Raw genomic sequence first — 128,457 nt, forward strand, 5'->3', positions numbered from 1 at the left:
CTCTGATGGCCTAGAGTGAAAGAAAGTAGTCTCCCAAAGGAAAACAAGTGAAAAGATGAATGCTGGTCAGGGTGAAAGCTGTCCAGTTACAGTCATAGATTATATTGCTTTAGGGCCTGGAATTCCTTCCTAGACCTAGACTGGTAATCATTGCAGAGTTGCAAAGTGACCATGTTTATGTGATACATGGTTACTGGCGTATAATCTGTGGAGAGTGTAGCAAGAAGATGCTGGTGGTACAAGAGAAATTCTTGCAACCAAACAATATAACTTCTAGAAGTTCAAGGTGATGTCACTGGAGGTAAAAAGGTGAGTCCTCATTTAAAGTGCATTACCCGTCTGGACCTCATCCTGGACAGCAGAAACACCAACCAGGTGTTTTTCCTTTGAGAAACTGGGTTATTCCTCAAAGCTGCCTTTCCTAAACATGCCCCAGCCTGATGTTTACATTTGTCTGAGAATAGTGTGTATGTGTGTTTTCACATGCTTATTACAGTAAACTAATTTTTATATAAATTAGGTTTCATAGTGCTCATTTTTGAACCACTGCAAATTGGTGTTTTGTTTTGTTTTGTTTTGAGATGGAGTATCGCTCCATTGCTCAGGCTGGAGTGCAGTGGTGCGATCTTGGCTCACTGCAACCTACGCCTCCTGGGTTCAAGCAACTCTCCTGCCTCAGCCTCTTGAGTAGCTAGAACTACAGGTGCCCGCCACCACGCCTGGCTAATTTTTGTATTTTTAGTAGAGACGGAGTTTCACCATGTTGGCCAGGCTGGTCTCGAACTCCTGACCTCGTGATACACTCGCCTCGGCCTCCAAAAGTGCTGGGATGACAGGCGTGAGCCACCGCACCTGGTCCTACAAATTGGTTTTTGAAATTAATGAACATAAACCCTAATCCTTTTATCACTAGGATCAAAGCTTTCATCCATTTCAACACCTATCTAATTTTGAAACTTTATTGCTAAATATAGATGTTGTTTTAACATATTTTATTTCAAAGAACACTTTTAACATTAGCTCTATCTGGAGACGGTATTGGTCATAAAAAATTGGCTCTAGGCCAGGCGTGGTGGTTCACGCCTGTAATCCCAGCACTTTGGGAGGCCGAGGTGGGTGGATCACAAGGTCAGGAGATTGAGATCATCATGGCTAACACAGTGAAACTCCATCTCTACTAAAAATATAAAAAATTAGCCGGGCATGGTGGCAGGCACCTGTAGTCCCAGCTGCTCAGGAGGCTGAGGCAGGAGAATGGCTGAACTGCCCAGGAGGCAGACCTTGCAGTGAGCGGAGATGGTGCCACTGCACTCCAGCCGGGGTGACAGAGCAAGACTCCATCTAAAATAAATAAATAAAATAAAATTTGCTCTAAATAGTAATATCTGGAGTGACACTTTAAAGATTGTGTTGTGGAAAAACATTTTTGAATTTTTGAATTCAGTGATGATTGCCTCAACATAGCAAACTGATTATGTTCACCTATTTCTCTACCTGTTCCAAATCCCATTAAACGTCTGCTGGGGAGGGGAGGGAAGTACATGAGGGAGAAATACACAGGGTACATTTCAATGCTATTTGTGATACAGCGTTTCTCAAGCTAGATATTGAGCACTGGGTATTCATTTTATTAGAGTCCATATTATTATGTGCATGACAAAATTCTGTTATCCTTTGTAAGATTAAATCTATAATTCTAGTAAACAAAAAGAGTACTACTGATGTGGAGAAGTGTCCAAAATATGGAAAACAAATACGATTAGATTGTTAGAGAAACAAGAAAACCCATATCCCAAATCAGGGCAGGAGAAAACTCCAAATACGTAAGAACAATTCCAGAGATATTTTAATCTTAGGACAAATACAGAGAGTAAGAGAAGGCTGGGCATGGTGGCATGTGTCAGCAGTAACAGCTACTCAAGAGGCTGACGTAGGAGGATTGCTTGAGCCTAGGAGTTTGAGGCTGCAGTGTGCTACAGCTGCACCTGTGAATAGCCCCTATATTTCAGCCTGGGCAACATAGTGAGATCTTGTCTTAAAAAAAAAAAAAAAAAGAGTAGAAGGAGATCATGGGTTAGCCATTAAAAGATTGAAACCTACAGCTGTGCCCTACTTCCTGTCTTGTTATTGAGGCTGAGCAGGAAAAGGGGTTAAAGTGTAAAGGTTGGAAAGGAAACACTAGAACCTGAAATAATTTCATATCCCCTAAGGGCATCAAAGTAAGAAGAAAATTTTAACGGAGCGGTGGGTTGTGTCACTGAACTCTGATTAAAGCCAAGAGCTTGGACCTCATTAGAAAGAATGGTGACAGGGCAGGGCCCTAGGGAACTAAGCACATCTCCCTCCTGTTTCCCTCTCACCGCCCCCCTCCACAACAACGAGAGACAAAACACCAAATTAGAACTTGCATTGGCCAGGCGTGGTGGCTCATGCCTGTAATCCTAGCACTTTGGGAGGCCGAGGTGGGTGGATCACCTGACATCAGGAGTTCGAGACCAGCCTGGCCAACATGGTGAAACCCCATCTCTACTAAAAATACAAAAACTAGCTGGGTGTGGTGGTGCGCACCTGTAATCCCTGCTACTTGGGAGGCTGAGACAGGAGGATTGCTTCAACCCAGGAAGCAGAGGTGGCAGGGAGCTGAGATTGTGCCACTGCACTCCAGCCTGGGTAACAGAGTGAGACCCTGTGTCCAAAAAAAAAAGACAAAAAACTTTTGCTTAATAGATGGATTGAACAGCAGAATGGACACTGCGTGCAGAGGCTCACCCATGTAATCCCAGCACTTTGGGAGACCGAGGCTGGTGGATGGCTTGAGCCCAGGAGTTCAAGACCAGCCTGGGCAACATGGTAAAACCCCATCCTTACTAAAAATACAAAAATTAGCTGGGCAGGGCAGTGCATGCCTGTAGTCCCAGCTACTCGGGAGGCTGAGGCACAAGAATTGCTTAAACCCAGGAGGTGGAAGTTGCAGTGAGCCAAGATCACACCACTGTACTCCAGCCTGGGTGACAGAGAGAGACTCTGTCTGAAAAAAAAAAAAAAAAAAAAAGAAAGAAAAAGAAAAAGAAAAAAGACTGAAAATCTGAGTTGGAAAGAAGCTGAGGGAATTTTCCCAGAATGTAGCATAACTGAGCAAGCACTGGGATGGCTGGGGAAAGAGGCTAACCGATGTCCACAGTGTAGGCTACGCTGTCCATCTAAATACTAAGAGCCTTACCTACAGAAGACGGCTTTTGATAAGAAAGCTTTTGATAAGCTTTCACACAGGAAACAAATATCCTTGCATTTGGGGCCTATTCTGAGTTTGTCCACATACTTCCCCAAAGCGTCTACTTTCCAAGTTTCTTTTTTCTTTCTTCTTTAAAATTTATTTTTATTTCTTTTTGAGATGGGGTCTTGCTCTTTTGCTTAGGCTGGAGTGCACTGGCATGATCCTAGTTCACTGCAGCCTAGAACTCCTGGGCTCAAATGGTCTTCTCACCTCAGCCTCCAGAGTAGCTGGGACTACAAGCTTGCACCACCACGCCTGGCTAATTTTTTTATTTTTATTTTTAGAGAGAGGGAATCTCACTATGTTGCCCATGCTGGCCTTGGACTCCTAGCCTCAAGCAATCCTCCTGCCTTGGCCTCCCAAAGTGTCGAGATTGTGGGCCTAAGCCACTGTTCCTGGCCTAGGTTTCTTATCTTGTAGTTGTCAAATCTCTGACCCTCTGGTCAAACCATTAACTGTCATCTCCACCCATGTCTTCATGTAAGTTGAACCACCAGAAATATTGCTCTGATTTCTCCCTGAGATAATTTCTCCTCCCCACTGGAGGTTAGGTGTGCTCAGCAGCATGTGCTGCCATCAAGTGGAAGTGGCGTATACAAGACTGGATTCAGACTGGTCTTAAGGACATGAGTCAATTTTATGAGCTACTCCCAGCTTCTCAGGAGGCTGATGCAGGAGGATTGCTTGAGCCCAGAAGTTCGAGGCTGCAGTGAGCTAAGATCACACCACTGTACTCCAACCTGGGCAATAGAGTGAGATACCGTCTCTTAAATTTTTTCTTTTTAATTATCATCTCATATAATTTATGAGGGTCAGAAATCCAAGAGTAGCTTTACTGGGTAAACTCAGAATCTCCCATGAGCTTGCAATCAACGTGACAGCTGAGAATGCAACCTCTGAAGACTTGACTTGGGTTGGAGGATTCACTTCAAACTCATTCACATGGCTGCTGGCAAGAGGATTCTGCAGTTCCTCATCATGTAAGTCTTCCATAGGACTGTTTAAGACACGATTTCCCCTAAAGTGGATCTGACAGGTTGGGGGAGGGAAAAGCAGAGGGAGAGAGAGAAAGAGTATGTGTGTGTGCCCAAGCACACATGCAAGATGGAAGCTGCACGCTTTTATATCCTCATCTTAGAAGTGACATGCCATTGCTTCTTCCATAACAAATTAACTCTGGTACAATATGGTGTGGGGGTTAGGGGAGCTACAAAACGGTATGCAGCAGGGATCATTGAGGACCATCTTGGAGGCAGGCTACTACACAATCCTTTTGTTATTCTTCACTTTTGCCAAAATGATTTATCACGGCAGCCACTAAGGCTGCCATAGCCTTACCTTCAGAAAGCATTTCATTCTTAGCAATAACAAGGGACAATCTAAAACTAGAATTCTGTTGCAGAGAATAGGCTACTTACTAAAGCTGGTTTACAAAAATTAATTGGATTAAAGAATTACTGAACTGGCCAAAAGGCAGACCATAGACTTGAGCTTCCAGGAACCATTTCCCTGCAGGACCAGCTCTCCAAGGAGGTCCTGCATGATCAGGTCTGGTGCTTGATGAATTTATAGGCCACTTCTGTAGCTACTGGCTCTGGAACTAGACAACCTCTGCTAACAAGACAAAGTTGCTGGTCAAAACAGGAAGCTGCTGCTACCACACAACCACTGACTACAGCAGGAAGCCAATACTATACTCCACATCAGTAAAATGGGTCTCTCTCTCTCTCTCTCTCTCTGTTCACTGAATTTACCTCCAAGTAAGTTTCATACAAAGCCATATAAACAGTTTTATGTAGGCTGGGCGCGGTGGCTCATGCCTGTAATCCCAGCACTTTGGGAGGCTGAGGCAGGTGGATCACTTGAGGCCAGGAGTTGGAGACCAGCCTGGCCCACAGGGTGAAACCCCATCTCTACTAAAAACACAAAAAATTAGCCAGGTGTGGTGGCACATGCTTGTAATCCTGGCAGAGGGGGATATACAAATAAGATATACAAATTATAAAATTACATAATTCAGTATTTCAATTGTTAACTCTTTAGTGCTTCTATAATTATTCAAATTAATTTTCCCGATTTATTTTTTCCCTACTGTGTGTTTTTGTTTGTCTGTTGTTTAGAGACAAAGTGAGCCAAGATTGCACCATTGCACTCCAGCCTGGGTGACAAGAGAGAAACCCTGTCTCAAAAAATAGTAATAATTAAAAAAACAAAAAGTTTTATGTAAATCATATTCAGAACACTGGCTACAAAGGAGCTGGAAAATGAGGTTTTTAGCTTTCTACTCTCCAAAGTTTAGGAAGACACGCTATAAGTAAGTTAGACTAAATACTGAGTAACAGGAGCCGCAGTCCCTGGTCAAACCAGTATTCAAAGCCTGGGGGCAAAATACAAACTTTTGTATAAACAAGGTCTCAAAGTACCATTCTTGAGACCATTTCTGAAAGAACTGCCTAACGATACAGTACTGTAGTAAGATGACAATGAATCTAAGAAAGGAGGGTAAGGATTCAAGAAAACAGTAGGGGCCCAGCAAGATGACTCTCGCCTGTGATCCCACCACTTTGGGAGGCAGAGGCAGGAGGAGCACTTGAGCCCAGGAGTTAGAGGCTGTAGTGAGCTATGATCGTACCACTGCACTCCAGTGTGTGTGACAGAACAAGAGCTTGTCTCTAAAAAACAAACAAACAAAAACACACAGTAGGGAAAAAATAAATCAGGAAAATTAATTTGAATAATTATAGAAGCACTAAAGAGTTAGCAGTTGAAATACTGAATTGTGTAATTTTATAATTTGTATGTCTTATTAACACAAAATATTTTTCAAATTGTGTTCACTCACATTTTCAATATATATATTTAAATATATATTTATTCAATTTTTTTTTTTTTTTTTTGAGATGGAGTTTCGCTCTTGCTGCCCAGGCTAGAGTGCAATGGCATGAACTTGGCTCACTGCAACCTCTGCCTCCTGGGTTCAAGTGATTCTCTTGCCTCAGCCTCCTGAGTAACTGAGATCACAGGCACGCGCCACCACGCCCGGCTAATTTTTGTATTTTTAGTAGAGACAGGTTTTCACCATGTTGGTCTGGCTGGTCTCGAACTCCCAACCTCAGGTGATCTGCCCACCTCAGCTTCCCAGAGTGCTGGGATTACAGGTGTGAGCCACGGCACCCGGCCTTCGATTTTTTGTGAACAGTTGAATTGCTAATTATGCCCCTTTTATTCTGAAGTATAAGCCCTAAACTAACCTAAAATAGTTTCTAGTGACAATCTTTTTTTTTTTTTTTTTTTTGAGACTGAGTCTTGCTCTGTTGCCCAGAGTGGAGTGCAGTAATGCAATCTCCGCTCACTGGAACCTCTGCCTCCCGGGTTCAAGCAATTCTGCCTGCCTGCCTCAGCCTCCCCAGTAGCTGGGATTACAGGTGCCTGCCACCATGCCTGGCTAATTTTTTTGTATTTTTAGAAGAGTCAGGGTTTCACCATGTTAGCCAGGCTGGTCTCGAATTCCTGACCTCAAGTGATCCACCCGCCTTGGCCTCCCAAAGTGCTGCCGTTACAGGTGTGAGCCACTGTGCCCGGCAAATTTTTAATTTTGTGTGTGTGTGTGTGTGTGTGTGTGCAACAGGGTCACATTCTGTCATCCAGGCTAGAGTGCAATGGCTTGATCACTCCTCACAGCAAGTGATCCTCCCACCTTAGCCTTCTGGGTAGCTGGGATTACAGGTGTCCACCACCACGCCTGGCTAATTTTTTGTAGAGATGGGTTTTTGCCATGTTGCCCAGGCTGGTCTCCAACTCCTGGGCTCGAGCAATCTGCCTGCCTCAGACTCCCAAAGTGCTGGTATTACAGGCATGAGCCACCAAGTGTGGCCCCCTAGTGACAATCTTACAATAAAGCACACAACAAATAAAACAAACAAATACGCCAGGCGCAGTGGCTCAAGCCTGTAATCCCAGTACTTTGGGAGGCTGAGGCGGGCGGATCACGAGGTCAGGAGATTGAGACCATCCTGGCTAACACGGCAAAACCCCGTCTCTACTAAAAAATACAAAAAACTAGCTGGGCGAGGTGGCGGGCACCTGTCGTCCCAGCTACTCAGGAGGCTGAGGCAGGAGAATGGCATAAACCCGGGAGGCGGAGCTTGCAGTGAGCTGAGATCCGGCCACTGCACTCCAGCCTGGGCGACAGAGCGAGACTCCGTCTCAAAAAAGAAAAAAAAAAAAAAAAAGGAATAACTTTATCAAAATATCTTTATCAATTTTAGCGTTTTATTTTTTTGTTGCTAATTTAATGGTTAGTATTTAGCATCCTTGAGCCATCTTTAAAGCACCTAGTTTTACTCTCAACTTGGACTTTAAGAATTAGGAAAATGGTGAAACCCTGTCTTTACTAAAAATACAAAAATTAGGCAGGTGTGGTGGCTCATGCCTGTAGTACCAGCTACTCAGGACGCTGAGGTGGGAGAATCGCTTGAACCTGAGAGGCAGAGGTTGCAGTCAGCCGAGATCACACAACTGCACTCCAGCCTCGGTGACAGACAGAGATCCTGCCTCAGAAAAAGAAAAACAGAATTAGGAAAGTGTCTCATATATCCATCGATACTTTCGAAGTCTCATATTCTTTCTGAAAAAAGATCAGTGGTTTCATATTTTTAGCCTAAGGGAAAATGCTAATAGAAACTTCAGTCAGTAAACAGTTGTGTAATTAGAAGTCTTTGCCAGGTGCAGTTGCTCACGCCTGTAATCCCAGCACTCTGGGAGGCCGAGGCGGGCAGATCACCTGAGGTCAGGAGTTTGAGACCATCCTGGCCAACACGGTGAAACTCCATCTCTACTAAAAATACAAAAATTAGGCGGGTGTGGTGGCTCACGCCTGTAGTACCAGCTATTCAGGAGGCTGAGCGGGCGAATCGCTTGAAATCACAAAAATTAGCCAGGTGTGGTGGTGGTTACCTGTCATCCCAGCTACTCGGGAGGCTGAGACTGGAGAATCACTTGAATTCGGGAGGTGGAGGTTGCAGTGAGCCAAGATCGCGCCACTGCACTCCAGCCTGGGCGACAGAGCGAGACTTCATCTCAAAAAAAAAAAAAAAGTCTTTGTATACAAGTTAATTAACATAATTTATATGCCTCACAACTCCAACATGATGGTTAAATTTCATAGTTTCAAGCTCCATCTCAGTAAATTAATTTAGGTATGGAAAGGCGTCATTGTGTAACAAGCACTCCAGGTAATTCTGGTGCACGTAGCCACTTTGAGAAACACTGGCCTAAGGCTGGGCACGGTAGCTCATGCCTGTAATCCCAGCACTTTGGGAGGCTGAGGCGGGAGGATCACCTGAGGTCAGGAGTTAGAGACCAGCCTGACCAACTTGGAGAAACCCCGTCTCTACTGAAAATACAAAATTAGCCAGGCGTGGTGACGCATGCCTGTAATCCCAGCTACTTGAGAGTCTGAAGCAGAAGAATCTCTTGAACCCAGGAGGCAGGAGGTTGCGGTGAGCCAAGATCGTGCCATTGCACTCCAGCCTGGGCAATAAGAGCGAAACTCCGTCTCAAAGAAAAACAAAAAAACAAACATAAAAAGAGAAACACAGGCCTAGAGGGTGAAAGGATAGCACTTATTAAAATAGCCTAACCTGTGACAGGCAATGTGTGTGTGTGTGTGTGTGTGTGTATACACACATTTATATAATATAAATTATATATATTATATATTATATATAATATAAATTATATATATTATATATTATATATATAAAATTTAATCCTACCTGCAACAATTGTATACTAGCTCCATTTTGCAAATGAGAAAACCTAGGTTCAAAAGAATGAGTAAACTGTTCAAGGTCACATTAGGTAGTGGACTTGTGAGTCAAATACAGGTGGGTCTAATTTTGAAGTTTATGCTTTACCACACCTTCAATTTAGATGTTCACAAGTACCTCACCCTAAACATATCAAAGTTAAATTTACTCTCAACTCCTAATCTTTCCAACCCAATCTGCCATTCTTATATACATACATATATATAACTTTCATGTATGCATATGCATGCACCCCCCTGAAAGACGGAAATATGTATAAAATGTTTTTGGCAACCCAGTCCCTTTGAACGTCCTCGTCCCTCTGCCAGAGATGTTGTCACAAATTTTAACTCCCATTCAGATTTCACGACCGAGTTTAAATACTGCTTCTCCCTGAAGCCTTTCAGATACCATAATAAATTAGTTGTATAGAGTTCTGTTTTCATACCTCTATACGTTTACTACATTGTTAATGTCATGCTCATGTTCCTTGTATTAGAGTTACTTTTCCAAGGGTGGGACGGACATCCACTTTACGTCTCCTACATCATACCTGGCACAGATGAAAAGTTGAATGATTATACCCATGAATGAATGATTAGGTAGCATCATTGCTTATAGGGTTGCTAAGCATCAGAGATAAGGCTTCAACCCCAACTTTTTTGGTTTTTGTGCTCCAAAAATCTTTTTAGCATGCAAGGAATTAGCAAATAGAAGCACTTCCAATCTACTTGTAGAGTGTACAGGAAGGAAAGATTTCCAGGAAAAAGATATGAATAACACACTTCAGTCTTGAATTCTTTATGTATAAAAGTTACATAAGAAGAAAAACGTTTTGTCTCAAAAAAAATTTTTTTTGGAGTTAGAAAATCTTTTATTAGCTTGGGCTACATAGTGAAACCCTGTCTCTAAAAAAAAAAAACTAGCTGGGCTTGGTGGCATGTGCCTGTAGTCTCAGCTACTCAGGAGGCTGAGGTGGGAGAATCGCTTGAACCCAGGAGGTTGAGGCTGTGGTGAGCCATGATCACACCACTGCACTTCAGCCTGGGTGGCAGAGTTAGACCCTGTCTCCAGAAACAAACAAACCAACCAACCAAACTTTTATTTATGTGGATAGTACCTGTCAACAAAAAATTATTCAATGAAACTTGTTAAAAGATGATTTTATTCAGGACCATCAAAATAGGTATAGGGACCACTGCTATGGGATCCTGCGGTCAGGGAGAGATACTAGCCTCAAATCTGAGTACTGCATGGCCAAGTAGTCGGAATTTATAGCCAAGAAGCAGGTCAGGGGTCAATGAATGGAAAATTACTGAGAGAAAAACCTCAAGGGTAAGGGAGATTCTGGCAGAACTGACCTAACGAGATACTAGCTGAAGACTGGCCAGGATGATGACACATAACCTCTGGGGGATAATGAAGGATGAGGAATCTGATTGGATATTGAGTATGATCAGATATTGACGGTGGGGGCTAAACTGACACAGCAGGGTTCTTTTCTAAAATAGGATTTTACGAGGAAAAGCACAGATGGGACTAGAGGAAGATTCAGGAACCTGACTAAAGTTTGGTCAAGCAAACAATCTTTGTCATCTCGTAGAGACTGAATAATCTAAGAAGTTTAAACAGTCTTAAGTGTTATGAATCAGACCGTTAATGGTCATGAAAATTTACTGAATACTCTATCAGGAGGAAAGTTTTCCAGTAACTGAAGCTGTATTTATTTATACAGAGAAAAAAGTGCTTTACACATAAATCCCCCCAAAATGCTTAGCCTAACATTGAATGATGATACCCTTGGGAACTTAATTCTTTTTAAGCCTAATAACTGTGCTTTATGAAGCTGTCACTAGGTGGCATGACAATGCTCAGTTAGAAATTTCTCTTTAGAAATTAATGCCTCAGAACCTCCAAAAACTGTTGAGTAGATGTCAATGTTTCTTTGTAAACAAGTTTCATTGTTTACAAGTTTCATGGAGTAAAGGTATGCATGTGTTGATAAAAATAAGCTCCATTAGCGAATGTGGTAGGAAATATTCAATTTAAATAATAACAAAATAAGACATTTAAAGTATGCTTAACAACTCTGACTTCTGGTAATTCTATTTCTAAACTATATTTTATCCTAATCTAGAATACTCATGCGATGGTATTTTACCTTTTAACCCAAACAGGTCAAATCATAAATCCAGGTCTATGATTCCAGAGCCCATGTTCTTTTTATTTATTTATTTTTATTCTCATATTTTATTTTTTAAAGTTCTTTATTTCCATAGGTTTTTGGGGAACAGGTGGTATTTGGTTACATTAATAAGCTTTTTACTGGTGATTTGTGAGATCTTTGTGTACCCATCCCCCCAGCAGTATACACTGAACCCAATTTGTAGCCTTTTATCCCTTACCCCCTTCCCACCCTTTCACCCCGAAGTCCCCAAACTCCACTGTGTCATTCTTCCCCCCCTCAAGATGGATTCTTGCTCTGTCACCCAGGCTGGAATGCAGTGGCATGATTTTGGCTCACTGCAGCCTCCGTCTCCTGGGTTCAGGCAATTCTCCTATCTCAGCCTCCCAAGTAGCCGGGATTACAGGTGCCCGCCACCGCGCCCGGCTTATTTTTGTATTTTTAGTAGAGACAGGTTTCACCATGTTGGCCAGGCTGGTCTTGAACTCCTGACCTTAGGTGATCCACCGGCCTCAGCGTCCCAGAGTGTTGGGATTACAGGCGTGAGACACTATGCCCGGCCCACTGTATCAAAGGCCTTTGCATTCTCATAGCTTAGCTCCCACTTCTAAGGGAGAACATACAATGTTTGGTTTTCCATTCCTCAGTTACTTCACATAGAATAATAGTCTCCAATCCCACCCAGGTTGCTGCAAATGCCATTAATTCATTCCTTTTTATGGCTGCATAGTATTCCATTGTGTATATATATACCACATTTTCTTTATCCACTTGTTGATTGATGGGCATTTGGGCTGGTTTCATATTTTTGCAATTGTGAATTGTGGTGCTTTAAACATGTGTGTGCAAGTATCTTTTTCGTATAATGACTTCTTTTCCTCTGGGTAGATACCCAGTAGTGGGATTGCTGAATCAAATGATAGTTCTACTTTTAGTTCTTTAAGGAATCTCCACACCATTTTCCATAGTGGCTGTACCAGTTTACATTCCCACCAGCAATGCAGAAATATTCCTTGTTCACCACATCCATGCCAACATCTATTATTTTTTGATTTTTAAATTATGGCCATTCTATGGGAGTAAGGTGGTATCGCACTGTGGTTTTGATTTGCATTTCACTAATCACTAGTGATGTTGAGCATTTTTTCATATGTTTGTTGGTTATTTGTATATCTTCTTTTGAGGACTGTCTATCCATGTCCTTAGCCCACTTTTTGATGGGATTGTTTTTTTCTTACTGATTTGGGTTCCTTGTAGATTCTGGATATTAGTCCTTTGTTGGATATACAAAGCTTTTCTTCCACTTTGTGGGTTCTCTGTTTACTGTGCATACTGTTCCTTTTGCTGTGCAAAAGCACTTCCGTTTAAGTCCCACCTGTTTATCTTTGTTTCTGTTGTATTTGCTTTTGGGTTCTTGGTCATGAAATCTTTGCCTAAGCCAATGTCTAGAAGAGTTTTCCCCGTGTTATCTTCTAGGATTTTCATAGTTTCAGTTCTTAGATGTAAGTCCTTGATCCATCTTGAGCTGATTTTTGTATAAGGTGAGAGATGAGGATCCAGTTTCATTCATTCATATTTTTGCAATTGTGAATTGTGGTGCTATAAACATGTTTGTGCAAGTATCTTTTTTGTATAATGACTTCCTTTCCTCTGGGTAGATACCCAGTAGTGGGATTGCTGAATCAAATGATAGTTCTACTTATAGTTCTTTAAGGAATCTCCACACCGTTTTCCATAGTGGCTGTACTAGTTCACATTCCCACCACCAATGTAGAAGTGTTCCTTGTTCACCACATCCATGCCAACATCTATTATTTTTTGATTTTTTAATTATGGCCATTCTGTGGGAGTAAGGTGGCTATATGTGGGTTCCCAATTATTCCAGCACCATTTGTTGAAGAGGGTGTCCTTTCCCCACTTTGTTTTTGTTTGCTTTGTCGAAGATCAGTTGGCTATACATGTTTGGGTTTATTTCCGGGTTCTCTATTCTGTTCCATTGGTCTATGTGCCTATTTTTATACTAGTGCCATGCTGTTTTGGTGACTATGGCCTTATAGTATAGTTTAAAATCAGGTAATGTGATGGCTCCAGATTTGTTCTTTCTGCTTAGTCTTGCCTTGGCTATGCAGGCTCTTTTTTGTTTCCATATGAATTTAGGATTTTCTTTTTTTTTTTTTTTTTTGAAATGGAGTCTCGCTCTGTCACCAGCCAGGCTGGAGTGCAGTGGCATGATTTTGGCTCACCACAACCTCCACCTCCCGAGTTCAAGCGATTCTCCTGCCTCAGCCTCCTGAGTAGCTGGGACTACAGGCATGTGCCACCACACCCAGCTAATTTTTGTATTTTTAGTAGAGATGGGTTTTCACCATGTTGGCCAGGCTGGACTCGAACTGCTGACCTCAGGTGATCCACCTGCCCTTGGCCTCCCAAAGTGCTGGGATTACAGGTGTGAGCCACTGTGCCTGGCCTAGGATTTTTTTTTTTCTAGTTCTGTAAAGAATGATGGTAGTATTTTGATGGAAACTGCATTGAATTGTAGACTGCAGAGCCCATATTCTTGTTACCACACATTCTCCTTCACAAACCCACTATTTACAGATGGAGAGATGACTGTTACCCATCAAAGAGTTGGAAGGTACCTTTGGTATTATCTGGTGGATTCTTAAAAATTTTTTTTAAAATTTATTTCATTTTTTATTTCTTTGTTTCAATCTTAAACTATTAAAGGAATATCTCAATCTTAAAAATATAAATCTGTGCATATGTATTTTTATTTTAGAGATTTTTAAAAAACTGAGGCTCAGTGCAAAGATGTAAGGTTATAATTTTCTGAACAGCAGATGCAAGGACATAGTAATAACCTTAAAGCATTTGTCAAAGTATCCACCATTCATAGTGATGACTAGCAAATCCCTACCTGATTCACACCGAACATTAAAATGGCAATTTTCCGAATAAGGAGACTCTTCTATTGAAGAGGGCTTGGTGGCATGTTTCCAGTATTTTCCTGGTGTCTCTTCAGGTACCCTCTCAGGTCTTCTACTGGAAGTATATTAACTTCCTCCCCAACTTTAAAAAAGCCATATGCAGATTAGGGCAGTTTTATCTTCTAGTGTCATATAATTGGGTTGCTATTTTTTTTTTTTTTTTTTTTGACAGAGTCTTGCTCTGTCACTCAGGCTGGAGTGCAATTGCACCATCTCGGCAACCTCTGCCTCCTGGGTTCAAGCAATTCTCCTGCCCCAGCCTCCCAAGTAGATGGGATTACAGGCATGCACCACCACTCCCAGCTAATTTTTTTGTATTTTTAGTAGAGACAGGGTTTCACCATGTTGGCCAGGCTAGTCTCGAACTCCTGATCTCAGGTGATCCACCTGCCTTGGCCTCCCAAAGTGCTGGGATTACAGGTGTGAGCCACCACGCCCAGCCTTTCTTTCTTTCTTTCTTTTTTTTTTTTTTTTAAGTAGGAAGAACTTAGAAGTCATCCAGCTTAGTGCCTTTTTTTTTTTTTTTTTTTTGCCCAGGCTGGCATGCAGTGGCATAATCTCAGCTCACAGCAACCTCTGCTCCTGGGCTCAAGTGATCCTCCCACCTCAGCCTCCTGAGCAGCTGAGACTATAGGTACCCACCATTTTGCCTGGCTAATTTTTGCATTTTTAGTAGAGATGGGGTTTCGCCATGTCGTGCAGACTGGTCTTGGAACTCCTTGGCTCAAGCAATCTACCCACTTCAGCCTGCCAAAGTGCTGGGATTATAGGCATGAGCCACCACATCCAGCCAATGCTCTTATGTTAATATAACATTGGGATATTTAATAGTTTATCCACAAGGTAAAAGCAAAATTTGGGAAATATATAAATATACATCAAGAAGGACTTTTAGATTCTTGAACCCAGTGGTTCTTACTGTGCTTGCACCACAGTCCTCGTGAAAATTTGCTGATAGCCATGGATTGTCTTCCTAGAAACATGCCATAAGCACAGATACACAAAAAACTGCCTATAGTTTCATAAAGTGTCTTGTACTTTGGCCCTTTGAAACCTTTTCACAGACTCTTAGTTGAGAATTTTTGTTTGTTTGTTTTGAGACAGAGTCTCTCCCTGTTGCTGAGGCTGGAGTGCAGTGGCGTGATCTCAGTTCACTGCAACCTCCACCTCCTGGGTTCAAGCGATTCTCCTGCCTCAGCCTCTCAAGTAGCTGGGATTACAGGCACCCACCACCACACATGGCTAATTTTTGTATTTTTGGTAGGGATGGGGTTTCACCATGTTGGACAGGCTGCTCTCGAACTCCTGACCTCAAGTTATCCACCTGTCTTGGCCTCCCAAAGTGCTAGGATTACAGGTGTGAGCCACCACACCTGGCCAATAATTTTTTTTTCTTTCTTTTTTTTTTTTTTTTTTGAGACAGTGTTTTGCTCTGTTGCCCAGGCTGGAGTGCAGTGGTACACTCATGGCTCATTGAAACCTCAAACTCTGGCTCACGTGATCCTCCCACTTCAGTCTCCTGAGTAGTCAGAACTACAAGGTACACCACAGTCTGCCCAGCAATTAAAATTTTTATATCTTTTGTAAAGACAGGGTCAAACTACATTACCCAGGCTGGCCTTGAACTCCCGGTCTCAAGCAATCCTCCTGCATTGGCATCCCAATGTGCTGGAATTATAGTTGTGAGCCACCAGGCCAAGCCTTAGCTGAGAATTTTTTTCCCCCTGAGACAGGGTCTTGCTATGTTGCCCAGGCTGGCCTCTAACTCCTGTGGTCAGCCAGACACAGTGGCTCACAACTGTAATTCCAGCACTTTGGGAGGCAGAGGCAGGAGGATCACTTGAGGCCAGGAGTTTGAGACCAGCCTGGGCAATATAGTGAGACCCCATCTCTACAAAAACAAACATACAAACAAACTAAACATCCTGGGCTCAAGGGATCCTCCCGCTTCAGCCTCTCAAATAGTTGGGACTATAGGTACATGCCACCATGTCTGGCTTCTTAGTTGAGAACTTAGAAACTAAGTGTTCTAATTCAAGATGACTGATACAAGTTTTATACAAAAAGATAAAACTGATGACATCTGTCTAATATAGTTTATTTTTTTTCAAGAACTTAATTAATCATGCTTCTCTTTCCCTGTGATCAATGATATAAATTAAGATGACCACAAAATACTTTTTCCCTTCTTCTTTTTTTTTTTGAGACAGGGTCTTGCTTTATTGCCCAGGCTGTAGTACAGTGGCGCAATCATAGCTCACTGCAGCCTAAAACTCCTGGGCTCAAGAGACCCTCCCACCTCAGCCTCCTGAGTGGCTGGGACTATAGGTGTGAGCTGCCACACCTGGCTAAATATTTTTTGTAATTTTTGTAGAGATAGGGGCAGGGTTTCACTATTACTCAGGCTGGTCTTGAACTCCTGGCCTTAAGCAATCCCCCCTCCTTGGCCTCTCAAAGTTCTGGGACTACAGGCATGGGCCACTATGCTTGGCCCAAAATAATTTTTCTGTGTAAAACTTTCCATAGGTATTGAATCCCTGCTACATTAGGGAATGATGCCATAGAGTGAATTAACCAATTTAAAACAGAGACAGAGAGGAGCAGGCAAGAAAAAAGTGAAAGAGGTGGAAAGAGAGAGAGAAAAAGGAAAGAAAAGGAAGGAGCAGAGAAAGAATGAGAAGGAAAGAAGACAACCATAAAATATGGACTGAAGAAGAATTAGAGACAGAAATCACAGTTTTGATGTTTACGAATTTTTAATTTGTGGCCTTTCAAATCTACTTCATGTGGCCGGGTGTGGTGGCTCACGCCTGTAATCCCAGCACCTTTGGAGGCTGAGGCGGGCAGATCACCTGAGGTCAGGAGTTCAAGACCAGCCTGGCCAACATGGTGAAACCCCATCTCTACTAAAACTACAAAAATTAGCCAGGCCTAGTGCCAGGCGCCTGTAATCCCAGCTACTCGGGAGGCTGAGACAGGGAGAATTGCTTGAACCCGGGAGGCAGAGGTTGCAGTGAGCTGAGAAGATGGTGCCACTGCATTCCAGCCTGGGACAGAGCAAGACTCCACCTCAAAAAAAAAAAAAAATACTACTTCATGCATCTTTCCCTATTTCAAAGATTCACAGTCATTTAAGTTACAGCAGCTTAAGGGGGTTGCTTGAAAATAATCATATACTAAGGAAAGTGCATGCTTTCTTCAGGGAGCTTGTGTATGAAAAGTTCCTTTCCTGTGGGAAAAAAAGGAAATTAACTGTACTAGTTCCCTAATAATAGCAGCACATTTATTAAGTGATTTTAGCAGCATAATAGTTAAGTGAATCAGCAAACATGAAGGCTAACTCGTATTCCTTCTTGAAGTTAAAAACTTCCTTAACATATTTTAAGCATGATTAAATTAAAATTAATATTTTATAAAAATAAAATAATGGCCATGTACAGTGACTCATGCCTATAATCCCAGCACTTTAAGAGGCCAAGGCAGGAGGATGACTTGATGCCAGGAGTTTGAGACCAGCTTGGGCAACATAGTGGGACCCCTGTCTCTACAAAATAAAAATAAAAAATAAAACACTTAAAATCTTTTGAGATTATGCTTTCTTTGAAGTGTAAGTATGGCAATTTGAGAAAACCACCAGAGAAATGTTCATATTTACAAATTGTAGTTTCTTGTACCAGAAATGTTAATTCAAAGCTTCTGGATGCTGTTTTTGAAATTCCTTAATTAATTTCTTTTTTCGTTTCAGAGAGATGCTGGGGTTACTATTAATCTCAAGAGCCAACTGATGTAGATATTGAATTGTCCTTCCCTTTCGCTTTTCAAACTCCTTGTACATCAAGGGTTGGCAAAATGTAAAGCCTGAAAAAAAAAAAAAAGAAAAAGTACCACTGGAAAACCAAGTTAAAAAACCAACTAAACTGTACTTACCCAAACTGGTCTTATGGTACATTACCTATACCTAGGCTTTCTTCGTTCCAGTTTCTTTCAAAAGTGCTTTTACTTTAGCAAAACATACATGATGTTATTTTACACACATTATTTGATCTCCAAAATAACTAGAAGCAAGAGAAGCAAGAAACTAGTATCCCAGTTTCAAGAGAAATACATAAAAAATTTAAGTGACATGGCCAATAAGTTAGAGACATGTTCATAAGATGATGAACATGTTCATAAGATGATGACATGGCCCTTCATAAGATGATACCTATCAATCTCTCTAGTTTCAATTTCTGCTATCTCCCTGGCAGCAGTTTCTTTTTATTTATTTATTTTTATTTTTAAATTTTTTGGTTTTCTGAGACAGAATCTCACTCTGTCACCCAGGCTGGAGTGCAGTGGCATGATCAACGCTCACTGCAGCAGCCTTGACCTACTGAGCTCAAGCAATTCTCCCACATCTGCCTCCCAAGCAGCTAGGACCACAGGCATATGCCACCATGCCTGGCTTTTTTTTTTTTTTTGTCATTTTTGTTTCATTTTGTTTTGCCTTATGCCTGACTGCTGTTTCTAGTGCTTACCTATTTTTGCTCACACTGTTCTAATTCTTTAAGCTCCTATTCGTCAAGACTCCTGTTATGCATTATCTCTTCTACGAACTTTGATTCCCTCAGACTAGGTGGTCAGGTAATCCTCCTCCAAGCTTCCATAATCTCCTCTGGCTTGAACATATCCCTGTCAGATTTTTATGATTCATTGATATGGCTGTCTCTCATTCATCAACTCTTTCACTGAATTTAGTCAACAAATGTTTACTGAACATCTACTATGTGCTAGTTATTTTGAATGTTAGAATGTGAGCTTATTGCAAGCAGTGGCATTATCTTACACATCTTTGTGTTTTGTGGTGCTTATACAAGTTCTGGCACAACTGTAGATATTCAAAAAATGTTAAGTGAATAACTGAATGAATAGATAGACAAATCCTGGCTGTCAGAAGCATTTTAAATCAATACTCATGAATTTCAAGTACTCAGGCCAGGCATGGTGGCTCACACCTGTAATCCCAGCACTTTGGAAGGCCGAGGTGGGCGGATCACTTGAAGTTGAGAGTTCGAGACCAGTCTGGCCAACATGAGGAAACCCTGTCTCTACCTAAAAATACAAAAATTAGCTGGGCGTGGTGGCACTTACCTGTATTCTCACTACTTGGGAGGCTGAGTCAGGAGAATTACCTGAACCCGGGAGGCAGAGGTTACAGTGAGCAGAGATGCACTATTGCATTCCAGCCTGCGTGACAGAGCGAGACTCTGTCTCATAAAAAAGAAAACAAAAGAAAATAAATTTCAAGCCATCTACGGAGAAAAAAGCATACAATACAAAGCATGGAGGCAATTTAAAAATGTAAAGTTGTTTACTGATATACTCTGACAGTTTTACTGAGTAAGAGATAAGCTTCAAGAAGAGATAAAATAGGCAAGTTATTTAGGGAAAAATATTATCAGAAAACTCTTCACTTTCCAAGTACTTGTAGTACATGGCATTGTGCAAAACACTTATATAATCCCCCCTTAGTGTATTCGTTTTTGTTTTTGTTTTTGTTTTTGAGACAGAGTCTTGCTCTGTCGCCTAGGCTGGAGTGCAGTGGCATGATCTTGGCTCACTGCAACCTCTGCCTCCCGGGTTCAAGTGATTCTTCTGCCTCAGCCTCCCAAGAAGTATGGACTACAGGTATGTACCACCACACCTGGCTACTTTTTGTATTTTTAGTAGAGACGGGGTTTTACCATGTTGGCCAGACTGGTCTCGAAGTCCTAACCTCAGGTGATCTGCCCGCCTCAGTCTCACAAAGTGCTGGGATTACAGGCGGGAGCTGCTGCGCCCAGCCTAGCATACATTGTTGAATAGAAATAAAGAGTAAAATGTTGACAATTCTTCTATTTTCCTCAAAAGTCAAAAGTAATGAAAAGTTGAATGTGAAAAGATAATGCAGTAATGGCAGCCAATTAATGTTTGTTTTGAAATTAGCCAGAGAAGATTAAATTAATCCAAAAGATTCTAAGTACTAGTTTCAGAATACTTCATTAGTATCGATGTTTACTTACATCAAATAGGATGCATGTGGCAACATACTTGTTGCCATATACTCTGTATTCAAAGAAGGGAATGAGATAAAATGGCATCTATTAGCTAAGAAATTCCAAGTAATTCAAGCAAGTACACTTATGCCCTCCTCTGTAAATGTTCTTTCCAACAATTAATAATGCCTTTGAATCATTTTTTCCCCCGCCACAACCCTTGAAACTTTTTTTTAAAGAAAAAGAGTCACCTATCTTTCTAGTTCACCAAGTTACATAACCTCTCTAAGCTTCAGTTACCTCCCCTATAAAATCAAATAATAGTAATAATATTAATATGCCTACATAGTAGATTATTGTGAAGATTAAATAATTGCATAAGTATATGTTAATCTTCAAACAGTTTCTGACACATAGTAGGGCTCAGTATATGTGTCAGCTAATGTCATATTAATTCAGATATATTAATCATAATTACAACTAGCATTATATATTAATAAACATTTAATATCCCATTAATAGCATAAATATTAAATATTTAACTGCACAATGAAATAGCTATTATCATTCCCATTTGGTAGTTGAGGAAACTGAGGCAAAAAGGTGCCCAGACAATTTGGTGTGGGCACTCACAGATATATCTATTAAGCTATTTTGTTTCCTGCATGACAATCTTAATAAACTTGGATTAATAATATGTTATAGTTTTAAACAGTTATAAGTTAAAGAATCAGACCAATTAGGGCCAGGCGCGGTGGCTCACGCCCATAATCCCAGCACTTTGGGAGGCCGAGGCAGGTGGATCACAAAGTCAGCAGTTCAAGAGCAGCCTGACCAACATGGTGAAACCCCGTCTCTACTAAAAATACAAAAAAAGTAGCTTGGCGTGGTGGCGGGAGCCTGTAATCCCAGCTACTTGGGAGGCTGAGGCAGGAGAATCGCTTGAAACCGGAATGTGGAGGTTGCAGTGAGCCGAGATTGCGCCACTGCACTCCAGCCTGGGCAACCAGAGCAAAACTCCGTCTCAAAAAATAATAATAATAAGACCAATAGCCTAAAGACACTGAATGAAATCATGGACTCTATTCAACTGGGAGTCAGGCTACTCCTCTATAAAATTTGATCCTTCCCCTAGAAAAGAAGGGAGCAAGGGAGAGAGGATGAAAAACAAGAAAAAGAATCTGAGAGAGTCAGAAAAAGACACAACAGAGAGCACAGGAGCAAAGAAGCAGGCACGTGGGTGATAATTGAAGGGGAGGTGAGAACTTGGAGCAGCCATGAGAGACAGAAAGTTCTTGCCTTCTTAGTAGAAAAGGTAAATAAAGGGCTTCAAAAAAGGACTAGAGAAGAACTTGCCCAGGAGATACTAAAAAATAACCTTACTATAACCACTTTTTACAACATTTTACATACATTTATTACATACTCATCTTTGATGCCTTCCCAACTCATTTGGCCACAACAGTCACTTAACGATAAAGGAGGAACAAGCTGGAATCCATACCTGATATGGCATGTGCATCTTCTCCATGTAGAAGCTTCTTAAGTTTCTTACTAACCGGATCCAATAAAAGTAACTGGTGTCTACACAAAACAGGTCTTTTCAAATATGTAATATAATTTTTTCTAGCCAGAATTTCAACATAGAAAGAAAAACATCTCCATATTTTTGACCAATGAGTAGAGGGAGAGGATCGTAGATGAGTGGAAAGGGTGGGTGGTAGAAGGCCTCTGAATTATAAATTCTTGAAATTTTTTTAGCACTCTTAAAATCTTATTTTCTGCTTTCATGTATGTATTATATTTAAAATTAGGTTAGGCCGGGCACGGTGGCTCAAGCCTGTAATCCCAGCACTTTGGGAGGCCGAGACGGGCAGATCACGAGGTCAGGAGATCGAGACCATCCTGGCTAACACAGTGAAACCCCGTCTCTACTAAAAAATACAAAAAAATAGCCGGGCGAGGTGGCGGGCGCCTGTAGTCCCAGCTACTCAGGAGGCTGAGGCAGGAGAATGGTGCAAACCCAGGAGGCGGAGCTTGCAGTGAGCTGAGATCCAGCCACTGCACTCCAGCCTGGGCGACAGCGCGAGACTCCGTCTCAAAAAAATAAAAATAAAATAAAAATAAAATAAAATAAAATTAGGTTAACCCATCATTAGTGAAATGTTCTCCTATAACAATAAAAATTATTTGTACTTTAATTACAGCATTTATTTAAATAACATTACACAGTACTTATGTAAATAGTAGCTCTAAAATACATTAAAATTTTTATCTTAAAATAGGCAAATAGGCCAGCCATGGTGGCTCACACCTGTAATCCCAGTACTTTGGGAGGCTGAAGTGGGAGGATCACTTGAGTCCAGAAGTTCAAGACCCGTCTGGGCAACACAGCGAGATCCTGTCTCTAATAACAACAACAACAAAAAAATCCCCAAACAAAATAGGTATCTATTTCTTTTCTAATTTGGTTATAGCAAAGGTAATCCCAGACTACTACACATATCTGGAGAAATAATCCATTGACTAATACTGTTACAGAGGGCATGCCCTAGCCCTACAATCCCGAAGCTCAGGTCTAGATAGCTCCTTCATCCTGGCTCACAGGATACCTTTTCATTAGCTTCCACTCGTCCTGTCACTTTCCAGCCATGATGCTGTCCCCATTAATTCATTCTGTCATTCAATAAAAATTGAGTGAGTGATTGTTATGTGCCAGGTACTGTTACAGGTGATGAATGAATAGATCAAGTTTCTGAATTTATGGGAAGTTACATTCTCATAGGAAAGACAATTTAACAACAACAACAACAACAACAAAATAGGCAAATACATAATACATATAATTTCAGGTAGTGGTAAGTGCCACTATGAAAACAAAGTAGAGAAAGAGGCTAGAGTGAAAGCAGCGGTCAAAGGTAAACAGAACAGGGAAAACTCTGTAACAGGAACAAGCGTGGCACGTTCCAGAGCCCCTATCATAAATATCCCCACCTCAGCCTCCCTGAAATACATCAGCCTCTAATCTCTAGAAACCAACCATCAGGGCCCTTCTCCCCACTTCCTGATTCTCATACCCCCACTTCCTCCAGCCCATGTCAAGTTGCTTTTCTCCATATGTGGCCTGGTACAAAACTTGAACCAGTATGTTTCTGTTTTTTTAGATGGAGTCTCGTGCTGTCGCTCAGGCTGGAGTGCAGTGGCGCGATCTTGGCTCTCTGCAGCCTCCGCCTCCCGGGTTCAAGCGATTCTCCTGCCTCTGCCTCCCAAGTAGCTGGGATTACAGGTGCCTACTGCTACGCCTGGCTAATTTTTTTGTATTTTTAGTAGAGACTGGGTTTCACCATGTTGGCCAGGCTGGTCTCGAACTCCTGACTTCCAGTGATCTACCCGCCTTGGCCTCCCAAAATGCTGGGATTACAGGCATGAGCCACTGCACCTGACCTGAACTAGTATGTTTCCTTATGACACTGCTAGTTTGAACATGAAGGGGGTGGTAGAAAGATGAAAAAAATCCTTCCTAATATCTGTACCATGTGTAGGAAAGAGGCAGATTCATTTATGCAGAGGAGGGGGTAGAGTGAGAAAGAAGAAAGCAGAGAGAGGCTGAGTAGTACAGAAGAGGAGAGAGGAGAGGAAGTGTTCTTTCTAAATTGCTAGTTGAAATCTGGGACCCATTTTAGCAGGTAAACTACATATGAGAAAAAGTACATATGAGAATTTTACTTTGGTGACTGTAGTATTAAACATTTACATAACCTGGGCCCTTACTACCATCTGTTATTTATTTATTTGGATGAAAAACTAGGTGTAGAGTACCTAACAATTGACTTACAAATGACCTTTTAAAATAGGTTTCATTCAAAATTCGGGGGAATGAAACATTTTTAAATGTTTAATGTTAATGAGGACTGCCTCTATTGTATATACTTAGTGCCACCTTTTTCTTGTAAATAATGGAAAAAAAAGTTCAGTTAAGGTCACAGAACTGTTACAAAATTTGGATCAATATGTTGCATTATGACATGAGACAAAAATTTTTTTAAAAATAAAATGGGGTCTTGCAATGTTGCCCAGGCTAGTTGAAAACTCCTGGGCTCAAGTCATTCCACCCCAGCCTCCAGAGTAGCTGGGGTTAAAGGCATGTATCACTGTGCCCAGTTAGACACATTTTTAAGCAAGGAAACAGAAGAAAGAGAATTCTTTATAGAGGCTTTGGAGAAATAACACCATTAAAAGTATTCATACTATTATCTGGTACTAAAATACAATAGTGAGGCTAAAAAAAACTCTTTCAAAAATGCTTCAAAATATATTAAGACCATGTTTTACTAATGCTACTGCTACTCCTAAGTGTTTTGCTTTGTTTTGAGACAGGGTTTCACTCTGTCACCCACGCTGGAGTGCAATGGCGTGATCACAGCTCACTGCAGCCTCAACCTCAGGGGCTCAACTGACCCTCCCACCTCAACCTCCCTAGTAGTTGGGACCACAGGTGTGTGCCACCACGCCTTGCTGTTTTTTTTTTTTTGAGACAGAGTCTTGTTCTGTTGCCCAGGCTGGAGTGCAGTGATGTAGTCTTGGCTTACTGCAACCTCTGCCTCCCAGGTTCAAGCGATTCTCCTGCTTCAGTCTCCTGAGTAGCTGGGATTACAGGCATGTGCCACCACACCTGGCTAATTTTTGTATTTTTAGTGGAGATGGGGTTCTGCCATGTTGGCCAGGGTGGTCTCGAACTCCTGACCTCAGGTGATCCACCCACCTGGGCCTCCCAAAATGCTGGGATTACAGGCATGAGCCACTGTGCTCGGTCTGTTATTTTTCTGTATAGATGGGGTTTTGCTATGTTGCCCAGGCTGGTCTTGAACTCCTAGGCTCTAGTGATCCACCTGCCTCGGCCTCCCAAAGTGCTGAGACTACAAGCATGAGCCACTGTGCCCAGCCAACAAAATGGTTTTAAGTCTCCTTCCTTCTCTTTTATGGGTGAGGGGAGTCAGCATTTCTTTAAACTTTGCTCATTATAGGTACTTAGTAAATTATTTACTAAGTGAATGATTTTCTTTTTTGCTTGACACAAGTAGCTTAGTAATAAAAGTGCCCAGGCAAAATGCCAGAGATACCTTGAAGAGCTCAGAGTGGTACTCCAGTAGAAACCAGACCAGTTGTTCTGCCCACACTTTTAATAATGATTTGGTCTCCAAAACTGATTTGGCAAGAGTTTTCAGGACCACTGTTTTATTATCATACTGTAAACAGAAACATTAACATTAGCATAAATGGTTTTTAAAGGAAAAAAAAAGCAAAAAAAATGGTAAAACTTATTGCAAAATTTTTCACCTGTTTTTGCAACTTGTAGGCATTGGGCTCTGACGCCATGCCATAAAAGTTAGTAGCCGTCATAATTCTTCTCTAATGTTCGGCAACAGCAATCTTAGATATAGTTGTATTGCTTCAAGTGCTTCTGCCCTTTTCTCATTTTCTGTTATATGGGTTACAAAGAAAACAAAGCATAGGATGAAAAATAGAGAGTATAGTAAGTATTTATTTAGTCGTCAATTAAAATGCTACAATATTGTATTGGTTTGCAGGTTCTTTTCTACAATTAAAACTTTTTATTATGGAATATTTCAAACACAGGAAATTATCTATATAATTCTATGTAATATGCGATGTAGCTATATCCAGCATTATTGAACATTATTTTGTTTTTAACATGAAATTATATGGCCACTTACATAGCTGAAAAATGACATGTCATTCACTTTTTATTTTGCTGAAAGTTTATCAAATTAATAACTCAGAAGTTAGTATTTCTAGGTACCTCAGTTCTTAAATCCTTATACTATATCATATGCTTTTTTCTTTCTTTTTTTTTTTTTTTTTTTTTGAGACGGAGTCTCGCTCTGTCACCCAGGCTGGAGTGCAGTGGCACGATCTCGGCTCACTACAAGCTCTGCCTCCCGGGTTCATGCCATTCTCCTGCCTCAGCCTCCAGAGTAGCTGCGACTACAGGCACCCGCCGCTACACCTGGCTAATTTTGGGTATTTTTAGTAGAGACGGGTTTCACCATGTTGGCCAGGCTGATCTCGAACTCCTGACCTCAGGTGACTCACCCTGCGTCGGCCTCCCAAAATGCTGGGATTACAGGTGTGAGTCACCGCGCCCGGCTATATCATGTTTCTTAGAATGTCCCTGCGATGCTCTGTGATGTATTCCTTAGATTTATGCACTATACTATATTAGTTACATTTGGTAATAGAATTTACAAGGTAGGCAATAGTAGTGAAGTAAAACAAGACTTCCTGAAGTACCTTGACATCATAGAAGAAAAATATTAAAATATAATACTCATAGAGTATACACAATTTTCTATTTCAACTTGTATATTTTAAAGTATTTTATTACACTAAAAATTAAAGTATAAACATCCTGTCTTACCTAAAAGTTCAATAATTCCTGAATGAATATCAAATACTCATCAGTTAATAGGCAATCTCTCTCTTGAGCATAGTATTTTGCTATGACATCAAAGAGTATCTTCTGACTGTTCAATCTTGTCTCTTCATTTCTGTTTTGCAGTAACTGCTAATTATAACTACTAACTGGTCAGGGAAATACTCCAAGCATTCAATTGCTGCATTAAGCTAGTTATTGATCCTAGAGGGAAAATGCAAACCAAAATAAAGCAACGGTTAACATTTCCATTTAACTAAAGCACTATTTGATAAAACATGATAAAAACTAGCTTATTAAAGCTAGATAAATCTAAAGAAGAAATTATTTTTTGGGAGAAGCATTTCAATACATTTCGCTGGATGAGTGAAGGACTGTATGAGAGGGAATGGCTGTATTCCTTACTGAATACCACCACACCTTTACGGACCTTTATTTTCAAGAAGTTAAAATAATTTTTAATGAACGCTTTATTATTTATTTCTAATTTTGTTAGTAGTTACCCTCCCTTTTCCTGCTCCGATGAGATGCATATGGTTCTATTATTATTTGAAAATAAGATACCAAATATTTCCCTAAACTAGATGTACTGTTTACCCCACCATACATTGTTTCCACAGTAAGATAAGAAATTTAGGGTCCTGTCACCCCTGCCCTCCAGTGACTCCTTTAGAAGGCCTTTATTTCTCCCTTTTCCATATCTGCTGCCCTCCCAATCCCCAGGTTTTGCCAAGATAGGTTAGTATTTATTGTAATTTCCCTTAAGGGTATGTCCCTTTTTTTTGACATTTTTTTTTTTTTTTGGTGCAGGGTCTTACTCTGTTGCCAAGGCTGGAGTACAGTGGCATGATCTCGGCTCACTGCAACCTCTACCTCCTGGGCTCAAGCAATCGTCTCACTTCAGCCTCCAGAGTACCTGGGACTATAGGCGTGCACCATCACGCCCGACTAATTTTTGTATTTTTTATAGAGATGGGGTTTTGCTGCAGTTGCTCAGGCTGGTCTCAAACTTCTGGACTCAAGTGATCCATCTGCCTTGGGCTTCCAAAGTGCTAGGATTATAGGTGTGGGCAACTGTGCCTGGCCTGAATTCTTTATAATCCTCAAATATCTTTCTTTCCTTCCTCCCTCCCTCCCTCTCTCCTTTTGTTCCTTTCTTTCTCCCTCCCTCCTTCCCTCTCTTTCTTCTTTTTTAAATATGACACAGGGTCTCGCTATGTCACCCAGCTAGAGCGCAGTGACAAAGTCATAGCTCGCTCTAACTTCCAACTCCTGGGCTCATGTGATCCTCATGTTCACCTCAGCTTCTTGGGCAGCTGAGACTACAGACATGTGCTGTCATGCCTAGCTAATTAAAATTTTTTTTTTTTTTTTAGAGAGACAGGGTCTCGCTATGTTGTCTTCCTTGAATTCCTGGCCTCAAGCAATCTTCTCACCTTAGCCTCCCAAGTTGCTGGGATTACAGGCCCTTTGGCCCTTCTTTCCTTCTTTCTCTTTTTTTTCTCCTGACAGATGAATAGTACATCTTGCCTAATATGTGTGATTGTCTTCTAGATCCTAGTATTGCAGATGAAAAGACTAATGAAAGTTTGATTGCTTTTCTCTTACAGATAACCTGCCCCTTCTGCCTGGAAGCTTTTTAAGGCACACTGGCTCCTGTGGGTTCCCTGCAGAGGCACCTGCAGAAATCCTGTTTCTTTTCTGGTGTCCCTGTACTACCCCTGACTCAAGGGCAGGAAGACTCAGCCCTTTGTTTGGGTCTTTCTTGGCCTATTGCGAATAAGAGAAATCTGCCATGTACAAACAGGACCACAGTTGACTAAGAGGGTCCAGAGGTCTCTGATCACTAATCTCTTCACAAGATACGACGTTTTCTGGTCCTCAGCTTTGGTGTCTAATCTTCTTTTCTTGTTTGGCTCACATAGGAGGAAGCACTGTATCAGTTCTCCCTGCTGGAATCCCAATAGTACTCAAGGTCTAATGCCTATAGTTTCCATCAGCTGCTTTATTCAGAAGTGAGAAATAGCTTGGAGTTGGGAGTAAACGGGAAAGGAGGCTCATTCAGGGTTCCCTTAATCTCTTATCTACAAATTAGGCTGATGTTATGATAGGGCTTATCTCGTCAGATTATAATTTTTTCTCTCATGTATGTCTCCCCTTCTAGACTATGGATTCTTCTAGGGCAGGGATAAATAAGCTGGTAGAAACTGGGATGGCTATATTATTTAGGATAATAAAATGGAAATGACAGAATTTTGGATGGTGCAGGGAGAAGACGACTGACATATAAATGAATTCATATGAACCAAACCACTCTGATTTCCAGTGATCTTGTAGGTCATGACTGATGGCTTTGTTAGATCAAATGGGGATTCATAATGATAATTTATAAAAGAGAGATGGTATCAGCTTATAACATGAATATTTTCTCACATTTTAAAATAGCAAGGGCAAATATGTGAAAAAAACTGTTTATAAATTATTTGACAATAACAACGGTCACTTATTCAGTAGACATAAACTTGGAATAAGTTCTCTGTCTAGGCAAGTATTAGCGGTAACAAGATCTTTCTCTTTGTTTAATAGAAGATTTTGTGTTTTAACTGGAGGCTCCAAAATATTGTCCAAGAATGGAAGGTGGATCGATCAAAGAAGACATAATAATGTTTGTTCTTTCCAAACATCTTGTATAACTTGAAAAGGAAAGTAATGCAGTGATCAAGATTGGCAAATAAAACATACACATTCAACCAATATTATAAAATAATTCTATTTCTAAATAATACAAAAGCAAAACTAGTTCAGTAGTAATATAATGGGTTAATTTAATGATTAGATAATTTACACTTGTTGTATTACAATTTTTCAAGATTGATCTTAAACATCAGTTATGAGCCATATTAATTTTTTGTTATGCTGATCATAAAGACACATTCCAAATATAAAAAACTACTAGTCATGCTTATAACTTATACATCTGAAAGAATATAAGATTACTATTTATCTTTCTATTTATAGTAACACAGATAATTGTAGTTCGTTGTTTTTAAACTAAAATACAGTATTAGGCCAATTTTATCTTGGATTTCCAGTCATTCCTGTTAAGTTCCTGTTAAGTTTTTCATCACCCTAACCATCATCATAATTAATACTTTGTTTTTCCTTTATTTTTATTTATTTACTTATTTTTTGAGACAGAGTGTCACTCTGCCCAGGTTGGAATGCAGTGGTGCAGTCTCGGCTCACTGCAACCTCTACCTCCCCTGCCGAAGCGATTCTCCTGCCTCAGCCTCCAGAGTAGCTGGGACTACAGGTGTGCACCACCACACCAGACTAATTTTTGTATTTTTAGTAGAGATGGGGTTTCACCATGCTGGCCAGGCTGGTCTCAAACTTCTGACCTCAAGTGATCCACCTGCCTTGGCCTCCCAAAGCGCTGGGATTACAGGTGTGAGCCACCGCACCCGGCCTGTTTTTATTTATTTATTTATTTTTGAGATGGAGTTTTGCTCTTATTGCTCAGGCTGGAGTGCAATGGCACACCACAGCCTCCGCCTCCTGGGTTCAGGTGATTTCTCCTGCCTCAGCCTACTGAGGAGCTGGGATTACAGGCATGCGCCACCACGCATGGCTAATTTTATGTTTTTAGTAAAGACAGGGTTCCTCCATGTTGGTCAGGCTGGTCTTGAACTCCCGACCTCAGGTGATCTGCCTGCTTTGGCCTCCCAAAGTGCTGAGATTACAGGTGTGAGCCACTGTGCCCGACCTATTTTTTATTTTTTAAGGCTAGTCAAGTGAAGCAGTGGAAGTGGAGAAGGAACAAAGAAATCTGTAACTGGTTGTAATCAATTAGTTGTAAATACCATTGCACTTGGACCAGCCTGGTTTTCCTTTAATCTAACAAAATTACAAAAGCAATGTTATAGTAAGTTTCCTGCAGAGCTCCCAAGCCAGTGGCCTGTGGACTAAATTTGGCCCACAGCCACGATTTGCTTTGTTATAAAGTACTCTGAAGAAAATTAATGTATAAAAATGGGAGATTTCATGTGAAATTCTAAAATGTATAGATAGATAGATAGATAGATAGATAGATAGATAGATAGATAGATAAATAGATAGGGTCTTGCTCTGTCATCCAGGCTGGAGTGCCATAATATGATCATAGCTCACTGCAATCTCAAACTCCTGTTCTAAGTGCCAGGGATATAAAGGCAAACAAAACAAGCAACCATAAAACAAAAACAGGATGCCACAAGAAAGGAAATTCTGAGAAGTTAAAAGTGCTTTTAGGAAAAAGTAAAAAAGGAAGAAAAAAATGAAAAGTGCTTTTAGGTATCAGTAAGAAAACTGGAGGATACATTTGAAGATACTTCCTAGTAGGTAAAACAAAAAAATCCCCAAAATATGAACAATAAGAGAGAAAAATATATACAAATTACTGCCTGGGCGAAAGAGTGAAACTGTGTCTCAATGGCCAGCCGAGGTGGCTCACGCCTGTAATACCAGCACTTTGGGAGGCTGAGGCAGGTGGATCACTTGAGGTCAGGAGTTCGAGACCAGCCTGGCCAACATGGTGAAACCCCGTGTCTACTAAAAATACAAAAATTAGCCGGATGTGGTGGTGGGCACCTGTAGTCCCAGCTACTCTGGAGGTTGAGGCAGGAGAATCACTTGGAGGTTGGAGTGAGCCAAGATCACACCACTGCACTCCAGCCTGGGCAATGTTGAGCGAGACTCCGTCTCAAAAAAAAAAAAAAAAAAAGAGAGTTATCTTTTAGTTCCTCTTCTCAATTCCACACCCTTTCTTTGGGCACCCTGTATTTCCTTTATCATGCCAATGTTAACTATTGTTGATAAATCATACTCCTCCAGCGTGAAAGTCATGACTAGTCTTGCTTCTGGTCATGGTTTGACCAAATGGAGTAAAGGGCCATTAATGAATTTTGTATATATCTCTCCTAACTGCCCTGGCTACGGTGCTCTTTTTTCTGCCATTAGTGGCATTTTAAGGAGAGAAACACTAGTAGATGAAGTACATAGTAAAGGGGAGTGGTGCAATAGGTAGTCTAGCTAGTTTGTTGTGAGAAAGGGAAAGAGTAGGAAGATGTTTGGGAGGAGTTTATACAATGGACAAAGGATACACTCATAAGAAGATGGTCCTGCAGTACAAATCCTAAGGACTGTGGTGAGTCCGTATGTTTTCTCTCGTAGTACAGACTATAGCACCTCCAGTTAATCTGGTCATGGTCATTGTAAAAAATGAATTAAGTGTTACTAGATGTATACTGCCTCACCTGTCTTACCTGATGTAATTGCTCTGTAGAAGAAAACTCCTACAGGGAAGAGGAGGGAGTCAACACACTAATACACTACTTAAATCACATTTAAAACGTCAGTTCTTGGAAACAGTAAAAGTATTAGCGATTGCCTAAGGTTAGAGAGAAGAGAGGAATGAGTAGATGAAGCACAGAGAATTTTTAGGGCAGTGAAACTATTCTGTATGATACTATAATGACAGATATATGTCATCAAAAATTTATACAAACCCATAGAATGTACAATACCAAGACTGAGCCTTAATGTAAACTATGGGCTTTGCGTGATAATGATGTATCAATGTAGATTCATTGATTATAACAAAAGCACCACTTCGGTGCAGGATGTTGATAATGGGGAAGGTTGTGTGTGAGTGGAAGCAAGGGGTATGTGGGAACTGTACTTTCTGCTCTATTTTGCTGTGACCTTGAAACTGCTCATAAGAACCTGTTAAAAAGAAGTTAGTTCTTCCTTACCAAGTTCTGAAAACAATAATGAAAACAAATTACCTTCTTTTGAAAGCCAGAGAAAAGGTTTCTGAACTGTGATATTTGGACATAAAGCTGGATTCCCATTTATTGTATGAATAAGTTCCTCAATTCTTTCCTCACCAATCTCTTGTGCTAGAGGATTTGAAATCATTTCATATTCTGGTCTGTTAAAAAATAATATGTGGCTCTTTTCATTATACACAGAACCAAAATTTCAAATATACATTTAAATTAATGTATTAAAATTTATTCATACATTCTCTATTTCCAAAAAGGATTTCAGGCAGCTTATAATAAAATATGCAAATAATTAATTTAATAGACTATCACCAAAAGAGGACAAATTAGAATTCTAAATCAAGAAGAAAAGCATATATGCTAATTCTAAGGTTAACATAGTTGTTATGATGGAAGAGAAAGTTTTTGATCTGAGTTTCCAGAAAACCTTGGCTTTTAATACATTGGCTAAGTCATTTTTCAAAATTAGAAAGCATATCCATTCCTTAGAAGACATAGTTTTTCCTGGTATAAATTCTGAAAAATGTATATGATAATGTCTTCAACAACTAAGCAAAACAGAAAACAAAAATGTATTTGCTCTAAGGAAAACAAAATGTTGTAAAGGAAAAGGAATAACATATATTTTTGGTTACAGCAACAGATGCTGCTATATTGGGAACAGTAAAAACTACCGAGATATAATTCACATCCCATACAATTCACTTTTTTTTTGAGACAGATTCTCACTGTGTCACCCTGGCTGGAGTACAGTGGCACAATCTTGGCTAACTGCAACCTCCACCTCCCCAGCTCAAGCAAGTCTTGTGCTTCACTCAGCCACTTGAATAGCTAGCATTACAGGCACCTGCCACCATACCCCGCTAATTTTTGCATTTTTAGTAGAAATTTTCTACTTTGCATTTTTAGTAGAAATTTTTAGAAGAAATTTTCTACTAAAAATGCAAAAATTGGCCAGGCTGGTTTCGAACTCCTGTCCATCTCGCCTCAGCGTGGGCCACCCTGCCTGGCCAAAAGTCACCCTTTTAAAGTGTATAACTCAATGTTTTCTAGTACATTCACAAAGTTGTGCAGTCATCACTATTATCTAATTCTAGTCTATTGCATCATTCCAGTTTTAGAGGAGATGCATAAGTGTATTAATTTTTACATGGATTTTTTTTTTAATTGGCTTCTGAAAAAAAGTACACATTCGAGTTTAGCACAATAAAGATAGTTCTTCTAGGGTCTAAATAAAATATATTACAGTATCTTAGCTAACACTAACTTCAAGGTTTCTTTTGGTTTTATTTCATCATTGAACTCATTCTCAGCATCCTTTTGTCTTTTGCAACAATTGTAAGATGATTTATTGCCTAGAAACGTGTAGAGACTTGTTGGAATCTTCAAATTCCAATTCCTTTTCTTTTTTGAAAAGCTTCTTCATTCCTACTGGTTCAAATACTTTGTGATTCATTAGAACTTGGCAAAGACGAACTCCTTTAAGACGAGAGATGTCATTGCTACTTAGGCATGTATTTTGCATACGACGACTTAAGACCACATTGACAGCATCAGAACCAGTAAAACAGTCTTCGTATGTTCGTAAACGATGCCTCCTTCTTTTTATTTTCACTTGGGCCTGAAGAGAGTGAATAATACCATCCCATAGCTGAGTAGCTTGAAAAGGACCAGAGCGTCCTGAAAAAAATTAAATATACATTTCTAACAAATCTAGATTATACAAAAATATGCAAACTTTTCAGTTTTGACAACCTTATGCCTGTTGAAGGCATATCTGCTGCTAACATCCTTCTTATGTGTCATTTCACATCTTACATAAACTATAGTATATTTACTCAGTTGCACCATGTGGGTTTGCCAATAAAAACAGAGCAAATCTAGGAACTTGCTTTACTGATGTGAAATATATTATTACCTGAATTTATATACCCTTATTACATGGTTAACTACTAGCTATACTTAATCTTCAAGAATGTTATTTTAGGGCACATTTAAAAGTAATGCAAATACATTCGAGTATTGATTATTACAGAGTTGTGGCTTCACCAAACTCTCTGCCTTTTCTTTTTGCCCTTTTGAACAATGGTAAGCTCTTCATTAGGGAGATCAAGGCAAGGAACTAAATAATCAATTTTTTTTAATTGTTTAAAGCAGCTGTTTAAAAAGTTTGCTGAGGCCAGGCACAGTGGCTCATACCTGTAATCCCAGCACTTTGGGAGGCCAAGGCAGGCAGATCACCTGAGGTCAGGAGTTCGAGACCAGCCTGGCCAACATGGTGAGACTCCGCCTCTCCTAAAAATACAAAAATTAGCTGAGTGTGGTGGCGTGCGCCTGTAATCCCACTTACTCGGGAAGCTGAGGCAGGAGAATCTCTTGAACCCAGGAGGTGGAGGTTGCGGTGAGCTGAAATTGCACCACTGCACTCCAGCCTTGGTGATAGAGCAAGACTCTGTCTCAAAAAAAAAAAAAAAAAGTTTGCTGAAAAACGAAACAGAGGGTCACATACCCACTTGAGTCGAATACTTGAATATAACCCAATTATCTAAATTATGAAATGAAACTACCAAACATTGCAGAGATACTGGGCTCTAGAAAGTGCTTCCACTGTTGCTCCCAATTAAGGGGTTTAGATAAAGATGTGCCTTATCTTACATGAACATATTGGGCAATGAAAAAAAAACGGTCCTTATCACATGCTGAACTTACTCTCCAAATAAAAGAAATCCCACTTCTCTGGGCAAAAAGAAAAAAAAAAATTGCTGAGAAATAATGAAAACCTAAAAACAATAAAAATGTCCATTACTGGCCAGGTTCAGTGGTGGCTCATGCCTGTAATCCCAGCACTTTGGGAGGCTGAAGCAGAAGGATCGCATGAGCTCAGGATTTCAAGACCAGCTTGGGCAACACAGGGAGACGCTATAAAAAATACAAAAAATTAGTGGGGCATGGTGGCATGCTCCTATAGTCCCAGCTGCTCAGGAGGCTGAGGTGGGAGGATCACTTGAGCCGGGGAGGTCAAGGCTGCAGTGAGCTGTGACCTCCACACTGCACTGCAGTCTGGGCAACAGAGTGAGACCTTGTCTCAATTAGAAACAAAAACAGTTGGCCAGGCTCGGTGGCTCACGCCTGTAATTCCAGCACTTTGGGAGGCTGAGACAGGTGGAGGTCAGGAGTTCAAGACCACGCTGGCCATCATGGTGAAATCCTATCTCTACTAAAAATACAACACAAAAAAATTTAGCTGGGCATGGTGTCGTGCACCTGTAATCCCAGCTACTTGGGAAGCTGAGGCAGGAGAATTGCTTGAACCCGGGAGGTGGAGGTTGCAGTGAGCCGAGATCACATCATTGCACTTCAGTCTGGGCAATGGAAAAAAAGAAAAACCAACAGTCTATTATCTGAAAAAAACAGTTAAATTATGATATACCCTTACTATAGAATAGTAGCCAGCCATTAGAAAGAATGAAGTAGAGCTATGTTTATAGTGTGCAAGGATCTCATTAAAAAGGGAAAAATAAAAACCCAAAACAAAATTTTTTTTAAAATGAGCTGAGCAGAACAACTTGTATATTATTATCCTACTTAGGTAAAAATGAATTCCCAACCTACATAAAAATGTATGTAAATAAATAGAAAGAACTGGAAGAATAAACTTCAAACGAGTAACCTTGGGGAAGAAGGATTGTAATGGTGGCTGATGAAAGAGGATGTTCATTTTTTAATATATGTTTTTCATTTGAGCCCAGTCAAGTTAACATCATTTTTTATTCTATGTTTCTGACTTGTTATAATGGGCACATATAAATTCATTTTTTAACTAACTGGAGACAGTAAAAACTACTGAGATATAGTTCACATGCCATAAAATTCACCCTTTTAAAGTGTACAATTCAGTGTTTTCTAGTACATTCACGAAGTTGTACAGCCATCACTATTGTCTAATTTCAGACCATTGCATCATTCCACAAAGAAACCTATAGTTCGTAGTCATTCTTCATTCTTCCCCACCCCAGTAAAATTTTAATTAAAACATTTAAAGAATGATAAGGGAATAACTTAGAACATCTAGAATGTTTTTCTAGATTTGCAGGGGCAAGTGGGTAGAATCCAAGAATTTAAGCTCTCTTCTCCGACTACGTATAACCGCAAAAGGTATGCCCAACTACACGTATGTTTACGATAAAATGACAAATAAAAATCCATCACCCTCAAATTCCTTCTGTAACAGAAGTCACCCGTCTAATCACTCCAGAAATCTTATCCCCAGACATTGTGGGCAGAGCGGAGACTGAGGAGGGGAAGCCAGAAAGTGATGGGCGGAGTAGGGCAGGAGGGTACTCGAAGGGGTTGGCGGAAGACAGCGGTGGAGCCTAGCTGTTTTCCATGGACAATCTACCTCTCTAACCTTCATTAAACAAGTAGGCTAGATTAAAGAAATCACTCCTCTAGCTCAAGGAACTTGCCCTCTAGTACTTTAACCTCTTGTTGCTCTAAGTGTAGCCTAGAGACCAGCAGCATTGGTGCCATCTGGACATGTATTAGAAACGCAGATTATCAGACCCTACTCCTCAATCAGAATCTGCATTTTCACAAGATCCTAGGGATTCGTATGTATATTAAAGTTTGGGAAAAAATGCTTTCCTGCATGCTCCAAGGGCACTTCACCAGAGTAACCCCTAAAAAGCCTCAGTCCTGGGTCCCCCAGTCCAGTGCCTGGGAGACCACGAAGGGGGCGGGCTAGGAAATGGGCGGGGCCCTGGACCGATGAGGAGCAGAGTCCCAGCCGTCCGCTCCCCTCAGCTCCCCACTCCACCTTCACTACACTTTTGGCTAGGATATACAGGGCTGCATGTCCTCCTTTTCCGGCAGAAGCCACCTCTACGGTTCATGGAACTTGGCCCGTTCAGCCCTGGGCCCGGAAGCTCGTTCTGACTGCCAAGTCTACGGAACCGCGGAGTCAAAAGAACCGCCATAAGCTCGCATGCTGGTTCCTCCTCCGGCACCATAGCCCCGCCCCCAACTGACACCAGGGGGCGGAGAGAAGTCCTGGCCCCGCCTCTTCCGAACCAGCAGGAAGTGACGTCATGCCCTCGGCCAGCAGGTCTTTCAGTCTTTTTCCCCCTCCCTTACTCTTCGTCCCCAGTCCCTCCCCTCCTCACCCCCTTCCCTCCTCCAGCTCCGACGTTTGCGACCGCGGGGGCGGCGGAGGATATGGAGTAAAGCCGGAGTCAGCGGCCAGACACCAAGGCAAAGCAGGAAAAGCCAGGCGGCGTTTGTTAGGGGGGCGGGGGGAAAGAGCCCCAGCACCGCCCCTCCTGGAAGGAGAAGGAAGAGGTAAGTGACCGGCCGCCGGCACCGAGCAACCTCCCTCACCGGCCGCGCTCTCGCCTGGGCTCCCGGGGCCGGCGAGGAGGGAATGGAGGACTCGCGCCCGGGGTAGGCCTCCCAGGGCCGCCTGGGCTGGTGAATGTTGCCTGGTGACTGGCCTGCCGGCGGCCGGCCAGGCGATCGGCGGTCGGCGGCCGCTCATAGCAGGGCTGGGCGAGCAGCGAGCTCCGGGGAGCTGATCCGAGAGGGCCGAGTCCTCGGAAGAGGCCTTGAGGCGACAGGAGACCGGGGATCGGAGTCAGCTGCCGGAGGGAGAGCCCCCCATGCCGGCTGGGGAGCTCGGGTTTCGGTGGTGGAGAACGTGGTACCTTTCGGGGACATTGGACACTACTCTAGGACCGAGTGAGAGAGCTCCCCTCAGTTCTGAGATCTGGAATCCGGTAGCTTGGGTCACCAGCCGGGGCCCTGCCGCCCGCAGTCCTTCTCTGACAGTAGCTTTAGTTCTGGAATGGAAGGTTATTGTGTGTGAGGTGGGTGGGGCAGGTGTTTTGTTAAGACAAAAACCCCACCGGTTACTCCTGCAGTCTTGTTTTTCTAAGCGGAAGAGAACGGATGGAGGAAGATTTAGACCGATAAAGCTTGCAAAAACTTCTTGGACTCTGACTGAGCACATACCTGTGATCCGTAATTAAGGAGACCATATTATCAAATCCACCCTCTAAAGCACTCGAGGAGGCTCCAGACAAGCCGCTTAAAAGCGCTATATGCCTGTAGTGACTTCATTGGAAGGTGTCAACTGTGTTTTAGTACGTCAAACTCAGGAATTACTTGTGATGACACTTTTTAAAAACATTGGATTCTGTGAGTGAGTTTTCTAAGTAGCATGTCTCCGTTCTGAAAAATAAATAGTTTAGCAAAAGTGCTCCAAATCAGCCTGTCACTGTAAAACCCCGTCATGTTCTGGTTGATGGCTTGAAAGTCAGATGCTTGAAGATTCCTTTTGGACTTTGCAGGTTTGTTGTTGTTGTTTGGTTTGCTGTCTTATTCTTTAGCACAAATATTTTTAAAATATTTAAAAATGAAGTCAGCTGAGTATATAAATTACTTCTTGAGGCAACATTAAACTGTAATCTTAAAGAATGCTTTTGGGGGATTGTGTAAAGGAAGGGAACCTAATGGAAGGTGAGGTCCTTCATTCTTTTTAGGTTTACATTACTCACATGCAGAAACCTATTTGGTCTCTAAGATTCATAAATACCCAATAAAATATATACAGGCACATTGTACTTCTGTACTATGGAATACTTCCTGTACAGATCAACCCTGTTACTGGGAATAACTACTCATACTCACATGTTTGAAATTCATGATATACCTCCCTTCCCTCACCCCAAGAAGAAAAATAGCTCCTCTTACTGTGTTTAACTCCGTGGGTAGCATCACTATCCATTCTTTTCTATAGAAGTTGAAGTTTGACAGTTCCTCTCTCATGCCTCATACTCAGTCTCTCATGAAGTCCTGTTGATTTTGCCTCTTGAATATCTCTTGACTCTTGTCTACTCTTCGTCTGTAACAGTAGTCCTCCTGTTCCAAGCCACTGCCATCTCTCATCTTGACCACTTCCATAGCCTCCTGATTATGGTCTGCTTGCATCTACTGTGGTCTCCTGTAGTTTTCCACACCAGACTTAGTGACTTTTTCAAAATGTAGACCTAATAACATTGTCTTTGTGTTTAAAATCTTTCAGTGGCTTCTCACTATTTTTAAGTAAATCGAACACATTAACATGCCTTACAAGCCCTGCATAGTCGGTCCCCTTTCCAATCTCATCTCCTCTATGCTTTCTGACATTCCCTTTCTCCCCTAGTCACTCTGTCTTTTCTGTTCTCCTGCTTCAAGTATGTGGCTTTGGTTATGCTACTTCCTCTGCTTGGAAATGCCCTTCCTTTCTTTTTTTAGCCAATTATGCCTATTCATCATTCAGCTCACTTCAGGGAAGACTTTCCTGATTAGAATAGATTCTCCTGATTATATGTTCTTACCACACCATTGAAGAGTTGCCATGTTTATTAATACTTAATAAATTAATTAGACCTTCCTCATCTCCTGATGTGTAAGTGCTGAATGTTTGTTAAATGAATTCATTTTATGCTTACTGAATGTGCCAGTAATTGTACTTAATATTTACCTCATCATCACCGTTAATCCTTATAACAATCACTTGAGGTATAGCTAGCTTTTCCCCTTTTTATAGATTAGAAATAGTGTTAGGGTGGGTAGTTAGTTAGTCATGGCTCTAGTAAATATTAGAATTGGCATTTGAACTCAGATTTCCTTACCACTGAAGAGTGTATACTTAACCATTTAACTTAATTTTAGCACTTTGCTGTTCATCAGAATCACTTGGGGAGCTTTCTCAGGATACAGATACACTTCATCTTTATAGGTTCCGATTCCAAAGGTTTGAGATACTACATAGGCATCTATATGGTTTAAGATTTATCCAGGTTATTTAGATGTTCATCAGAATTTGAAAACCACTATCTTAGACAGTACTTGTGTTTTATGAGTTTATTTTCATACATTGTATTTGAGATTTTATACTTTTTTTTTTTTTTTTTTGAGACAGAGTCTCGCTCTGTCGCCCAGGCTGGAGTGCAGTGGCATGATCTCGGCTCACTGCAACCTCTGCCTCCTGGGTTCACGGCATTCTCCTGCCTCAGCCTCCCGAGTGGCTGGGGTTACAGGTGCCCGCCACCATGCCCGGCTAATCTTTTTGTATTTTTAGTAGAGACTGAGTTTCACTGTGTTAGCCAGGATGGTCTTGATCTCCTGACCTCGTGATCCACCCGCCTCGGCCTCCCAAAGTGCTGGGATTACAGGCGTGAGCCACCGCGCCTGGCCGAGATTTTATGCTTTCTTAAATTAAGGAAGAACTGTAGACTTTAAGGAAATAATCATTTAGTCTAATTTCCTACCCAGTTATTCCTTTTCCCTCTTCTCTAGCTGGAAGGCCTGCATAGAGATAAACTGTCATCCCTCTGCTACTGCTTTAAAAAAAATTACAATAATTTCAAGAATCTGATTAACTTCTTGTTGTAAAAACAATAGTTCACTAATTACATGGACTGGAAATAGCTTCAAAAAACTTGGATGTAATTTTTCCTCAGATCTTACTTATTGTTTAAATTACTAATTTGATATTTAAGCATATGTTGCCTAAAATTTCATGTTGCTTTTTTTTTTTTGTATTTTTTTTTTTTTTATTTACATAGAGACAGGGTTTCACTATGTTGCCCAGGCTGGTCTCAAACTCCTGAGCTCAAGTGATCCTCCTGCCTTGGCCTCCCAAAGTGCTAGGATTACAGGCGTGAGCCATTGTACTTGGCCTCATGTTGCTTTTTAAATCTTATTGTACAGTGGTCTTAAAATTTGTGACCAACAACGGAAACTGAATGTTTTACTTCTTGTTTCTCCCACTGCTTTCACCCATGGTGAAAAGCATAGTGCTTTTCACCTAGTAGGTACCTAATAATTCGTGTACTAACTTGGCTGTACATTGCTGAGTCTCTTCAGTTTTTTATGTTCATTTTTAAAATCAGGCTTGTCTTCTGTAATCTGTTCTGGCTCAACTGTGTCTGATAATTAGATACTTTTTATAATTATAAAGAGAATGATTGTACTCAGCTGGTTTAATCTTTGTTCTGAATAAGACTAAACATGATTTCTGTGTAGAACAAAGAAGAGCATTATCCATTTTTTGAAAACTTTCTTTTTAAAAACTTCTAGTAATCTCTGAGTGCTCCCACAAACAGAAACGTATATTTCAAGAATACATCTTAAGGCCAACTCTGGCCTTAAGGTTAGCCCTGCTCCTTTCAGAGCAGCTAAAAAAAAAAAAAGAGAATGTATCTTAAGATCATCTTTCTTTAAATACAAGCAGGTAAGTACTGCATATGGGAGTATAAGCACACATTTTTTCCCCCAGATTTTGTGAAGCATTTAACCGTATTTCATGTCTTCTGAATGTAATTTTTATTTAGAATTACAAAAATTCATTGAATAACTATAAATGATTATATAAATGGTATTTTCTTATTTTCAGGCATTTACATACAAATCTCAGACCTTTGTGCCCCTTTAAGGGATAAAGCAAACTATTTTGAGTTTCTTTGTTTTACATTGCTGTTCTTTGTAGTCAGTGTCTATTATTTTGTGCTTTTTGAAAGTCTAGTCTCTGCTAGGTGCCATGAGACTGAAAGTTATTAAATGTAACTTCATTGCCAGATGTAATTACAATAAGCTTTTTATTTGCATTGCAGTGACTTCAACAAAAATGGAAGCTCATTCTGCTTTTTAGTATTTTATTCTCGGGATTGTAAGCTTGGGAAGCTGGGGACAAAATTAAAAATATATTCGTGGGAAAGTATAGGACTGTATGTATTCATGTTATTTGAAAATTCAGGAAGTCTTTCTTAAGCATAAATATAATTTTACCTGTTGTATTTCTTGCTGTATCTAGAATTCATGAGCAGGCAGGACTGAAAGAATTGCCAGTTCCTTTCAGCCACCTGCTGTCAAATGCTGTAACACTCATCCGACTTTCTGCCAGGTGCACGCAAAATCTAGTATTACAACAGATTCACATTCTGGTTCTGCTGAAAGCCAGGTGATGGCTGAGCTAGATGGTAGAGAGATACAATCTTGGAATCATACTGAAGCTACCCCAAATCCTATTTTGGCTGAGATTTAGGAAGGGAAGATGATTGAATTTCTAGTGAATTATAATAAATGGTATGCAATGAGAAATGCCTTACATGAATAAGAATTTCCATCATTTATAATTTTGTCATTGGAAAATATAGGCTTTTTTCTTCATTAATCAAAGGAAAAATGAAAAGCTATAATTTTAAGAAAAGATATTTGGACTCTAAGTTTCTTACATGTCAAATGGCTATGCTAATAATTCAAAATCTCAAATTTAAGTTCAGGTCTTATTTTACAGGCTCCTTGGAGATTACTCAGTCCTTGACCTTCTGTAATTTTCATGGTATTCTTCTTGGGTCTCCTTGGGTGATATTTTTCAAGGCCGTAGTCTACCATACTGGCTCATGGTGCACCAATTTTTACGGTCAGTCTGGACGTTTTTTTCTAAGTTTTTGGACTGCATGTCTAAAAACCTACTAGATACCTCCATCTGAGTGTCATTCAGGCACTCAAATTCTACATGTCCAAAGTTGAGTTCTTCCCTCATAAAACAACTGGCTTCTATATGTCCTGTCTTGGTAAATGGCTTCACCTTCCAGCAAGACTCTGAAATTGGAGGTGGGGTAGACTTCTTAGTTTTGTCCTTTTCTTCTCTTGGTTTTAAATTGTTTCTTAATTTTTCCTTTCTTCTCCTTTCTCACTGCTATTTTTGTAATTCAGCAACCTTTCTCCTTTTAGAAATTTGTTTAAAATGTGAAATATAACGCATAAAAGTATATAATGTAGTTGAACATGTAAATACAAAATCTGTATAACTAGCACCTTTGAAATACCTCCTTTACCCACCATCTCTTCTCTATCTTCCTTGTCCATGTTTCCTTTATTTTCTTGCTTTTTATATATTCTGAATTATAAATATCTCTGAATTGCATATTGAAGTTCTCTTCAGTCTTGCCGTATTCTCAGCCTCCACTTTTAGTATATCTTCCACTCTGCTTGATAGAGTGATTGATCATCTTACTCATGCCTGAAACCCTTCTGTGGCTTCCATAGCTTGATTTCTTTTTTTTTTTTTTTTTTTGAGATGGAGTCTGGCTCTGTCGCCCAGGCTGGAGTGTAGTGGCCGGATCTCAGCTCACTGCAAGCTCCGCCTCCCGGGTTTACGCCATTCTCCCGCCTCAGCCTCCCGAGTAGCTGGGACTACAGGCGCTGCCACCTTGCCCGGCTAGTTTTTTTGTATTTTTTAGTAGAGACGGGGTTTCACCGTGTTCGCCAGGATGGTCTCGATTTCCTGACCTCGTGATCCGCCCGTCTCGGCCTCCCAAAGTGCTGGGATTACAGGCTTGAGCCACCGCGCCCGGCCCCATAGCTTGATTTCTTACTACTCAATGTCCTTGGTGATCTGGCTTTTTAGTCTCCTTTGCCATACTTTCTCCTTTTTCTTCAGCTTTTAACTGAACTTGGTTTTCACTTTGTGATTTTACTCCTACAGTTCTCCTGTTCTCTATCCAGTTTACTCCTCTAGCATGACTGTTTTTGGGAAACATTCTATTCCTCTTCTTTTTGTTCCTATAACACTGTGCATGTATATTCTGTAGCATTTTATCACCTGTAGGCTAATGCTGTGGTGGTTTTGTCTGTCTTCCCCTTTGATGTAAGATGTTTCATAGCTTTTCATTTACTTCCTTCCCAGTTTCTCATATGGTATCAGATACATAGTGGATGCTCAGTAAATATTAAACCACCAAATGAATTTCCATGCCTATTCTCTGCCGTATGTACACCAGTGTTGACTCTGGATGACGGATAGCACCTCAAAATTGAATATCAATTCTGAAAATACGCTTTGTTTTCATATGGAACTCTGTAGTTTTCAGACCACACCATAGTCTTCCTCCCTTACGAATCTTGGCACATGGTATTATAATCCCTTCTGGAATACTTCTTCTGCCTTTTCTTACCTGAAAAATACTTTATAGTTTTGAGCCCATCTTAATATTTCCATAGCATGTACATTCTTACCACAGGTTATTTGCTGTAACTCTTTGCAGGACTGAGTCTGCTATTGGATGGAGTCCCTAAAAAGCAGAACCTCTGTATTCTCAGTGTATAACAAGGTGCAAGGCATTTAATATGTAGCTTATCAGGCAGCCTTAGAGGAATGGATATGTATGGTTTTAAATAGAATTTTGTATCCTTTCACCTTCCCATCAAAATCAACAGCAGATGTTCCTAGAGAACAACTTGGCATAGCCAGTAAATGTTTTCATAATGACAGTAGCTACATTTTCTAGCTGCTTACAAAAATGCAGCATTAAATTAGAAAGGGAAAGTGAGTCTCCATTTCCATTTATAGACAGTTCAAATCTTTAATAGAAGAAAGTGGGTTATACTTACGTAAGTAAAATTTTGTTGATAGAGAAAACGGGATACAAACTACCTGAGATCAGTGGTCTTGTATCAAATAATTTTGAATAATGTGTGCTCCTTTTGCACATTTTTTAAGTTGATCACATCTGGAGTTTTTGTTAAGAGTTTAAATAGTTGCACAATATCTAATTTCTAAATTGTTGTATATTGTGATAGTGCTTTACTTCATCAAAACCTTGGATTTTATCAATTGAAATGTGTTCTTATATCTCTGTGACAACCATCTTCTTAATTGTAACTCTGTGATAGATAGCGTGTGTTCTTGTTGTTATTAACATCTGTCCTGAAAGAAGCAAGGTATAGCCTCCTTCAGTATTTCTTATCAAACTTCCTTGTGCTTTACTCTTAAGTGGCTTTCTCTTAGAATTAAATCTACAAGTTGCATCCCCCTCCTCCCACAAAATTTTTTACACCTAGGAAAATGGCCTACGGTAACACTGGGATGGCTGAGAAATACTTTGTTTTAGTCAAGTGGGAAAAAATTGTGAAGAAAGAAGCAGTTAAGGAAAATCTTCAGGACATAGACTTGGTCTCAGGCAAATCAATTTTAGGAAAGAGTACACATGGAAGTTGACAATTTGGAAAGTGATAGGACTTTAAAACTTTGTTTGTGCCATAGACCCTTTTGACAATTTTGTAAAGCCTGTGAATCCCTTCTCACAGTAATATTCTAGAATCAATTTGTCACTTTCTACAGAAAGCCTGCTGGGATTCTGGTTGAATTGCGTTGAGTTTGTAGATTATTAAGGATAATTGACACATTAACCATACTGAATCTTCCAATTCATGATCATAGTATATCATTCCATTTATTTAGGTTTTCTTCAGTTTCTGTTAGCAGTTTTTTGTTTTCATTGTATAGATCTTGCATAGCTTGTTAAATTTATTCATAGATATTTCATACCCTTGAAACATTATTTTTAATTTTTAAATTTTCTAATAGAAATACCTAGAAATGCAATTTTTTTTTCAAGACAGGGTCTCACCCTGTCACCCAGGCTGGAGTGCATTAGTGTGATCACGCCTCACTGCATCCTCAACCTCCCAGGCTCAAGTGATCCTTCCACCTCAGCCAACTGAGTAGCTAGGACTGCAGACATGTGCCACTGCTCCTGGCTAACTTTTAAAAACTTTTTGTTTTTAAAAATTATGTTTTTTTCCCAGACTGATCTGGGAAATGTTTCCCAGGCTGATCTCAAACTCCTGTACTCAAGCAGTCCTTCCGCCTCAGCCTCCCAAAGTTCTGGGATTACAGGCATGAATTACTATGCCCAGCCTAGAAATACAATCTTTTCAAATATGTTGTTCTTGTATTCTACTATCTTGCCAAACTTACGTATTCGTTCTGGTAGCTTTTTTGTAGATTCATTCCTTCTGATGTTCTGTGTATGCAGTTGTGTCATTTGGGAATAAATTGTTTTCTTTCTTCACAGTCTGAATGCCTTTTATTTCATTTTCTTGCTTTATTGCCTTGGCTAGGACCTCTATTGGAATGTTGAATAGAAGTGGTAAAAGTGAGTATACCTACCTTGTTCTGAAACTTAGGGAGAAAAGTGGTCAGTATTTATCTTTAAATATAATATTAGCTGTAAATATTCAAAGATGCTGTTTATCAGGTTGAGGAAGTTCCTTTCTGTTCTTAGTTTCCTGAGGGTTTTGATTATGAATTGGTATTGAATTTTGTTAATTTTTTTCTCTGCTTCTACTGAGATTATCTTGCTTTTTTTCATTATTCAGTTAATGTGAATTACATGGATTCATTTTTAAATGTTGAATTAACATTGCATTCCTGAAGTGAACCCCATTTGGTTATGGAGTTGGATGTGATGTTCTAATATCTTAAGGATTTTTACATATTAACGAGGAACATTGGTTTGCAGTTTTATTGCCATGGCATTATTTGGTGTTGATGTCAAGGTAATACTCACTCTATAACATGAAATGGAAAGTATCCTCTCCTCTTCTGTTTTCTGGGAGAGTTTGTGTGGACTTGGTATGATTTTTTTCCTTAAATGTTTGATGATATATGCTATTCATGTAGAAGCTTTAAGATTAGAATCTGTGGAATTTCTGTTGTTGGTCATTTGTGTCTTTTAAAATTTTTATTTTCTTTTTTTATTTTTATTTTTGAAACAGGATCCCACTCTTTGTCACCCAGGCCAGAGGGGAGTGGCACAATCATGGCTCACTGCAGCCTTGACCTCCCAGGCTTAAGCAATACTTCCACCTCAGCCTCCCAAGTAGCTGGGACCATAGCACACACCACCGTGCCCTGCAAATTTTATTTTTCTTTTTTTGCAGAAACAGGGTCTCCTTATGGTGCTTAGGCTGGTCTTGAACTCCTGGGCTCAAGTGATCCTCCTGCTTTAGCCTCCCAGAGTGTTGGGATTACAAGCATGAGCCACTACACCTTGCTACAATTTTCTTGATGAATGCAGCTAAAGTTTTACTGATTTCATTGATCTTTTCAAAACTTTTTTTTTACTTCATTGGATTTTTTTTCCTCTTTTTCATTTCTCTATTAAATAAAGTATTAAATTACATTAAATTCAAATTACATTAAACTTTTTTATTGATTCCTCCTCTTCTGTCTACTTATTTTAATTTTCTCTTTTTCTGACTTCCTAAGGTGGAAGCTTAGACCATTATTTCAGACTTTTAAACCCCCTAATATAAACATTTACAACTATAGATTTCTTTGTAAGTACTGCTTTAGTTACGACTCACAAATTTTCATTTTCATTCACTTCAAAATATTTTTAAAATTTCTTTGTGGTTTCTTTTTTAGCCCTTGGATTATTTAAAAGTGTTGATTGGCCAGGCGTGGTGGCTCACACCTGTAATCCCAGCACTTTGGGAGGCCGAGGCAGGCGGATCACAAGGTCAGGAGATCGAGACTATCCTGGCTAACACAGTGAAACCCCATCTGTACTAAAGAATACAAAAAATTAGCCGGGCGTAGTGGCGAGCGCCTATAGTCCCAGCTACTTGGGAGGCTGAGGCAGGAGAATGGCGTGAACCCAAGAGGCGGAGGTTGTAGTGAGCCGAGGTTGTGCCACTGCACTCCGGCCTGGGCAACAGAGCAAGACTCTGTCTCAAAAAAAAAAAAGTGTTGATTAATTTCCATATATTTGCAGTTTTTCTATGTATTTTAATCTATTATTGATTTCTAGTTTAATTTTATTGTAGTCAAAGAAAATAGTTTGTATTATTTCAGTAGTTATAAATATTTCGAGACTTGTTTCATAGCCAAACATATAGTTCATTTTAGTGAATGTTACATGTCTACATGAAAACAATTTGTCATTTGTAGAGTGACAGTTTTAGTTCAGGTTGTTTGGTAGTGCTGTTGAAGTCTCTGTCCTTACTGATTTTCTTCCTGCTTGCTCTGTGTTACTAAGTGAGAACTCGTGAAGTCTCCAACTATAATTATGAATTTGTCTATTTCTTCTATCCGTTCTGCCACTTTCTGCTGCATTTATTTTGAAGTTCTCTTATTGGGTGTGTACATATTTAGTATTGTTATGTCTTTTTGGTGAATTGACAACTTTGTCATTACAAAATGACCTCTTTGTCTTCAAGCTTATTCTGTTATTAATATAGCCACTCCAACTTGGTATATTTTCACATTTTTTCACCTGTGTTTTTATACTTTTAAAGTGGGTTTTTGTAAGCAGCATATAGTTAGGTCTTGCTTTTTTATCCAATTTGACAATCTCTGCCTTGTAATTGAAATTTTAAATTGTTTACACTTAATGTAATTTATTGATATGGTTGGATTTAAGTCAACCATCTTGCTATTTATTTTGTATTTGCTGCATTTGTTTTTTTTTTCCTTCCTCTTTTCTGCTTCTTTTTATATTTATTCAGTTTACTTTAGGGTTTATTTTTATCTTTACAATTTAGTTATATCACTTTATTATTTTGTAGTTATTTTATTATTCAAGGGTTTACAGTATATATCATTTAACTTACCACAACCTGCCTTCAAATGATACTGTACTGCCTCACATATAATGTAAGGATCTTTAAAAAATATACTTACATTTCCCCCTCCTGTTCTTTCTCGTGCCAGTTCTTCTACATATGTTATAAGCACAATACATTTTTGTTATTTTTGTTTTAAATGATCAGCTATCTTTTAAAGATATTATGACATGAAAAGTATTTTTTATATACCTACATCATTTTTATTTTTATTGTTCTGCTTTAAAAACTTTCTTGTTTTTTTTTTTTCTTTTTCCTTTCTTTTCTTAGAGAGAGGGTCTTGTTCTGTCACCCAGGCTGGAGTACAGTGGCACAATCACAGCTCACTGCAGCCTCCACCTCCTGGTCTCAATTGATTCTTCTGCCTCAGCCTCCTGAGTAGATGAGACTACAGTCAGGTGACACCATACCTGGATAACTTTTCTATTTTTTGTAGAGATGGGGTCTTACTATGTTGCCTAGGCTCGTCTCGAACTGCTGGGCTCAAGTGGTCCTCCCAGCTCTACTAGTTTTTATGATTATCTGTTGTTTTTCTGAAAATGTCTTTATTTCACATTGAGTTTTGAAAGTTTTTTCCCCAACCTATAGAATTCTAGGTTGACAGTTTCCTTTACCAGTTTTAAAGACCTCATTCACTTGTTCTCTGGCATGTGTTGTTTCTGCCAAATCTGGGGAAATTCTTTTTTTTTTTTTTTTGAGACAGAGTCTTGCTCCTTGCCAAGCTGGAGTGCCGTGGTGCGATCTCGGCTTACTGCAGCCTTCTCCTCCCGGGTTCAAGCGATTCTTCTGCCTCAGCCTCCTAAGTAGCTGGGACTACAGGTGTGCACCACTTTGCCCAGCTAATTTTTGTATTTTTAGTAGAGATGGGGTTTCACCATGTTTGCCAGGATGGTCTCCATCTCTTGACCTCGTGATCTGCCTGCCTCAGCCTCCCAAAGTACTAGGATTACAGGCATGAGCCACCGCACCTGGCCAGTCTGGGGAAATTCTTATCTTTGTTCTTATGTGTAATTTACTTGTTTTCTGTGGCTGCTTCTAAGATTTTTCTTTTAATCACTGATTTTCAGCTATTTGGTAGATCTATGTATGGGTTTCTTTGTGTTTATCCTGCGTGTGGTTTATTTAATTTCTTGGAGCTTTGTATAGCAGCAGTCCCCAACCTTTTTGGCACCAGGGACCAGTTTCCTGGAAGACAGTTTTTCCATGGATGGGGTGTGGGGGACTTGGTTTCAGGGTGAAACTCTTCTACCTCAGATCATCAGGCATTAGTTAGATTCTCACAAGGAGCACACAACCTAAATCCCTCGCATGTGCAGTTTGCAGTAGGGTTCACGCTTCTATGAGAATCCATTGCTGCCACGTATCTGACAGGAGGCGGAGCTTAGGCAGTGATGCTTGCTCGCCTACGGCTCACCTGCTTTGCAGCCCAGTTCCTAATAGGCCATGGACTGGTACTAATCTGCGGCCTGGGGGTTGGGATCTACTGTTGTGTAAGTCACATCATCTTGCTTCTTGGCATGTCAAATAGTTATTGATTGCCTGCTGAACATTGTGAATGTTACATTGTTTAGTATCTGAATTTTTTGTGCATGTTATATGTCTTCTTTTCATGACTATTGGGTTTTGTTCCGGTAGGCAGTTTAGTAATTTATTATTACTTCGGTTATTTGAGAATTGATTTTAGAGCAGATTTAGATTAGCTTTTACTCTAAGGGTGGTTTACCCCACTATTAAGGCATGGTTCTTACAAGGTTTCTGCTAAATGTCTTAGTGGTCAGTGAAGACTCACTACTCCAGCTGATGAAATACCGAATGATTTGCAGCCTTGTGTGAACTTTGAAACTATTCAACTCGTAGCTCTCTAGTTTGGTTCTTGCCAGACCTGGTGGAGTGTCACACTATGTATGCATAAGCATGTGTGGGACCAGGGAACAGAGCATGAAGGGGACCTCTATGCATTTTTTTTGGCTTCATTCACTTTGAAATTGTGTCTCAGAACTTTCATCTACCTCCGCATTCTTGAATGCCAGTTTGTCCCTCCAGCTTCTCAATTCAGCTAGATAGCTACCTGGAATTCTGCTTTATGCTCTGTAGTGTGCAATGTGCCTCTGGGGCAATCCTGGTTCTCTTGTTAGTTCTCTTTCTTACTGGGATCAAAGGCTCTTGCTGCCTGTTCAATGTCTGAAAAAATGTGTTTCATATATTTTGTTCAGTTTTCTAGTTGTTAAAAGCAAGAGGGCAGATTCACTCTTTGTTCCTCCCTTATGGCCAGAAGTTAGAGTAACTTATTCATTTATTTACTTAGAGTAATATTTTTAAATATATGAAATAAAAAGTATAGAATAAACACATTATTTTGAAATAATTGTAATAACATTTCCATAACTACAAAATGGTTTTATATATGTTTAATGCATTCAATATAACAAAGCCTAGTATGGGGTCCTAATAATACCTCTAATTATCTTTGAAGTCTTTACCTGACTCCAGATTAGGAACTGCTACCTTAAAACTGTCTATGCCCATGTATTCCCTGAGAAGTCTTCAGGTAACCCTAGATATACAGACATTACAGTTTGAAGAAAGCTTCCTTTAGCTTTCTTCAACTAAAGATGTCAACAGACATCATCACAATTAGAGTCTATTTTAATTTACCAAAGGAGAAAAGTTAAGCCTGGCAATTATTAATTATTAACACAGGTTGAATATCCCTAATCCAAAAATCTGAAGTGCTCCAAAATCTGAAACTTTTTGAGCAGTGACATGGTGCTTAAAGAAAATGCTCATTGGAGCATTTTGGATTTTAGATTTTTGAATTAGGGTTGCTCAATCAGTAAGTATGTAATGCAAGCATTCTAACATCTGAAAAAAATTTAAAAATCCAAAATGCTTCTGGTCCCAAGCATTTAGGATAAATATTCAGCCTGTAACAACTGCTGATCATTATGCTTATTAAAAGTTACCAAATAAATAAGTATTCATTAATGACACGTCATTCATCACAAAGCTATGTAAAATTTTAAAAATAATCTTCAGACTTTATGCTTATGCTTGTTATGCATGTATTTTATTGCCCCTTTACCATCAGTGCTTTTTTTTTTTTTTTTTTTTGGAGATAGAGTCTGGCTGTCACCCAGGCGGGAGTGCAATGGTGCTATCCTAGCTCACTGCAGCTCCCCATCCCGGGCTCAAACGATCCTTCCACCTCAGCCTTCCAAGTAGCTGGGAGTACAGACACATGCCGCCATTCCTGGCTAATTTTCGTATTTTTTGTAGAGACAGGGTTTCTCCAGGCTTCCCAGGCTGGTCTCAAACTCGTGAGCTCAAGTGATCCACCTCCATCAGCCTCCCAAAGTGCTGGGATTACAAGCATGAGCCACTGTGCCTGGCCAATGTTTCTCTTTTAGGAGATTTTCTTAAGTGATTTGATAGTTGAATGTAATTATTATTTAATTATGAGTAAAACTTTTTATAAAATACCATTTTGGGCTAGATGTGGTGGCTTATTTATTCCTGTAATCTCAGCACTTTGGGAGACCAAGATGGGAGGATCACATGAGGCTAGGAGTTTGAGACCAGCCTGGGCAACATAGCAAGACCCTGTCTCTACAGAAAAATAATAATAAAGAAAATACAAATTTATTGCTTAGTAAAATGTTAGCATCTTTTAAGTTTTATATTGTTTTTAATGTGAAGTGATCGACACCTGTGAAAAGGGGTGGAAAAAGAAAAAATAAGAGTAAATTTTTAAATGTGAAGTGAGAGTCAGACCTTCTATATTTGTTGTTGTTGTTGTTGTTGTTGTTTTTGAGACAGAGTCTCGTGCTGTCACCCAGCCTGGAGTGCAGTAATGCGATCTCAACTCTTGACTCACTGCAACTTCCATCTCCCGGGTTCAAGCAATTCTTGTACCTCAGTCTCCCGAGTAACTGGGATTATAGGCGTGCGCCACCATGCCTGGCTAATTTTTGTATTTTTTGTAGAGATGGTTTTTCGCCATGTTGGCCCGACTGGTCTTGAACTCCTGGCCTCAAATGATCCTCCTGCCTTGGCCTCTCAAACCCCACAAACCCCACTTTAAGTCTTTTTTTTTTTTTTTTTTTTGAGATGCAGTCTCTCTCTGTCACCAAGGCTGGAGTGATCCCGGCTCACTGCAACCTCCACCTCCTGGGTTCAAGTGATTCTTGGGCCTCAGCCTCCCAAGTAGCTAGGACTACAGGCACCCACCACCATGCCTGGCTAATTTTTGTATTTTTAGTGGAGATGGCGTTTCACCATGTTGGCCAGCTGGTCTCAAACTTCTGGCCTCAGGTGATCCGCATGCCTTGGCCTCCCGAAGTGCTGGTATTACAGGCATGAGCCACCATGCCCATCCCCCACTATAAGTCTTACAGGATCCGTGTTATACAGTTGAGCAATATTCATTCTCTTTCTTAATGTCATTGTCAAGTGTGAATATATCTTTTCCTGGTCAGTGAGAACGGAGGTTGAAACAAACAGTTTGATTTCTGGACTTACATTTGTACTAAAGTGTATTGGGTTCTCTGAGGACAAAACCAACATACAACTTTTATCTATATAGGATTATTCTGTTCACTGTTTGGGAGATCTTATGCTTTTCAAATTAAACTATGAATAAATGCTTATACAAATAAGAAATGATCAGTTCTCCACTATCCTTCTGTTTTTCTAGGTGACTGTAACTACCCAATATTGCAGCCATGGAGTCCATGCTTAATAAATTGAAGAGTACTGTGACAAAAGTAACAGCTGATGTCACTAGTGCTGTAATGGGAAATCCTGTCACTAGAGAATTTGATGTTGGTCGACATATTGCCAGTGGTGGCAATGGGCTAGCTTGGAAGATTTTTAATGGCACAAAAAAGTCAACAAAGCAGGTAAGTTTTAATTCAGCATCCAGTTGGAAAAAACACACATGCTAAGAACCATAAAATGCATGTATGCATTTTTATGTTAAGAAATGCCAAAAGTTCTTTAATAGGTTCTTAAATGAGTTTTTTAGTTCTCATTTTATCTTACGCTGTCATACAAAAAACAAATGCTTTTAAATATGCTCTGAATCCTCCTGGTTACAGATACACTGTTTGACATACCATATCATCTTGAAATCTAATTTTGCTTACTTCATAAACATGTCAGTTGAGCAAACTAGTATATTAAATTGTAATATTTAGCGAAGTATATGTTTTAGGATAGAAATTGCCATGTTTGTTAAATTTTCTTTTCATGTTTGTCAGTATGTTACTGGCAAAATACTCAGTTAAATTTTTCAATGTTAAGTGTGTCTTAGTGCAGTCTTAGTGCTGGGATTACAGCGTGAGCCACTGTGCCAGGCCAAAATCACTGTTTTCAAAAGTACTTTTACTTCCCTACAAGTGAAATATATGGGTTGTAAAATGTAAAGGATTTCTTATATATACCTCCCAATAACTACCACAGTCATACAATTGTGGGTATGCATTATTTGCTACTTTTCTGAAGTTAGCTTATTTTCCAGCTAAGTACATTGAAGACTGAATTGGCTTTGATTATCCTTTTATGAAATAGGAATCTTAGTCCTGTGGTAATTTGCTGGTATGTCATTTGTATCCAACCTGTTAAATCTTGTTTTTATTGCCATTTGGAAGTCTTTATTGAAATTCGGAGTTGATCTGCATCTGAAATGCTGATCGATTTGTTGCTTTTGAACATTGCTTTTTCTTCAATTCACCATAAGCTCATCCAAAAAAGTAAATGGTTTCTTGAGTATTGACTACCTAAAAACTATTAATGAGGTCATGAGTTGTGTAAATGAACAACCTCCTCTGATTCCAGCACACATTGCTTTTACAATCAGTTATATAAGGGGAAAACAAAATAACATTTACAAAATTAGACATTTTTATTAAGGATGTGATAATATATAATAGCATCTCTGTGCCTAACCAGAAAGGTTCTAGGTAGTTGTGGTAATATCAGTATTTCATATGCTGAAATCTCCTGATGATGTTGGAGCTTCTAGAACATGAGAACCAGGCACAAATGATAGAACCCCATTCTCAACTGCTGACTGTCAGCACTGGATTTTCTTAGGAAACTTTACTGCATTCCACTTTTTTTCTATATTTATTGCTTTGGAATGAAAGGTGGTACACCAGTAAGCTCAGTGGATATAGGTTCAAATTTTCTTTTTTTGCCTCCATCAACTTGCAGGGGTCAGAACTAAGTATCCTGTCTTTACTACTGGTTAATTTTTTAAAGAATAGCTAAGTCCTTAACCACCTTGACATTGAAGCATCATTTAAATTTCTCCTTTAATTGAAAAGTTTTAATTCTTTCTCATTTGTCTCATTTTTACTCAGTGAATCATACCAAATATACAGTCTAGAGCTGTGCTACCCAATATGGTAGCCAAAGTTAAATTAATTTAAATTCCTTAGTTGTACTAGTCACATTTCAAATGTTCCATGGCCGCATGTGGCTCGTCTAGGACCACTGTACTGGACAATGTAGATACAGAACTTTCTATCTTTACAGAAAATTCTGTTGATAGGACAGTACTGCTCTAGATAACCTGGAAGAAAAATAATGAAAAAAGATAACTGTTCTTGATCTCTTTTTTCTCCGTAAAGAGGCATTAAGACTCAGGGCGTCCTTTCTACCCTCTCAGTCTTTCTTGTGCCATATTGCAGTTGTGTTATATGGCAGCATATATGATCTGAAATTTGACATTGAGTTTGAGGTAAACAATTGGTTAGGAGTTTGGGACGGGGGATTTTCACACATAGTTTTAATATTTGAAGACGGCCAGGTGCAGTGGCTCATGCCTGTAATTCCATCACTTTGGGAGGCTGAGGTGGGCAGATCACTTGAGGTCGGGAGTTTTAGACCAGTCTGGGCAACGTGGTGAAACCGCATCTCTACTAAAAATACAAAAATTAGCTGGGTGTGGTGGCACATGCCTATAGTACCAGCTACTCGAGAGGCTAAGGCAGGAGAATCTCTTGAACCTGGGAGGTGGAGGTTGCGGTGAGCTGAGATGGCACCATTGCACTCCAGCCTAGGTGACAGAGCAAGACTCCGTCTCAAAAAAAAGAAAGAATAAGACGTTAAGATTTTTCAGTTATTATTTGGATAAATTTACCAAATTATAAGGTTCGTAAACATATTGAAATTGATAGCTCTTTACTGATAGCTTATTGGCTTTTTAAGCTACTATTTAAGTTTTATACTAATGGTATATGCTATTAGTGAACTCGTAGAGCTGTTTAGTTTCTTTTTTTTTTTTTTTTTTTTTTTTTTTTTGAGACAGCGTCTCGTTCTTTCGCCCAGGCTGGAGTGCAGTGGTGCGATCTGGGCTCCCTGCAACCTCCACCTCCCGGGTTGAAGCAATTCTCCCACCTCAGTCTCCCGAGTAGCTAGGACTACAGGCGCGCGCCTCTATGGCTGGCTAATTTTTGTATTTTTGGTAGAGACGGGGTTTCACCACCTTGGCCAGACTGGTCTAAAACTCCGGATCTCAAGTGATCCACCTGTCTCAGCCTCGCAAAGTGCTGGGATTCAGGCATGAGCCACCACGCCCGGCCTAGTTTCTTTTTTGACTGTTCATTTAGAAGCGGCTCTTAGTTTCTCGTTATTATTTTTTTCTGGAATCTCAGCTGGGATGCTAAAGACATCTCCAGGTGATATTTAGAGAATAAAAATTGTGGTATTGGCCAGGCATGGTGGCTCATGCCTGTAGTCTCAGCACTTTGGGAGGCCAACGTGGAAGGACCCCTTCAGCTCAGGAGTTTGAGACCAACATGCGCAATGTAGGGAGACTCTGTCTAAAAAAAATTGTGTAGTCTGCTTAATTTTTAAAATATAAACTTATTTTTAATAACTTATGTTCAGCATATTATAGAATATTGCACAAATCCTGAGTGTACAGCTTATGTTCACAGTGAATATACCCATGTAACCAGCATCCAGACCAATTAAAAAAAACTACTAATACTGGTGTCCTTTCCTAGTCATTATTCCTAACCACTACCCTGTCCTTTAACACTAGAATAATTCTGCCTGTTTTTGAACTTTATTTAAATAGAATTGTATATACTCTTGTATTTGACCCCTTTTCCTTAATAGTATATGGATAAGCTAATCTGTGTTGTTGAACAACGCAGTTTTTCTTTTCATTGATAGAGTACAGCTGTAGACATTCTTGTTTGTGCCATTGGCACATATGAGGCATTACGTAGGTATGGAATTGCTAGGTTGTAGTGTATGTGTTCATTGCCAAATAGTTTTTCCAGTGTGATGCCAGTGTACTAGAAACTTTCACCAGCAGTTACAGTTTCTTCACATCCCTGCCAATGTTGTTATATAGTCTTTTTAATTTTAGACATTCTGGGTGGAGGGCTTATTTAATTTTTGAAAATTCAGTGAAATATTCCCTGCTTCCCTCTCTTCTGAACTTTAAGAATGTCTGATAGGTAATTCAGACATAGAATTTATACCATTATATTTCTATTATAGCTTTCTAACTGACTTAGTCTTTTTACACAATTTCATGTTTTCAGGCTTAAAATGGTCATTTGAATATAGGTATTATTTTCAAACATATTGTTATGTTCTTTGTTATAAATATTTATTTGAGAGGTATTTCTGAGGCAAATGCCCTTGGTTGGATTTCGTTGACTTTGCTAATTTTTAAGTTATACTTTATTTAAACTAGTCATTAAAGATGGAAATTTTTATTTTGGCCAAGCTATATATATAATGAGAAATGTTTACCATATATATACGTACATACGTGTATGTCCTTTAAAAATTGGAATACTATGTTATCTGTTAGGTAGGAATATTATGACTATCAAGGCTGCTAATTTGTTTAAATTATTTCTAATAAAACACCACATACGTCTAATTTCCGTCTCAGCTATGTCCCTGATTTTTACCTCCTTTCAAGTAGAAGAATAATTCTACATTTTGAAATTTCTTTCAGCTGTCAAATATCAAGCTAAGGGATTTATTTTGGAAGAAGATGTTTAAAAAAATGTGTATGTATGTGTATATGTTTATACATGTAATTTTGCCTGGTCTTGGGATATTTAAGCATTTATTTAGTAAGCATTTCTGTTGATCTTGACATAAGATTCTGTGTTGTCAAGGAATTACCCTTCAAAATTGATTAGTTTAACATTTATGAGTAGTCTTCTAGTACTCTACATTTATTATGACCTTTTATATTTGCTTTTGCAGTAGACCTTTTTTCTTGGAAAAAAAAAAAAAGGTAGCTTTGTGTTAGTTTGCTTTAAAAGTTGTATTTGTTGACCTGATATTTTTGCCCTACTTCAGGGACTTCATAACACCTCCCTGAAATGACTGTTTCTATGAGGATAGTGAAGATTGATTGATTTCTAATAATTATTATATAATAAATACTTAATTGTTGTTCATATCTTACCCACTCTACCAAACGTCAGGTTGGCCATAATCCCTTCCTTACTATAAAATGTACAGGACATAATCCTTCCTTACTACAAAATATACATTGTGTTATCCAGATGCCAGTATTCATGGATGAGGCTTGCTAATATTATATATACCAAAGCATAATTAAATTATAATAAATAATTAAATTAGAATAATTAATAGTTTTAAAATAAAGGAAACTTTTGTGCAAAGCCAAATATGCTAGTCATGTCACCTAGACAAAATATGATCATAAACTAGGAATTTTAAGGAGTATGTTTTTACCTTTCATTCTTCTCAACAACTTATTTTTAACTTAATGTAAATAAAAGTTTATGTTTTGGTTTATTGTTTTGAAGAAAGAACATCCCAAAATCAGATGAAAAATGGAGTGTGTGATGCTTGATAGTCACCACCAGCCAGTCATGAGGGTCCATAAAATAGAGATCTCAGGGAACATCTGTGTTCCAGAAACCACCTCTGGTGCCTCTGAGGGTTAGATTAGTGGAGGTCGTGATCGCTGTTGGAAAATTATGTAATTTAAATTTTATTACTTAAAACTATCTTGTTATCAACAGAGCTCAACTTTGTAGTAAGCAAACTAGCTTCTTTTTTTTTTTCCCCCCCCAGAGATGGCAGTTTTAATATGTTGCTCAGGCTGGAGTGCAGTGGCTATTCACAGGCACAACCATAGCTTACTACAGCCTTGACCTCCTGGGCTCAAGCGATCCTCCCACCTCAGCCTCCCAAGTAGCTGGGATTACAGGCATGTGCCGCCATGCGTGACTCACAAGTAGCTCTTACAAATTATAAATTAGGTCTGTATCAAATGGGACATATACTGTATTGTGACAGATACTACAGTTTTTTAGAATATTTTCGTAGCCTTTTTTGTTTAAAGTTAGGTTATTGAGAAAAAATACCTTTTAGTGAGTGTCTTTCTTTGCCAATGTTTTTAAAGAATAAGCAATGAATAAATAAATAATAGTATGCCATATATTGCTTATATTTTGCTCTAATAATTTTTGTATTAAAAAACTCTCAAAATTTAACTACAGTTAACAGTTGTTGAATCTTAAGCAGAAGACATGCTGGATGATTGTGCTATTTGATCTTTTCTGTATATTTGAAATTTTTGTTAATAAAAAGTTAAATATTTTAATTAAAAATGATAAAAAGCTTTAATTGCTTATCTTTATTTACTCTCAGTAGGCAATAGATATCTGAGTATCTTCTAGGCATAACTGCTGGGTTCTGTGGTAGATACAGAGACACATAAGACGTTTCTTTCTTCAAGAAGATTGTAATACATATAAGGTGATTGAACTTTTGCATAAGTGATATGTGTTAGCAGAGTGGGTAGTATAGAAAAGTAGTAAAAGAAAAATGTAAGTTAGAAATTAGATTATGGTATATTCTGATGAGAGGCTTTGTACAGTGTAATAGTTTTGTTTTAGGAAGTCAGTATGAGGCCTGAGGATTAACAACACAACCTTGTTAACATGGGTTAATTTTAATCAACTGATTGAAACAAAGAGAAAATATTTTTAAGACAGTTGATAACCTATTCTGACTTATTTAGGAATCTATCGTCTTTGACCTAAAACAATGGACTGAGAGAATTCTGTGATTTTTTTTTTCTTTTCTTTTTTTCTTTTAAGAGATGGGGCCTTACCGTGTTGCCCAGGTTGGTCTTGAGTCCCTGGCGTCAAACCATTCTCCTGCCTCATTTTCACAGTGTTGGGATTACAAGCATGAACCACCATGCCCAGCCAGTGTTTTCTTTTTCTTTATGAACTGTAGTGTTCCTCTTTACATGTGGTGAAACTGCAAGAGCTATTTCATGTGGTCCTTTTTTTATATATATATTTAGAACATCTTGAGCTGAGCATGGTGGCTCATACCTGTAATCTCAACACTTTGGGAGGTTGAGGTGGGAGGCTTGCTTGGGTCCAGGAGTTTGAGACCAGCCTGGGCAACATGGTGAGACCTTGTCTCTACAAAAAAATTAAAAAATTTGTCAGGCATAGTGGCACACGGCTGTGGTCCCAGCTACTCGGGAGACTGAGGTGAGAGGATCACTTGAGACCAGGAGGTGGAGGCTACAGTGAGCCATGATTGTGCCACTGCGCTCCAGCCTGGGTGATAGAGTGAGACCCTGTCTCAAAAAAAAGAAAAAACAAAAAAACAAAAAAAAAACTTGAAAAATAAAACATTTATTTATTTTTATTTATTTATTTTTTTTGAGATGGAATCTCGCTCTGCTGCCCAGGCTCCAAAGTGCTAGGATTACAGGCATGAGCTACTGCACCGGCCACAAAACATTTAAATTGGATGTATTTATAAAATGTGTTATAGCAGAAGACTTACTAAAATAAGATTGTGCACATGAATGGCAAGATGGGAACTTGAAGTTTTAGGTCATTTGTTTTTAGTTCAAATTAGTATTATGTAAAACTCTTAACTCCTGGTTGTCCTGTGCCTCATAATGATCAGGAGTTAAGATGAGGTGTTTATATGAGTGCTATTTAAAGCTGTTACTCAGCCTAAATGACTGATTTCTTTCTTGAAGACATGCATCGTGTTTTACTTTGGTGTTCCGTATTTTCCCTGTGTTATTTCTGGGGCGACAGAATGATGTCTTGGCTAAAAATATAGTCCTGTGGACTGTGTTTGAAACTTGACTTTTTTTATCTTAGAAAACATTTTTCTTCTCCACAACATCCTTATTTGTAAAGTTAATATGTTTGTCTCATAGGGTTTCTGTGAGGAATAGAATAATTCCTGAAAAGTACTTAGCACAGTCCTTGGCACATATAAATATGCAAATGCTATCTATTGTTATTTCTATTATATAAATAGTTGACTTGGGAACCTCTTTATTTGTAAGATTTTATAGTAGACTAATGCCTGAAACTTTAGCTGTAGAGTGTATTATATTTTCATGTTTTATCTCATTCCGTTTTTGACTCTGGTCTGAAAATAACAATGACCAAGGTTTGAGTTCAGGGTCAACATAATAAATGGCAGGAGTTGAATTCCATTTTGGGTTTGTGTGACTCTGGAAACTGGGCTCTTGGTCACTGTTATATTCTTACATGCTGCATGTTTATTTCTGTGTGACATGGGAATGGTATTGGGTTTATATCACATCATTTTGTTTAGCTTAATATATTGATGTTCCTTATCAAGTTGACAGGATGTTGAATCTCTATCTTTCAAAGTTGATTCTTGACCATTGGTCTTGAATGTGTGTAGCATTGATCATATATATGTGTCATTGATCGGATGGGTGTCAGCAGAAAACTCATCAGTAATAGAAAAGTAACAAAATACAGGTCTTGATGTTAGTGGTATAATGACATTAGCTGACATTAATTGAATATGTCAAGTATTACAGTAAGTTCTTTTTATGTTACTGTGTGACTTATTCTTCAGTGTTCCTTTGAGGTATTCATACTATTCTTTATTCTTTTTTTTTTTTTTTTCTGTTGAGAAAACTTGCCCAAAGGCAGCTGGTCAGTTGAAGGGAAATTGACTCAAAGTCTCCTCTGATCTAATGCCAATGTCTGGAGTGCTGTATAAATACATTCTCTGTTGTTTTATTGTAGTAAATGCTGCCTTATTCACAAATGCTTGGGGGAATGTTGTGTTTTAATTGAGTTACAGTGCTAAATAATTCCTTTTTGTTGCCACTTTTCAGAGAGTTACTCCTCTAATATCCTTAACTCATTTATATACATAAGGAACCCTCATTTTACAAGTTATGTTTGAGAAATTTATCAGATTGGATTTTTTGCGGTGAATCTCTATGAGATGATTGAGTTGCCAGGCTAACTTGTGTAAATAATAATGCTAATGTAGCGAAAATGCAGAACAGAAGAAAATAATTAGAAGAGAAAAAAATGAGAATAGAAAAATAATGTCTTGGATATTGATAGTTGAGTAGCAGTAGGTTTAATTTGAGGCTTTCAAAGACATAGAAATTCTGAAAGAGTTTCTAAATCTTTCAAGGAATTTTGGAAGGCTAGCATTCTTTGCTAATTTTGCTTCCAGTTTATTTTGCATTATTACCGAGAACACACATCAGTGATTTAACACATCACCTATCAGTAGAGTTTTTTTTTATTGATTTGTTAAGAGGAGGTAACTAGATGAGAACTGTTTTTCCTTGGGTATCTGAGAGATAGTGAAAGGAAGAAGCTGATAAGGAGGATGTGTGCTTTTAATAGTACAAAATAAGCTGTGAATGATTTCAAAGAGAGGTGGTGGGAGAGCAAGTCCCTGTACTAGTAGCCATTTACATTTACTGCCCCTAACAAGATGGGGGATAGGAACGTATGAGATAGAATATAGATTATTCATATCTAAAAGATACTGCAAATTTGTTTTTCTTACAAACAAGTACTCCCTTACATACAACCTGTCTTTCAAAAAGCATTTCAAGATTTCATAGTATACTTCAGGATTATCATTGTAAGTTACATTTTAAATTTTTAAACATTTTCTTTGAATTCTGTGTCCGTAAGAGTTTACTACACAGGAAACAACAGACTGTACACAGTTAATATGTATCTGTGATAGCAGAATTCAAAGGTAAGGTTTTTTTCCTGTGTTCCTTAGATGAGGACTCTAGGTTTTACACCTTTCAAAGTGTTTAGGTTTACTATCATAAGGAAACCAACACTTTGATATCAGAAAAGTATTACAATGATGCTAAAATTTTTATGGCGTAGTTATTTCTATTTGTAGATTGTGACATTCATATAATTTTATTACTTTTCTATATTTCTTGACTAAAATTACCCAATTCTTTTATTTAGGAAGTGGCAGTTTTTGTCTTTGATAAAAAACTGATTGACAAGTATCAAAAATTTGAAAAGGATCAAATCATTGATTCTCTAAAACGAGGAGTCCAACAGTTAACTCGGCTTCGACACCCTCGACTTCTTACTGTCCAGCATCCTTTAGAGGAATCCAGGTAAATTTTTATAAAAACTTACATAGTAGACTTCCTGAACAAATAGTTAAAAATAATTTTATATTTGAAATCTGTCCGTTTCAAGTATTGTCAGTGAAAAATTCTTATACTGTCAGTGTTGAGTTCTTATACATTTGTTTTCTCCCTAAAATTTGTTTGCACTGTCTATGTATATGTCTCTCTTTGAAATATTAATACTTTCTTTACTTTTGCCATGATTCTGTACTTCAGTGCCTACCCTGTGCTCTTCACTACAGTAGTCAAAGTAGAAGATGCAAGGGTATGGAATACAGTTCTTGCCTGAAAGTAGCTGTCCTTGCTAATTTGCTAGAATTTCTTGTCTCCTTTTCATTGGTACAGCATTTGGAAGCCAATTTTGTGTGTGTGCCAACTACTGTTTCAGACATTTAACCTCCTACTATGCCCAGCATGTCAGTCCATAGCTCTCAGTTACTTTACCATCTATTTTTCTCAAGGGTGCACTTGGGAAGTGTTACTGAGAATGACAAGAAAATGAAATTTATGTAATCTTAACTGGACCCTCATGCTTGTGGCACTTTTAATACTCCTTTAGATAACCTTTTCGACATTACTTATAACCCCAAATTTATGCCTTTCTTCCTTCTTCCTCAGCAGACTGTATTCCCCTCTCTTAATTCAGAAAATCTTAATCAGATCGTTTGGTATTTGTGTCCTGTGGCCCTGTTGGCCCTTAGACATTTTAAGTATAGGGGAAAAATGGGAAGATGGAGGACAGAGCTGGCAGGGTTACAGGCTGTGTGGAATGAAGGTCCCATCTCCCTTCAATTGTACAGTTTTGCTTTTATCTTTTATTATATTTTGAGTTTCTGCAACTTGGAATCTTCAGTAACCCACCCTTCAAAGGCACAAGATCTTTTTTTTAAACATAAAAGGAAAAATACAAATATTTACTATGTGAAAAACTATGCTACATGCTTTACATTGTTTAATTTATCTAATTCTCACAATTAACACAGAACAGAGGATCAAAGAAACAATGGTTTTAAGTGCCAGAGCTAGGATTCATTTTGTCATTTTGATTCCTGAGTCCATGTTTTTATTTTTTACTGCACCCTGCTGTATCTACTCAAAAATATGCTCATGTGTCAGTTGATCGATCGAGACGGAGTCTCACTCTGTTGCCCAAGCTGGATTACAGTAGTGCCATCATAGCTCACTGCAGCCTCAAACTCCTGGGCTCAAGTGATCCTCCTGCCTCAGCCTCCCAAGTAGACTACTACGAGTGTGTGCTACCATGCCTAGCTAATTTTTTGATTTTTAATTTAAAACTTTTTTGTTTTGTAGAGATGGGGTCTTACTATATTACCCAGGCTTATCTTGAACTCTTGGCCTCAAGTGATCCTCCCTGGGATTACAGGTGTGAGTGACTGTGCCTGGCCTCTTTTTCTTTTTTAATTTTTGGGATGGGGTTTCGCTATCATTGCCCAGGCTTGTCTTGAACTCCCGAGCTTAAGTGATCCTCCTGCCTCAGCCTCTTAAGTAGCTGGGACTACAGATGCATGCCACTGTACCTGGCTTGCTCATATGTCTCTTGCCATAAAAATATTTTTCATTGCCTTTCTTTTCATTGATAAACCCAGAACACTATAGTTTCTGTCTCTTTAATACTGTTGTGAATCCTGTATCCCAACATAGACTGTATCCCAGCGTAGAAATCTATGTAATCTTAACTGGACCCTCAAGCTTGTGGCACTTTTAACACTCCTTTAGATAACCTTTTCCACATTACTTATAACCCCAAATGTATGCCTTTCTTCCTTCTTCCTCAGCAGACTGTATTCCCCTCTCTAAATTCAGAAAATCTTAATCAGATCGTTTGGTATTTGTGTCCTGTGGCTCTGTTGGCCCTTAGGCATTTTAAGTATAGGGGAAAAATGGGAAGGTGGAGGACACAGAGCTTATCCCACACGTATCCTACACTTTCCTGACTCTGTATTTCTTGGTGCTATTTCCTCTGGAGTGTTTTCTATCAGTATCTCTAATGTCACCTATTAGAATCCTACCTATCCTTGTTATTTTGTGTTGTATTTACATGCCTTATATCTTGTAATTACGTTTCAAGTCTCTTGAGGGGAGAAGGACTATGAGTTATACTTTTCTGTGTACCTGCAGCTTTTTGTATAGCGATTTAATTATTATAGAATTAGGAATTTATTGGCAATCATGAAGAGAGACAATTCAAAGATTACTTTAAGATATCCTAATTGTTAGGTTGTAAAAATTGTAGTAGTATTGATAGAAATAGGGACACTTTAGGGAAGAAAAAGAAAACTTCCAGTTTTTAATGAATTAATAATACTGAGATGACACTGGAATTACCCAAAGGAAATACACTACAGAAAGAGTAATTCAGATGACAGTCCAGAGTTGGTGATGTATATGGGGATGAGTCACTTACAGGCAGTAATTAAAACCTAAAACAAAGTGAGTTTTTCAAGAGTATGAGTAAAAGGAGCAGAGTACTGAGGAAAGAACCTTGAAATGTAGGGAAAACGAGAGCCAAAGAAAAAATTAGGAGAAATATTGTCGTATGGCAGGAGAATTGGCAGCATGTCATGGAAGCAAAAGGAAGGAAAAAAACCCACTAACACTGGGGAACACAGAATAAAAAAGAAAATAAGAACAGAGAAGAATTCGTTACATTTGACCAGTGAGAGGTTGTTAGTCACATTCAGTAATTTTAGTAGAATGACAGTTTGGAAGCTAAAAAAGTAGATTCAAAGGGACTTAGCAGAGAAGACACTATGTGAGTCTGTAAGACAGTTTTTTTTTTGTTTTTTTTGTTTTTTTTTTGACCTTACAGTTCAACAAAAGCAAGCCTTATGGTCCATTGTGTTAATGAGCTAAGTGTTGGGAGTACAGAATAAGGCAGCTTCCTTGATGATGGCTGAGCAGGTAGCAGGACAATGTGACCCTTTCTCTCCTTCAACCTAAGCTCTGTTTTTATTTCTTATATATTAAGCTTCTGCATATGCTCTCATTTGAAAAACAGATTTAAGGCAGAAGAAAAGTTATTCAGGTACTGGAACAGATGAGATATCTGTTAAAGGACATAACTGCCATTTAACAGTTACTACGCAGGCCCAGAAGCTTGTTATATAGCCACGTTACTAAACTACTCTGTAGTTCTTCATTGCCAGAGCCTAAAGCCTAAGGCCTAAAATGTTAGGGCTTGAGTGGCAAATGCTTGGTAATTATAATACCTGTGGTAAGCTTATTGAGCTTACATGCTTTATCTATTTTACATGATTTTCTCATTTGATCTTTATATTAACCCTTTAAGGCGGATCTATTATCACCATTTTACAAATGGGTGAAGTGAGGCTCAGAACAATAGTGTCCATTGTTACCAAGATAGCACATAAGGATGCTGGGACTTAAAGTCAGGTATCTGTCCTCAAAGCCTGAGCTCTTGATCATTACTCTGTAAGGCCGTTGAATGTTAGTATCTAACATTTTCTGAATTTATAAATATTCTTGTACATGAAAGACTAGTAATTTAAAAAATTTAATAACTGATACCTTTCAAAATGACATATAAAATAGATAAAAGCAAAACTGCTTTGTGAAGTGGGAACTGGGCTGCTGGAGCTAGCTATGCCTTGTCTCTCTTCCTGACTACTCCTATTCTAGGGTCATCTGTGAGAAATCCGGAAGTTCCTTTGAGCGTATTCTGAAAATTAACAGCTTTATAAATAAAGATAATACCATAGGTATAATGTAACGGTATTTTTAATTAGTTTATTGGTTTTCTGTAAAGAATATCAATCATTTGAACAAGACTGTTGAAGTAGTGTTTATTTTCTCACTTTTTAAGTTTTAAAAAATATCACAATTATCACACACTTAGTTTAAAAGACCAAGTGATTTATCTAGTATAATTTGTATGCAGAGGCTCCTAACTTTGTTGGTTTAAGTGGATTATGTCTATGCCGAAATTACCAAATGTAAAATAGTCTACTTTCTTATTGATAGTTTAATAGAAGTACTAATATTTTATGTATATTTGATTTTGATAATGTGTAATAATATGATAGTAAAAAACTTTTTCTTTTTTAAAACAGGGATTGCTTGGCATTTTGTACAGAACCAGTTTTTGCCAGTTTAGCCAATGTTCTTGGTAACTGGGAAAATCTACCTTCCCCTATATCTCCAGACATTAAGGATTATAAACTTTATGATGTAGAAACCAAATATGGTTTGCTTCAGGTATGTGTTTTTATTTAACATGTAAAAAAGAGTTGTTTCCTTTAAAATTGATTTTAGCATTTCAAACTTATTAGCCATGTAAAACTACTTTATGTAAACTTTTGGTTCTTGTTAGTAATTTAATCATTATTCCTATGTTCTGGAAATTTTTTCTGCAGTTTGTTGTTAGGCTTAAATGATATTTTAAACATATCAAACTGATAACATTGGTAACCTTTGGGGGTGTCACTTATTGGCTGGTGGATGGAGTCAATTCCTTTTGATTCTTTTGAATTTTAAACTGAACAAATTTTATAAAGCATTCAATTGAAATAAAAAAGTCTTTGATAAAAATAAAAATTTTATCTTTAAGGAATTTACTTAGTAGATATCAAGAGGTATTGTTAGCCTTTTCTTTCTTTTCTTTTTTTTTTTTTGAGATGGAGTTTCATTCTTGTTGCCCAGGCTGGAGTGCAGTGGCGCGATCTCAGCTCACTGCACCCTCTGCCTCCCAGGTTCAAGCGATTCTCCTGCCTCAGCCTCCTGAGTAGCTGGGATTACAGGCATGCGCCACCACGCATGGCTAATTTTTGTATTATTGGTAGAGACGGGGTTTTACCATGTTGGCCAGGCTGGTCTCGAACTCCTGACCTTGTGATCCACCCACCTTGGCCTCCCAAAGAGCTGGGATTACAGGCATGAGCCTCTGCGCCTGGCTAGCCTTTTCATATATGCTCATTTTTTCAGATTTCCTTTCCCTGCTTACCAAAGTAATATCTTCAAAGCTGACTTTGGCAGCTTATGCCTGTAGTCCCAGCACTCTGGGAAGCTGAGGAGGGAGGATCACTTGAGCTCAGGAGTTTGAGACAACCCTGGGCAAGACAACATAGCAAGACCTTGTTTCTACAAAAAAATTTTTAAATATTAGCTAGGCATGGTGGCGTGCACCTGTAGTCCCAGCTACTCAGGAGGCTGAGGCAGGAGGATCGCTTGAGCTTGGGAGGTTGAGGATGCAGTGAGCTATGATAGTCCTACTGCACTCCAGCCTGGGTGACAGAGTGAGAACCTATCTTAAAAAAAAATAAAATAAAATAATATCTTCAGTGCCATAGAATAAATTTATATAGTAGATTCTAAGTTCCTTTTGGGCAGACATTATTTTTATTACGTTTGAACAGCTTTATTAAGATATAATTGGCATACAGTAAACTACACATATTCAAAATATATGGTTTTATAAGTTTGACATATACTTACCTGTGAAACCGTCACCACAATCAAGATATTGCATCTATTCGTAACTCCCAAGAGCTTCCTCATACCCCTTGTAATCCCTCCTTCCTGTTCCTTGCAGTTTTTCTGTGCCTTATCTCAGAAAGTTACTGACCTGCTTTCTATCACTATGGATAGATTTGCATTTTCTAGAATTTTATAAGTGGAATCATATGGTACCTGTTCTTTTTCGGTCTGGCTTCTTTTTTTTTTTTTTGAGATGGAGTCTCACTCTCTTGCCCAGGCTGGAGTGCAGTAGCGCGATCTTGGCTCACTGCAGCCTCCACCTCCTGGGTTCACGCCATTCTCCTGCCTCAGTCACCTGAGTAGCTGGGACTACAGGTGCCTGCCACCACGCCTGGCTAATCTTTTGTATTGTTGGTAGAGATGGGGTTTCACTGTGTTAACCAGGATGGTCTCAATCAATCTCCTGATCTCATGATCCGCCCGCCTCGGCCTCCCAAAGTGCTGGGATTACAGGCGTGAGCCACCGTGTCCGTGCTGGTCTGGCTTCTTTTAACCAGCATAATATTTGAGATTCACGTGTTGTGTGTATCAATAGTTGACTTTTTTTTTGTTTTTTAATGCCGAGTTGTTAATTTTATGAATATACCACAGTTAGTCAATTTGCCTGTTAATAATATTTAGGTTGTTTCTAGTTCTTGACTACTGTGCATAAAGCTGCTATGAACATTCATGTACAAGTTTTCGTATGAACATACACATTCATTTCTCTTGATTAACCGAGTACTTGGGAGAGAAATGGCTAGATCGAATGGTATGTGTATGATTCACTTTTTAAGAAAATGATACTGTTTTCCGTAGTGGTGGTGCCATTTTACATTTCTGTCAGCAGCATATAAGAATTCCATTTTTTTTCACATCTTTGCCAAAATCTGCTATGTTTGGTCTCTTTGGTATCAGTCATTCTAACAGGTGTGCAGTAGTATCTCATAGTGCTTTTAATTTGTATTTCTCTGATCAATAATGATAGCGAGCATCTTTTCATATGCTGCTTTGCCATCTGGATGTCTTTTTAGGTGAAATGCCTCTTCAGATATTTTGCCCATTTTTTTGAGTGGGTTGTTTTCTTATTATTGACTTATGTGTGGACACAGTACATAATTTACATAATTTACAAAGGTTTTCTCCCAGTTTGTGGCTTATCTTGTTATTCTCTTCACTGTATTTTTAAAATAATTGTGGCAAAATACCATCTTAACTTTTTAAAAATTATTTTTAACTTTTGTGGGTACATAGTAGGTATATATACTTATACATGAGATACTTTGATACAGGCATGCAATGTGTAATTGCATCATGGGAAATGGGCATCCATCTCCTCAAGCATTTATCCTTTGTATTACAATCCATTATACTCTTTTAGCTATTTTTAAATGTACAATTAAATTATTATTGACTTTAGTCACCCTGTTGTGCTAGCAAATTCTAGGTCTTATTCATTTTTTCTAACTATTGTTTTTGTACCCATTAACCATCCCTACTTTCCCCCACCTCCTGCAATTGCCCTTCCTAGCCTTTGGTAACCATCTTTCTACTCTCCATCTCCATGAGTTCAATTGTTTTGAATTTTAGCTCCCACAAATAAGGGAGAACATTGGAAGTTTGTCTTTTTGTTCCTGAGTTATTTTGCTTAACATAAAGACCCCCGGTTCCCTCTGTGTTTTGTTGCAAGTGACAGGATCTCATCCTTTTTTATGACTGAATAGTACTCCATTGTGTATATGTACCATATTTTCTGTATCTGTTCATCTGTTGATGGACACTTAGTTTGCCTCTAAATCTTGATTATTGTGAAATATCAGCAAAGTGCAGATATCTCTTTGCTATACTGATTTCCTTTCTATTTTTGAGTATGTACCTAGGAGTGGGATTGCTGGATTGTATGGTAGCTCAAATTTTGTTTTTTTGAGGAACCTCCAAATTGTTCTTCATAGTTCTTGTACTAATTTACATCCCCCCGCAACAGTGTACGAGGGTTCTATTTTCTCCACATCCTCTCCAGCATTTGTTATTGCCTGTCTTTTGTATGAAGGCATTTTAACTAGAGTGAGATGATATCTCATTGTAGTTTTCTTTTTTTTTTTTTTTTTTGAGACGGAGTCTCGCTCTGTCGCCCAGGCTGGAGTGCAGTGGCCGGATCTCAGCTCACTGCAAGCTCCGCCTCCCGGGTTCCCGCCATTCTCCTGCCTCAGCCTCCCGAGTAGCTGGGACTACAGGCGCCCACAACCGCGCCCGGCTAATTTTTTGTATTTTTAGTAGAGACGAGGTTTCACCGTGGTCTCGATCTCCTGACCTTGTGATCCGCCCGCCTCGGCCTCCCAAAGTGCTGGGATTACAGGCGTGAGCCACCGCGCCCGGCCCGTAGTTTTCATTTTTGTTTCTCTGATGATCATTGATGTTGGGTACCTTTTCTTATGCCTGTTTGCTATTTGTATGTCTTCTTTTGAGAAATGTCTATTCAAATATTTTGTCCATTGTTGATCAGATTATTAGTTTTTTTTTTTGATTGAGTTTTTTGAGTTCCTTATATATTCTGGTTGTTAATCCCTTGTCAGATGGGTAGTTTGCAAACATTTTCTCCCACTCCGTGGATTGTCTCTTCACTTTATTGTTTATTTCATTTGATGTACACAAGCTTTTTAACTTGATGTGATCCCATTTGTCCGTTTTTACTTCAGTTACCTGTGCTCGTAGGGCATTATTCAAGAGTTCTTTGAGAACAATGTGTATTCTGTAGCCATTGGTTGAAATGTTCTGTAACTGTCTATTAGGTCCATTTAGTCTATGGTACAGATTAAGTCTGATGTTTCTTTGTTGATTTTCTGTCTGGAAGATTTGTCCAGAATTGCTGTCAAGAGCCTAGACCTGGATTTGGGCACCTCAAGAACCCACTTGGTGCTCTTCCCTGCTGTGGCCAAGCTGGTACCTAAGGTGCAAGACAAAGTTCCCTTTGCTTTTCCTCTGGTTTCTCAAATAAAAGGAGTCTTTCACCATAGCCACCACAGCTGGGAATGTGCTGGGTCACCGCCCTGAAACCAGCACAGCCCAAGACCCATGGCGTACTACGTGGGTATCACTATTGGTTATTCAGGGCCCGATGGCTCTTTAGTTAGCAGATGATGAATCCCGCCAGGACTGGGTCCTTCCCTTCAAGGCAGTGGGTCCCCTTTAGCCTAGGTGTGTCTAGAAATGTCATCCATGAGCTGGGATCTAGATTGGGCCCTTAAGACTGCCTGGTGCTGTATTCTACTATGGCTGAGCAGTTACCTAAATGCAAGACGAAGTCCTTTTTACACTTCACTCTCCTCTCTTCAGACAGAAGGAAGGAGACCCTTTTGTTGCTGCCAACTGCATTGCCTGGGGTTGGGGGAGGGATGGTGCAAGCACCCCCTTATCTGTCCCAGCTGTTGTCTCCCTAGATCTCCCTAGGACACTTGCCATCCTAGTCAGTTTACTCTAAGCCTAGCCCAGGACTAAGAGTTGCATAGAAATTGCAGTCCTTTACCATTTGGTATGTTTTTGCAGTGGCTGGTACTGGTTTTTCCTTTCCATATTTAGTGCTTCCTTCAGGAGCTCTTGTAAGGCAGGCCTTGTGGTGACAAAATCTCGCATCATTTGCTCGTCTGTGTAGGATTTTATTTCTCCTTCACTTATGAAGGTTAGTTTGGCTGGACATGAAATTCTGGGTTGAAAATTATTTTCTTTAAGAGTATTGACTATTAGCCCCCACTCTCTTCTGGCTTATAGGGTTTCTGCAGAGAGATCTGCTGTTAATCTGGTGGGCTTCTCTTTATGGGTAATCCGACCTTTCTCTCTGGCTGCCCTTAACATTTTGTCCTTCATTTCAACCTTGATGAATCTGATGATTATGTGTCTTGAGGTTGCTCTTCTCGAGGAGTATCTTTGTGGTGTTCTCTGTATTTTCTGAATTTGAATGTTGGCCTGTCTTGCTAGGTCGGGGAAGTTCTCCTGGATAATATCCTGAAGAGGATTTTCCAACTTGGTTCCGTTCTCCCCTTCACTTTCAGGTACACCAGTCAAACGGAGTTTTGGTCTTTTCACATAGTCGCATATTTCTTGGAGGCTTTGTTCATTCCTTTTCATTCTTTTTTCTCTAATCTTGTTTTGATACTTTATTTCATTAAGTTGATCTTCAGTCTCTGACATTCTTTCTTCTGCTTGATTGATTCGGCTATTAATAATTGTGTATGCTTCACAAAGTTCTCATGCTGTGTTTTTCAGCTCCATCAGGTCATTTATGTTATTCTCTAAACTGGTTATTCTAGTTAGCAATTCTTCTTTTTTCAAGGTTCTTAGCCTCCTTGCATTGGGTTAGAACATGCTTCTTTAGCTCAGAGGAGTTTGTTATAACCCACCTTCTGAAGCCTACTTCTGTTAATTCATCAAACTAATTCTCTGTCCAGTTTTGTTCCCTTGCTGGTGAGGAGTTGTGATCCTTTGGAGGAGAAGAAGCGTTCTGGTTTTTGGAATTTTCAGCCTTTTTGTGCTGTTTTTTCCTCATCTTCGTGGATTTGTGTACCTTTGGTCTTTGATGTTGGTGACCTTCAAATGGGATTTTTGTGTAGACGTCCTTTTTGTTGATGTTGATGCTTTCTGTCGATTCCTTTCTGTTCGTTAATTTTCCTTCTAACAGTCAGGCCCCTCTGCTGCATGTCTGTTAGAGTTTGCTGGAGGTCCACTCCAGACCCTGTTTGCCCTGTTTGCGGAGGCTGTAGAACAGCCAAAGATTGCTGCTTATTCCATCCTCTGGAAGCTTCATCCCAGAGAGGCACCCACCAGATGCCAGCCGGAGCTGTCCTGTATGAGGTGTCTGTCTACTCCTGCTGGGAGGTGTCTCCCAGTCAGGAGGCACTGGGGTCAGGGACACACTTGATGAGGCAGTCTGTCCCTTAGCAGAGCTTGAGCGCTGTGCTGGGAGATCCGCTGCTCTCTTCAGAGCCAGTAGGCAGAAATGTTTAAGTCTTCTGAAGCTGTGCCACAGCTGCCTCTCCCTCCAATGCTCTGTCTCAGGGAAATGGGAGTTTTATCTATAAGCCCCTGACTGGGGCTGCTGCCTTTCTTTCAGAGATGCCCTGCCCAGAGAGGAGGAATCTAGAGAGGCAGTCTGGCTATAGTGGCTTTGCAGCTACAGTGGGCTCTGCCCAGTGCGAACTTCTAGGTGACTTCGTTTACACTGTGAGGGAAAAACCGCCTACTCAAGCTTCAATAATGGCAGACACCTCTCCCCCACCAAGCTCGAGTGTCCCAGGTCGATTTCAGACTGCTGTGCTGGCAGCAAGAATTTCAAGCCATTGGATCTTAGCTGGCTGGGCTCCTTGGGCGTGGAATCTGCTGATGAAGACCACTTGGCTCCCTGACTTCAGCCTCCTTTCCAGGGGAGTGAACAGTTCTGTCTCGCTGGAGTTCCAGGCACCACTGGGGTTTGAAAAACAAACTCCTGCAGCCAGCTTGGTGTCTGCCCAAACGGCACTCAGTTTTGTGCTTCAAACCCAGGGCCCTGGTGGTTTAGGCACCCAAGGGAATCTCCTCATCTGTAGGTTGCGAAGACCATGGGAAAAGCATAGTATCTGGGCCAGAATGCACCATCCCTCATGGGACACACAGTCCTTCACGGCTTCCCCTGGCTACAGGAGGGAGTTTCCCAACCCCTTGAGCTTCCCAGGTGAGGCCAAGCAGACTCTGCTTCAGCTTACCCTCTGTGGTCTGCACCCACTGTCTACGGGCAAAATAACCAGCTAGCATCATAATGACAGGATCAAATTCAGATATAGCAATATTAACCTTAAATGTAAGCGGGCTAAACGCCCCAATTACACAGACTGGCAAATTGGATAAAGAGTCAAGACCCATCAGTCTGCTGTATTCAGGAGACTCATCTCACATGCAAAGACACACATAGGCTCAAAATAAAAGGATGGAGGAATATTTACGAAGCAAATGGAAAAAAAAAAGTAGGGGTTGCAGTCCTAGTCTCTGATATAACAGCCTTTAACCAACAAAGATCAAAAAAGACAAAGAAGGGCACTACATAATGGTACAGGGATCAATGCAACAAGAGGAGCTAACTATCCTAAATATATATGCACCCAATACAGGAGCACCCAGATTTGTAAAGCAAGTTCTTAGAGACCTACAAAAAGACTTAGACTCCCACACAATAACAGTGGGAGACTTTACACCCCACTGTCAATATTAGACAGATCAATGAGACAGAAAATTAACAAAGATATTCAGGACTTGGAACTCACCTCTGGACCAAGTGACCCAAATAGACATCTACAGAACTCTCCCCCCAAATCAACAGAACATACATTCTTCTCAGCACCACATCGCACTTATTCTAAAATTGACCGTATAATTGGAAGTAAAACACTCCTCAGCAAATGCAAAAGAACAGAAATCATAACAAACAGTCTCTCAGACCATAGTGCAATCAAATTAGAACTCAGGATTAAGAAACTCACTTAAAACCACACAACTATATGGAAACTTAAGAACCTGCTCCTGAATGACTACTGGGTAAATAATGAAATTAAGGCAGAAATCAATAAGGTATTTGAAACCAATGAGAACAAAGACACAACATACCAGAATCTCTGGGACACAGCTAAAGCAGTGTGTCGAGGGAAATTTATAGCACTAAATGTCCACAGGAGAAAGCAGGAAAGATCTAAAATCAACACCCTAACGTCACAATTAAAAGAAAAGCAAGAGCAAACAAATTCGAAAGCTAGCAGAAGACAAGAAATAACTAAGATTAGAGCAGAACTAAAGGAGATAGAGACATGACAAACCCTTAAAAAAATCAGGGAATCCAGGAGCTGGGTTTTTAAAAAGATTAACAAAATACATAGACTGCTAGCCAGACTAATAAAGAAGAAAGGAGAGAAGAATCAGATAGATGCAATAAAAAATGATAAAGGGGATATTACCACCGATCCCACAGAAATACAAACTATCAGAGAATACTATAAGCCCCTCTATGCAAATAAACTAGAAAGTCTAGAAGAAATGGATAAATTCCTGGACACATACACCCTCCCAAGACTAAACCAGGAAGAAGTCGAGTCCTTGAATAGACCAATAACAAATTCTGAAATTGATACAGTAATTAACAGCCTGCCAACCAAAAAAAGCCCAGGACCAGACGGGTTCACAGCCAAATTCTACCAGAGGTATAAGGAGCTGGTACCATTCCTTCTGAAACTATTTCAAACAATAGAAAAAGAGGGACTCCTCCCTAACTCATTTTATGAGGCCACCATCATCCTGATACCAAAACCTGGCAGATATGCAACAAAAAAAGAAAATTTCAGGCCAATATCCCTGATGAACATCGATGCAAAAATCCTCAATAAATACTGGCAAACCGAATCCAGCAGCACATCAAAAAGCTTATCCACCACGATCAAGTTGTCTTCATACCTGGGATGCAAGGCTGGTTCAATATTGCAAATCATTAAACATAATCCATCACATAAACAGAACCAATGACAAAAACTATATGATTATGTCAATAGATGCAGAAAAGGCCTTTGATAAAATTCAACAGCCCTTCATGCTAAAAACTCAATAAACTAAGTATTGACGGAACGTATCTCAAAATAACAAGAGCCATTTATGACAAACTCACAGCCAGTATCATACTGAATGGGTAAAAGCTGGAAGCATTCCCTTTGAAACCCGGCACAAATGCCCTCTCTCAGCACTCCTATTCAACATTGTATTGGAAGTTCTGGCCAGGGCAATCAGGCAAGAGAATGAAATAAAGGGTATTCAGATACGAAGAGAGGAAGTCAAATTGTTTCTGTTTGCAGATGACATGATTGTGTATTTAGAAAACCCCATCGTCTCAGGATACGAAATCAATAAAAAATAACAAGCATTGCTATGCAACAATAACGGACAGAGAGCCAAAGAAGTGAACTCCCATTCACAATTGATACAAAGAGAATGAAATACCTAGGAATACAACTTACAAGGAATGTGAAGGACCTCTTCAAGGAGAGCTAGAAACCACTGCTGAAGGAAATAAGAGAGGACACAAACAAATGGAAAAACATTCCATGCTCATGGATAGGAAGAATCAATATCGTGAAAATGGCCATACTGCCCAAAGTAATTTATAGATTGAATGCTGTCCCCATCAAACTAGCGTTGACTTTCTTCACAGGATTAGAAAAAAGTACTTTAAATTTCGTATGGAACCAAAAAAAAGCCTATATAACCAAGGCAAACCTAAGCAAAAAAGAACAAAGCTGGAAGCGTCGTGCTACCTGACTTCAACCTATACTATAAGGCTGCAGTAACCAAAACAGCATGGTACTGGTACCAAAACGGATATATAGACCAAAGAAACAGAACAGAGGCCTCAGAAACAATGCCACACATCTACAACCATCTGATCTTTGACGAACCTGACGAAAACAAGCAATGGGGAAAGGATTTCCTATTTAATGAATGATGTTGGGAAAACTGGCTAGCCATATGCAGAAAACCGAAACTGGACCCTTATACAAAAACTAACTCAAGGTGGATTAAAGACTTAAACATAAGACCTAAAACCATAAAAACCCTAGAAGAAAAGCTAGGCAATACCATTCAGGACTTAGGCATGGGCAAAGACTTCATGACTAAAACACCAAAAGCAATGGCAACAAAAGCCAAAATTGACAAACAGAATCTAATTAAACTAAAGAGCTTCTGTACAGCAAAAGAAACTATCATCAGAGTGAACAGGCAACCTACAGAATGGGAGAAAAATTTTGCAATCTATCCATCTGACAAAGGGCTGATATCCAGAATCTGTAAGGAACTTAAACAAATTTATAAGAAAAAACAACCCCATCAAAAAGTGGGCGAAGGATATGAACAGACACTTCTGAAAAGGACATTTATGTAGCCAACAAACATGAAAAAAAGCTCATCATCACTGGTCATTAGAGAAATGCAAATCAAAACCAGTAAGATACCATCTCATGCCAGTTAGAATGGCGATCATTAAAAAGTCAGGAAACAACAGATGCTGGAGAGGATGTGGAGAAATAGGAATGCTTTTACACTGCTGGTGGGAGTGTAAATTAGTTCAACCATTGTTGAAGACAGTATGGCGATTCTTCAAGGATCTAGAACCAAAAATACCATTTGACCCAGCAATCCCATTACTGGGTGTATACCCAAAGGATTATAAATGATTCTACTATGAAGACACATGGACACATATGTTTATTGCAGCACCATTCACAATAGGAAAGACTTGGAACCAGTCCAAATGCCCATCAGTGATAGACTGGATAAAGAAAATGTGGCACATATACACCATGGAATACTATGCAGCCATGATAAAGGATGAGTTCACGTCCTTTGCAGGGACATGGATGAAGCTGGAAACTATCATTCTCAGCAAACTAACACAGAAACAGAAAACCAAACACCACATGTTCTCACTCGTAAGTGGGAGTTGAACAATGAGAACACATGGACACAGGGAAGGGAGCATCACACACCGGGGCCTGTCGAGGTGGGAAGCTAGGGAAGGGATAGCATTAGGAGAAATACCTAATGTAGGTGACGGGTTGATGGGTGCAGCAAACCACTATGGCACATGTATACCTGTGTAAAAAAACTACATGTTCTGCACATGGATCACAGAACTTAAAGTGTAATAATTAAACAAAAAAGAAAAGAAATTGCAGTCCTTGTGTAGTCCTAGACTGCCTTTCAAGTTTATCTAGGTCCCCAGAACACTTTGTTTCATGGTAGAGAGGCCTGTCAAGAAACTCAAGTTCTGACCTCTGTGATGGGTGATTCCCATCTGACTAGGTCTGGTTCAAGTGCTCCCTTAGAGCATGTATGCTAGTTGAGCCCAGCCTGGCTTTGCTTTCTGCTGTTACAGGGTGGCACTGATATCAGTATAAAGTCTCCTAGTCACTACACTCTCCTCCAAGTGCACAGATTATGTCTCCATGCTGTACAGCCCCCATAAGGGACTGGGGAGAGATGGTGTTGGCAATTGAGGACTGACTGTGTAACCAGCCATGAAAGAGTGCTTCTTCAGTGCCTCTTTCAGTGATACAAAGTTAAAACCAGGTACTGTGAGTGTTCACCTGATGTTTGGTTATTTTGATTTTTTATTTTATTTATTTATTTTTTGGTGCATAGCTAGTTTTTAAAATTTGGTGTTCCTGTGCAGGGAGGATATACGGTATAGGATTCTATTTAGCCATCTTATTCTTCCTTCTTCCATCTTAACCATTTTTAAGTGTACATTTGAGTCCATTCATTAAGTACATTCACATTGTCATGGAACCATTACCACCATACATCTCCACAGTTGTTTTCATCTTAGAAATCTGAAACCGTGCCCCTGAAACAATAGCTCCTTATTCCTCCAACTGCCCCTCCCTTCTTTCCCCTGCCAACCACAATTATAGTTTCTGTCTCTATGAATTTGACTACTCTAGGTACTTCATGTAAGTGAAATCATACTACCGTATCATACTACTGTTTGTCATTTTGTGACTGGCCTGTGTTAGCATAATGTTCTCAAAGTTCATCCATGTTGTAGCATTTATTAGAATTTCCTTCCTTTTAAAGGCTAAATAATATTCCATTGTATGTATATGCATAGCAAATCTAGTGTCCATTGATAAATGATAGTTGCTTATACATGTTATAAGCAGCTTATGTGCCCAGTCATCTATCAATGGACACTTGAATTGCTTCCACATTTTGGCTATTGTGAATAATGCTGCTATGAAAATGGGTATACAAACATCTGTGTAAGACCCTGCTTTCAATTCTTTGGAGTATCTACCCAGAAATGGAATTGCTGGATCATACACTGATTCTATTTTTAGTTTGGGGGGGGGACAATTATACTGTTTTACATAGCACCTATATTCCCACCAACGGTGCATAAAGATTCTAATTTCTCCTTATCCTCACCAGCAGTTATTATTTTTTTCTCTGTATTTTAATTATCCCATGGTATGTAAAGATGTGGATTTTTTTTTCTTTTTTGGAGATGGAGTCTCGCTCTGTTGCCCAGGCTGGAGTTCAGTGGTGCAATCTCAGCTCACTACAACCGCCACCTCCCAGGTTCAAGTGATTCTTCTGCTTCAGCCTACCGAGTAGTTGGGTCTAGAGGCACGCGCCACCACACCTGGCTAATTTTTGTATTTTTGGTAGAGATGGGGTTTCACCATGTTGGCTAGGCTGGTCTCGAACTCCGACCTCCTGTGATCCACCTGCCTCGACCTCCCAAAGGGTTGGAATTACAGGCGTGAGCCACTGTGCCCAGCCTGAATTTTCTCTTTTTTTAAATAATAGCCATCCTCATGGGTGTGAGGTGAGAGCCCATTGTGGTTTTGATTTGCATTTCCCTAATGATTAGTGACTTTGAGCATCTTTTCATGTGTTTATTGGCCTTTTGTGTTTTCTTTGGAATGTATGTTCAAGTCCTGGAAATCAGTGTTCATTGGTTTGCCAAAAGCTACTCCTTGGAAACAGAAATCTAACTTTTAGTTTTGGTTGACACATTTGGTGGTGATGTCAGGGACAAATATAAAAATTACCACATATTAATCCAATGTGAGAATAAGTGAACTTCAGTTGAATATTTGAAAACTGAGTACAATACTATTCAGGAAAACTGAATTTCAATCTGAAGTGTAAGTATATAAAAATCTTAATATTCATCATCTGCAGCTCAAAAATCAAAGATTCCCTCACTTTTCAAACTCAGGAACTGAATAAATTTGGACATCAAAGGATTCTTTATCTTTTCTTCTGCTTACATGCATATAAGAAGGAACTTAATAGGTGTACTCTGGTTTTATAACTAGATTTTTCTCACTAATCCTCAGATTGTCCTGGCAATTGACTATATCTATGTATACTTTGGTATTTATGATGAAATTTGATTTTTAGCTGACATGCAAAACTTTTATTGTGAGGAGTAGCAGTAATTATGATTTTTATGAGGCATTTTACTGTAATTGAAAGGAGTTTTATTTAGTGTAAAATGTGTTTTTTCCATTTACAGGTTTCTGAAGGATTGTCATTCTTGCATAGCAGTGTGAAAATGGTACATGGAAATATTACTCCTGAAAATATAATTTTGAATAAAAGTGGAGCCTGGAAAATAATGGGTTTTGATTTTTGTGTATCATCAACCAATCCTTCTGAACAAGAGGTAATGAAAGTTTTAGTCTTCTAATTTTTGAGGCCAGGGAAATTTTGATTGTATCTGGAATGGACTGGAAATAGGCTATGTGGTACAGTGGTATATTTAGATGTACAGCTTTATAGAAAATTTCTGGTGTTCATTGCACTTAAGAGTATTCTTCGGCACATTACTACCACAGTAGTTAATGTTACTTGAGAAAAGGATGCAAGAGTTAAATAAATTTAGGAACTATTTGGTTAAATAGGGTTTTTTTTTCCCCCCCTCAGAATGTCAAATGCAATAACACATGTGACTCTGTAGCAGTGTTTCCCGTTTATTGGGTCATGGAATATTCTTTATATTCTTTAGGGAGCATAATCATAGCAATAGCAATAGCTAACATTCTTATTGAAGCACTTTTCCACACACTTTTTCTGTACTTATTTAATCCTTACAACTCAATGGGGGGGTATAGGAATAATACAGATAAGTTAAGTAGGCTCAGAGAATAAAAGAACCTGCCTAAATTTAGGTAGATGTAAGTGATAGAGCCAGAATTTGAACACAGCCATTCCGCTTCCAAAGCACCTTTTCTTAATGATTATTAAGAATCATTAATGCCTATTCATACTTAGAGAAACACTGCATTAAATCAGTTCTGCTTTGTGTTGATTGGGTCTGCATGGCATAGAAGATCCTTGGTGATATGGCACCTTATGATCCTTGGTGATAGGTTTTTATTATATGTAGTTGTTAGAGGGCCTGTGATTTGACCTAAGATTTGTAAGTTGAGCAGCCATTTTTAAGGTAATTAGAACTAACTAGTATTGGTTGAATATATAGCACGAGTGGGTCAGACACTATGCTAGGTCAAACTTCTACACATTTGTTTAATCCTTACTACAGTCTTTTGAACTTTTTAACTAAATCACATAGCTAATTAGTGAAAGAACAAATTTCAAACAATGGTCTCTATCTGAGCTCATACAACTTTTGAAGCCTGTGTATCATAAAACGTGAGCCAGACCTTCACATGTTCATATTACATATTACATATTACAGTGATAATTTGTCTTCTGGAAGAGACTCCAGTAATCTCAGTTGTAACCGTTCTTATTTCTCAGTTTGTTGCATAAACTTTTTTACATTTGGGGATTTGGGAATTTTGGGATTGAAGATGTGATGGCATTTTTACTTGTATGACCGAGTAGAAATTTAAAGATAGATTGCTACTGCTTGATAGTTGTTTGGTTGAATTTGAAGTAACCCATGTAATTCCTTTTCTTCCTACAGCCTAAATTTCCTTGTAAAGAATGGGACCCAAATTTACCTTCATTGTGTCTTCCAAATCCTGAATATTTGGCTCCTGAATACATACTTTCTGTGAGCTGTGAAACAGCCAGTGATATGTATTCTTTAGGAACTGTTATGTATGCTGTATTTAATAAAGGGAAACCTATATTTGAAGTCAACAAGCAAGATATTTACAAGAGTTTCAGTAGGCAGTTGGATCAGGTATTTGCCTATAAATAATTTGCTTGCATTAAAAAATTTATTAAATGTGTCTTTGACTTTTTTCCAAAATGTGTTCAGGAAATTCTCTAAATGACATGAGTATCTCATTTTAAGTTTGTGTAAGATCAGTTTAATAATTTAATATATTTTTATTTTAACAAATTTGTAAGTAACGCAGACTCGGCCAGGTGCGCTGGTTCACGCCTGTAATCCCAACACTTGGGGACACCCAAGGTGGGTGGATCACTTGAGTCCGGGAGTTCGAGACCAGCCGTAACATGGCTAAACACCTTCTCTACCAAAAAAAAAAAAAAAAAAAAAATGCAAAAAATTAGCCGGGCTTGGTGGCACATGCCTGTAGTCCCAGCTACTTGGAAGGCCGAGGTGGGAGGATCAGTTGAGCCTGGGAGTTTGAGGCTGCAGTGAGCTGTGATTGTGCCATTGTATGCCAGCCTGGGGTGACATAGTGAGACCCTGTCTCAAAAAATTTCTTGTTTCAAATAAATAAAGAGGACTAGTTGAAGTTTGTTACTAGAACTTTAATCATGGCATTTGAGTAAACATAAATACTGGAACATTTTACTATAGGAATAGAAACAATTTTGGGTATTAAAGATAAGGATTTTGTTTTACAACAATAGAATTAACAATTTGTTTAAAATGTAGTCAGTATATTTGTAGTAAAATATTGAGTAAATTTTTAAATGTTTTCTTAAATGTATATATCATTTAAAATATTTTATACTCATTTAATGTTATCACTCTTTTGAATAGTTGAGTCGTTTAGGATCTAGTTCACTTACAAATATACCTGAGGAAGTTCGTGAACATGTAAAGCTACTGTTAAATGTAACTCCAACTGTAAGACCAGATGCAGATCAAATGACAAAGGTGAGTACATGTGGATTTCTGCCTAAGACGGAGGGACAAAAAATGAGTTGAAGCAGATTAAGTTTTTGGATTTTCTTTAATTTTTTTTTCCCCCAGAGATCCCTGTTCTGCGATTAAGTTCTTCTAAAGCAACAGTCAGATACAGCCCCAAGTAACCTCTGTATCCTTGAATGTATTAAGTATTCAAGTTTGCTTAATCTTACACAGCTAAGTATGTACATAATTGCTCTGATAGAAAATTAAGATTTCAAATAAGCAGAGTGCTAACAGTCACAATTAAGTAAACAGATATTCTAGACTCCTGGACAATTCATATTCCTTTATTTCACTCATATAACCATGGAATTTTTTTTGTTGTTGTTTTAAGACGGAGTTTCACTCTGTCATCCAGGCTGGAGTATAGTGGCACGATCTCGGCTCACTGCAACTTCCACCTCCCAGGTTCAAGCGATTCTCATGCCTCAGCCTCCCAAGTAGTTGGGATTACAGGCACCCACCACCACACCTGGCTAATTTTTGTATTTTTTGTAGAGACGGAGTTTCACCATGTTGGCCAGGCTGGTCTCAAACTCCTGACCTCAGGTGATCCACCGCCTCGGCCTCCCAAAGTGCTGGGATTATAGGCGTGAGCCACCGTGCCCAGGCCAACCATGGATTTTAACTAATAACTGGTATTTTTATGCCTTCAAGTTATTTTATTTAATCTTTCAATATTTTAGACTTACGTAAAAAAGTTTTTACCCAGCCATTTCGCAGGTACAGATTCCAAAGATTTGAATTTTAAAAATAATTTATTTTCTTATTCAGAGTTTTATAATTAGAATATCTAAGGTGATCCTCAGCATTTTGCTAAATGTTTCTGATTATTTTTTTAACCATATTGTGACAGTTTCAGATGAGAGAAGTACTTTCAACTTAACATTTATCAAAATACTTTATTTCCTTTTTTTTTTTTAGATTCCCTTCTTTGATGATGTTGGTGCAGTAACACTGCAATATTTTGATACCTTATTCCAAAGAGATAATCTTCAGAAATCACAGTTTTTCAAAGGACTGCCAAAGGTTCTACCAAAACTGCCCAAGGTTTGTTGTTGATAGTTTGTTATTAATAACCAGGATTTTAGAAGTTTAATGTTTATTTTGACTTACTACCATAACTCTTCCAAGGAAATAGTGTAACTTTGCCTGAGGTACATAAATGACTATAAAACACTGCCGACTGAAGCCAAAAGTTCAATGGACCTTTTTTTGCATGGTCCAAAAATAAATAGAATAAAAAATTAAGAAGGATACTAACTAGGCAGAGACAGCAGTTGGATATTAAAGGTCAGAAGAAGAGTCCACAAGCTATCATGTGGAGTTCACTGTCTCACCAGCAATTAAAGGGGTACCTCTGTTGATGTAAGCCTTTCCAATTCCTTTACTCCTTTTCTGACTTACTGAATGATGAGTGTAATACAGTTTTTAAAATGTTGGTGAATGCTGAAGAGGAATACTGGTTGGAATACTAATAATTCCTGGTTGTAAAAACATTTCCAGTGTTTAATCTATCAGATATTCGTTGGTTACCTACTGTTTGTCTGACCCTTTACTTAGATGCTATGGAGAGTAAAGAGGAGGCATAAAATATTGTCCCTGCTTTCACGCCCTTATAGTAAGTGTAGCTAGGGTTAACATGTGAAACAGTTAACAGTACATGATAGTGTTTATGTTGTGTGGTATGAATCATAAGTAATGAAGGAATTAAGAGGGAAACAAACATAGCCGTGAAGACTAATTAGGGAAGGTTTCCTACAGGTAGGGTGACTGTGTGTCCCCTTTTACTCATGACCTTTCCAGTTTATGCTATTTATCCTTGCATAATTAGCAATAACATCCCATTGTACTCTCAAAATATACCAGTTTCCATCATAAATTGTACGGTCACCTTACCTAAAGAAATTAGAGGTTTCAGACTGTAGTGTTAATTAATACTAAAAACCTGAAATAAATTTTATTTTTTTATAAAAAAACATTTTTGCCTTTCAGCGTGTCATTGTGCAGAGAATTTTGCCTTGTTTGACGTCAGAATTTGTAAACCCTGACATGGTACCTTTTGTTTTGCCCAATGTTCTACTGATTGCTGAGGAATGCACCAAAGAAGAATATGTCAAATTAATTCTACCTGAACTTGGCCCTGTGTTTAAGCAGCAGGAGCCAATCCAGGTATGTTATAGATATTTTTGTGTATTTTATCTACTGTTACTTATGATGGTGACTATCACTGAAAACAAAAGGAATGAATATATGACTTAAAAAAAACTGAGGTAAGTGTACGAGACTTTCTTTTCCATTAGTACATGTTCAAGGCAAACTATTTTTAAAATTATGATTGAGCTTTGCAGTTAAACGTCTATAGCTCCCCGTAAGTTACCATCTCAGAAAATAAACTGCAATGAAATTTTGCATGTGTTACACTGTTCTTTGTGTACTATATATATACTTTGTAGAAAGTTACAGGTTTAGGAAAATAAATACTTGTTTTTCTCTTGCACTTTGAAGTATTAGAAGTATTTTTGATTATTTTGTTATTTAAGTCTTTAATATGTAGGTGCTTTTTGCCAGTTGTTTCTCTCCATTTTATTGCTAATAACTACTTCCAGTAGAATAGGAAAATGCTTACAGCACCATGGAAATAATGTGTGTGTGTATTGTAAGTGAAAAAAGTAATCAGTCTCTCATGTACATGATGTATATTTGCTACATTCAAGGTAATGTTGGATTTAAGAGCAGTAGGGTCACATACCTGGGTTGAACTGTGGCTTCTTTATCTCCTTACTTGAAGTATGACTTGCGTCATTACCATCTTAAAGCTTCTATTTCCTCATTTCTGCAATGAAAAGGATTGTTGAGATTAAATGAAATTTTCTGGCACATAGCAGATATTGTTACATGTTTGTACCACTGTATAATAATAGCTTATTAGTTATATATCAACTATCTGATTTAATGGTTTTATGATTCTTTGTAGTCCTTCCCTTGAAAGGAGGGGAACAGAAGCAAGTATATGGTGGTAAGGCGAGAGTTTCTGTGGATTAGGGAAAGAACAAGTGAGGGAGTGGTAGCCTTTGAAGCAGGATTCCCCCAAATGGTCAAGGTGTCATGAGGGAATGTTGGTGGAGCCACTGTTCCCTAAGCTATGCATCAGTCCAGATAGTACCCTAAGGAACCTATAATCTGAATTCTTATTTGTCTCCATTCTTTTTTCCCTTAGTTGTCCAGTTAAAAATACCTTTTGGGCCAGGTGCAGTGGCTCACGCCTGTAATCCCAGTTCTTTGGCATGCCAAAGCAGGCAGATTGCTTGAGCTCAGGAGTTCAAGACCAGTCTGGGCAACATGGTGAAACCCTGTCTCTACAAACAAATACAGAAATAAGCCGGGTGCCTGCCTGTGGTCCCAGCTACTTAGGAGGCTGAGGTGGGAGGATCACCTGAGCCCTGAGAGGTCAAGGCTGTGGTAAGCTATGGTCGCGCCACTGCACTCCAGCCTGGGTGACAGAGTGAGTGAGACCCTGTCTCAAAAAATAAAAAAAATTTTTTTTCTTCCGAATATTCTTCCCTGAGTCTTGGCAGAACTAACTTCTGCATAAATAGAAGGGGCAGTATGTTCCTTATAATTTTGGTATGTGGAAGAATGACCAGGGACAACTTAAAAACATTTTTTTCTAAAATTTTTTTGTAAGAGATAGGGTCTTGCTATGTTGCCCTGGCTGGACTCAACTTCTGGGCTCAATCAATTCCCCTGTCTCAGCCTCCCAAATAGCTGGGACTGCAGGTATGTGCCACCGCACCTGGTGTCTGGAATTTTTTCTTACACTCCTTCTCAGTTCTATACTTTCTCTTTTTCTCTTGAGCTTCGTAGAAGCCAAGTGATGGAATTTACTTCTTTGGGATATCTCGCTTTACTGGCTTTTTTCACCCTGTAGCTTTCCAGATAGTTGGTACATGTGGGCAAGTGATAGATTACTGTAGACATGTGAGAGGAGATTAGTCTTTATTTAATTAACATTTAAACTCAGAGCAGATGTTACATATTGTGCCTCCAGAAATGTAAGAGACTTGATTTGTATGTTTTTGTCTTCCACGCCTTCAGGCTAGCAACATGGTGAGTGTCAAAATATATGAGTTATTCTTTTGAAGAAGCTTTACATTTGGCATATATTGAATCTCTTAAAGATTCCAGGTTTTAATACATTGTTTCCGTTTTCTAAACAGATTTTGTTAATTTTCCTACAAAAAATGGATTTGCTACTAACCAAAACCCCTCCTGAGGAGATAAAGAACAGTGTTCTACCCATGGTTTACAGAGCACTAGAAGCTCCTTCCATTCAGATCCAGGTACAGTATTTGATTTGTTTTTCTTTAATGATGATTTTGATTCTTAAAGCAGAAGAAGAGGTATAAAGTACATTTTGGAGTTAAATCATAAAATATGTAACTCAATAGTAAATATATTTATCTTTTGAATCACATTATCGATACACTGTAATTAAAATATATTTACTCCTAACTCATTTAAAGAATTAGTGTATTGTAAGTGAAAAAAGTAATTAGTCTGTGTACATAATACCTGTATTATGAGGTCGATTTGTTGCTTTTATATATCAGAAATGTACTATTATGGAAGAAGATTTGATATATTGTAGTTTGTATTATTGTATACCTTCTTCTTTCTGCTTCTTTGTAAACTGATAATTATGAACAAAAATTCCAAAGATACATTTGCCTTTTTCTTTTCTTTCTTTTTTTTTTTTTTTGAGACAGAGTCTTGCTCTGTCACCCAGGCTGGAGTGCAGTGGCACAATGTTGGCTCACTGCATCCTCCGCCTTGTGGGTCCAAGCGATTGTCCTGCCTCAGCCTCCCTAGTAGCTGGAACTACAGGCACCTGTCACCACATCCGGCTAATTTTTGTATTTTTAGTAGAGACAGGGTTTCGCCATTTTGGCCAGGCTGGTCTCGAACTCCTGACCTCAGGCAATCCTCCTGCCTCAGCCTCCCAAAGTACTGGGATTATAAGCCTGAGCCACCATGCCTGGCCACATGTGCCTTTTGCTCATGAAAACATTGAGTAGGTATTTTCCCATACTCATAATTTTCCTTCATGCTTGGTAACTTAGTTTTCTGTATAGAGATGCTGTTTCTTCTGCAGTGAAGTTAATTTGTACAGCAGGTAGATGGAAAAGCAAACAGTAATTTGGTGTGACCATTCTTAATGCATGTATAGTCATACTTTTGTTCCGCAAAGGCAATCTTAAAACACCATATACTTTACCAAACTGTTAGTTTTGCAGTCTTTGCGATTAAAATTTTGGTTCTATGAATTCTTTGTCTGAAAGAAATTCCAGATCACTATTAAAAGTGTAATTTAGTTTTTTCACTTTGAAAATGCGTACTTATGTTAAGAACATCTCACTGCACGATGGTTTCATAGTAAAAGCTTATAGTCTCTGCTGGTATAGACATTTTAATAAAATAGGATTTTTTTAAAGTTATTTACTCTAAAGCTTTTTATTCTTAATATGAACCTAATACTACATATTTAAGGTCACTTTTTGGACTTAATTCAGTCTTTGTCTGCTAAGTTATTTCGTTTGTTCAAGGCTGTGAGGTTGATGTTAACATTTTTTTCCTTATAATTAGATTTGCCTTCTTAAAGGTGAGGGTATGCTGCCTTTGTCCAAATGACATGGATGAGTGGGGAAGGTGTGTCTACCTCTGTTTCTTAGTTCTTTCTAAAGAAATTGTGAATTATAGCCTCACAAAACATTACCACAGGCTCTGTACAGCCAAGCTTGTTTTATATTTAGTGATATTAAAGAAGAGGGAGGGGAAGATTAAGTGATATGAAATTCATTTTTCATTATAGTTAGTTTGGCCAGTAAGTGTCAACAAGTATTTTATTGAAGTAGTATATAATTCAGATTGACGTTTGTAACTTTGCTAAGTTTTGGAAACCAGCATTTCTTTCTTTTTTTGTTTTCCAGGCTGGAGTGCAGTGGCGCAATCTTGGCTCACTGCAACCTCCGCCTCCTGGGTTCAAGCAATTCTCGTGCTTCAGCTTCCCAGGTACCTGGGATTGCATGCATGGGCTACCATGCCTGGCTAATTTTTTTTGTATTTTTAGTAGAGACAGGGTTTCACCATGTTGGCCAGGTTGGGGAAACCAGCATTTCTGGTACCATTCAGTGTAAGTCTTTAGTCACGAAATTAGCACTGCTTAGTTGATAAAGCATATCTAAACAATTAGGAGAATCCTAGAGAAAGCAAGAAATAAGAAATCTTTTCCTCAAGGTTCTTGCAAATAGTAGGCTAGAAAGTAACATCTGAAATTCATTTTTAAATTGAAGTTTTTAAAGTTAAGTTTGATTAGAAATATTTAAGAGGCTAGAGATGGTTCTGAAAACATTTGTACAGGTAGAAGATGGTTTGCAAAAGGTAGTGTTCTTAAAAAGAGGCATTATAAACATGTATATCAGACACAATTTTTGAAAATTAATTTACCTTTTAAATGGATATCAAAGTTATCTTCACCTCCACCCACCCATTATAAAGTGTAAAATAAGCAGAAGTTTCTGAGAATTTGCTTATTAGACTCCTTTGAGGTTCGATTTTGTGTTTTTCAGTCTCCTGTTACTAAGTTCCTCATCCCGGGCTGGGTGCCGTGGCTCATGCCTGTAATTCCAGTGTTTAGGAGGCCAAGGCAGGGGGATCACCTGAGGTCTGGAGTTCGAGGCCACCCTGGCCAACATGGCGAAACCCCGTCTCTACTAAAAAAAATACAAAAACTAGCTGGGTGTAGTGGCAGGCACCTATAATTCCAGCTACTCAGGAGGTTGAGGCAGGGAGAATCCCTTGAACCCGAGAGGCAGAGGTTGCAGTGAGCTGAGATCGTGCCACTGCACTCCAGCCTGGGCGACAGAGTGAGACTCCGTCTCATAAATAAATAAATAAATAAATAAATAAATAAATGTTCCTCATCCTGTCTCCTCTTTGGGAGAGAGCTCTCCCCTACGTTAGCTAAGTAATTTAGACAGAATTGAAGATTTGCCTCTTTGTAACGTCCTGCTCTGAGTTTGATTGGATAGCATGGCACTTTCCAGTCGCTTTTTAATAATACAGGTGTTAGGGGGTCCTTTCCTATAAGTCTGCCTGTCTCTGTCTCTCTGTCTTAAAGTCTGATCTTCTGTAAGGAAGCTCCTTATGGGAATATAGGAACGTAGTGTCCCACTGACTGCTTACCCTTGCCTATTCTTTTCTCCCAAATGTGGTCCTTAATTAATTAATTTATCTATTTTTGAGACACGCTTTCACTGTGTTGCGCAGGCTTGAGTGCAGTGGCCCAGACTTGAGTGCAGTGGCACAATCTTAGCTTGCTGCGGCCTTGACCTCCCATGCTCTCTCAGGCTCAAGTGATCCTCCCTCAGCCTTCCTAGTAGCAGGGACCACAGGAACACACACCACCATGCCTGGCTCGTTTTTAAATTTTATCAGTCACTTAATTATTAATAGTTCTGAGTGGATGCAAACAATTAACTCTCTTACATTTGCCTTTTGGAAGCCTAAGAATAAGTTAAAGCAAATAAAATATATCCAGTGTTCTGATAACAGATTTATAGTAGTTAATTTATTTCTACCATCTAACTATAAATGGATGTCTTGAAGTTTGCCTGGTATTTTCAGTAGTATCCTTCCTAATTCACATTTGTGCTTCCATTTTCCTCAGTGATCCCTTCTCCTATGCTTTGCTACAAGGATCATCTCTCATATCGTAGCTGAGATGTGTGCACTTTAGCCAGTTAGTTCTCAAGCCATTTCTTCTTCTTTTCATTTTCTCATTTAGTTCGCTAGCCCCCAATCTTCCCTCCGTTTTCCTGTTACTCCCAGAATTACCAGTTATCATTTCTACTATGGTACCACATTAGTTAACAAAAATGTTTTAAATCTTTTTTTCCCCCATTTCTGAGTTATGCTTGCTTTAAGTTTCAGAATTTGGAAGTACTTACAAATACAAAAAAAAAAATTAAAATTCGCTCTCACAGATGACTATGGTTAACATTTTCAGATATATCTTTCTAGTCTTTTTTCGTAAGCCTGTAGATAGACACAGGTACCTACACATTTTAGAACTTGGGTGCAGTAGCTCACACCTGTAATTTTGGCACTTTGGAAGACTGAAGCGGGAGGATCCCTTGAAGCCAGGAGTTTGAGACCTGCCTGGGCAACATAGTGAGACCCTGTCTGTACCAAAAATAAAAGATGATAAAATTAACCAGGCATGGTGGTGCGTGCCTGTAGTGCCAGCTACTTGAGAGGCTGAGTTGGGGAGGAGGATCACTTGAGCCTAGGAGGCTATAGTGAGCTATGAATTTGCCTCTGCACTCCACCCTGGGTGACAGAGCAAGACTCCCCCCCCCAAAAAAAAAACAAGAAAATTAAAAAAAATTTGGAATTATATAATACTGTGTCCTCAATTTTCTTCTCAAAATTATTAAACACTCTTTTAAGGCCAGACTCTGGTTCATGCCTGTAATCTTAGCACTTTGGGAGGCCGAGGTGAGAGGATCGCTTGAGCTCAGGAATTTGAGACCAGCCTGGGAAACATAGTGAGACCTTGTCTTTACAAAAAATTGAAAAATTATCTGGGTGTGGACCAAGGCAGGTGGATCACCTGAGGTCAGGAGTTTGAGACCAGCCTGGCCAAATGGTGAAACCCCATCTCTACTAAAAATACAAAATGTTAGCTGGGTGTGGTGGCATGTGCCTGTAATCCCAGATACTCGAAAGGCTGAGGCAGGAGAATCGCTTGAACCCAGGAGGTGGAGGATTCAGTGAGCCAAGGTCATGTCACTACACTCCAGCCTGGGCAACAAGAGCAAAACTCCATCTCAAAAAAAAAAAAAAATAATAATAATAATAATAATTAGCTGAGCGTGGCGGCATGTACCTGCAGTCCCAGCTACTCAGGAGGCTGAGGCCAGAGCATTGCACAATCCTGGGAGGCTGATGCTGCAGTGAGCTATGATTGCGTCACTGCACTCCAGCCTAGGTGACACAGCAAGGTCCTGTCTCAAGAAAAAAAAAACTTAAACACTCTTTTCAATGTATTTTTTTTAAAAGTGTTTGTATTTTATCATATGGATATATATATAACAGCTAAGAGAATTACTTGAGTATTTTTACATGATTTCATACTTGATTTTCTCTTGTTATGAAAGATAGCAAAACTTATGTGTTCTTGTTATTTAAACATAAATGAGAACTTGTGTTATCAAAGAAAGAGATTAGGAATGAGATCAGGGAGTTTGGGTATTATGCACTAGTTATTATGACCTAGTATGACTTTGAGTAATGTCTTCTGAGCTTTTTTTCTCAGCTGTAAAACTGAAAAGTGATTATAACTATACATCCATTTTTCAAAGAGTTATTGAAAGGACCAAATAATACATATGAAAATTTATTTCAAACTATATGACAGTTTTGCCATGCAAATGCAAAACTTTATAATATCTGAGAGAAAAGATGAGTCTTTCCCTAATATTGATTCAGTTTATTTTCTTGATAGGAGCTCTGTCTAAACATCATTCCAACCTTTGCAAATCTTATAGACTACCCATCCATGAAAAATGCTTTGATACCAAGAATTAAAAATGCCTGTCTACAAACGTCTTCCCTTGCTGTAAGTAATTGCATATTAATTTTTGTTTTTCTTTCACTTGTCAGTGCTTTAAATCATTTTCTTATTGCTTAATAACCCTTTTATAGAATTCTGATGTATTTCATCTTGGCTGTAGATAACCTGTATATAGTACTATAAAAATGAGCTGTTTTATTTGATACATAATTTATAATATTGCATTCCTAACCTTACTTGCTGTCCCTTTACTTTGAGTGCTTCAGTAAAAAAGTTGGGTGATTATTTTTTCTTAATCCTTTTCTGCTTTAACTCACTTTATTTTGTTGTTAGTTTAAAAATATGAGAGTTTAACTTGGTATCTAAGCCTAAAAACTTGTTGAATAGTTTCCTTTTATAAATAACCTTTATTTTTAGTTATTGGTCTCTAAATTTCTTATTTCTCACTGACTTGCTTACTTTTTAAAAAAGTAGAGTACAATAAAGCAATAAGTTAATATGAATACAAGTAGGAGAAACAGTTGTACTAAAAAATGTAGACCAAGGGAATAGTTGCCTTCTTTGAATACAAATTTTTTTTTTTTTTTTGGGAGGGGGGACGGAGTCTCGCTCTGTCACCCAGACTGGAGTGCAGAGGCGCAATCTTGGTTCACTGCAAGCTCCGCCTCCTGGGTTCACGCCATTCTCCTGCCACAGCCTCCCGAGTAGCTGGGACTACTGGCGCCCGCCAGCACACCTGGCTAATTTTTTGTATTTTTAGTAGAGACGGGGTTTCACCGTGTTCATTCAGTTACTTGTTAGTCAAGGAAGGTAGAATTGATAACGAAGTTTTCATTATCTCATATTGAAAGCAATAAATGTCCCCAGCCTTTTCTCTAACACTAAATATAATAGTTTATCACATTGATATTTCTTTATAGAAGTAATTTTGAACGCTGTCTTCAAAATAGCAGCTTTAAAGAGGGAGGAATGTTCTCTTTTGCCTAACCAGTTCTTTATATTGATTTTTGATAATGGGCATATTATTAAATTTGCATTTTGTAAAGCTACTTCTCTGGAGATCCTATTTTTATCTGATGGAATGTGAATTTAAATAAAAATAAACAGCTTAATAAAATTATAGGCAAAAGCAATTTGAATGATATGATTTTATCTTATAGCCATTGAATCTATTTTAGTTCATGTTTCTTGGTCGAAAGGCTTTGAAATGGAAAATGTAACATCGAAGTAGAAAAACAAATCATTACTGAAACAAACAGGCGTGAAATGAAATAAAGTCAAGAAACTTTAGTTCTCATTCTCACTTTGTTACTAACAACCCCTGTGACCTTGAAAAGTCACTGTGCCCCTCTGAGTCTTTTCACCATCATTAAAAACAGCTGTTTTCTTTGAAATTCTCAATTTTATGATTGAATTTTCAAAATAGATGGTAGTAATATACAGCTTAACATTTAGTTTTCAAAATGCCCTTTAGAAGATGTTATAATCATACTATATACCTTATTTTATGGCAGCATAAATTTATTTTAACATACATTTTCTCAAAGTACATGTTGTAGGCCGGACATGGTGGCTCATGCCTTTAATCCCAACACTTTGGGAGGCTGAGGCGGGGGAATCCCGAGCTCAGGAGTTCAAGACCAGCCTGAGCAACACAGCGAGACCTCGTCTCTACTAAAAATAAAAAAATTTAGCTAGGTGTGGTGGCATGGCGGGAGGATCACTTGAGACCAAGAGGTTGAGGCTGCAAGGAGCTGTGATTGTGCCGCTGCCTTCCAGTCTAGGTGTCAGAGCAAGCACCCCCACCCCCAAAAAAACAAAACAAAAAAATCCAAAACCAAAACAAAACAAGAGTACCTATTCTAGTTCAGTTCTGAGCATATGCAGGGGTATGTAGAAATGGGAAGCATGGATACTTAAATGATGTGAATTGCTGCCCAGTGATATTTATGTTTCTTTTAAAGATGCCAACTGGTCCTTAAGGCATGTTGTTTACAAGAAGTTGTAATGAATGTAATTATATTTAGAACAGTAACTAGGAATGGATTTATATTTTATATGTCACCTTTTAAGTGGATTTTGGATAGCACTTTCAGCGCTTCTGCCTACCTTCAGAGTGGCAAATAGGAATTCCTAAATTGTATTCATAGTCCTATATCTCTAAAAGTTTAAAATTCTAATTAGGAAATTCCTGAATCATGAGTTCGAATTGTATCTTAATACTCTTCCCTGAAAATAAAATTTTAAAAAATTCTACAGAGTTAGGTAAAATGCTCCAAGAGCTATATTTATTCATTACTTACATGACTAATATTTTATATATCATAAAAGTAAATAAGTATTTGCAGTTTTGCTTAATATATATATATATCTCAGTAGAATGCAGCTGTTCCTTTTATAAAACTGATTATGAGTACAAGTAGAGCATTCAGATACCTTTTTGAACTTATAATATCTCTTGTGTTTGAATTTCAGAAAACACAAAATTCTAAAAAATGCTATTTTTTAGAAATGGAAAATTTTCCCCATTTCTCCTGTAGAACTATGGTGCTTTTTTAGCCAACAAAATTATTTTCTGCCTTTCTTGTTTAACTTTTTTTTGAAAACTGGAGTTCTATTAATACTATGGTCCTGACTTAAAGATATTCTATCTTATGAAATTCCAAATAGAAGTAGGGTATGATGTATTTATCAAATAGTCAAGTGAATATGGAATTTTGATAAAAGCTTCTAAATAAGAGGTCTTAATAACTGTATTTAGAAATAGAAAACAAATATATGAATACCTTCACATGTTAAAATATTTAGTTTAAGAATGAACTGAACCTAACTTAAAGTAAAATACTGGAATGTGGGTGAACTTGATCACTTGGTGCAAAGAATGTAGTCCTTTTTATTATTCAAATGTCCCCAAAGGAGTGTTCTGATGATAGTAACACATATGTAGTAAAAGTTTCTCAAATCCTGATCACTTTAAAATGTTACAAAATTGTAGTCATTCCTTGTCTTTATCTCACTGGTGACCTGGTAAAGCAGTCATAAATTGTGAGACAAACCAGGAAAATTAGTAAATAAGTGAATTTCCTATGTTAATAAAGAATGAGAGCTTCTAAATCTACTTTTATTCTTGAGACTTTAACATTTTTATATGAAGATTAAGTTTGCACTTAAATATTTTGTTCTAGATTTTGAAAACTTTAAATGACTAATGCAATTTACCTTTTTTAATAGGTTCGTGTAAATTCATTAGTGTGCTTAGGAAAGATTTTGGAATACTTGGATAAGTGGTTTGTACTTGATGATATCCTACCCTTCTTACAACAAATTCCATCCAAGGAACCTGCGGTCCTCATGGGAATTTTAGGTAGCTGAAAATTTAATGTCATTTGATGCTGTTTTATCATGCAAATAAATTTTCCAATCTATAAAACCATTATACTCTCATGTATACAGCATTTCATAATTGAAGAATGATGAGATAAATGTCATAATATACCTTTTCTCTTTAAGTTTAGCAAAAGCAGTAGAATCTTGATATTTATAAAGAAATAAGATGTTTAAGAATTCTAGCTTTACAAATATTGTGATAGCGTGTAGTTTTCCCCGCAAAGTGGTGCAAAGTGGGAGAGGCAAACAAAGCTACTAGAAATGCTGATACTGATCTTAGTAGTAATACCTGAGGTTTATTTGATACTCAGTTTGTAAGAGGCAAAGTATTTTCTCTGCATTACCTTATTTTATTCTTCCCCAAATTCAATGAAATAGGTACTATTGTTTCTATTTTACAAAGAAACTGAGGCTCAGAGATGTGAAATAAGTGATTCAAGATCATGCAAGTGATAAGTGGTAGGAGCTGGTTTTCTAATATATTTTGTGGCTGACATGCTGATGAAGCATGTTAACCTTATAGGACATTCTGTGCTGTCAGCATAATTACAAATTACTAAGAAACTCTGAAATCATTTATATATAGTTAAAGTTATGAAAGTCCAATCTGGAAATGCCAGGGGTCTGCTGCACTGTAACAGGCATAGCTATAGAGTCACTAAAACATTAACAAGTTCATTTTTATTTAATTAAAGGTTGTTAATTTTTTTTTTTTTTTTTTTGAGATGGAGTCTCGCTCTATCACCCAGGCTGGAGTGCATTTGTGCCATCTCGGCTCACTGCAACCTCCACCTCCTGAGTTCAAGCAATTCTCTGCCTCAGCCTCCTGAGTAGCTGCGATTACAGACACCTGCCACCATACCTGGCTAATTTTTTTGTATTTTTTGTAGAGACAGGGTTTCATCATCTTGGCCAGGCTGGTCTTGAACTCCTGACCTTGTGATCTGCCTGCCTCGACCTCCCAAAGTGTTGGGATTACAGGCATGAGCCACCGTGCCCGGCCTGGTTCTTTGTTAATATTTAAGAAAAACTATATTATTCATCCATGTATTCTTAACACCTAATGTAGTGCTTGGCCTGTAGAAACTGCTCAGTATTTGTGGGAATGGTTAAGAGGTATTTATTGTGGACCTCTGTAGACATAGAAGGCACTCTAGGGATATTGCATGGTCTTGGCTGGGTGCAGTGGCTGACACCTGTATTCCCAGCACTTTGGGAGGCTGAGGTGGGCAGATCACTTGAGCCCAAGAGTTCAAGACTAGCCTGAGCAACATGGCAAAACCCCGTTTCTACTGGAAATAAAATAATTAGCTGGGTGTGGTAGCATGTGCCTGTAGTCCCAGCTACTTGGGAGGCTGAGGTGGGAGAATCACACGAGCCAGGGAGGTTGAGGCTACAGGGACCCATTATCGTGTCCCTGCATTCCAGCATGAGCAACAGGCCAAGACCCTGTCTCAAAAAAAAAAAAAAAAAAAAAAAAAATGTCTTTTTGAGCAGGAGTTTGGCGTAGTAGAAATTCAAGCCCTGGCTCTAATCCTGGCTCTGTCAGTTCCTGAGGTGACTTTGAAAAGTTTATCCAATGAGGATGAGACTAACGTCATTTTAGGATTCTTGTGAGACTTCACTGAAACAAAGGGAAAGTAACAAACAGTGCTCAGCAAATAAGCATTTAGTCAGTGCCCAATAAAGTTACCCTTTGGGTATATAAGTCATGTGCACATTAACAGAATAATGGCGGATGGTATTTCACAAAGCTTTGGATTATGTACAAAACACTTAGAACTCAAAGGCATTCAGAGAATGAGGAGGAAATGTACTCAGAGAATGAGGAGGAAATGTACTCAGTTGTGGATAGATGTAACAAGTGGAGTATTGAAGATTGAGTAAATAGGTGAGACAATAGGGAAGGAATTTGTGGAGTTGAATTCAGTTATTAAATTTCAGACATGTTGAGTTTGATTTGCTGAAGAAGTGGATAAAGGTGTAGGACTTATATTTTGACTGTACCTATACTTACACCCTTTTTTTTTTTTTTTTTTTTTTGATGAGACGGAGTCTCGCTCTGTCGCCCAGGCTGGAGTGCAGTGGCCGGATCTCAGCTCACTGCAAGCTCCGCCTCCCGGGTTCACGCCATTCTCCGGCCTCAGCCTCCCGAGTAGCTGGGACTACAGGCGCCCGCCACCTCGCCCGGCTAGTTTTTTGTATTTCTTAATAGAGACGGGGTTTCACCGTGTTAGCCAGGATGGTCTCGATCTCCTGACCTCGTGATCCGCCCGTCTCGGCCTCCCAAAGTGCTGGGATTACAGGCTTGAGCCACCGCGCCCGGCCTACTTACACCCTTTAAAATAGATGCCTTGAGTATGATTTCTGAAGTATGTATTTAGATGTTTCAGAATAAAAGGCCATTCTGTAACTTTACTGCTGCACAATAAGAATTGAACGTGGTTCTGATAAGCTTCTAATGTTATGCTGTCATTTATTGTGCTCCTAAACCAAAAGAACACAGGATAAATATGTCATGGTGTTTAAATCTGGCCTGATGATAAAGGCTGAAATCATTCTGATTCATATGTAAGAACATCATTATTCTAGGCATTGATTGGGAAAAATTTCTACTACACAGATTATCAAGGGATTTCATACACATATATTATTTTCATGATTTCTATGAATTGATGGTGTTAACTTAGGAAATTTGTCACATTCTTTTCTATCAGGTATTTACAAATGTACTTTTACTCATAAGAAGTTGGGAATCACCAAAGAGCAGCTGGCCGGAAAAGTATTGCCTCATCTTATTCCCCTGAGTATTGAAAACAACCTTAATCTTAATCAGGTAGGAGTATTTTTGTACTTTATTCATTTTATTCAGCTTACTGTTTTCTTGGCATTAGATATATAAATATATTATAAAGTTTGGTTAAAAAAAAAAGGTGGGGGTAAAATATGCCACAGAACTAAATGAAGAAAGTTTGTGGGGTGACTTCATTGGTAAATAATAAATGAGCAGGATGTTGAAAAATATGTAGGATTTGGGACTACTTTAAATCTAGGGCTGGGAAATTGACATAAATGAAGAATAAAGTTATAGAATGTGTTTGGGGAGTATATTCATTATTTATTGATTGCTACGGAACAAATCACCACAAACTTAGGGGTTTAAAGCAACACACATTTATTATCTCACAGCTTCTGTGGGTCAGGCCAGGACATGGCATAGTTGGATTCCCTGCTCAGGGTTTCTCACAGTGCTGTCTATAGTCAAGAACTTGGGGCTCATTCAAGGCCCAGCTACAGAATAATCTGCTTCTAAGTGCACTTACATGGTTGTTGGCAAGCTTCGGTTCCTTTTGGGCTGTTGTGCTTAGGGCCTCCATTCTTAGCTATTAGCTGGATGCCACTGTCAGTTCCTAGCCACATGGGCCTTTCCAACATGGCAACTTGTTTCATCAAAGCCTGCAAGAGAGAGTCTGCTAGCAAGACTGAAATTACAGTCTCTTGTAATCAAGGAAGTGATATCCCATCACCTGTGCCATAGTCTGTTGCTTTAGAAGCAAGTCACAGGTTCAGCCCACACTCAAAGATAGGGGATTCCACAAGGGCATGAATGGCAGGAGGAAGAGATAATTGGGGATCATTTTAAGAGTCTATATACCACTTAGAAGAAATAATTCAATTTGGTTGGGAGATATATATAATACAGTAGGAGAATGAGAAAGGTACATTGAGACTAGAATAGGTAGACTTAAAATGTCTGTCTGGTTTAGGTATTTGAACTTTGAAGGTGTGGTAAATGTTTGAGCTAAGGAATAATGTGTCCAAAGAATATTGTGGAATTGTCTCTCTGCATACCTCTATCGCTGTTTGTCACAGTTGTGTTCTTATGTGACTGATTCTTCCTGAAGATTAGAAATTCCTCAAAGATTATTAGAGCTTATTCTTCATTATAGCCCCAGCACTTAGTGCAATGACAGAACCAAAAATATTTATTGAATTGAGAGAAAATTGAAGTATAGAGTAGACGGGTCATTTTTATTCACAACAGAACTAGTATTTAATGAAATATAATGGAAAAGCCTGAGTTGGGTTACTGTTTAACTGAGAGCATCAGAGATGGATAGGCAGGGAGGATTTAGAACCGAAAGTGAATTACAGCAATGAGGGAAGCAGAAAGCTGGAAGTTGAGAGCTTTTGGCATTGGGGAGAGTGCTGAGTGAGCAGAGTTTTGGGAGGCAGAGAAATTTATAAAACTAATCAGAACAAACATTTCATTTGAAGTAATAGGGTAAGTCTCTGAAAATTAGTTCCTTGGTTTTAATTTTTTTTTTTTTTTTGAGGTAGAGTCTCATCTTGTCACTCAGGCTGGAGTGCAGTGGTGCAGTCTCACCTCATTGCAACCTCCGCCTCCTGGGTTCAAGCAATTCTCATGCCTTACCCTCCCGAATAGCTGGGATTACAGGCGTGAGGCACCATGCCTGGCTAATTTTTGTGTTTTTAGCAGAGATGGGGTTTCACCGTGTTAGCCAGGCTAGTCTCAAACTCCGAATCTCAAGTGATCTGCCTGCCTTGGCCTCCCAAAGTGCTGGGATTACAGGCGTGAGCCACCACGCTCGCCCCCTATATTTTAATTTTTGGTTTGGTAATTTCTTCATATCATGGATAGCAGAGTTGAGGTTAGGGTGGGCAAAGAAGGGAGACAGTGAATATTGGGGAGGAATAGTATAATATGCCTAAAACAGTCTTCAACTTTTGTCATTTCTGTTCTTTGTTCTCATATTTCTGATTTAATGTGTTTTTAAATATTCCCAAATGCTTATTTTAGGATATATAGGCTCACTCCTGTCATCCCAACACTTTGGGAGGGAAGGGTTAGGTGGATCACTTGAGCTCAGGAGTTTGAGACCAGCCTGGGCAACATGGTGAAACCCCATCTCTACAAAAATACAAAAATGAGCCAGGTGTAGTGGTGTGCGCCTGTAGTCCCAGCTACTAGAGGGAGCTGAGGGAGGAGGATTGCTTGAGCCTGGGAGATGGAGGTTGCAGTGATTTGAGATTGCACCACTGCACTCCAGCCTGGATGACAAAGCAAGACCCTGTCTCTAATTCCATTTGAAATGTTGTGTTGATTTATTTCAACTTAGGGTTTGTTTTCGTTTTGTTTTGTTTTGTTTGGGGGGTGGCTATTTTCATCAACAAATATTTTGATTCATATCTTCTTGTATTTTACAGTAGTTTAGCATGGATGTGGTCTGCCTTCCCGTTTGTTTCATGGTCAGGGTTTCTAATTTAAGACTGCCTTCTTAGTTCCTTTCTGATTTAAGATGATTTAAGTATATTATACACTAAGTGACAAAGATAAGTAACTTAGGAAAACACATTTTCAACATTTGAATAAAAAACAGCAAATGCCCTGCAGCAGTCCACTGAATAATCAATAACTTGTGTTTCAGGGGGGTTCCTAAGACCACTCCCAGAATGGATGATTCAGTAGAAGGACTCACAGGACTCAGCATAGAGTTATGCTCAGGCTGTGCTCTATTATGGTGAAAAAATATACAGCAAAATCAGGAAAGGAAAAAGGTTCATAGGACAAAGTCTAGGGAAACCAGGCACAAGCTTCTAGAGTCTTTTCCCAGTGAAATCACGCAGGATTCCCCTTGTAATGACTTGTGATAATCTGTGTGAAATGTTGCCAACCAGGGAAACTCATTAGATGAAACTCAGTGTCCAGAGTTTTCAATGAGGGCTGATGAAGTAACGCCCTCTGCCTGGCATGTACTCAAATTCCAAACTCCCAGAAGGAAAGCAAGTGTTCAGCGTAGAACATATTCTTTGTACAAACAGTTTAGGCAAGTAAGCCACTGTTACCGTTAATAATAGAACCTTTCTGAAATCTGAGTTCCCAGACACCAGCTAAAGGCCAATTTTGCAAGCAGGAGTTTTCAAGGATAGCAGTTTATGTCTACAATGTTAACTCTTTCCTGCACAAACTACATTTAACAATATGGATGAATCTCACAAACATGTTGAGTGAATGAAGCCAGGCATAGAAGAGGATCTGCTGAATGATCCATTTATATAAAGTACAACCGTCTAAGCTATGCTGCTAGAAGTCAGAATAAAGTTTACCCAAAGGGTGTGAGGGTGAAAAATGACTGGAAGCGGGTATAAGGAAGCCTCTGGGATGTTGATAACGATTTTGCTTTGTTTTTGTTTTTGTTTTTTGAGAGGGGGTCTCAGTCTGTCTCCCAGGCTGAAGTGCAGTGCCATAATCTCAGCTCACTGCATCCTTGACCTCCTGGGTTCAAGTGATCCTCCCACCTCCGCCTCCCGAATAGCTAGGACTACAGGCATGTACCACCACTCCTGGCTAATTGTTGTATTTTTTGTAGAGATGTGGTCTCTCCATGTTGCCCAGGCTGGTCTCAAACTCCTGGGCTCAAGTGATCTTCCTGCCTTGGCTCCCCAAAGTGCTGGGACTACAGGTGTGAGCCATGTGCCTGGACCAATGTTGTTTCTTTATCTGGCTACTAGTTACATTGGATGTGTTCAATTTGTGTGAATTGTGATTTTTTTTTTTTTTTTGTGCACTTTAACATGTATACTTTTCTGTTAGTATATTATACTTCAATAAAAAGTTTTAGGAACCGTAATCAGTGGAAAGTCAGTCATAGTAAACTGCTTTGGAAACATGCCTTTTGACTTTCTCATAAGACAAAGAAGCTGCTGCCGATACAGCATGGTGAAAGGCAGTGTAATGTAGTAGAAAAGGGTGCAGACTTTGGAACCAGGCTTGGGATGAATTCTAACTCTGCCATATGAGCTCTCTAGCATCTCTGAGTTGCTTTACCTCTCATTGAGCCTGAGTTTCCTCATTTGTAGATTAGAAATATTAGTGAACCTACTTTGAAGAGTTGTGAGGATTAATAAAATAGTGTATGTATAAACACTCAACACAAAGATGTAATTATAAGATTTGGGGAAAGGAGGAGAGCCATTTCTAGATTCTTCCTGTAACATATGGTGTTATTCAAATAAGTTGTTTATGATGATCCTGAAGTACCATAGGGATGAATGATCAGCAGTTGACCAAAGTTAGCCAAAGCTTAAACTGTATTAAGACATAGTGCTAGGTATGCTTTATGAAATTTAATTATTTGAAAGTTGGATTATGTACATTTAATATTTCAACTGTCAGAAAACAAGGTTTATTTTAGCCAGATATGTCATTGCAATCTGAATAAGCAGGAATTTTCTATGCATATTAAATGGATTATTTCTAGTTTGGCACAAATTCAGATGTTTAATTTTGAATTATCCCAGAAGATCAATATGTAACTGCTACGGGTGAATTTATACAAGGCCCCTGAATAATAGCAATTAAACAACTCAGGATATAAAACTCATTATTGAGACATGTTTTCTGGAACTTAAAAGCCTCATCAACTGTCATATCATCACTATACAAAGATATTATAAAAGCTTGCTATGATATCCCAAATTTAAATGTATCATTCTTAGTGAATATCAGTGCTGTGACTGGATCCTATTCTACTGGTAAAAATTGAGAATATTATGATTAACTTAATGAATTATCTTAATTGATTACATTTGCTGCTAACTTGAAACATTGTAACCATATCAATTTCTCATTATACCAGTTCAATTCTTTCATTTCCGTCATAAAAGAGATGCTTAATAGATTGGAGTCTGAACATAAGACTAAACTGGAGCAACTTCATATAATGCAAGAACAGCAGAAGTAAGTAGGTTGCCCATGAATTATATGTGGTCCAGGAGTGAGATTATAGTTGTCTTATGATTGATTTTCTGGAATATGGAATAGAAAAATTGCTGGATTTAAATTTGACCGTATGTAAAACATTTCAAAATTTACCATAGTATTAATAAGTTGAACTGAATTAAAATACAATGTGGTTGAAAAATCTAGTGTCACTTCTGAGTACAGAAGTTTAATATGATATAATTTTAGCATTTTATCTACATAAAGAAAGTTCTGTTTCTGAGAAATCCCTTGTCAGCAATAGCCACTAGCATTGTAAACTCAGGTTGATGAAAACTAAAAGCACCACTTATGAAAATTTTTTAAATTTATGAACTTCTAGTGTTTTGATTTTTTTTCATTCTCTTTTCTCTAGCCCCAGAAACATTTATAGAACATTCATTTCATATTTAGCATCACAACATTCACCTCTTTTTATTTTTAGGGAGGATTTTCTAAATTATTTGCAGAAAACTAGTATTCAAACAAGAAGGCAAACATGGAAATCGTTGACTGTTGAATCCAGTTTATTAAAATCAAAGCCCCACTGTATTCTTTGCTCCAGAGTAAAACACATGAATTTAGGATACTTATTAAAGTTTAATCCTGAACCAAAAAACATCTAGAAATCAGTAAAATTGATATAAATCATGAACAAGGTCCCCAAGTAGAAACTCTTTAGCTTCTGCCCACAAGATGAAGACTTAAAGTAAACACACATGGTATAGAAGTAGGTGAAATAGCCCTTTGTATGCTTGAAGTATTCTATAGTGTGTATGTATGTAGTCTTTGATGGATTGACTATGTTAACATAAAAATCTGGAGAAATAATTTTTAAAATGCATTATAGGTAGAGATCAATTTTTAATACCAAGTATTTATATTTGAGTTGGGAAATGAACCCTTCCTTTTTCTTCCTTCTATCTAAATCTTACCTGTTTCTCAGGACATAGATCTGGCTCACATAACTGATTATAGCATTCATGTTAGTACAGACTCAGAACTTAATCACATTAAATTCCCCATATCATATCTTGTCTTGCAGTGAGATGTTAAGCTCTTTGATAAGAGCTTAACTGCTTGACTGGTTTTATGACACCTTGAATAAATTCTCCAGTAAATCCCAAATGTTGAGTTTAAGAAATGGACTTACATACAAATGTTATTTTGGGGGCAAGCAAACATTAACAGTAGAAAACAATGGAAAAGATGACTCTTCTTAAAGAATGAAACCACAGCTTAATTGGGGTCTAATAAATTCCATGTGGATAAATAATTTTTAGCATGAGTATTTAAAACTATACATTTCTTTTTTGTTGTTTTGTCATAATTCAACCCTCCTACAGATCTTTGGACATAGGAAATCAAATGAATGTTTCTGAGGAGGCAAAAGTTACAAATACTGGGAATCAGGTAAGAAGATACTTAAGTTTTGTAGAAAGTGCTTCATTTGGAGGGCTTTTAATCTTTAAGCAACAAAATCACATTTTTATTGAACTTATTTAAATTGTTGACATTTTTCTATTTCAGCAAATTGACAAGGTTTTTAACAACATTGGAGCAGACCTTCTGACTGGCAGTGAGTCTGAAAATAAAGAGGACGGGTTACAGAATAAACATAAAAGAGTGAGTTTCCTTATTGTTCTTTCAGCCCTCTTATTTATACTACAGGACTTCCTATAACCACAGATTTTTGTTGGGAAATGCTGTTCAGCAGCTTAACAAGAAACATTTGTAATTATCTTTCTGAAATTCCTTTATCAGTTAAACATAACCCTAACCCATTTTGAAAATAAATGTACTTAAGATTTTTAGCTTCCATTATTACTTGACTTGCTACAAGGTAATATTTATAGACTCCTTGTCTCCTTTGTCCTTTCTCTTGTACTTTGCCAGTCACACTCCTTGGTGAATCTCACTGTCTGTCTTCTCTGCTTCTCCTCCTGTGTTGATGGCTTCTACTATAGATTTGTGCTGTCCAGCTACCTTAGGCTGTCTCTGATTGTTGCTCATCAGTATTTTAATTTCTGTCCCACTCACTACATTCCCAACAGTTTGAGTTCCAAACTCTTTCCATTCTTTTTGAGCCTAGCAACCTCATCTTCTGTCATTTCATGGTGTCAAATTTTATAGTCCATCAGATTTTCCCTTTGACACTTTCACAGAGTACTGGTCAGCTGTTTGGTAGCATGGCCATCAACTTGAGTTTGTCTCGTGTTTTCTCATAATTGGATTAAAGTTGTACATTTTTGACAGGCATACTACAGAAGTGATGATGTACCCTTCTTGGTTTATTCCAGCAGGGGTACATGATGTATACATTACTTACTAATGGCAGACCAACAATATTTTAAAGAGGATTTTCAAAATAGATCTGTTTCCATCTCATAAGTAGATAAAAAATCTGAGCACATTTTTTTCTTCTCTATTTCTTGCTAAAATTTTGCTCCCCCTCTGATTTTGAATATTAAACTATAATAGGATACTTTCCTCTTGGTTAGCATCCAGTAAAAAAACTGTAAGTCAGTTTGTGACTTCTGCTGAGGGCATTCTTCTATTCATTCATAAATGTGAATACCTGTATGTGTAAAGCCAAAGGACTACTGGACATAGTAGTTTACAAAATTATAAGAGAACATTGTGAGCTTTTAGTTTAGCAAAGTTGATAAAAGACAAGACATTGAATTTGCTGTAGACATCAGGGCAGTGAAAGAACCGTGTGTTGTTTCATTCTTTCTTCGCTTTTTGTGAGTTCCTAAAATATTCTTGGGGTGAGATAGAGTAGAGTTTAAAAAGATTTCCCAATTTTCAAGAATGAAATCACTAAATCATATTGTCATTGTCTGGAAAAGGGTGATTCTAATGAATAGTTTAAAAATAATTATTATTTTCATACTGGAAATATTTTTGCACAGATCCTTTGAGTTTTTATCTGAAGTTAGATTATATAGTGATTTGAAATACAACTTACTGTGACAATCACCAAGACAAGAGTAGTTTGCTTTTCAGTGAAGTAGTAAGATGTCCTTTACCTGAAGAGATAACTTTTGTTTTACAAATGGACTTAAGAAATTGCCAGTTGATTTTTTGCTTTATTTTGTTTTAAGGCATCACTTACACTTGAAGAAAAACAAAAATTAGCAAAAGAACAAGAGCAGGCACAGAAGTTGAAAAGCCAGCAGCCTCTTAAACCCCAAGTGCACACACCTGTTGCTACTGTTAAACAGGTCAGAGTTCGTTTCTTTTGCATAATTTCAGGAATACTACTGTTAAGGAGTAAGGTGGTATGGAACTTAGTCTACTTGTATTTGTATAAAAATGTATCTCAAATAATACCTTAATGTGTGGTTTCTAAGAAGTATGGACATAAACGATTCTCCAACTCTGCTATAACCTGCCTAATGTACTGTGTTTTGTGACAATGCTCGTTACCAACAAAGAAGAAGCTAGAGGAATAGGATTAGGACTCATAGTGCTCATTCAACTCTGTTCACTCTGAAGTGATCAGAATATTATATTCATGCTCTTAACGTATTTTTGAGCTAAAGTTATTTTCTATGTTTGTCTTTTCAATTGTAGTTAGATGTGTAACTTGGTTTAAGATGTACCTACATGACCTGGCTAGTATTTGTTTTCTCCTGTGTTCCAGGCACTGTTCCAGGTATTGGTGCTATGGCAGTGAATAAGGGCCCTTCTTGTGGAGAGTTTACACTGTTACTGGTTTCAGAGATAGCTTTGTCTTAAAAGCTTTCTTTAAATTATTTTTTTGTTACCTCTTAATCACCAACATTTTGTCTGAGAAAAACATCTTTGCAGGCCAAGAGGCAAAATTGAGAATATTTTGTAGGTACTTTTTTTAAGAATAGTGGAAACAAATTCCTATAAAATTTTGATGAAATTCAAACTATACAAATAATAGTAAAAAATTACTGTGTTTTTTGTAATATAGAATAAGAAGAATGTGATTCTGTTTTTGATGAGATAACGTTTTGTTTAATTGGAGTTTGAAGTTAGTATTCCCCATCATCAAATCGATTGCAAATATTCCTCTGTAAAAACCATACAAAAACACGTGGCAGGCTGTATTTGACCTACAGGATATAGTTTGCTAATTTGGTATAGACCGTTGAGCTTAATTCTAACTTGTCCTTTATGATTTAATCTGTCAAATGTTTACTAATTATAAAGTATTTTATATTTCTTAGAGATAAAGTAATTCTCTCATATTTTTCAGACTAAGGACTTGACAGACACATTGATGGATAATATGTCATCTTTGACCAGCCTTTCTGTTAGTACCCCTAAATCTTCTGCTTCAAGTACTTTCACTTCCATTCCTTCCATGGGCATTGGCATGATGTTTTCTACACCAACTGATAATACAAAGAGAAGTTTGACAAATGGCCTAAATGCCAATATGGGCTTTCAGACTTCAGGATTCAACATGCCCGTTAATACAAACCAGAACTTCTACAGTAGTCCAAGCACAGTTGGAGTGACCAAGATGACTCTGGGAACACCTCCCACTTTGCCAAACTTCAATGCTTTGAGTGTTCCTCCTGCTGGTGCGAAGCAGAGCCAACAAAGACCCACAGATATGTCTGCCCTTAATAATCTCTTTGGCCCTCAGAAACCCAAAGTTAGCATGAACCAATTATCACAACAGAAACCAAATCAGTGGCTTAATCAGTTTGTACCTCCTCAAGGTTCTCCAGCTATGGGCAGTTCAGTAATGGGAACACAGGTGAACGTGATAGGACAATCTGCCTTTGGTATGCAGGGTAATCCTTTCTTTAATCCACAGAACTTTGCACAGCCACCAACTACTATGACCAGTAGTAGTTCAGCTAGTAATGATTTAAAAGATCTTTTTGGGTGAGGTGTTTTACTTCTATTTTGAAGGATCATTTCAGTTTCAATCATGGGTGAGCTGATTTACATCTTTATATAGTTGGCTTGGAGGAAGTACTTCTATGGGAAAGTGAACAGTTCTGTGACAGGAAACATCTGTGTCCATGCCAGCATAGTAGTTGTATGGACTTCTAACCAGTTGAGTTTTTTTAAAGCATTGAGGATTTTTTCCCTCTTACCAACTCCTCTTCAGGTTTTTAAAGACCCAGCCCTTTCCAATCTCAAAGAGAAAAAGGACAACTGAGTTATCTTGAATAGCAGAACTTTTTAATCAAATGTTTATTTTGGCTTGTGGATCTTGGTGTTATTTAAAAAATTGAGTTGATGGTCATTGCAAGCTCATCTATTAAGTACTACATGGTACACAGTCTACCTTTACAAGTCATTAGTCTTCATTTTAATATGTAAAAATCTTGATCCTGTATTGATTTGTTTGCATTTAAGATGACAGTGAGAAAATGATAAGCATAAAGAGAAGTATCAGGTTATTTGCTTTTTTCCAAACTTACTTTTCAGATGAACTAATGTTTAGTACAGAGACTGAGCAAATACTACAAAATTTAACCTAACCTTCATTTCATTGGTTTAAATGTGTTATTAACCTTCTTAAGTGCAAACTAATCATTGTAAATTATATTTTAGCATGGTCTGCCTCAAATAGTAATGTATTTTTCTGCATTCACTTGGATATATTTAGAATCACTTTTTTCCTCCTGTATCACAGAAGAAGTATGTGCTGATTTGTTTGGATATTTGACAAAGCACTCTGATGTGACTTCCCTGACTACTACCTTCATATTTAATTTCAAATTCAAACTTCTGAGGTTGCAACATATATGAACTGTGTTTTCAAAAGAAGATTTGTAAGAATTAAACTATATTTAATGAGTAAACTTTTGAGATTTCTGCTGTATTGTTTCAAATGTAATAAACTTTACTTCTCTAAAAATTGAGCAGTTGTATCTTCTGACCACCAACAGATTAATATTCAGCTTGCCATGATAGTCTGACCTCATTAATTACTGCTACTGAAGTTTAATTTTTTTCGAGGAATTTTAGGAACCTTTTGTTTAAACATTTTAATTTCTATTAGACATTTTTAGGAAGGAAAGAATCAATTCTCTTAACAGGAAACGCGCTTTATTTTTCAAAACCTTTCTCTGATATTTTTCTTTAATTTTCTGATTATTCAACCACAGAGCCTTTTGCTATAAATGTCATTTGTATTTTAAAAAATAATATTCCACTCTTATAACTTTAAAACCATCTTTCAAAGAACTATATATGTATTATAGTTGTTGCCATAGAGTTGATGGTTTTTAATTATCTGGAACCAGCAATCATTTAAAATAAATCATATTAAATTTAGTATGCTGGTACTAAGTTTATTCATTTTATATGGATATTCATTGAAAATATATACACATACTATATGTAATATACAGCACTTGATTACAAAATGTAATTTGATTACATTATTGCTGGCAGCATTCAGTTAAGAGGGTACTTTAAAAAATAGAAATCAGCTTTCAAATCTGATTTCTGTATGGGCTGTATTTGGTTAACTTGATTTTAGAAAAAGAACTAATAGAATTGCTAAAGAAATTTATCCAAGAAATGAAAAACAGTAGGAAGATCAAATGTTTTTGTCAAATATATTCACAGCTTGACCAGATTAGCTGTCTTGTTTGTAATGCAATATTAATGTATCTTTTGGGAAAAAGCTTATATATGGAATAAAATAAGTATTGAAGAATTTTTCTTTGTAACAATTTAGTAGTCACTGTTTATTGAGAAATTGTTTTTTATTTTGTAAAAAACATGGTGTTAGCATTGAACTCTTAAACAGAAAGAAAGCTTAATATAACAGCTTATGGAACTTGAACTACTAAATATGAAAATAGGTTATTTGAAAAAATACAGTATGTAAAATTTGCTCATTCGTTGAGGTAATGGTGCTATGTTTTTACAGAATTGTTCCTACACCTTTTTTCTACTTTCTCAAAGGTGTTTTATTTCAACCATTTCCATCAATTGAACTGTTACCATTGCCTTTTCTGTTGAGAAATTGCCTCTGAAAAATAGTGCTATTTTTAAGCTTAAGTGTTCTTAAGTGAATGAAATTTTCAAAGTACTAGATCACCTTAAAATTATTTCATGTACTGAAAACAGTTAAGTCCCTTATGCTTAGAGCAGAAAATATTTAGGTTAAAGAGCATCTGTCAACAGAATCTACAAAAAAGATTCCCTTGCATTTGAATTGGTTCTCTATTCTCCTATTGCTAAAATGTGTGATATATATAGAGGATGTATAAAAGGAAATGGAAATAGACTACGTACTTGTCTGGGTTTTGTTTTTATTTTGGAATGCTTGTAAGCCTCCTTTACACTGAATAAGGAAGTAGTTTTGTTTTTTTTTTAACCTGTAAAATACCTCACATGGTTGTTTTTACACATGAAAGAAAAAGGTATATGCGAACATACCTGGTATCAGTAGGAGTATGCACCAAATAAATTTTAGCTTTGATAAAACTTTCCATATTAAGTTGTGATTTCATACTTTGTGATTACTGGTCTTAAAATAATTTTGGAACAAATGAATCTATAAGAATTCAAACTATATAGGATTTTAAGTATCTACATCAGTAGCTTTTAAACCGTAACTGTGACACTCAATAAGAAAGACATTTTACCCTGCAACTGCTATATAAAATATATACCTGAAACAGAAGTTTCAGAAAATGTCTTTAATAGGTGTAGTGTACTCTTTTTATTCTATTAATTTTTTAAAAAGTTGATTACAATTGCTAAAGGATTTCATGACTTAGTGTGAATATAACTAAAGTAGGCTGGGCGTGGTGGTTCACACCTGTTATCCCAGCACTTTGGGAGGCTGAGGCGGGTGGATCACAAGGTCAAGAGATAGAGAGCATCCTGGCCAACATGGTGAAACTTCGTCTCTACTAAAAATACAAAAATTAGCCAGGCGTGGTGGCATGCGCCTGCAATCTCAGCTGCTCAGGAGACTGAGGCAGGAGAATCGCTTGAACCCGGGAGGCAGAGGTTGCAGTGAGCCAAGATCACACCACTGCACTACAGCCTGGGCAACAGAGCAAGACTCCGTTTCAAAAAAAAAAAAAAGTAATTCAGCCCTCTCTCTCCCAGCAGAGATAGAAACAGAGGGCCTGAGGCTTGCATGGCTTAACCTGAAAAAATCAGAACCTGTAATAGAAGCTAGATTTTTTCCTAATCTGCTCTCTACCTCTTTGCATCTGTTATTGTATGAATTCCTGTGGAAGTGCTTTTGTTAAGACGGACATATGTAGCAAGTAGGTGTTCAGTACTTACTGGGTATCATAAATATGTTTACATTGAGAAAAAATGGTTATGAAGAGAGGAGAGTTGAGATGACAGAAATGTACACAGTCAAAATCAGCCTCTGGGCTGCTGGTTTGAAATATGAGTGAGGAGAGTTGGGAGACCTGGGTTAGCAGTGTTTGTAATACCCAGACATATAGCGAAATTAAAGCTTTTAGACTTGGGGAGAAGGGAGTGCAGTTGAAAAAGCCATTTCACCAAGATGGAACTTGTTGAAGGTTAGAAACTTTTTCTATCCAAAGAAGCGAAGTTGCTCCAGCTACTCAGAAAGGATATAACTACCAGGGGTAAAAACCACATGTGTAACTTAAAATTTTCTAGTAATCCCATTAAAAATAGGTGAAAGTGATTTTTTTTTTTTTTTTTTTTTTTTTCCCTTTGAGACGAGTCTCCTGTCGCCCAGGCTGAAGTGCAGTGCTGTGATCTTGGTTCACTGCAACAATCTCAGTTCACTGCAGCAATCTCAGCTCACTGCAGCCTCTACCTCCCAGGTTCAAGAGATTCTCCTGCCTCAGCCTCCTCACTGGGACTACAGGCACCCGCCACCACTCCCAGCTAACTTTGGTATTTTTAGTGCAGACGGGGTTTCACCATGTTGGCCAGGCTGGTCTCGAACTCATGACCTCAAATGCTCTGCCCACCTCAGTCTCCCAAAGTGCTGAGATTACAGGCATGAGCCACAGCGCCTGGCCCTGAAATTGATTTTATTGTATTTTAATATTGGCAGGTATGGTGGTTCATGCCTGTAATCCCAGCACCTTGGGAGGCCAAGGTGGGTGGATAGCTTGAGTTCAGGAGTTCAAGACCAGCCTGGGCAACATGGTGAAACCCCATCTCTACAAAAAATACACAAAAATTAGCTGAGTATGGTGGCTTACGCCAGTAGTTCTAGCTACTTGGGAGGCTGAGGTGGGAAGGTCACTTGAGTCCAGGAGCCAGAGGTTGCAGTGAGCTGATAACACACCACTGCATTCCAGCCTGGGTGACAGAGTGAGACCCTGTCTCAGAAAACAAACAAACAAAAAACTATTTCTGCATGGAATTGATATAAAAACCTCATATTTTACATCTTTTTTGGTACTTAGTCTTTGAGATGCAGTGTGTATTTTACACTTAGCACATTTAACTTCAGATTAGTCATATTTCAGGTACTTAGGAGCCATGTGGCTAGTAGCTGTTGTATTAGATAATGTGGATATAGGCTGGGTGCAGTGGCTCACCCTGTAATCCCAGCACTTTGGGAAGCCGAGGCGGGTGGATCACCTGAGGTCAGTAGTTTGAGACCAGCCTGGCCAACATGGGGAAACTCTGTCTCTACTAAAAATACCAAAAATTAGTCAGATGTGGGGCGCCTGTAATCCCAGCTACTTGGGAGGCTGAGGCGGGAGAATCATTTGAACCCAGGAGGTGGAGGTTGCAGTGAGCCGAGATTGCACCGCTGCACTCCAGCCTGAGTGACAGAGTGAGACTCTGTCAAATAAATAAATAAATAAATAAATAAATAAATAAATAAATAAGATAATGTAGATGTATATGGAAGCTCAGTGACCAAAGAAGTGAATGATGGCTATTATCAACCTATGGTCTCATTTCCAAACCCATCCTTTGTCTTGCCTTGTACTGTCTTTTTCCTTTGCCAGCTGGGAAGATGAGGGCCCATGAGTGGCACTGCAAAGCAAAAGCTGTAAGAAGATACTTTACTTATGGTTGTGAGTCTCCCATTTTTATACACCATAGAAGCCCAGCAGTCCCAACAGAGGAGCTCCAGCTGCACCTCAGGTTACCTTCTCCCAACCCTGAGCCACTGTGGAGCAGCTCCCATGGGCTGCTTCCGTGCCAGCTCTGCCACTCCATCAAGCAACTGTCTCTCTGTGGCCCATTCCCTGGGACAAGTTTCTTCACCATGGCAGGCTGAATGTTCCTGTAGAAACCACAGCCTCTCCAGGGAAGTCTGATCTCAGCTTGGGAGTGAGGTAGGGGAAGAGAGCCTCTCCTGGTCTTTAGTTCATTTTTTTCACTTTTCTTCACCCTAGGGACAGTATTTGCCTTTTACCTGCTACTTCTGTGCACTTTAGAGTCCTCTTTTGTCCCTACAAATAATTAACCAGCTTCTACTAGTTAGCAAATATTATATTAAAACTTCCCTGTTCAAGTATCTGGTGTGGGGTTTCTGTTTCCTTACTGTACCCTCACTGATACAGCCTGAATCCAATATAAGTCATTTTAAAATGGGGCCATATATATACTGCTATCAAAAGCCATATGGAATTGTGTATACGTATCCTGTATTAAAACTTCATGAATGTTCTTTTGAAAGTTTCCACAGTAGAAATGCAGTTTGGCTACTTTAATTATACCTACTGGATGCAGTTCCAATTTTGTCTTTTTTGCTCCTATGTTTTCGATATGTTCCTTTGTGTGGGTGACCTTGGTTGCTAGTAAAGTCAGTGTTTGACTTTTATATAAAGGTAAATGAGATAGAGACTTTAATGTCTATAGTTTGAGTGTAGGAATAAACATAGGTTTGCCCCAAGTCTGTGTCCCTAAGCCTACCCATCTTTTTGAACACAATGATCAGAAAAAACTCAAATATGAGGCATATCCATGGAAACACGAGAAGCATATGGTGTATGAAGTTTGGAGCCAGATAAAGGTGCTTTTTTTTTTTTTAAATTTAAGGCTAAAATTGTAGTATTCACACTTCATAGATGTGGGGCAGGGTACTTTACACATTTGTGTGTTGTAACAGATCCAGGTTTTTTTTGTTTTGTTTTTTTGTTTTTTGTTTTTTTTTTTTTTTTTGGTCTAAGACAGGGTCTGGCTCTGTCACCCAGGCTGGAGTGCAGTGGCGTGATCTTGGCTCACTGCAACCTCCACCTCCCAGGCTCAAGCAATCCTCCCACCCCAAGCCTCCTGAGTAGCTGGGGCTACAGGCATGCACCACCACACCCGGCTAATTTCTGCTTTTTGTTTGTTTGTTTGTTTTGGTGGAGACAAGGTTTCACCATGTTACCCAGGCTGGTCTTGAGCTCCTGAGCTCAACTGATCCACCCACTTTGACCTCACAAAGTGCTGGGATTACAGGAGTGAGACGCCGCGCCTGGCCCCAAAATTGTTTTTCAGAAAATCTTGTCTCTAACAATTGGTACTCTTAAAATCATTTCTGTAAAGAGATGGAAAGGCTTTTCACTTAGGTGGGTGTCCTCATTAGACTGCTCGTGTTTCATAAGAGGTTGTCACGTCTGTCTCCAGCTACAGTGATTATGTGAATCCGCCCTCAAACAGCAATAGTACCTGTGCTCCAGCCACTTGTCAGAGAGCAACCTTTAACTCTCTATTGCCCAACTGGCAAAATCTTGTTTTTGAGAGATGTTTATGGAGGAAACCAAAAATTGAGTAATCCATTCATTTCTCTTAAAAATTCTGAATTAAACCCACTCTTGAGACCTTTGTGCCTGGGTTGCCGTGTTTTGGCCATGCATCAGGTTTCTTTTATCACTGGTAGCTTTTGACTATGCTTTAAACCGTATTTATGCCAGGGATGACATTGGTTCACTCCCACATAAATAGCTTCTTTGAGGACCCACTGGAGAGATTTCAGATTTCAATTCAGGAGTAAATGTGCTTCTAAGCAAATGGTTTGCCCTTACTTTTTTTTTTTTTTTTTTTTTTGAGACTGAGTCTCACTCTGTTGTCCAGGCTGAAGTGCAGTGGCACGATCTCGGCTCATTGCAAGCACCGCCTCCCGGGATCAAGCGATTCTTCTACCTCAGCCTCTGGAGTAACTGGGTTTACAGGTACCAGCCACCAAGCCTGGCTGATTTTTATTTATTTTTATTTTATTTTTTATTTTAAGTAGAGACAGGGTTTCACCATGTTGGCCAAGCTGGCCTCAAACTCCTTACCTCAGGTGATCCACTCGCCTCGGCCTCCCAAAGTGCTGGGTGGCATGAGCCACCACGCCTGGCCTGCTCCTACCTTTTAAAGTCTGAAGAAAGTAACAGATTAGGTAATGACAGCTGAGAGATTCAGCCAAATTTGCCGTTTACCTGTAGCAATTGTATAGGACAATAATAGTATGCAATATTTAATGCTTACCTTCTGGCTTTATCTGATTTTTAAAAAATCCTTATTTCTCCTTTGCTCTGATTTCCTTCTAAAAAATCTTTTTTTATCTATGTTCATGGAAATTCTCTCTGGGAATCAGATAGAGTGTAAACAGTTACATGGACTGAATGAGAGTAAATCTTGTCTCTTTCACTTAACTGACCAGAGTAAGTTTTCTCTACCATGAAATAAGATCACACCTTACAGGCTTATTAGGATTAGATGAGGTAAAAGTGTGCAAAGCATCTAGCACAGCTCCTGGCATATAGTAGGTGCTCAACAGATTTTTCCACTCACTTTGTGATGGATATAGATCTCTAAAATAAACTCTACTTTAATGAAAAACAAATACTTCACCTGGCTGGGCGCTATGGCTGATGCCTGTAATCCCAACAGTTTAGGAGGCCAAGGTGGACGGATCACTTAAGGTCAGGAGATTGATACCAGCCTGGCCAACATGGTGAAACCCCATCTCTACTAAAAATACAAAAATTAGCTGGGCGTGGTGGTGCACTTCTATAACCCCAGCTACTTGGGAGGCTGAGGCATGAGAATTGCTTGAACACGAGAGGTGGAGGTTGCAGTGAGTTGAGATCACACCACTGCACTCCCTCCAACCTGGGCAACAAAATCAAGCTTTTGCCAAAAAAAAAAAAAAAAAAACACAAAAATCTTCACCTGGCACCATTTGAATGCACTTATTTTTCAATAAATATATAAATAACACTAAGCCATAAAATACTATAGTCTTGGCACTGTGAGATTCTTGGGACACAAATAGGAATGGAGATATAGGCCTTGCCCTCAGGGGGTTTGCACTGTAGTTATAAAGGTAGTCGAGTAAGCAGACAGTTGCAGAACAGTGTGATACATACTGTGAGCAAAATCCATGTAGGAGGGACACACAATCTAGACAGTCAGGAAGGCTTAAAGGAGACAGAGCCTGAGCTCAGCCGCACAGAGCTTTTGTAATTTTTTTTTTTTTTTTTACTGTTTTTTGTTTGTTTGTTTGTTTTTTGATGCTACCAAATGATTACTTAGGTCACATTTTCCCAAATTAAGTTTGAACTACTGGGGAGTGGATTAGAGCAGATAACTCCCAAAGTTCTTTTGAATTCTTAGATGTTATGAAAACTTCTCAAATTAAGGGAAATCTGGTCAATTTTTGATGATCAAGAAAAGCAAAATTAATGCTAGCTGCCTAAATTAGAACATGTGGAGAAACACCAAAAAGAGAAAAATGTTTGCTGCTTAAAACATTTTCTATTAGAGCCAGAGATGACAGCAAGACAAGGAGCAGAATAAGTGAGCTATAATGTTATTTTTAGCTGGTTTATATTTTATTGAATATTTCATAAATTTAAGAATCCACACTTGGGGGCTTAATGTATATAGAATAAATCTTTTAAAACCGTGGCTGGATTTTGGGGTTGTGGGGGAAATGTCTGCCATAAATATATTTAGTCTGTAAACTACCAGAAGATGTCACTATCTTCCAAGTAATCATCCATTACAGTAGCCCTTTTACAGGTGCTTTTTTTGAACATGAATAGGCTAGGGAAGGTATTGGTAAGAATATACTGCCTTTTGGTGTAGCATCTACAAAAGTATGGGATCATGAGAAATACTTGTGAACGGTGTGTGGGTTTGTTCTGCCTTGACCCTTAACCCCGCCCCAAGATATCATCCTTTTTCACTGCTCTATATGTTAAAATTATCTGGACACTCAGGGTTCTATCTGCACCTTCAAGAAAAATGAGGGTGGTAAAAAAAAATCCTTCCAAATATTTTCTCTGGTTTTGATCTTTCAACATTTCAGTTTGCATTTTTACAATACACTGTGACAGATTATCAGATTTTCTAGGATATTTTGGTCTTGGACACAACCTAAATATCCCTGAGTATTTTTTTCAAGTCACCATGCATAGTGCATAAAGCAAATCTAGTGTTTCCACATTGCAGTAATACCAAATGAAAGGAATCCATCTTTCCTCATTTCCTCACAAGGGGGGATTTTGGAGCAAACACGTAGTATAACACATGTTTAAAAAAATAAGCCTGTAATTCCAGCACTTTGGAAGGCTGAGGCAGGCAGATCACTTAAGTTTAGGAGTTTAAGACCAGCCTGGCCAACATGCTGAAACCTCACTCCACTAAAAATAAAAAAATTAGCTGGGCCTGGTGGCACACACCTGTAATCCCAGCTACCTGGGAAGCTGGGACAGGAGAATTGCTTGAACCCAGGAGGTGGAGATTGCAGTGAACTGAGATCATGCTCACTCCAGCCTGGGTGACAGAGCAAGACTCTGTTTTAAATATCAATAATAATAATAATAGTTTTATTGTCTTTACAGCCAGAAAACAGACTAAAAAATCAATAATTGAGTGTCTTATGTGGGGATACCCCAACATAAGATACCTAACCTTGGGGAGAGATACCCTCCAAGATGAAATGAGAAATAATTTGTTATAGGTAACCAATGGCAGCAAGCAAATGAGCACATGAGTATGGCTTCTTGTCGCATCTCTGTCTGATACCTCAAAGCATCACTGGCCTTCTCCATGCCCTGGGCTTCAACAAGAAAGTGGAGTAGACGGCTCAACATAGTTCTCTCTATATGTAGTGATAAGACTCAAAGGAGCAGTGAAAATGAAGTTGAAAGTTCTTCATAAATATAAGGAATTCATGTTCAAAGCAAATTCTTGATGTTTATCATGCGTGAAATACTTAATGAATGATTCCATCCTGTGTAAAAACACTCTAAAGTTCTGTATTTTGGTTATCTGACCATTTCTTTTCAAATGTTGTTTAATATTTAGACAGTTACAGTGACAGATTGAAAATGGAAATTGATATGTTTCCAGGATCTCCATATATGCATCTTTATATTTGCAAACTATTATAGAGATGTCTTTTATATATAGTGTAAAAATCCTGTAATTTAGGAAATTAGAGTCAAATTAATTGAACTCCAAATTGACTGAGTGGCTGACTTACAGTGAGCTGAAATTAATGGGACTAACAGTGTTTTATTATGGACTGGAAGCAGCATATAAGAATAAAGTGACATTTGTAATCAAGTGGGATTAAATCTCAGCTCCACCAATAACTATGTAATTTTGGACAAGTTATTGAGTGAGCCTCAGTTTACTCACATGTAAAATGGGGATAATATCAATTGGGCCATTCTACTTTGTCATATACACTTTTTTATTCTACTCTGTGAGAATAAAATGTGATCATGAAACTCAAGTCAGAAAGACGATACGGAAGCATTTACAACAGAATGGGATAAAGGTTCCCATTAGCCTTCCCTTAGAAGGGGAGTCTTACCCAGAATGGGGTGGTGGTAGCAGTCTTAATCCAGAGGCCAGTATATCAGTGTTTGATGTTAATTTCTCTTCACTCTGCTGTCAATTTGCCCTGATTTCCAGTGGAACATTTTAAAGAAAGATAGAAAATATGTAACCCTAGAAACCAGCACCCTATTTTATTATTTTGGAGATGAGGTCTTGCTATGTTGCCCAGACTGTGCTTGAACTCCTGGGCTCAAGTGATCTTCCCCCCTCAGCCTCCTGAGTAGTAGCTGGGACTACAGGTACACACCAGTGTGTCCCACTCATACTTTATTCTAAAAATGTCCATGGTAGCTAGGACAAGTGTACCTATAGTTAGGTGCTCAGTAATGTTTCTAAAAGCACAAGGATTCTGAGTATATCTTTCCTCAGTTACACTAAAGACACTCTACTACTCAGAGTAAGATTATATGGTCACGATGTACCATGTACCATGGTGGTACAAGTTCAGGAAATGATCTTTAGGACCTAGTCCCAGCTCTCTGAATTCTGCTGGCCAGGTTACCTTGGGCAAAATTTGCATCTTTATTGCTTTATCTGCTTATTTGTTTCATAAGGTTGTAGTGAGGATCAAATGAGATATTTGAAAATGCTTTGTATATAAGCTTGACTATCAGTAGGAGAATTAATGTCGGCCGGGCGCGGTGGTTCAAGCCTGTAATCCCAGCACTTGGGGAGGCCGAGACGGGCGGATCACGAGGTCAGGAGATCGAAACCATCCTGGCTAACACAGTGAAACCCCGTCTCTACTAAAAATGCAAAAAACTAGCCGGGCGAGGTGGTGGGCGCCTGTAGTCCCAGCTACTCGGGAGGCTGAGGCAGGAGAATGGCGTAAACTTGGGAGGCGGAGCTTGCAGTGAGCTGAGATCCGGCCACTGCCCTCCAGCCTGGGCGACTAAGTGAGACTCCGTCTCAAAAAAAAAAAAAAAAAAAAAGAGAAAAAAAAAAAGAATTAATGTCAAATATGGGAGTTCAATAAAAGAAATTGAGTTTATATATATATTGGTTAATACTAATGATAGTCAACAATATACAAATTTTAAAGGATTGAGAGAAGTCCTGCATAAAAGAAATTTTTATGTTTGTTTCAGGATGTTATGAGGGTGAAAAGAAGGAGTATGGAGTTGGGATAAGGAATAGGGTTGGCTGGAGAAGCTGCCACAGAATTTAGGAGAGAAGGAACCCCAAGATGACCAGTTCTCTTCATTACTTTTGTTTCCTTATGAAGTCTCTTATGGAAAGGGTGAATCGTTTGGTCATTACCTCTGACCCTGGTTGAAATGTTCCATCTAACACTTTGGTTAAATTTGATGAAATACTTTTCTTGAGTCTTGAGTAACTATTTGAGTTGTTTGGGATTTGCTGGTTTCCTTTTTTTTTTTGGTCTGGGTGGCAGATTAGAACAACCTGGCTCACGACCAGCCTATGCGCTCTCCTTGTCTTGCTGTTGCAGACTGGAGTCCTGCATGTCACCAAACTGGGTAGTCAGGCTCACCAATCTGGTGTTAGGTAAAGAAACACTTGGTATTACAGGTTTGGGTTTTAAATAATTGCAAGAGTCAAGACTATTTGTAAAGAGCAGAAACTGTCTTGAGCAATTTGTTATAAGAATGTGAGTATTTTGTGAAACCCAAGGGTAAAAGGACAAGTGAGTCTAGGCAGATGAGGCCTGGAAGGCCATGAGAAACATCCTCACCCCATTCCCTCGCCCTGTTATAGTTTCATTGTTTTATTTCTCACTCTTTTCCAAGACCAGTGTTCTCTGCATCTCTACACCACAAAGTTAATGTAACCACCTTACAGTTATAATTCCAGAGTCCTGCAAGATGAACTAGCAGTCTTGTAATTCCAAATTTAAATTACTAGGAAGGTCAGGTGCGGTGGCTCACACCTGCAATCCCAACACTTCAGGAGGCTGAGCCGGGCAGATCACTTGAGGTCAGGAGCTCAAGACCAGCCTGGCCAACATGGCGAAATCCTGTGTCTACTGAAAAAAAAAAAAAATTAGCTGGGCGTGGGGGCACACACCTGTAATCTCAGCTAGTCAGGAGGCTGAGATGAGAGAATTGCTTGAACTCAGGAGGCAGAGGTTGCGGTGAGCCGAGATTGTGCCACTGTACTCCAGCCTTAGTGACAGAGTGAGACTCTGTCTCAAATAAATAAATAAATAAATAAATAAATGAAATAACTGGGAGAATCTCACATCTGACTGGTTCAGCTTGGTGCAGGTGCCTATCCCGGTCCATTCAACAGTGCTCAGGGGGATGAGAAACATAGTTAGCTACAGGAACTTTTGGACACCTGTCACTATGAGAGAAAGGGGGCAGGGGAGACTGGAAGTTCCCTGAGAATGAAGAATTGCTATGATCTGGGAAAGCACCCCTAAAGATGCCTTAGTTACTATTATTTTCCCTAAGGGAAGAGGCATTTTTAGTGCAGGATGATGGGACGTGATGAAATAGATATCAATGGCTGGGTTTTATTTTTCTACTGTATCTACAGTCTATGTATCCCCAGCACAGACCCAGGCTTTTGTTTCACACCCCCACAGAGAATTTCAAACTGCATGTAATTTCCTATCTTTGCTATATTCCATATTTTGAGATGGGGAGCACATGGTGTTTTTTTCTTTTTTAAAAGTTTTGTCTTTATTAAGATCCTTATTTGTTGAATTATTGTCATTGCTTTTTTCCTTTAATTTTTTTAACTTTTAACTTCAGGGGTACACGTGCAGGTGTGTTACTGTGCCATGGGGGTTGGTTGTACAGATTATTTCATCACCCAGGCATTAAACCTAGTATCCATTAGTTATTTTACCTGATCCTCTCCCTCCTCCGACCCTCCAGCCTCTTATAGGCCCCAGTGTGTGTTGTTCTTCTCTTTGTGTCCATGTGTTCTCATGGTTTAGCTCCCACTTGTGAGTGAGAACATGCAGTATTTGGTTTTCTGTTCCTGTGTTAGTTTGCTAAAGATAATGGCCTCATTCTCCATCCGGTCCCTGCAAAGAACATGATGTTTTTCTTTTTATGGCTGCATAGTATTCCATAATATATATGTACCACATTTTCTTTATCCAGTCTATCATTGATGGGCATGCAGGTTGATTCCATGTCTTTGCTGTTGTGACCAGGGAAGCACATGTTTCAGTGCTCTTCTGCAACAACTGAATTGCATAGTGTTCAAGATCATCATTCCAGTCGTGTTTTCTACCTCATGGGCATTCCTACCTGACTCTCTAACACTATGCAAGGTTCCCCAAATGCCATGCTGTCTCATGCATGTCTTTGTTCCCCCATTTTTTCCTTTTGTTTGCCTCAGTCTTTCTCCTTCCTGAAGGTTTATAGTATCCTCCCCTCATCTAGGAAGCCCTCTCCCACTCCCATCTGCAGGCTCAGGTAGGTGTCCTTGTTTGTGCTCCCCCAGCCCTCTCTTGTGGGACTCACTGCACTGTAATGGACTCATTCATTTTCTGGTTGATTTCTTTCTTCAAGGGGAATATCACAGTTCAACCTATATCACCAGTGCCTGAGAAGGGCCTGCTACCAGGTAGGTCCTCAAGAAAAGGAAGCAATGAATAAATGAATGAAATGAGCCTCGTTTCTGTATAGTCTTGGTTTATATTTTCTAGTCCCTATTATCAACAGTTCTACTGTAGAAGGTAAGAGCACAACTCTGATGTCAAACTTTCTGGGTCCATATCCTCTCTCTGCTCAGTTTCCTAGCTGTGTGAACTTGAACAAGTTTACTTCACCTCTTTCAGTCTCCTCATCTGTGGATGGTATAATGACACTTCCTACCTCAGGGTCATTGTGGGGAATTTGAGTTAGTGCATGTTAAGTGCTTAAAGTCAGGCATCTAGAAAATTCTCTATAAATCTTAGTTGTTATTATTATCAAACATCTAAATCACCACAAGTAACTGCAGATCTGGGTATGCTTCCTAAGCAATACATTCTGCGGGAATGGTTAGTGCTCTGAGAAGTCATTGACCTTCAGGAGAGATGGATGTGGTCTTTGCCTAATATTGCTTCCATTATGTGCTCTAAAAGATAAGGAATATAAAGGTATGTTGGGCTGGAGGAATGGGTTAGAAGCTCCACCAGTGGATGCTTTCGGTAAGAGAGTGTGTCTATCATGGTTTATTGTTATTGTATTTGCTTTTAATGAATGAGTAAGCTTTTTAAGGACAGGCAAATACTTGGTGGAATGATTAGACATGGGGATTCCTGGGGCCTTCCTATTCTCAGTCTTGAGGGGTTATGATGGGAAGGTTGGTGACCAGAAACTATGTTTTTAAAAGCCAGGGCTAGACAGAATTTTGTTGTTGTTGAAACTGAAGTGTTTAGGAACAAGCTGAGGGCCGGGCATGGTGGCTCATGCCTGTAATCCCAGCACTTTGGGAGGACAAAGTGGGAAGATCGCTTAGGCCCAGGAGTTCAAGACTAGCATAGGCACTATAGTGACACCCTGTCTCTACAAAAAAAAAAAAAAAAAAAAAATTTAATTAGCTGGGTGTGGTGGTGCACACCTGTAGTCCCAGCTACTTATGAGGCTGAGGCGGGAGCATCGCTTGAGCCTGGGAGGTTGAGGCTGCAGTGAGCCATGATCGAGTCACTCACTGCTCTCCAGCCAGGGCAACAGAGTGAGACCCCATCTCTAAAAAGAAATAACATAATCCTGAGGCAGGAACAAGGTGTTCCTAAAATTTATAGGAAATGCAAAAGATCTAGAATAGCCAAAACAATTTTTTAAAAAGAGCAAAAGTGGAAAATTTTCATTTTTCAATTTAAAAACTTACTATAAAGCTACAGTCAGGCCGGGCACAGTGGCTCAAGCCTGTAATCCCAGCATTTTGGGAGGCCGAGATGGGTGGATCACGAGGTCAGGAGATCGAGACCATCCTGGCTAACACGGTGAAACCCCGTCTCTACTGAAAAATACAAAAAACTAGCCGGGCGCGGCAGCGGGCGCCTGTAGTCCCAAGTACTCGGGAGGCTGAGGCAGGAGAATGGCGTGAACCCGGAGTCGGAGCTTGCAGTGAGCTGAGATCCGGCCACTGCACTCCAGCCTGGGCGGCAGAGTGAGACTCCGTCTCAAAAAAAAAAAAAAAAAGCTACAGTCAAGGCAATGTGGTACTGGCATAAAAATACACACATTGTACTGGGTACAGTGGCTCACTGTTGTAATCCTAGCACTTTGGGAGGCCAAGGCAGGTGGATCGCTTGAGGCCAGGAGTTCATTTAAGACCAGCCTGGCAACATCTCTACAGAAAATACAAGAATTGGCCAGGCATGGTGGTACATACCTGTAGTCCCAGCTACTTGGAGACTGAGGTGGGAAGATGGTCTGAGTCTGGGAGGTGGAGGTTGCAGTGAATTGAGATAGCACAACTGTGCTCCAGCCTGGGAGACAGTGTCAGATCTTGTCTGAAAAAAAAAAAGAATAGATGTATAGATCAATAGAACAGAACCAATAGTCTGGAAATAAATCCTTATATTCAGTAGATTTTTGACAAAGTTGCCAAGGTCATTTATTAAAGAAAGGATAATACTGTTAACAAATAATGCTGGGACAAGTGAATATCTGCATGATGAAGTTAGATATTTATTTCACATTATACATAAAAATAAACTTTTTTATTTTTGTATTTTTTTGAGACAAGGTCTTGTTCTGTTGCCGAGGCTGGAGTATAGTGGTACAGTCACAGTTCACTGCAGCCTCGACCTCCTGGGCTCAAGGGATCCTCCTGCCTCAGCCTCCTGAGAAGCTGGGACTACAGGCTCATGCCACTACACCTGGCTAATAATTTGTATTTTTTGTAGAGACAGGGTCTCACTATGTTGCCCAGGCTGGTCTCAAACTCCTGGGCTCAAGTGATCCTCCCACCTGAGCCTCCCAAAGTGCTGGGATTACAAGTGTGAGCCACTGCGCCCAGCCTAAAAATAAACAAAAAATAGATCATAGACTTAAGTGTAAGAGCTAAAACAATAAAACTTATAGAAGAAAACATTGGAAAACATCTTTGAGACTTCAGGTTATGCAAATATTTCTTAGATAGAACAACAAAGGCACAGTCTATAAAAGAAGAAAAAATGAATACTTTGGACCTAATCAAAATTCAAAATTTTTGCACTCCAAAATGAAGAACAAATAAAATGAAAAGACAAACAGGAGACTGGGAGAGAATATTTCTAAAACATGTATCTAATAAAGAAGTTGTATCCAGAATATATACTCATATACCTCAGTAATAAAAAGATAAAAACCCACTTACAAAAATGGGCAAAAGGTTGGGTGCGGTGGTGGCTCACGCCTATAATCCCAGCATTTTGGGAGGCCGAGATGGGCAGATCACCTGAGGTCAGGAGTTTGAGACCAGCCTGGCCAACATGGTGAAACCCTGTCTCTACTAAAAATACAAAATTAGCTGGGTGTGGTGGCACACACCTGTAATCTCAGCTATTTGGGAAGCTGAGGCAGGAGAATCACTTGAACCTGGGAGGTGGAGGTTGCAGTGAGCTGAGATGGCGCCATTGCCTCCAGACTGGGTGAAAAGAGTGCAACTCTGTCTCAAAAAAAAAAAAAAAAAAAAAAAGGCAAAAAGAGTGAATAAAAATTTTACCAAAAAGAATATGAATGACTACAAAGCACATGGAAAGATGGTCACTAGTCACCATGGAAATGCAAATTAAAACCACAACGAGATACCATGTTACACCTTTTAGAATGGTTACACCAAAAAGACAGAAAGCAAATATGGCAAGGATGTGGAGAAATGAGAACCCGCCTGCATGCTCCGGGGAATGTAAATTATCCACTTTGGAAAATAGTTTGGTCATTTCCTAAAAAGCTAAACCTACACTTACTTTATCATCCAGCAATTCTACTCCTAGGTATTTATCCAAGAGAAATGAAAACATATATTCACACAGACTTATATGCAAATATTCATAAGTCTTATTCATCATATCCAGAAATTGGATATTATGAATACTCAATATTTAAGACATGTAAATACTTAGTGAAATGATTAGACTGTGAATTCCTGAGGCCTCGTGTTCTCAGTCTTGAGGGGTTATAATGGGAAGATTGGTGACCAGAAATTTTCCTTTTAGAAGCAACTGTCTTTTTATAAACCATCCTAAATGTCCATCAACAGGTCAATGGAGATACAAAAAATGTGTTATATCCTTACAATGAAGCATTACTCAACAAAAAAGAGAAAAGGAACAAACTACTGATACATGCTGTGACATGAACAGACCTCAGAATCATTATAGTGAGTGGAAGAAACTAGACACAAGCAACCATAAACTGTATGATTCTATTTACATGAAATGTCAGAAAAGGCAAATCTATAGAGATAGAAGGTAGATTAGTGGTTGCAGGATATGGGATGGGAGATGAGGATTAACAGTGAAAATGAAGGATCTAATTGGGGTGGAAATACTCTAAAACTGCTTTCTGGTGATGGTTACACAACTCAGTAAATTTATAAGAATCTGAATTGTCCACTTGAAATGGGTGAATTATTTGAAATGCAAAATATGTCTCAGTAAAGTGTGTGGGGGGAGAAAGAGGGAGGAAGGGAGGTGGAGACAGACGGGGAGAGAGAGAGAGAGAAAGAAAGAAGGAAGGAAGGAAAGGAAAAAGAGAGAGAAAGAAAAAGAAGGAAGGAAGAAAGGAAAGAAAGAAAAGAAAGAAAGAGAAAGAGAGAGAAAAAGAAAGAAGGAAAGAAAGAAGGAAAGAAGGAAGGGAGGGAGGGTGGGAGGGAGGGAGAAAAGCAAAGAAAAGAAAAGAAAGAAAAGAAGAAAAGAAAAGGTTGGAGCCAGGCTGTTTGGATCTGAAACCTGGCTCTGCTACTTACTAGCTGTATGATCTCAAGTAAGTTAAACCTGTTTTTGTCTCAGTTTCCTGCCAATAAAATTGGGGAAAATAAGTTATTTACCACAAAGCCATGCTGGGAAGATTGTGGTGATACTTCAAGAGTGCTGGGCTGGGCGCAGTGGCTCACACCTGTAATCCCAGCACTTTGGGAGGCTGAGGTGGGCGGATCACGAGGTCAGGAGATCGAGACCATCCTGGCTAACACGGTGAAACCCCATCTCTACTAAAAATACAAAAAATTCGCCGTGCATGGTGACGGGTGCCTGTAGTCCCAGCTACTCGGGATGCTGAGGCAGGAGAATGGTGTGAACCCGGGAGACAGAGCTTGCAGTGAACCGAGATCGTGCCACTGCACTCCAGCCTAGGCGACAGAGTGAGACTTGGTCTCAAAAAACAAACAAACAAACAAACAAAC

The 128,457-nt window shown here is 38.9% G+C and overlaps 2 protein-coding genes across 5 annotated transcripts; one reads left to right on the forward strand and one right to left on the reverse strand.

Annotated features, from left to right (window-relative positions):
• Positions 1–29,223: 29,223 nt before the first annotated feature.
• On the reverse strand, positions 29,224–37,558 carry DEPDC4 (DEP domain containing 4). The gene is given in 5 exon segments (XM_025403003.1): positions 29,224–29,408; positions 32,550–32,695; positions 33,817–33,924; positions 33,926–34,229; positions 37,402–37,558. Coding segments are annotated over 5 exon segments (900 nt in total).
• A 65-nt stretch (positions 37,559–37,623) lies between these two features.
• Positions 37,624–111,846, forward strand: SCYL2 (SCY1 like pseudokinase 2). Of its 4 annotated transcripts, none has more exons than XM_025402679.1 (19): positions 37,628–37,886; positions 53,698–53,902; positions 63,284–63,441; positions 67,548–67,692; positions 81,035–81,184; positions 82,451–82,672; positions 83,447–83,563; positions 84,521–84,646; positions 85,592–85,768; positions 87,695–87,706; positions 87,817–87,939; positions 93,165–93,278; positions 96,465–96,597; positions 99,338–99,456; positions 104,282–104,382; positions 105,750–105,816; positions 105,934–106,029; positions 107,511–107,630; positions 108,638–111,846. In XM_025402679.1, exons 2-19 carry the CDS (start codon positions 53,726–53,728, stop codon positions 109,280–109,282), a joined length of 2,802 nt encoding a protein of 933 aa, XP_025258464.1. In that variant the 5' UTR covers positions 37,628–37,886; positions 53,698–53,725; the 3' UTR covers positions 109,283–111,846. The 4 variants fall into 4 exon arrangements, with proteins under 4 accessions (XP_025258466.1, XP_025258464.1, XP_025258465.1 ...); XM_025402680.1 differs by having other exon boundaries at positions 37,876–38,282; XM_025402681.1 differs by lacking the exon at positions 87,695–87,706 and having other exon boundaries at positions 37,624–37,886.
• Positions 111,847–128,457: the final 16,611 nt, after the last annotated feature.

Source organism: Theropithecus gelada, chromosome 11 (genome assembly GCF_003255815.1).
Source record: "Theropithecus gelada isolate Dixy chromosome 11, Tgel_1.0, whole genome shotgun sequence".
Lineage (NCBI taxonomy): Eukaryota > Metazoa > Chordata > Mammalia > Primates > Cercopithecidae > Theropithecus > Theropithecus gelada.

Excerpts from the sequence above, each read along its gene's own strand:
- SCYL2 (XM_025402679.1), top strand. The coding sequence starts at position 53,726 with ATGGAGTCCATGCTTAATAAATTGAAGAGTACTGTGACAAAAGTAACA. Across the intron at positions 81,185-82,450 it reads CCAATCCTTCTGAACAAGAG|CCTAAATTTCCTTGTAAAGA; the intron begins GTAATGAAAGTT and ends TTCTTCCTACAG. Across the intron at positions 87,940-93,164 it reads CTCCTTCCATTCAGATCCAG|GAGCTCTGTCTAAACATCAT; the intron begins GTACAGTATTTG and ends TTTTCTTGATAG.